At 44.8% G+C, this 144,179-nt stretch overlaps 1 protein-coding gene across 1 annotated transcript; it reads right to left on the bottom strand.

Annotated features, from left to right (window-relative positions):
• Positions 1-83,076: 83,076 nt before the first annotated feature.
• PTPN11 (protein tyrosine phosphatase non-receptor type 11) lies at positions 83,077-143,900 on the bottom strand (the record flags this gene model as incomplete). The annotated part of the gene is made up of 15 exons (XM_084253192.1): positions 83,077-83,642; positions 85,224-85,336; positions 94,097-94,248; positions 94,772-94,839; positions 95,729-95,883; positions 99,601-99,732; positions 103,523-103,681; positions 104,061-104,140; positions 107,768-107,864; positions 121,888-122,001; positions 123,206-123,322; positions 125,724-125,916; positions 128,787-128,981; positions 134,081-134,203; positions 143,866-143,900. The coding sequence occupies 15 exons, from the start codon at positions 143,898-143,900 to the stop codon at positions 83,573-83,575; spliced, it is 1,803 nt and encodes a 600-aa protein (XP_084109318.1). The 3' UTR covers positions 83,077-83,572.
• Positions 143,901-144,179: the final 279 nt, after the last annotated feature.

Below are 144,179 nucleotides of genomic sequence, written 5' to 3'. Positions count from 1 at the left end.
TAGCTTCACTTAAACCCTTGCGCCACAAGGGAGACCCCATAATCCTGATTTTAAAGAGAAAAGACTAGAAAGGAGGATCGGATCCTGCTACTCCATTTCAGGGATACCTGACCTGGCTCAGAAAGGAAGGCCCGCTCTTCCCAGTGGCCTACAAGCCCCCAGGGGTCTCACTCCCGCCCCCTCCCTCTGGCTCACCCTGCCCAGGCTCACTGTCCCTGCACTCCAGGGAGGCTCCTACCTCAGGGCCTCTGAACTAGCTGTTCCCTCTGCCTGAAATGCCTTTCCCTCACCTGCAAGCCGCCCCTCCTCACTGAGGCTCACCTTCTCACTGAGGCTTTCTCAGGCCCCGTTTAAGACCACAGCAGCCCTCACCCCAGCACACTACCCATTCATGCTTCACTTGCCATAACAACCTTCACCTGTAAAACTTCTCTATTATCATTTGTTGGTTGCACTACCTATAATTATTATAATGTTCCTTCCTCAAGGGCAGACGTATTGTCTGCTGATTTTCATCAAAAAATTCCAGTGCTTGAAACATGGCAAAAGCAATCAATATGCATGTATTGAGAAAAATGAAGGAGTGAGAGAGTGGATGGATGAAAAGAGCCTTTGGATGGGGCAGAGGAAAGAAGGCGGGAAAAGAACAAATGTGGACAGGAACACACCAGGTGCCGGGGGCTCTCCTCGGCCAAAGAGTCATGTTCTCTCGGAACCCGGCAGCCCCCGCGCTCACCCATCCACTCTGGCCCTATGCCTATCGACACAAAAACAGGGAGTGATTTCTCTAATGAAGGTTCCAGGTCCTCAATACTCACCTCCCTGGAGCTGCTCCCAACCCACGACCTAGGGAGCAGAGCTGGGCAACTCACGCAGGCGCAGGACCCCTCAATGGGCAACTCCTGCTCAGGGGCTCCCCATCGGCCTGGCCAGGGTTCTCTCCCAGCTGCTCTGGCATCTCAGACTCTCCCCAGCCAGCCGTCCTGCCTTCCTCCTTTCACAGGTGTCAGCCCCACATCACACTCTGTTCCTGCTCCTCTCCATCCTGCCCCGGCACGCCCCCATAACTCTCCCCTAAGACCCACCGCTCAAAGGACCTGAATTGACACAGGTGGAGTCTCAGGTGGAAACCCGACCCATCAACGGGCTTTCAAAGGATTCTGGGTAATTGTGGCAGAGTGAATAACGCCCATGGGTTGGGTCAGGGCCCTCAGAAAGAAGTGGCCCACCGTCTATGGCAAAAGGACCTTGGAGGCATGATTAAGTTAGCGATGTTCAGATGGGCAGAGAATCTACCTGGAGTTTCTAGGTGACACAAGGGCCTTCATAAGAGGTCAGCAGGAGGTTCAGAGAAAACATGCTGTACTGCTGGGTCTGAAGATGGACGGAGGGCTCACGAGCAGTCTGCAGCCCCAGGAGAGGCAAAGAACAGATTATCCCCTGGCAGCTGCTGACACCTGATGTTAGCCCTTGATTTCAGTAAGATTCACTTTGTACCTCTGACCTGCGGAATGGAGGTGACTTGTTACAGCAGCAACAGGAAACTAACACAGTAAGTAAAAGGGGGGTCGGTGAATCCTGCCAGTAACAAAATTTTAAACCTCAGCTCCTCCATCACCTGATGCTTTTACCCTTAAGGCATCTTTAACTAATCTGCTTCAGTGCCCCGCTGACGGAAACAGTGCTGTGATCAAAGTGTTCGCTTTGCCATCTCAGGCTAACTCGTGTCCTTGGCAGGCTGGGTGACACCGCTCACAATTTATTTTTGTCTTAGGTTCTTTGAGGCAGTTGCCCCCTCCCCAGCTCCACCCCCAGCAAAGTATAGGCTTATACTCCCTGCAGCAAGGTCAAGGGCAGTCCTGGCTTCAAATCCCAACTCAGCCACTGTTTATCAGCTGTGGGACCGTGGGCAAGTCATCTGTTGCCCCGAGCCACCATTGCTTTCCCAGCCTCTGGCGGATCCTGATGGGATGAGTGCCAGGATTAACACCTTCCTCAAAGGGATGAGTGCCAGGATTAACACCTTCCTCAAAGGAAGAAACAGGCCTCCAGTGTCAGTATGTTCTTAATTCACCCATTCCACAAATATTTATTGACAGTCAGCTGTGTGCCTAGTCACCTGGGAGCCTTCCCAGAGCCGGGGAAAGCAAATTTCTGGAAAAGGCAGATGGCAAATGTTTAAAGCTTTGCAGGCTACACTGTGCCTGTCACAACCACTCAGCGCGGCCGACAGAGAGAGAAAGCAGACAAGATGTAAACGCTCAGGCCTGGCTGTGTTCTAAGAAAATTTTATTTACTAAAACAGGGAGCCTTCTCGAAGGCCATCATTTGGACTCATCCCAGATACTGGATATACCCAGAGAATAAAACAGACACGTGTCATGTCTAGCCCTCATGAACTCTCCATCCACGTTCAATATTTTTCTTCAATTAAAAAAAAAAATCCTCTTTTCTTTATGTCATCAATTGAAGCAGTAGAAGACAGAGCACAAGTTTGGAGCCAGATTCCTGAGTTCTGATCCCAGCTCCGCCACTGGCTAGCTGTGTGGCTTTGAGTCAGATACCTGACCTCTCTGTGTGCTTCAGTCTCTTCCTCGGTCATCATGCTGGTTCCATTCCTTTTGGAATGGAACATGAGAAGTTCCAGGATGCAGTTTTAGCCAGTGAGTGTGAGGAAGAACGTGCTGGGATCTTCAGGGAGAGGCAATTTTTGCTCTTAAAAGCAAAATGGAACTTCTCATGTAACTGGACATTTAAGTTGCATCTGAAAATGGCCCTGGAAGAACCATCTGTGACTATCAGGTCTGTGGACCTGATGATGGCAGGGAAGAAACAAAAGCAAGATGCTTGGAAATGTATCAGGGTCCTGAAAGAATCCTGGAGTCACCGTTACTTGAGATAATTAGCTTTCCTTATTGCCTCAGCCCATTGAATTTTTGTCACATTTTGTCACAGGATTTTTTGTCACATTCTGATTGATACAAAGAGCTACCTTTTATTGAGCATTTACTATATACACACCCTCTTGCCACCATGCCAAACATTTGGTATCAGATTCAATCCTCCCAGTAACTGTGATACTGTGATTTATAAGAAACAGCACGTATTTGGTCTTAACCAGACCACTTTCCTGACATAGAGCTCCTAAATCCCTTGGGAAATCCTGTAATAAGAGGGATCAACAAGAGGTGCCTTTTGTTATGGATTGTCTTTGTTATGTTAATGAGGTACCTTATTGTGTTTGTGGGTCCTTTCATTGTGCTAATTAGGTTCCTTTTGTTGTGTTGATGTGGTGTTTTGTTATGCTAACAAGGTGTCTTTGGGAAAAGCTTGAGATGACCTATGGATGAGAGCTGATTCCAGAACAACTCACCAAGCCACGAAGAGGGTGGGAACTTTTAGGGCCCATTCCACTATCTCTCGGGAGGGGATAAGGAGGTTAGGTCAATCCCCAATGGCCACTGAGTTAGTCAATCACACCTGTGTAATGAAAACTCCTCAAAAACCACAAGGAGTAGTTCAGAGAGCCTCTGGGTTGGTGAAGACAGAGAGGGGTGGAGTCAGCGTGTACCCCAAGAGCACGGAAGCTCCTCGCCCTTTCCCTACACCTTGCTGTATGTGTCTCTTATTCTGGCTGCTCCTGAGTTACATCCTTTTATAACAAACCAGCAATCTACTAGAAAAAAATATCTCCCTGAGTTCTACCAGCCACTCTTGAAAATTAAATGAATCCGAGAAGGGGGTCCTGGGAGCCTCTGATTTACAGCCTGTCGGTCAGAAGCACAGGTTACAACCTGGACTTGCAACCTGCGTCTGAAGTGGGGAGGGGCAACCTTGTAGGACTGAGCCCTTAACCCGTGGCCCCTGACGCTGTGTCCAGGTGGACAGCATCAGAATTGGGTTGAATTGTTGTAGGACTCCCTGCTGGTGTCCAAGAATTGCTTATTGGGGAACCCCATCCCAGTCCACTTTAGAATTGGTACCAGAACCTATTTAGCAGCCCACAAGGCAGGCACCGTTATTAACCTCACTCTGAAGCTCAGAGACGATACAGAAATTGTCCTGGGCCCCTCAGCTAGTGGCAGAGCTGGGGTTCAAAGCTGGGGGCAACCCCCTGTTCTACCACTCTTCTATGAAACTGCCTCCCGGGACTGTCCACCAGCTGTCTGTCCCATCTCCCTCCATTCAAAACCCCCCTCATCTTTACAAATCGATTCAGAGAGCAGCCGTTGCAGCCACAAACTTATGAATCAGAGCTACTGGAAGCAATTACAATCTCTGAGCAATTCCGTGAAGATACTGAAGAGCCACACTATGAAATCCAAAGCAGATGTGATTTACCCCGAGTATGGCAATTCAAGTTCCAGCTGGAGTGGAAAGATGAAGTTGGTGGAGGAAAGCTCTCTCTGCTTTGAAACCTCCTACACCTGCCTCCCCAAAAGCAAAACCCCAATTTAGTTCAAGCACTGCTTGCAGAATTTTTTGCAGTTGTGATAACAAACTTAAGTGATTGGTTTGAGTGTTTAAAGCACACCTTTCAGAAAACAAGGCTTCCTGGCAATAAACAGAATAGATCCATAAAGTGCCTTGACCATCTCTACCCAGATAATCTAGGGAGAAAAACGGAGATAAGAACATCATTTGACAAAACCAAAGCCGCCAACAGATGTGTAAAGAAACCAAGGGTACCATCTGCAGGTGAAGCACAAGCTCATCCACGCTGATGTTGAACAATCTGACCTTTTGTTGTGGGGGTCAAAGAGAAGCCAGGATGATATTAAAATTAATAATGTCTTGTGGTTTGATGTAGTAACTGTCATTTCAAACTCTGGACTTCATAAGCTTCATTTCTGCAAACATCCTGGGTCTGGAATCCCAGCTTTATCATTAACTGGCTGTGCAACCTAGGGCAAGTCACCTGACCTCCCTGCGCCTGGGAAACAGGACAATAACAGAACCCACTGTGTGAGGTCACTGCAAAGGTGAACTGAGTTCATAATGAACGGCGACTGCTTCATGGCTACCCCCTGATTTGTGCTCACTAAATCCTAGCTGAATGGATAAGCAAGTGAATGAAGACAGCTGAGCTTTCACACCAGCTCAGTCCGCCTCTCTCCTAGCAACACAGTCCCAGATCTACACAATTTCCAGTCTTTCTCTGAGATTAAGTCTAACCTCCACATTCCACCACACTGAACACCCCTTTCTAATCCAGATCACTTACATGCTGTTCCAAGCAGGAGCTGGCATCCTGAGATACACTCACCAGAGGCAAGCAAGCATGATTTTATTGTGTAACTTTGAATTTAATAGAGTCTAGATGCCAGCTGACTGCAAGAGGTAAAAATTAAGCGGTGACCTTTTCACAATTTGCTTTCTCTGATGCAAATGTTAGTCCACGGCTACAACCAGACATTTATCATGTCTGATTAGTAGATTTATGGTCAGACAATTCATAGATTTATGGTGAGACGATTCTAAACACACAGAAAACAGAAATGCCTTCCAATTTCAGCGCACCCAGCCCTCTTTCTTAACCAAGCTACTGAATATTGGATTGTTCGATGGGACCCAGCCACGTTCCATGCCCAAGACACACAAATGTCCCATTAAGAGTAACTGTATTTACACTGAAGTTACTTTTTCCCACCATCTATGCCGGGAGGGCAAGAGGAGAGAGGAGGCTGAAGATGTGAGGGGGAAACTTGACAAAGCAAAAAAAAAAAAAAAAAAATCTAGATGGCTGAGGAGGCGGCCCCCGAGACTAAAGGATTCCCACTTGCCATGTTCATCATTCTTCACGCTCCTCCACTCCGTGCCCTCAGAGAATTTCAGGAAGTAACTGAGATTTGCAAAGGGTGTTAAATTCTCTGGCCGCATCCCCTGCCTCCTCAGAACCTGCATACACTCAGATTTCTCTGACAGTTGATTCAATCAAGATCTAGTGAACGAAGCAGCTAGTGCTCAAAACTGGGATGCTATTCAATTCGAAAATGTATTGGGATTGAGTGTCTCAGGAGAACCGTCCTGAGAAGAGAAAGGAAAGAAGCAGGGAGGAGGGACAATTCATGAACATTTTTGTCAGAGGAAAGACGACTGGGTCTGGCAGGGTAAGTATCAGGCTTTTCCGCCCTCCCGCCATGAGCATTCATGATGGATCCCTGGGGCACCAGCTGCATGCCTGATGGCGGACACCTGGAGTGGGGTGTGGGCAGGCAGAGGTGGGCACACCTGGGCAGAGACGGGGATTAGAAGGGTGGCATCACAGGGACTCAGGAGGAGAGAGAACAAGAGAGGAAAGAGAGAACAAGCAAGAGAAAGAGAAAGAAGAGCAGAACTAGGAGAGAAGCAGAGACCACGAGAGAAGGCTGGAGAGCCTAAAAAGAGTGAAGATTTGCCGGGAGCTGAGAGGCCTGCCAGCCTCCCAGGCCCCCAGCACCCCCGCCTGCCCCGTACCTGGTAAAAACTCAATAAAAGCCTGAAAAGCCACCAAGGGCTCCAGGACTCTCCTTTACCCGTCTGCTCAGATCACAGAAAACTTGTTCTGGGCCTTCCTGGCACTACAGTCGTGTAGTCGTTAAGCTCACAGCCTTCATCCCACAGCTTGGGACTGAGGCCCAAACCCAACTGAGAACCTCTCTGAGTTTCCACTTTCTCCTTTGTAAAGTGGAGATAATGACTCAGAGCTGCTAGAGCTGTTGTGATGGCTCAATCACGTGTCTGGCACCCTAACCAGTGCCCAGCAGCGGGTAGATGCCACCACTGTTGTGTCAGTTGACATTACCCATAACAAAATGCTAAGTGTCTATGCACAGGAGCAGTACATTAGGGAGGGTACATTACACTGAAAGGAAATGCTGTATGGAAAGAAGGAAGTAGATGCAGATACATAATGAACATAAAATGTATTTGGTTTGAAGGATTCTAAAGATGCAATTATGAAATGTTATGGTTGTTTGGAAATCTGCTAATAGGAATAAAATGCAATGAAGGAGTGAATTAAGGAGCTAGAGTATGGCCAGAGGAAGCCGAGATCTAGAAGAGATTTCCATTTGGGGTTTAACCAAGGAGGGAGGGTGAGGATCTAACAAGGACTGAGCTCCACAGGCCTCACTTCCAGCTACCCCCGGGGAAGGACAAGAAGTTCTGTGCATCTTAACCCCTCATGCCACCAGGGAGGCCCCTCTTCTGCTCCCCACTCTGTCTCTAGTGAATCCTCTCACCCCTCTGCATCTCTGGCCTGCACCCCAGCTCTTGTATGCATAAATAAATTTTTTTTTTTGGTGGGACCCTCGCCGGCCGCCAGGGAACGAACCAACGCTGCAGAGGCTGCGGGCAGCCTCTCAGCCCAGCGCTCAACCACTGCGCCCCCAGGGGAGGCCCAAATAAATCTTTTTTAAGAAAAGTTCTCTGCAGATTTGAAAATAGGACTTGGGGCACAATGACCAGGAATAGGGAGCGTTCTGGGGTCTTCTTGGGAGAAGTTCTATGTAGAGCCTGGAAAGGGGCTGAGTGGATGTGGAGAATGTGCCCCTGTGGCCAGCTGAGGACGAGCCCAACCCCAGTGCTCAGCAGGCCGCGTGGCGCCCTGTCCGTCCTCCCTGCAGACCCGAAGCCTGCACGGGGCATGGCCGGCCCAGCTGTGCTCACTGCAAGCCACGGATGGCAGGTGGCGAGCTTCTCCCAGCCCCCGTTTTCCACTTCTTCCACAGCAAACTTTGTCAACGGAGACACTGCCGGCACCTAGGATGGGTGCACGGGGCTGTCCCTGGCCCACACCTACCCTACACCACATCTTCACTCCTGCTGTTCTCCTTGCTGCGAATGCCTTCCCCACCCCAAAGGTCCAAATCCTCCTTCTGGTACTTCACTTCAAGTACCACATCACCTGGGGAGTTTCTCATCGCTCCAGCCTCTGCATGGATTCCTCTGCTAACCCGAGCCAGCATCTGCCCTCTTTGCCGTGCAAGCCGGCCTGAGATGGCAGCCACTCGCACACTTCATCACATCTTTCCCAGCCTATGTGGAGTCGTCTTGCCTGCCTCCACCCAACAGGACTCAATAAATACTGGTGCTTTTGTTCTAAGACCAGGGACCAAGCTACAGGATTTGTCCCTCTTATTTCTTACAGCACCGACACCCACAGTAATGATTCAATAAGCATCTCTTGAAATTTCAAATGGCCTAGAATAGAGTCAAGGATTATTCAACGAATAGCTGCTTCTTCCCTTACCCTGTCTCCTTTTGGGTGTGTTGCCCCCGCTGAGAGCCTAGACGGGGAGAAAGGGATGATGTTTCCTCCCTTCCCTACATCTGGTGGGGTAGCCTTTCTCTCTGCTTCTTCGAGGAAGGCTTCAGCAACGCCACGTGGCTCGCTGGAACTTCTGCCCACATGGACAGATCCTTTTGCAAGATGTTTAGGTTGCCATAGGGAAAACCACGAGTCACACCAAGACTTGGAGGCTGACATCTGGGGTACCTGGATACAGCCACAGAAACCCTGGCAACAACAAGTGCCACGCCGTTCACAGTGGCTGCCTCTGGAGGTGAGTGCATGGAGCAGGAGACTTTCATTTGTTTCTCTGACATATTCCTGCCTTATTTGAATTTGTCCTGATGAGTGAGATTTGTCATTCTGAAAAGAAAAAAAAAAAGACACCTCCTCCAGGAAGCCTCCAAGACTGATATAAAAGGACTTCTCAGCATTGCAGTTTCTTGCACTGTTCCTTCTGTCATTTCAGCAGCTACCACTTAAGGAGCATCACTGTCCTGGGAGCCTGGAGGGCACAGGCTGTCCATCTTTCTGATACGGAGCCTATAAAAGGAACTTAGCGATACTATCTGGGGAATGAATGCATGGGAGGGAGGGTAGGAGTGAGTGAGTTCAGCTCTGCGCACAAGCAACACTAAATCCCCCGAGCCTTTGCCCACACTCATCCTACTGAGACTGGCTAAGGGCCAAGAGTGGCCATTTGGGAGTGCTGGGCCACCCCAAGATGCCTGAGATTAATGACAGCGCTGCCAACACCTCACCAGTGTGCATGTGCAAGTCTTAATTACATGCAGGGGACCAGCACAACTGCTCCTCCACGAACTTGAATCCCCGCGTCTCCAATATTAATCGTTACCCCCTTTTTCCTCTCGTCCTGACACCTGCAGCTCCCTAAGGAAAGCAGGGAACAAAGACAAGAGGGGGCAGGAGAAGGAGCTCAGGCTGCAGAGATCGTTCGACTTTCACTTCAGCCCTGGGGACTGGTGAGGGTGAAATGTCTTGTATTTTTAGGAAATGGCTCAGCTAGAGGTGATGGTGGGGAGTTGGGTCCCAGCCCAGAGTCAGATCTGCATTGCAAATGCCTCCAAATCTGCCCAGGGAGATGGGATGTTTTTGATAGTCTGTTCTCCCAGCTGAGCCGACCCGCTGATGCCATCTTTGTCCCCGCCAGCCTCCCGCATCAACCGCGGGACCAGCTTTGGACCATTTATTTCAGGGCATCTGACAGATGATCCCCCCACCCCCCTCCCTCTCCCCACCCCCGGCACCACTCTGGGTGAATAAAAGAGACTGCCTGATGCTGCCTCTGACCAGCTGAAGAACAGATCCTGTTCACAGCCTTGGCTTTGCCGCTTACCAGCCTTGTAACCCTAAGCAAATGGCTTAACGTCTCGAAGCTTCAGAGACACCGTGTAGTTTGCTTGTTTGTTTAAATCCTCCCACTTCCTGGTGCCAAGAAACTTGGACCCTCCCAAGAACCTGTCTTGGAATTAAGGCATGAGGATGCCTCTTCTAAGATGCAAAAACGCTTGAAAACTCAGCTCGGTCTTGAACATTCAAGAATGAATCCGTTTATCAGAGAAAATCAGCTTAGCAGGGCCTGGAAGAGGGAGTTTGGGTAAGTTTTGACTGGGGGGAGGGGAAAGGTAGAAGTTTAAGGGAGGAAGTTGCTCCCCGAGATAAAGAGACTAGTGTTGATGACCGGAGATAAAGAGACTAGTGTTGATGACCGGAAGGGCTGTAGGCACCAGAACACAGGCCTCAGCTCCCCATCTAAGACAACAGATAATACAAAGGAAACGTCCCAGCTACCAGGCATCACCCTTAGGGCGACATGAATTCTCTCTTTGGTTATAAAACCCCTTTTACAGATAATGAAACCAAGATCCAGGAAGGCTCAGTGCCTTTTGCAAGTTAACGCCAGCAGCACCCATGGGAGCCAGCCTGAATCCCACACTTCCAGTTGACAGCAGGGGATACCACACGGTTCTCAGGGACACTGGGCATTTGGGTGGGTTGGAGAGTGGGGACAGGACAGAAGGAGAGAGCAAGGGGTGAAAAAAAGGCCCTGAGAGCTGAGCTCCAGGCACTCCCAGTTGCTCCGGAACTGCCTCGCTCTGCAGCCAGGCTGGAGATCAGAGACACAGTATCCCGCAGAAGGACTGGCTGGCGGGACAACCTTCCTTCCCTCCTTGGCTCCCTCTGGCTCCAGTTGGCCTAACACTTTGGAAACTGTTACCATGGAGACCACTCTCCAGTGGCCAGAGCGGGGAGCTGGGGCCCAGGGCCTGGAGGTGGAGAGAAGAGGCTGATGCTGAGCTGGGGGGTGAGCCCTAGAGGCCTGGGGGAGGTGGTGCGGGGTGTCAGATGGCCAGAGGCAGGAGGCCAACCCAGCCCCAAGGGGCGGGCATGTTCCTGGGTCTGCTGGGGCCTGCCAGATTCCCCTAAAAGCTAGCAGAAGACAATACCACCAAAGCACAGGAACAAATTTTTCTGTCCTTACCATGCCTTAGATATGTGTGCAGCACCTACTGTGTGCAAGATCCCATTCAGGGCACTGGCATATAATTATAAGGAATGCACAGATCCTGTGAAAATCATCCCAGTGCAGAATGTGTCCACTAATAAAAGTCTTAGAACCCCCAATAAAGAGGATATGAATCAGCTCAACAAGAAGCTGTTCCCTGGTTTTTATTTTGGGGATCATTATTGGTCACGTGTGTCTAATATTTGCAGCAGTAATAATAATAGCAGCAGTAGCAGGAAGAGCTGCCATTTAATTAGGACATACTACATGCTTTATTCACATCAACACTTTTCGCTTCACCACCAGGGGATTTCATGGATAATGAAATCAAAGTCCAGAGAGTTTCACTCACTGACCAAAAAACAAACATCTGTGTATTAGTTTTCTGTTGCCACTTTCACAAATTACCCTGAAGTTAGGGGCTTAAAACAACGCACATTTATTATCTTGCAGTTGCGGAAGTCAGAAGTCCAAAATCTGTCTCATGGGTTGAAGTCAACATGTCAAGAAGGCTGGTTCCTTCTAGAGGCTCTAAGGGGACAATCCACATACTAGTCTCCTCCAGTTTCTAGTGGTGCCTACATTCCTTGGCTCACGGCCCCTGCCTTTGTCTCTGCTCATGTACCTAGATGATGTGTGTGTCCTTCCCAAGTTCATAGGTTAAAACTTGACACGCAGTGTGATAGTGTCAGGAGGCAGATCCTTTGTGAGGTGACTAGGTTATGAGGGTGGAGCCCCTGTGAACAGGGTCAGTGCCCTTATAAAGGAGACCCCAGGGAGCTCCCTCACCCCTCCACACAAGGACACAGCCAGGGTGCTGCCAATGAGCCAGGAAGCAGGCTCTTACAGACAAAAGACCTGCAGGTGCCTTGAACTTGGAGTTCCTCATCTACGGAAATGTGAGAAATAAGGTCTGCTGCTTATAAACCCACTTGGCTATTTCAGAATATTTCAGTATAGCAGCAGGTGTCCTGCTCCACTTCATTCTCAACCCTCCCGCCGCCTCCCTCTTCTCAGGACCCTTGGGATGACCTTGGGATCACCAGATCATCCAGGATCATCTCTCCAACTCGAGATCCTGAACTTAATCACATCTGCAGAGTCCTTTTTGCCAGAGGAGTTAACATCCATGGGCTCCTGGGATTATGGTATATGTGGGGAATATTGTTCAGTTGGTAGTGGCAGAGCCAGGATTCAAACCCCTAGGTCTGTCTAAGTGATGAGTGTACCATGAGGTCAGCCAGAGCATCCCTGACGCTTCATCCCCAGGAGAAGAGTGTCTGGGCTCTCCAACCAGCACGCTGCGGGGATTCTCACGAAGCCCTAGGCCCTAAACAAAGGCAGCATGGAAGTCAGTTTCCCAGATCACCACCTTCCTGCCTTGATCTGGAGCGTTCATTTAGCAGCAAAGGAAGACCAAAGGCTTTCAGACCAGACAGTACTGGGCTTCAGTCTCCACAATGACCTCTGCCAGCTCTGTGACCTTAGGCATGTATTTTGCCCTCACTGAGTCTCAGTTTCCCCATCTGTGAAGTGGGCATAATTAGACCCATCACACAGAGCTATTGTGGAGGCAGGAATAAGGTTACAGAGAGAGCTAACACAGAATTGGAGCACAAGATAGGAGTATTATTATTATTATTATTGAAAAGGTAAAATTTTGTCACCAGTCAGTTCTTCTTGAATAATCTTGTTAGACCATAGATGCCCTCCTTGGGCCTCACCCTGAAGATATGAAATGTTGAAAAGCAAAACTCCCCTAGGGTGTTGCTCCTGTTAGCCCTATGGGCCCAGACCCTCCTCAGAGAACCCCAAGGACAGACAATAAAGGCCCAATCACAGAAGAAAATTGTAACAGAGTAGGAAGCACTAACAACTTCCCAGGAGGAAACAATTACAAGTTCCCATGCTGGTTCCTGCCCCATTAAAGGGGTGTGCATTCTGGGAGCAGGGGTAACCACACACTTAACCTCAGCCACACCAACCGCCTCCTTTCCAAAGCCAGACATGTGACGTGCAGAAGAAAATGAGAAAATCAAGGCCTCATTTCAGCCCAGAAAATATACTAAAGGCTGTAATTAAAAAGCCTCTGGAGTATTTCCAAATGAATAGCCCACCCCTAAAAAAAATATTTTGACAGGCGGGGCTGAATTATTCAGTAGACATTGCTCTTTCTTTAAAGCAGAGCGTGGGTTGGCAAGAGGTTGTTTTGTTTCCACTTTATTTCTCCCCTGGAGTCTTTATAGTCCGGATTTCACTAGGACTCCAAGAACGCCCTCTGCAGAGCAGGGCAGGAGAGCTGAGCCTCGCTGGTGACTAATGCCTCAGTCACTAGCCACATGCACATTCATTTAAATTAAGGAGTAGGAGGGATAGTTACCCTGCTGGAGACTGCTAATTTCATTGAGGAAATGCTAATTATTTTTTCCTCTTTTTTCCCTTCCTGGCTAGAACGCCAGTTACATAAGAACATTGCTATTTGCTAGAACTAAACATTAAGCTAAGAAATATAATGATGTCGCTCCAAGATGCTCTAGCTCTGTGTAAACATTCTCAGTAAAAGTGGCAGGAAGGGCTTGCCCAGGGCAGAATTCTTACACCTGTTGTGGTAGCACAGAAAGCAAGTTCAGCTGACTGCCTCCAGCAGTGGCAAAGTGAAGGTTACACCAATCACTTGTTCCAACTCAAAACTGTGAACCCGTGAGTAAGCCTGTGCACCTCAAAATGGAAAGACAGCATTGCCACTGACTGATAAAATTGACAAAGCAACTATAAAGTGAGAAAGGAAGAATGCTTGGGACCTGCCTTAACTGGTCCCTTAGAGTATTTTACCTGCTGAAAAGTTCAAATCTCTAATTGTCCAGTCAATGCACAAGCAGCTATTGAGCACCTTCTACTTTCAAGGCACCAGGGAAACAACAATGAATGAGACCACAAAATCCTTGACCTGGAGGAATTTATATTCAAGTGGGGAAAGACAAATTGCAAATAAGAAAGTAAATATATGAAACAGTGTCAGACAAAGCTAAATGCTACAGACGAATCTAAAATAGGAATGGAATCCAGAGGGACTGGGAAAGAGGATACTTTACTGAACTGAGATGAGATAGGAGACAAGTCAGGCAGAGGTACAGCAAGTGCAAAGGTCCTGCGGTAGAAACAGAGGGCTCAGTATGGTGTGGCTGGACCCCAGTGACAGAGAGAAAACAGGTGAAGAAGAGTGGAAGATGTGATGGGGAAGTGGACAGGGTCAGATAGGTTATAAAGAGAATGTGAGTTGTATTTTAAATGAGAAGCCATTGGCGGGTTTCAAACTAGGATGTAAAAGTAGAACAATTACTCTAGTAGATCAAGGGACACTTTGGAAGGTGTGTTAGTTACACTGTCACTATGGCAATCAATCCCATTAGCCCACTAGGGTCAGATTTGTATTGGGAGTCGATTTTTCAAAAAACAGGGATTGTCAGGGCACAAAGAAAATTATCCTGTACCCCCCTTGGTTCTTCCAGGCTGGCAAATAAGCAAACAAACATCAGACAGATTGATAAGAGAAAAAAAGTCAAGAAGTTTAGTGATAACATGGATATCTCCCGTACAAGTGGAGAGACCAAACAAGACTGAATAACTCAGCTCATGGCTTCAAGAACCATTTTATTTTTTTTAATCTTTTACATTATTTATTTTATTTATTTTTAAAATAATAAATTTTATTTTTATATTCCCCCATACAATTGCAAACACCCCATTCTGACCCCAATCCTTCCCCTCCCGCCCCCCACCCCCCAAAAAGTGTCTCTGGTTCATAGTTTTCTGTTGATTTTGATTTTCACTTTCTTATATTCATTTTCCTGGTCCCTTATTTAAGTTCTCTAGATTCCTGCTATGAGTGAGACCATCCGGTATTTTTCTTTTTCTTTCTGGCTTATTTCGCTGAGCATGATCCCTTCCAGCGCCATCCATGTTGCTGCAAATTGCATGTGTTTATCTTTTTTGAATGCTGAGTAATATTCCATGGTATATATGTACCACATCTTCTTGATCCAGTCATCTATTTTTGGGCATTTGGGTTGTTTCCAAAGCTTAGCTATTGTAAACAGTGCTGCTATAAACATAGGGGTGCAGGTGCTCTTTGGAATTGATGTTTCTGTGTCCTTTGGGTAAATACCTAGGAGTGGAATTGCTGGATCCTATGGAAGCTCTATTTTTAGTAGGTCCAGAAATCTCCACACAGCTCTCCACAATGGTTGGACCAGTTTGCACTCCCACCAACAGTGCAGGAGAGTTCCTTTTTCTCCACACCCTCGCCAACATTTGTTGTTGCTAGTTTTTTTAATATGTGCCATTCTCACTGGTGTGAGATGGTATCTCATGGTAGTTTTGATTTGCATTTCCCTGATGACAAGTGATGTTGAACATTTTTTCATATGCCTGTTGGCCCTTTGCATTTCCTCTTCAGAGAAGTTTCTTTTTAGCTCTTCTGCCCATTTTTTGACTGGATTATTTTCTTTGTTGTTGCTGAGTCTCATCAGCTCTTTGCAGATTTTTGTGATCAGTCCTTTATCATTAGTGTTGGGTGCAAAAATGTTCTCCCAGTTGGTGGGGTTTCTCTTTGTTTTTGTTATTGTCTCTTTTGCTGTGCAGAAGCTTCAAGAACCATTTTAAATAGCTTGGCTAAGACAGAAAGACTTTGTGGCAGAGAAAGGAAGATCAGTAAGGGAGCTTACCACGGAAGGCACAGTAAACAAAGGTATGCAGATTACATTCTGTGTTCTCTATTGAGAATAATTACGGAGCTCTTCCCTGTACACTGAGGGAGACACCCTTATAGAGAGTTTACATGTAAATGTTGATTTCAAAAGTAACCTCCTCCTGGCCTTTAGAAGCCCCCCCCCCCCTAGGAAATAAGCCTCTTGTCAAAGACATTTTGGGGTGGCATTACTTGCTCCCCTATAGGTTGGATTTACTTCCCATCTCTGGGATGTTTCTGAACAATAGGATGCAAGATGGCAGATTGGTGGGGGAGGTTAGGTCTGTAATTTATCCAACATATATTGCTAGGCACCTACTCTAGGCACAGTTCAAGGCACTGGGGATACACCAGTGAAGAAAGCAGACCCAGCCCACTGTCACACAGAGCTCTGCCCTCAATGTCAGAAGGTTGCAGGGACAGGGAAGTACCAGGAATGTGGCAGTGCTGATAAGGAGCTCCTAATACAGCCTGGAGGGACCTAGGAGTAAATGGAAGGAGAAGTAAATGGAAGGATGGGCTGGAGGTGCAGGAGGAGAAGAGATGCCATTCAGAATGACTATCATGTGCAAAGACTCAGAGATCCAGAGAAAACCCAAGGAACAGCATTATGACTTGATTGGAACAGAGAATGTGAGGGTGGAGAAGTCAGAAAGACCTCCTAAGTCACATCGAAGAGTCTGGAGCTTATCCCAGGGGACCCAGTGAGCCATGAGAAAGATTCAAGCAGGAGAAGACATGGACACCAGAGCTCTGTGTTAGAAAGATCAAGCTTCTCCAGGAGGGAGAAGAAACCAGTAGGGCTGGGGTGAAGGCAGGAGTTGAGGAGTCCAGAGGGGAGGCTGGTGTGATCATTCAGGTAAGAGACTAGAGAAATCTGACCTACAAAAGTGGCACTACAGATGGAGAGATGGATGGACTAGTGAGTCATAAATGAGATGGATCCAAAAGGACTTGTGACTGGTGAGATGCTGGGATAGGAAAAGGTAGGGGTCAAGGATAACAATTGAACTTCTAGCTAACAGATCAATTTATGGTGGATAAAAAAAGCTGCTGAGGGGTTGGGGAAGATGTTGATGGAACATCCAGACCTACTCTGTCCAATATGGTAGCTACAAGTCACACTGGATATAGAGTCCTGGCAATGTGACTAGTAGGATGAAAAAAGTAAATTCTAATTTATTCTTAATTTGAGCTAATTATTAGAAAAATTTTAAGTATGTTCAGAACTTAATTATGTAACTCTACTTTTGCCAGTGGTAAACTTTCTGAAATCTAAATCCAAATCAATAATTTTTGATCCAAGTCAAAATGTGCTTTCAGTGTAAAATATACACCAGATTTCAAAGATTTAGTACAGAAGAAAAGAACTATACTTCTGTTTCATGTCTCTCTTTAAAGCCTACTATATGTTTAATACAGAAGCTCAAACCCTTGGGATTTATTGACTACTTGCCTTTCACAAGCAGGTTTGCAGTTGCCAAGTCTTAAGTCTTAGAATGTTAAAAACCAGCTTTCCCAAATACCCTATAGAGTTAACATCTCAATTGAAAGCAGTTCTTAATTAATGAAACAAATAATTAACCTTGAGAACAAAAGTTCTCTTTGTTCCCCAAAGCACAGTCCATGAATTTGCTAATTTAATGCAATTAATATTTACTAAGAACCTATCATAGGCAGGACCCTACTTAATGGTAACATTTTCAATATCATTGGTAATGAGAGGTATTCATTAACCACCATTGGTAATAAGGGATATTCATTAACCATCGCAATGTAACAAACCATCCTAAATCTCAACCAACGACTATATACTCAGTTTCAACCAACGTCCATTCACTTAGTTTCAACCAACGGCCATTTACTTCTCTTGCACACACAGGCCGGTGATCAAGGGGACACTCAGCTGGGCAGTTTTGTTGTCTTTGGACCAGTATCCATTACTTCCTCCTAACTTTTAGTGCTGACATCAGAAAGCTGGCTGAACCCAAAGTCCACAGATGGGTAAATAGAGGGCACCCCAAAAGTTTTAGTGCCACTTTAATATTTGTGGGAGTATAAATGCTACAAACTTACAGAATGTAACGCCTGAAAATTTATTTCACTTTTTTACATTTACTTAGCATTATAAATGTCAAATATCATACTTTGAATTTTTTGTTTAAATCCCTCATGAAGATGGCAATTGACCACCAGTCAATTGCAAAGTCACATGACCAAGGGCTTGGCTACAAGAAGGAACAGAGTTAAAGTCAGTGATGCAATTTTCCCTGTTGATACAGAGAGGTTGTGCAAGGAGCTTGTGTGCTGGCAGGGTGAGCTAGGGGAGGGGGGAACTGATTACAAAATGCTACAAAGTGTAAACAGTATTAAGAACCCTGTTTATTTATTTATTTATTTATTTATTTGGATTTATTTCTTTTTATTTTATTTTTTACATCATTTTTCATTTTTGCACAATGTATGCATTTTCGTCAGTTATTGTACCCATACAATTCCCAACCCCCTTGTTTTCATCCTAAAAAATATGGAATGCTTCACGAATTTGCATGTCCTCCTTGTGCAGGGGCCATGCTAATCTTCTCGGTATCGTTCCAATTTTAGTATATGTGCGGCCGACGCGAGCACCAGAACCCTGTTTAAATGAGATCCTGAGGCTAGAGGGTGTCCAGGCATGCATAAATCAGCAAACTACAGGAGAAAACCTTGCCTCTTCCACAGGAAGTGATCCTTTCCCCCTCCTGTGGAACCAAGTAGGAGATGTTCCAGAGGTTTTAGGGGGCTGTTGGTCTGGGATTCTGGGAAGAGCACATGCATTGCACTCTGAACACACTCTCCAATCCAGTCTCTATTGTTGTTTCCAAATAAACTCTATTTTGTTGTTGGGATAACTGATCTTTTTTTTTTTGAGGTCAACAACAACAAAAAAACACAAATACACTGCTTTGTGCTACTGTCAGCCTATCAATAACCAGTACTGTGAATGGGCCAATCCTTGGAGTTCTTATCATGATTGCAAGATAGATGCCCTTCAGCAATGACCTTTGGGAAACCCTAGGAAAATGAAGATCACAGCACATCTGGGCCACACAGTGGGGGCGACGGGGGTAAATAAGTTATTAGGCATTTTTTTTCCCACCTTCCCACCACCAGTGTGGTTACCCAGGGCCGAGGGGCATGACTGTGGGTCACACACGCCTATGATTGTGGATACCTGGGCCCAGGGAGCACAGGAAGTACAGACACCTACGCCAAGAGGCCAGGTATAAAAGGGCAGCATCACTCTGAGATAGGACTACAGTAGGGGACCATTCTGAAGTGAGACCACAAGGCCTGCCTGACTCCCAGGCCCCCTGCCTGCCCATGCCTGCCTCCTTGCAAGCCAGCCTCCCTGCCTGCTGTGCCTGTGTACCTGGTTCCCTGAGAGAGCATTACAGGCCTGTAAAACCCTACCAAGGGCTCCCAGACTCTCTTTATCCGTCCACCCAAATCAACAGTGAACCTGCCTGGTGCTTGCTTGCACTAGAGGTGGGGAGAAAGCACAAGCAAGAGAGTCAAGGGTAGGAGTCTAGAGTTTTATGGGCTCACTCTCACTCTTTATCTGTGAATTTAAAACACATGAGCAGGAAGAAAAAAGAAACAGAACTCCAAGTGGCCCCAAATGGCCAGTTAGCCTAAATCAACAGGAGGCGGGGGGAGGCAGTTGGGTCTATCCAATATGGCTACAACCTCCCATTTGAGCTTGCCCTTTTTGAAGTGGATGCACTTAAAAGAAAATCCAACGGTCATGGTTTATATTACATAAACGAACACAAAATAAATGACCATGGACCCCGTTTTGGAAAATAAACATGAGCCAGGCAATATGCTATTTCAGAGGCATCCTTTCATTTGCTCCCCACAAGACATAATGAAATAGATCTCACTGTCCCCATTTACAGACTTTAACTATGAAGGTCAGAAAGCAAGTGGATTCCCAAGATCACACAATAAGGAATCTGACTCAATCTCAGGTCTGTCTTATTATAAAACTTATGCTCTTCACCTCTTGACTAGAGTTCCTGAAATTAAATGTAACAACGACAGAGAGAGAGAGAGAGAGAGAGAGAGAGAGAGAGAGAGAGAGAGAGAGAGAGAGAGAGAGAGAACCCCATCTCTGGGTCTTGGAACTTTGAGTGGATGCTGATAGGTAGAAAAATAAGAAAGACATAGTAGATGGAGGGAACAGAATGAATAAACATACAAAGGCAATTGTGAAAGTCTCAGGGTATGTGTGGGAAGAAGCAAGTCAATCATTTTGACATCTGGAAAATTAAGAGCAGATTCTGGGCTGAGGAGTCCATATTCAATGCCACAGGCAAGAGGGAGGCACTGAAGGTTTAGAGGAGAATGACCTCAAAGCCAAGTGTCTTTCTGGTTAGCCACAAAAGAACTGAATCCTAGCAAGGAAAAGTGCATTCAAGAGACCAGGACAAAATCAGTGGGGGGAGGAGGCAGGGAGGGGAGAATTGAGTGAAAATCCAGGGGAAATGGAGTTTGGGAATTTCACCAAGAGCTACACTCAGAGAATCCTTCATTCATCTACTCCAAAGTGAGGACAGAAAAGCATTCCCTTGAGGGGGGCCTGCGGAACTGGCTGCAAACCCTTCAGACACTCAAATTCAGGCAGATGATTAAAAAGCACTTTTTTACAACTGAGTGCTTCTCTTTCTTTTAACTATGCTATTTAGTTTGTCTTCAAATTAACATAAAACTGCATTAGCAAGTTCCTTGAGCCAACAGGAGGGGAAGAAATCACGGCTAGCTTTTTAATATGCCCTCTTAGACTGCAAAGGGAAAAAAGGGTAATTATGTACATAAGCATATTGCTCAATTCCTGCATTTAAAAAAAAAAAGACATTCTGAACAATTCTTCTGGCATCTATTAATTCTGTTAACTATTATCTAAAATTATTATAGCAAGCAAAGAAAAGCAGGATATAATGAATAGATTTTTTTTTAATAAATAGTATGGGTGTGCTATATAGGGTGGTGAATTGTCAGCTAGAAGGAACCTCAGAAATTATGCAATTGAACCCATTCATTATACAAGAGAAAGCAGCCTGAGAGGCCAACCAAGCTCTCCAAGTCACAGCAAGCTGGAATCTTGGTACGCAGAGAAATGCATCTACAAGGGCAGGTTCAGAAATGTAAGTTGTCTTTGAGTGTTGACTGTCCACTCACTGAGCTAAGCACTTTTCAGGTATCAGCATATCTGTTCTTGGCGAAAGTCTCATGAAGTAGGTACTGTTTTTAATGCCCATTTTGCAAAGAAAACCAAGATTCAAAGAAGTGAAGTTGCTCATCTGAGGACCCACAGCTAGTAAATGGTAAATTTAGCTAGAATTTGAATGCAAATCTAATATACACTTAGGTTCTTTTCTTTTTTAGATTTTATTTTTATTTATGCATAGAACTGGGGTACAGGCCAGAGGTGCCGAGTGGAGGAGGGGGGAGAGGATTCACCAGAGACAGAGTGGGGAGCAGAACAACAAATCTACTAAAATACACTGCTGAGGGGATATAGGGTCAGGAATGGACACAGGGCAGGTTTTCTAGGATCCAGCAGACCAGGCAAAGGAGGAGTCAGAGTCCTCAGTGGTTTTTGCAGGTCTTTTATAGGGATTTACCCGGTACACAGCATGCAGGGGTGCTGGGAGGCTAGCAGGCCTCCCAGGCCCTGGCGAGTCTTCACTTTACCTGGGTTCGCCGGCCTTCTCTGCTTCTCTCTCAGCTTCTGCTCCTGCTGGCATCGCGTGACGCCGCCCTTAAAAGCCCAGTCTCAGCCCAGGTGAATCCCATCTACCTACACCCACACCCTACTCCAGGTGCCCGCCATCAGGCATGCATTCAGGACCGCAAGGATCCATCATCTATCCTGATGGCGGGAGGGCAGAAAAGCCTGACATTTTTTCCTTGCCTACAGGGGAGCAGCGGGCGAGGCAGGAGAGGTCTGCTGTGCCATGTGGGTCACCTCCCTGGCCAGAGATCGAACTCATGCTGTCGTGGCTGATGATGGCGTGATAATGCTGAGACTTAGGCCCTGCTTATGTTCTTTTCATAAGCAGGAGGGAGTTTCCATACTTATGTTCTTTTCACAGGAATATTTGCAAAGGAGAATATTAACTGTGATGGGGTTCAGGACATGTTGCCCCAAATGCTACTTTGGCATAAGGATCATTGTGAGCGGAAGGCAGTTGAGAGAAAGGCAGACACAGGAAGAACTCTTTGCTCTCCCCTTTCTGTCTAAAAATAGCTGGTGAATTCCCTTTGCATAGAGGATACAAGTTGCTATTTGTAAAAGTGCCCCCCTCTCCAGTATCAGGAAAAGGCGGATAACTTATCACTGAAGGTGACTGGAGTCTGCAAAACAAGTCTTACTATCCAACATACTGTACCTGGTTACCCCCACACACACACCCCCATTTAATATCCATTAGGGCCCAAACTTTCTTTTCCTCTGTTTAGTCATTTCTTCCCAACTTAGCACCATTTGTCAAAATGTTAAATAAACCTGTAAGTCTAATCTTTTCTTTGGATTTTTACTTCTGTGACGCTCCTCTGTACCTAAAAATTTAACAAATAAAATGTCTTGGTCTTTTCTCCCGATGATCTGCCTTTTGTCAGTTTAATTTGCAGTCCTCGTTGACAGAACCTAAGAGAGTAGAGGAAAAGTTTTTGTCCCCTACAACTTCAGGACCACAAGCTCCCATAATTCTGTTACAGGTCCAGACCCAAAAGAGTGGGTCCTTTGCTCTCTAGGGAAAGAATCCATCAGACAGCTCTAGGGCAGTTGAACCACACAAGGCTTTATTAGAAAGACTCATGCATGAGGGACCTGTGCTAGGGAGGAGGTAAAAGCATCACAGCTTGTTCTAGGTTGGGCTACACCCGGGCATGTGCAACTTTGATTTGGGCTTTCTCGTTGCAGGAAATTGTGAGATAATCAGGTTCTAATGCTTTTTGTTTGTCACGACCCCTTTTTTGGACAGGGCTCGCCAGTCCATGATTTAGTCTATTTATTCAACACATCCTACCAGCTCACAATTTCTTTTACCGAGGTTGTCTCAATTCTACCTACCATGAACCGAGTAAGAACCAGAGGAGCAACCTATTGGGGGGTGGAGGGGAGGGGGCAGAGGAGCCAATGAAGAAAGGTACATAGATTAGTGGCAGCCCAACACCCAGCTCATCCTGAATCGCGTGTTTCTTGCCCCCACTTTATTAATAGGGTTTTTGTAAGAATCAAGTGATATGTTGCATATAAATGAACTTTGAAAAATCTATAAAGAGTTATACAAAGGATAAGTTAAGCCCTTATAAGCATTATTTCACCCAAAAGGTACTCAACAGCCTCAGGGCTGGAGAGGCCATGAAGAAGCAGGGAGAGAGGAAGAAGGCTTTCAAAGCACTCCAAAATCTTATAAAAACCACCTGTGAGAGGAGAGGTACAATTTCTTAAGTTACTATCGTCTCCATGAGACATACTTTAAAAAGGCATGAAGAATAATAAGTGTCCCTGAAGAAGATTAAGAAATAAACCTGCCCTATATATCTGGAGGCTATTGTGGACCCTTCCCCCAGCCTCACCCACCTATTGCCCTCCCTGAGGGAGCCTCTTCACTAGATTTGGTGTTTCCTTCTCATGCACACCTTTATACTTTTAGGACTTGTGTAATGTATATCCCTAACTTGATATAATTGCTTTACACATTTTTTAAGTTTACATAAAGTCACATATGTGTGTTTGTGCAACTTGCTTTTATTGCTTTTGACATGTTTCTCGGCGGATTCACCCCTGTTGATTCAAAAAGTCCTGGCTCGTTCATTTTCTGCAGCATGAATCGAAGGTATACATCCACTTTCCTCCAGAGAAGGGGCAAGTTGACTCCCCCATTCCCAAAAACACCATGGAAAAGATTAGAAATGGAAGAAGGCTTTTTAGAGCTTTGCCATACATAATGAGTCAAACACATCCTACCTGCCACAGAGGGCTGCCATAAGGATGATAGCACATGGTGATGATAATGAAAGTTAACATTTATCAAGTGCTTACTGCCTGCCTCGCTTCAGGCTAAGAGCTTTGCATTAATTGTGCATTGAACCTTCACACAGCCTGATGAAGGGAGCAGCTACTATTATCCCATCTTACAGAGGAGGGAACGGAGGCTCAGAGGGTGGGAAAGTGACTTGTCTGAAGACATTCTGCTCTGCAGAGGTGAGGTGGCGACTTGAACTCACAAGCCAGAAAAGGCCTCAGGACAGAGCCTGGCACAGAACAGGCACTCGATAAATGGTAGTTGCTGTTATCGGTAATAATGAGGCATTTTTAAGCCAGGCAAGATCATCAGTGCTGGTATGAATTATTCAGCTCACCTGGGAGAGTGACTGGCAGAGTAGCCTGTATTTAAACTAAGAGAAGGGATATAGATGACTGAGTGGTCCAGCTTTCCAAAACCTAATTCTAATTATATCCCCAGGGAGTGCCCTAAATTTGCAAACACTAGGAAATTGCGCCACTAGGGTTCAGAATTTGTTATATAATCTCTCTTTGCCAAGTTCATGGTTCAGAGATAGGAAATAATGCATTTGATTATATAACATGCCAGACACCCGATGTAGTGCTAAATCCTCCATGTGTATTAACTTACCCAGGCCTCACAGCCATCTGGGAGGCAGGACACCAGAGGCTGAGGCTCAGTGGGGTCATGTCACTTACCCAGAGTGTTGGGGGGTGGGAAGGGACACAGGGCAGGTTTTCTGATCCAGCAGACCAGGGTAAGGAGGAGTCCGGGAGCCCTCAGTGGCTATTGCAGGCTTTTATTGGGATTTACCGGATACACAGCAGGCAAGGGTGCTGGGCAAGTCTTCACTCTTTCTGGGCTCTCCAGCATTCTCTGGCGTTCTCTCTGCTTCTCTATGCTTCGTTCTGCTTCTGCTTCTCTGCTTCTGCTCTGGCGGCCCCTTGACGCCGCCCTTAAAAGCCCAGTCGTAGCCCAGGTGAATCCCATCTACCTACGCCCACACCCTACTCCAGGTGCCCGCCATCAGGCATGCATTCAGGACCACAGGGTTTGGTCATCCATCCTAATGGCGGGAGGGCAGAAAAGCCTGATACTTTTTACCTCACCCTACACAGAGTCCTTGCTCTCTGCCCTGCCTCACCTAAGACCCTTGTAGTTTTCTGAGTGATAGAGGTGCTAAAAGCATCTTTGTTATAACAGTGTTTGGTTTAGTTCCCTGTTCCTGACACAAGAGCTTCTAGAAGGTGTGGAATGCTGAGTGCCTTGTGTGTGCTATTGAGATGCCTGGAGTGCTTCAAGATTAGGGGGTTAGAACTTTTATCCCTTACACCCTCCCTGACTTCCAGGGGAAGGGACCAGCGATTGAATTAACCACCACTGGCCAATGATTCCATCAGCCATGCTGGAGGGGAAATGGAGGGGCTTGGCCTCTTCTTTGCCTCCTGCCACTAGCCTCTGTGGCTGCCCCCTGCAGCCTGGCTTTCCTCCCAGGTTGCATTGCCCACACAAGCACAAAATGTGCTTGGGAGCACAAGCATGGGGCACGCACAGACACCCGGGGCCAAGAAGCGTGAGCACAGGGTATGCACATCTGTAATTACAGATACCTGGGCTGCGAAGCTGGAGGGCGTGCGGTGTGTGTGCCTATAAGTGCAGACGCCCAAAGTCAAGAACATTACAAGAAGGAGGCAGAAAGAGAATGCCCCAGAGAGCAAGGAAATGGCGGGAGCTGAGAGGCTCAGTTGCTGCCAGCCTCCTAGCTGCCTGCCGCCCTTGTGCCAACCTCTCTGCCTCCCTGCTTGCTGGTCTGCCTGTATCTGGTCCCCCGCTTCAGCATTAAAGGCACATTGGAGATAATGAAGTCTCCAAAAGTCTCTTTTCGTCTACCCAAAACAACAATGAGCCTATGTATTCTGTGCCTGGGTTGCCCATGTGCTGGAGGCTCCACAAAAACCCTAAATGGTGGGGTTAGGAGAGCTGCAGGGTTGCTGAACACATCCTGGGATGGTCGTGCACCCCAGCTCCAGTGAGATAGAAGCTTCTGGGCTGGGGACTTCACCATAATGGCTTCTTCATCCACCAGATGCTCACGTCTATCTTTCCTAATGTCCTTTACAAGAAGCCCATAAATATAAATTGTTTTCCTGGATTCTGTGAGCCATTATGGCAAATTATCGAACTGGGGAGGTTGTGGGAAACCCCAAATTTATAGTCCATTGGTCAGAAACACAGGTGACTACCTTGGCCTTGAAGTTGGCTTCTGCAGGAGAGGCGCAGCAGTCTCATGGGGCTGAGGCCTTACCCTGAGAGGGGTCTCTGGTGCCAGCAGGCACAGGGCAGGTTCACTATGGATTTGGGCAGACAGATAAAGGAGAGTCCTGGAGCCCTCCTTGGATTCTTCAGGCTTTAATGCTCTCAAGGAACCAAGTACACAGGCACACCAGGCAGGAAGGCTGGTATGCAAGGACAAAGTCATGGGCCAGGCAGGGGGTGCTGGGAGGCAGGCAGGCAGTTATTAGATGAATAAATTCTGGGGATCTCATGTGCCACATGGTGATGATGCTTAATACTGTACTGCCCACTTGAAATTGGCTAAGAGAGTAGATCTTAAGTGTTCTTGCCCCCCCCCCCCACACACACACAAAAGGTAACTACATGAAGTCAGGGGTGTGTTAACTAGCTGACGGCATTAATCATTTCTCAATGTATACATAAATTAAATCATCACATTAAAAAATCACATATAACCTATATATATATATATAAAATTTTTACTTGTCATTCTACCTCAAAAAAAGTGGAAAAAATAAGATCAAATTGGAAATGTTTTCAGTTTTATGTTTCAGAACCCATACTTCTTATTAGAGTGTAAACATTCCCATGAACCCCAGTAAGTGCCAGCACTGGGCCTCACAATGCTGAATGGACAAACCAGCTCTCATCTTTGTGGAACCAAGCTTAGCCAAGGTTTCGCCATTTTGTATATCCTCCATCTTGATATGTTAGTCCTTGTACGGCCGCATTCCAGAAATAGTTTCAACAGTCACAACCCTCACCCCACTTGGTGACAAAAAAGCAGACCACCCCAGCCACCAATGAGGGCAGTCTTATCCATAAATGGGACAGCATCTCTAACTGTCCAATCAGTTTGAAACTATAACCATGTGCGCCAAAATGCCTTTGTAGTAACCAATGAGTAATTGCCAGCTTGTTTCAAAATTCGAGCCTGCTTGTGACCCTATAAAAGACCCCTGCTTCCTCTGTTTGGAGCTCTTGATCTCCGCCGCTGCGTTGGTGCATGTCGTGAGCCCGGACTTGAGCCCGAATTAAAGTCCTTCGTGTTCTTGCATCGGTTGTCTGTGTGTCCTTGGGGCTGCACCCGTCGACGCTGGGCACAACAATCTTCACATGAATTGAAAGTCAACTTGTCTACACAGACACTACGAGTTGCTTTTGTGTTCCTCCACAACTCGTTCCTGATCATGTGTCAAAGACAACACACCAGGAGATGTGGAAAGACACTGACAGTGGAACCTCAAGAAGACAAATGATGAATGACTGCCCTCCCCCAACAGGGAGGTTAATTACTGGCCTTTAAAATATCTGAGGGGAAGATGTTACACACCCATATCACCAATTAACCTCAACTCTAAGAAACCACCATTGCTGCAATTAATAGAAAATGACTGTCATCCTAATTACAAGGTCTCTACAAGGGCCAGTGTTAGGCAAGGAGACTTTTTTTAACCTCTTCCTGGTTTGTTTCCTAATTTCTTTGGCATCTTTTCAACAAGTTACACATGGGTTCCACTTCCTACATAAAGCTGTACCCAGAAATAGTTGTTGCTGTTGTTGTTGTGGATAACTTCTACTGAGCACTTACTATGTCTGGCACTGCTTCAAGCACTTCCTGTGCATTATCTCCCTTCTCCCATGAACTTCATGTTCTCATGGTTCCCTGCGTGGTGCAATTTTTTGCTTTTCAATTTGTAAACTTGGTCTAAGGACTTTTATTCTAAGGGATTCAATTTTGCCAGATACTCTGCAAAAGGGACCATCTCTCTCAACTCACATCAACCAAACTCACATGAGAGCAATGTACAAATGTACAAATCTGAGTTCCAATTTCATGATGGCTGTCAAGAACCAGACGTGCTCAAGGGACAAAATCCCAGCTTCCCCACTGAGCACCTCTTCTTCCTAGTACAAATTAACACAGGAAGACATAGTGTACACTACTGGTGTCCCTCTCTCATCATCACGGCACACTGAGTTAAAAACTTCTGTAAATGCCTTTTGCTCTTTGCCAGGGCTTTCTCTGGCTGTGGAAGCATGCTGAGCCAGTGAGTGGAGCAAGTCAGAAGTGTCAGCAAGAAGATGCCCAGCACGCTGGGTCACTGAAGACTTGTATGAGTGAAGGATGCACATTTCCTCACCCACGTGACTTTGGACCCCACGTGTGATTTCCAAGCATGCACTACACAGCCTCCCAGGTCCTCACAAGACTGAGCCTAGTTGCTCTCAGCACTACCTGCCATTACTGCCCTTCTCCGTCTCGTTTCCCTCCTTTGCTACTGCTTTGTAGTATCACCTGCTGAATAACTTCCTGACACTCAAATCCTTGTCTCAGGGCCTGCGTGGGGGCAGGGAGATCCTGAGACAGAAATTTAGGGTGTCCTTGATTCTAAGTCTGTTGGGAGAGCATCACGCTGAGCCCCTCCACTGCAGGGATTTGTCTGAAGCTCAGGCATGTTCTCCTTATAGGTCTAGAACCTCTCTTTCTGGACAATTCGAGAAACAATCACTGATTACTCAGTCTCCCTGGGTTTGCTTCTATGGATTCTCAGTTAACACAGTCTTTCTTCAGAGGACAACCCAACTGATCACATTTTCCTGCTTTCACTCACAATGTCGATCCAGGCAACTTTCTCACACAGATTGGGGGGAGTCTCTGGCCTCCCCAAACTCATCAGTCATAACCATCCCCCAGCCAGGCTTTGGGGTAGGTCATTGACTTATGCTTTTCTCTTAATAGATTTTTTAATTATACAAGTAATGCATTAAAACGAACCCCTTTACAAGAATTATAACATGACAGACAACACCATGGAAATGGTGGCAAAAAGTGAAAGGGGGTAATTGTTAGGGGGAAAGGATGTCCTGAGCTAATTCCATACAGACTTTGTGGATGCCATCCCTACTCCACCAAGACATGGGGAACTACAAATCCCAGGATCCCCAAGGGGAAGTTGCGAGGACCTAAGGGTGGAGTTAAGCAGCCATTTTCTCTGTTTGTAAATAAAAACCATCCATGTTAGTGGGATCAGGCACACTTGGCTGGTGCTCTTGGCCAGGCAGGTTTGGACTTGGCAGGTCATTTGGGATTCCAGGTTGGCAGAACGGGTAGGACACATTTAAGAATTTATCTCCTTCTTTTCTCCCTGAGTTGTACATTTCCTCATTCCCTTCCCTTGTAAATAAACCTTTTGTTAACCTTTTAAAAAAGAAAAAAAAAGGAACAATGATGTAAAATAAATTGAAATTAATTTAAAAAATGACAGACAAGGCTTAAGTCCCTCTTGAAGACCACCTTTCCCCACAAATCCCAGTTTCTTCTGCTCCCTTGTCCCGTCCCTATCAAGATGTTACCACTGTACACAGTTCCAGGCTTTTTCCTACAAATTTGCACAGATATACTATGTCATGGGCAAGGTTCAGATGGGTGGAAGTTAGCCTGTGACATCCTTCTACACATATGCTGCACTGGCATCAAACAAAAAGAAAAAGAAATTTAAAAGGCATTATTATTCACCATAGAATTAAATGTGTTTTAAATCTGAGAATAAATATAACCAAAGATGAACAGGACTTCTACACCAAACACAACAATATGAACAGGCAGACTGAATTTTAAAAATATTTATATAAATTGAAAAATGACTCTTGTTCTTGATTGAGGTTTTAATTCTCCCCCAAATTGGTGTATGGATTCCCCAGAATACCATTTTAAAATCTAGACTTTTTTTTTAAATTGAAATGTGTATGCTGATTCTAAAATGTACGTAGGGATGCAAAGAACCTAACAAAAATCAAGAAATATAGAAAAAAGAGGTGGGGGAGGAAAAAGGGAGAGGAAGTGTATGAGGAGGAGGAGAGGATGGGAGGGGGAGGGGATAGTTCAAAAACTTTAACCAGCATATTTCCAGTTTTACTTAAGAAAACGATAGTTAAGAATCATGTATTGGTTAATGACAGATAAATAGACTAATGACAAAAGCTTCTATAGATGTGGATGTGCAATCCCTATTCATCAAATCAAATGGAGAATGTACTGGTCAGCTTCAGTTATGTTATGCTGCAGTAACAAACATGCCCAAGAATTTCAAAGGTTTAATACACCAAAATTTATTTCTATTTCACAATTTGGGTTCAGATAACTCAAAAATCCAGGTTAAAATGACACTCTGATTCCAAATTTTCAACACAAGGTCCTCACATTCTATAGAGTTGCAAAAATGTAGCCAAAGAGCTCCCACTGGTTTTCCCACCCTTGTGCCTAGAGATGACACACACCCCCTCTGCTCACAGCCCACCGGCCAGAACTGGTCCCATGGCCCCACTCCACTGCGGGGGCAGGGAAGGTAACAGAGTACACGAATCAGGATCTAATTATAAATGCAATACGTGCCAGAAAGGGACTGGCTTCCTGGACCGTCTGGTTGAGGCTCTTAAATTAAGACTTTGAAATGCAGAAGACACACACATAAGGCCACAGGTGAAAAGAAGCAAGTGACAGTCCCCTGCAGACCTCACTTCTCAAACCCAAGTCAGGAGTTTTGCCGAGTTTCCAGCCATGCAGTCTGGCAGCAGCCAGGTGATGGTTTCATTGCTAAGCACAAATCACTGAAAACAATGCAGGGCACAGAAATTCAACCACTCCGATTCCCACAACACCTGTAAAAACAGCCTGACAGGGCGCAGTGCCCAGGATTTGTTTACGGGTCCTTTTCTGAGATGAAAACCTGAACACATCACAGCCTGTGCTGAAATGGTCCAACTCAAATACAATAAAACTCATCAGAAGCTTCCAACTCAGAAGCCCGAGGGCACAACTCTATGAGAGGGGTGGCCCCTGGGAATTGGGCAACAAGAAGCCGCAGTATTGCTGCTTGGGATTATTTTTTAATTTTGTAGAGAGGTTGGAAATGTGGATTTTCATGTGAGATCTCTTGATGTTTGCATGTAGGGATTAAATTATGAAAACCACTTCTGAGGTTGAACAAAATATATCACCCAGTGGTCCTGCTGTGGAACCAGACCCCAATGATCTAGCCAAGCTCTAAAACCACAGAGCCTGGCGCCTCAGGCAAATCTGTTTCCATGACATTGAGCCCTGGTGTCCACCATGGAACCAGGAGAGGTTGTCCCTGTCCTTGCAGGTTATAGGAACAGACTGGACTTTCCAGTGCTCTCCAGCTACATGGGATTCCCACACTTGTGAGGACTTCCCCCACGGTCACTTGATGAAAGAGTTAGATGAGCCAAGATGAGAACCCTGGCCCAGCAGGGGGATTTCCAAGGACATGGCAGGCATAGGTTGCAGGATTGGGGTGAGAGGACTTAAGGTAACTGGCCATCTTGGCTTGGTTCCCAGCATGCCATTCATGGACTGTTACTTTGGGCAACTCTGTCAACTTTCCTGAGCCTGCCTTCTCATTGCTGGGTAACAACAGCACCAAGGTGCTATGAAGACAAAAGAAGTTAAAGTCTTAGAAGCAGGTAGTCCAGAGGCTGGCCCCAACAGGTAGGAGAAACTAGGTATTTTTCACTCCATCCATACCAGAAACCCCATGCTTTCTCCTACCTCAGGACCTTTGCAATGCTGCTCCTTCCACCTGGGAAATTCACCTAAAACCACATCCCTTTCTCTTCCACCTGAACCCCCACCCATCCATCAGATTTCACCTGAAGTGTCTGTACCTCCAAGTAACTGTCTCACAGTCCCCTGACTGAATTATAGCCCCTCTGGATGATACCAAAGTCCTGTGCTGCTCCCTGCAACCACTTATGGCATGTTGGTGAAATTGGTGTTTTCCTGACTGCTTATTCATGTTCAACAGCTTCGTGGTGAGGGTAGCGTCCGAGGTCACTACTTCAGCGGCAGGCCCCACACACTAGAAAAGGGTCTCCACTGAGCCTCCAAGAAGGCAGAATACAGCTGCTGACAATGCAGTGGAGAGAGAAAGAGTAAACAGAAGGGCCCTGTGGGGTCTGAATAATGCCTCGAGCACTGAGCCTCTCGGAACTCAACCTTACCAACATTTACACAGTCGCTCCATTTAATTAGTGGGTAAAAAAGATCATTTTCACTCATTCATTTGTTGGACAAATATTTATCAAGTACTTTCTTTGTGCCTAGCAATAGCAGGGAATAGTCAGCATAATAAAGGCTCCAATCTCAATTTCATATACCTCGGTTTTCTCAATGGAAGGATTTACTCAGCTTGCCTCAATGGGTCTGGGACCAGCAGAGGATGGAGGATATGAAAGGCCCTATCCTACCTTCAAGATTAGAATCAAGATTCATGACAAGATTACCCTGCAACAAGGGCCCAAGGTCAAGAATGACCTACAGCATTCACCAAAGATTCATTATGAGCCTGACACTCTGCCAAGATGTTTATATCCATCCACTTAGCCTTCCATTCAATCCTGCCATGCAACCATGCATTCATTCAAAAAATATGCATTATGTGCTACTGTGAGCTACACACTACACACCCAGTGATTCAGCAATGACCCCACAAAGATGACCATGGAAACAAACAAAAAATCAATACATAAAATAAAGCCAGAAAGTAATCATATGATAAAGAAAAATAAAGCAGAAGGAAATAGGAGTCTGTGATATTTATACAAAAACCTGAATGAAGAAAGAGAGTGAGCCACGTAAGACAAATCTTCCAGGCAGAAGGAAAAGCAAGTACAAAATGCTATTAGGTAAGTATGATACTGGTCAATTTACAGGTGATGAAACTAAGACTCAGAGAGGTTAAGCCAATTTTCCCAGGTCACACAGCTCAGAACTGACAGGTCTCAAATGCTAGCCCAAGTCTGACACCAAAGTTCATGATCTTCATCATTATGCTACACTTTCATTCTTAGAATTATTGCAAGTATCAAGACTACGAATTTGCCTCTGTGCATTGCACTAGCTACATCCTCAAAGTGCTAATAATTATTTTTATCTCTTTCCCTTGGTATGTTTGTCATTTCAAGCTAATCCCCCTTTCACCCAAGAGTTAATTACAGATGTTTATAAATTTTTTTCTTTCTCAAATTAAATAGAAGTTGAGTCAAGCTGAGGGGCGGTGAAAAGACAATTCACAATATTTGTTAAATTTTGAAACTTATAAAAGTTTCATTCTACTTTCTCAGAATCCAGTGAAATAAATTCTGTAGGAAGACAGCTTTCCCATTGTAGCCAGCTCACAAATATAAATTCCTAACCCAGGAAAACATGGTCTAACGAGTGGCCAAAACAACTTTACATTATTCCCTTACTGCAGCCCCACAAGGGATCTGATGGGTGGAATTTGACGCTCGGTTCTTGAGATATCTAGGGAATGATATTGTATCATGGCAAATCTTAAGACTCTGAAATAACCCTGTGGGTCAAAAACTCATTTTCCTACTTACTACTTTCCTCTATATGACAGATAAGAACTGTTGAAAAATTCATGGAACTTTTTTCTTTTTTTAAGTTTGAAAAGTAGTAACAAGGGTTAGACTGAGAGCATCACACTCATCTTAGGTAGTTGTTTAAAATTCAGATTTCCCAGCCCCACCTCCAACCCACTGAATCTTTCGGAAGGCCTAGAAATGAGGTGCTCTGCCTCTCTAGGACATCCCTGTCACCTCGCCAAGTGCATCTCCCCACCATTTTTAAACCCCTAGATTAGTGAGGACCTTTCAAAGAAATGTGATTCAACAGGATAAGTCTGTATAGGCTTTCTCCTGGGAGCTATTCCTTAATGAGTATCACTCTGTAGGAAAGCATCAAATAAAACTTGGCTGAAATTCATTATCATCACTGCCCCAAGACACACACACACACACACACACACACACACACACACCACCCCCACACCCCCCAAAGCTTTGAACAATAATTGGCCCTTCTGGGTATCTTCAGTTTTGTTTATTCCTCCCCTGGGGAGAGGCTGCACATAAAATGGAAGTAACTAAGTTAAAGTTCTATCTTTACTAACAACTGTCAGCTGGGCCAGGGGGGGTGCCATCTTGTGAAGGAAATAAGCCTGAGTTTCTGAACATCACCCAGGACTGAGAACTTCTGGGACTATGGTGGCCCTGGGGTGCCAGATTTGGGCCGTTCCACTAGCCTCACACTCACAGTTAAGTGGATCGGAGGGGTGGGTGAGAGGGAAGAAAGAGAGGGAGGGGAGAAGAGGGAGGAAATCTTAGAATTCTTCCCTAACTACTTCCAATTTTGATTTTTTTCCCCCAAACATTTCTAGTTATCTCTGGACCTGCTCATTTCCCCTAAGACCAATAACCTTGATTTTGTCAAGACTCTGTAAAACAAGTCTTCTCACTAGTATTCCCCAAGGTGAGAAAAGGTACAGGAAATGACCAAAGGATAATTTCTGCCTCCCACTGTAATCACCACTGTTCTTGTCTATCCGGGCACTCACCAAGAACTTGGATTTAAATGTCCACTCTCAAAGCCAAGGTGCAATGCAGTGGATGCAGAATTAAGAAAAGCTAATTCTGAGTGCCAGCATAAAACCTGTGGGAGAACACGCTTCTATAATTTACCTACCCAATCCATTAGTGCTTTGACAGCGTAGGAATTTAATATTTAAGTCACATCCTACATCTTGCAAACCAATCTGCACAAATTTGCTAATAAAAAGGCTATCTTGACTAAACTAAAACAGTTAAACTATACTCAACCACAAACCAGTTAAACCCACTCCACACCCCCATCCTCACATATAAAATATAATAATGATGTTAAATAATCTGGCTTAAAAATGTCCTCATCTGGAGAGGACTATTTTTTGCAGAGTCATAATTAAAGAGAGCTTGGAAGGTGGGAAAGATGGGGGGAGTGTGTGGGGGTCGGGGGCAAAGACAAAGAGAGAAAGAGAGATAAAGAGAGAACTTAATGTTAAGTCCAGTGAGAAATAGATAAGGAGAGAGGAATAGAGAGAGAATCTGAGACTTGGGCAGAAAAAAATGTAACAGGGAAGAAGGTAAAAATGGAAAGTGAGAGGCAGTTAGGTAGAGGGAGAGAGAGGAAGTTAAGAATGACAGAGAAGGAGAAAGAGAGGAGCTGGTCTTTCTTCAACTGTCATGCTCATGTCACATTGCCATCATGATCATTATAACAAATCATTAGCAAGTACCCTATCGCCTAGGTCTCTATCAAGGTCAAGAGCAAGGTCAAAACAAAGTGGGTTGTTAGGACCCCCAGGTAAGACAGAAAGCAAACAACCAATACAGCTCTCTGACCCCCAAGATCCTGAGCCTCAGCGTGGAGTCTTCTGGAGCAGTCTAGGCCCACTGATCCCAAAAGTGTTCACTTCTGCCTCCTGCCTAGACGCTGGTTGCAGGGAGGCAGAGTGAAATTCACATGCCAATGGCCACAGATGGGGAAATGCCAGCCTCAGGTGGCTTTCAAAATCATGGCTTCTCAAAAACTTTGGACATCAGGGCCTCCCCTAGTGTTGCAGCGGTTGAGGGCTGGGCTGCGAAGCTGCCCGCAGCATATGCAGCATCGGTTGGATACCCCGCCACCAGCGAGGGTCCCACATGTCGCACAGACCTCTCCTGCCGTGCCCGCTGCTCCCCTCAGCAGTGTATTTCGTCGGTCTGCCTGTTCTGTTCCCTGCTCTGATGAATTCTCTCACCCTCCTGCGCTTCTGACTGTATCCAGTGCTTGTATAAATAAATAACTAAATCTTTTAAAAAAACAAACAAAAAAAACTTTGGACATCAGAGCAAACCAAAGCTTTGTTTGTCCACAGACTTCATTGGCCTTCACACCCTCATGATTTGGCCTAGATTTGCTCTATCAGTTGATATTTATTCAGTTAAAAAAAAAGATGATGGAGATAATAATACCCACAAGCATTTTTTTTAACCACTTACTGCGTGGCAGGCACTGGGCAAAACTACAGGAATTAAGTCACTTGATGCTCACCATACCACTGTCTACATTTTAGTAAGAGCATATTTTAGGTACAAAAACTGTTGCTAAAGAAGTTCAGTGTCTTGTCTCCACACACTGCTAAGGACTTGTGGAGACTGCCTTTGAACCTACGCCCCAACTCAACCACAATGCCTTGCTTTCAGTCTTCTTTGTGAAGCTTCATTCAATTAAAGACTGCAGTTCCTAGTGGCCAGGGAATTCCTTTCTGAAATCCATCATGCTCCCTTCTTGCACCGGGCTTTGCATATTCTGTTCCCTCTACCAAATGCATTTCCTATTATCCCTGTCCTCTTCCCAATAGGCTTTTAAATGTGTTCATCTTTTAGATCTCAGTTTAATCATCTTTTCTTCAGAGAAGATCTCTTTGACCAGGTCAAATCCTCTTAATAGGCCCTCTTGAGAGTTGAGTTTTTTTGTCTTTTTGTGTGATTCTTTGATGATGGGAGCCTCAGATGGTTAAAAATTCCATAAAGGCAAGACCACGTGTGTTTTCGCTCATCCCTCTATCCATAACACCCAGCAGAGCTCCTGGCCCATATTAGAAGTTTTTTGTATATGCATTTAATCATATAATTAATTAATGAGTGAGACAGTGAACAAAATAACTAGAAACATACATCAAAATCAAGAGTAGAACTAAGAAGACAAGGAAACGTCATAAGAAAGAGCTAAGGTAGTTGAAAGTATTTGTCTGTAGGGTTGGACTAAGAGAAAAGTGGAAAACTAGTATTTTGTTATAAATGTTATAACTGTAAATGAATTACTTCAATACAATAAAATTAATTTTTAAATGAGATCACAAATATTAAAAGTAAGTACTTCAGCAGGTTCTGGGGTGTGTTTGTGTGTGAGTGTGTGTGTAATACACACACACTGGACGCCCAGTCTAATTCTGAGAAAAACAACCCCTTAAGATACTTTGTTCTGAAAGTTATGGTGCCCTGAGCCCCTGGGTTGGGTAAAACCCTCCTGCAGTCACAGCCACACCTGAATGGATCCAGAGTCAGTGTCCAAACTAAAAGCAACCAATCACAACATGAGGGGGAGACCAAGAATAAACTGCCCAGTGGGAGTGCTGGATGGTTGTTGGGGTCAATCCAGCCTATCAGATCCTCTCTTGGACAGTAACTACCAGGGTACGGGTCGGTTCTGACCTTGAACCACAACAGTGCACTGGGCAGAGACCTGCTGTTAAATTGTATACAAAGTTAAGTTTATGTGAATTTCCAGGGCTGCAGCTTTTGATCAGATTATCAAAGCAACCTATGATGAAGAAAGGTTAAGAAGTAGTAGATAAACAAGGGAATGATATTTATATTTTTAAAAATTGGAAGATGTCATGTGAAAATCTAGTTCCAACTGGTGTCCAAGAAAATAAAGTAACCCTGAGTCAGTAATTTGTCATGATAATCATTGCCCCTAGCTGAGTTCCAGGTTCTCCCTGTATACTGGCTCTGTGTTCTTACTATATACCCACTACTGTCTTTCCCCTGCTCAGTCTGCTTTAAGTATCCGTATTTCATGCCTGGACCCTGTAAGCATTTGATTTTGCAATCCTAGCTGTCAGGAAGTGGCTAGTTCAGACTAAACTGTGAGTGGTTGATGTTTTTTATAGGAGTTTACTGAACCTATCAAAATCTCTGATAGAACTGATAGAAGAAATGTTTTTGTGTCTCTTGGGTTATGTTTATATTATTCCCCACTCTCTCTCCCATTCAGGTTAGAACAAAAGAACAGAAATTTAGTTCCAAAACACTTCTGTGGATCTTCCCAGATTTCTTTGCTTTCTATTTTTTGTTTTCATTTTGTTATATTTTTTATTGGTTCTTACTTTGTTTTGGTTTCACATTGCGTAGGAGGCTTGCTTTTAATTTTTGTGGAGGATTATTGTGTTCTTGTTTTGTTTTGCTTTTGCTTTTCTAAGACTCATGACTAGCTGCCAACAGTTACACTTTAACCTCTCAAAAACCTGACAAAAAATGAGGAATCAGCAGCTCCCTATGACTGAGAAATATTTTTTAAAAGCTTCTGTTTCCCTTCCTGGCTCTGAGGTAACAATCACAGATAACCACTATTGCTGAGGTCACACTGAGAAAAACCCTGTTACCTTTGCATAATAAAATGTCACACAGTTTGAAATTGTCTCATGCTGGGCCCATTTTCTTAGCTGCTAGGCACCTGCACAGGGACAGAATGACTTTGAATTGAGGGGTAGAGGTGAAGGAAACAAAGACATCCTACATCAGCATCTGTGATGTTCTTTATGCTACAAACTTGAGAATAGTAACTTCCACTGGAACTCAGAGGGGGAGAAAGCGTTCTTGCCTGAGGCTGGCATCTAGAAGACTGAAGCTCTACTTTACTTGAGTCAATTATATTTGACTCAGTACTTCCTGAGCATCATTATGTGAAATGCAGTGTGTCTTACATCTTATGTGGGGGAATGCAAAGATGGGGAACAGAGTCACAGTGCTCAAGGAATTTGAAGTCCAGTGAGGAGAGGTGGAGTCAGACAAAAACATACAGAATGACAATAACTATGATTTCCAATTAAGTAAGGAACATCTGATCTTTCCTGCCAAACATTCCCACTTTTCATCAACATGCTCCCAATCTCATAGATGAACCAGGCCCTCACTGGTTTACTGACTCCATAGAGAAATCAAGTTCCGATTACGTTGTCTGAGTCCCTGGATCCAGCCATACCTGAAATCATTGCTTATTTTTTTCCCAACCTTGAAGCTATAAAGTTCTTTTTGTTTTTTCTTTTGCAGATCTAAGGTGTCTCTTTAACTGAAAGAATCTTGACTAATAAAAATGCTCTTACTTATATTACCTCATTTTATCTTCAAAACAACCTAAAAGATTTACAAGAGGAAACAGCTCAGGGCCTTGAACTTGGTAACTATCAGTTACCAAGTCTTTCTAAAGAAAATCCTTTCTCCCACCAAATTATCTGGGGTTCTACCTGAGCTTTAGAGTGTTAAGAACTCCAATACCAACAATAAAAAAAGTGGAGTCAGGAAGACATACCTGGAAGGAAGCTGATAAAACCTGTCCAGGCAAAAAGGCCTAGAGCAGTGCTTCTCAGAATTTAATATGTATATAAATCAGCTGGGAACCTCATTAAAATACAGAATCTAATTCAGTAAGGCAGGGTTGGAGCCTGAGAGTCAGCATTTCTGGGCAGCTCACAAGTAACATCGATACTGCTGGACAGGACCACAGTGTGAATGGCCAGTGCTAAAACCAGGGCAGTAAACAGCCAGAGGTATTTAGGACAGAGGTAGCCATTAACATATTTTACTTGGCTCACAGAGTGTTTTTGAAAATTAATTTATTATACCACTTTCCCTATTTTTGTGTGTGTTTGAAACTTTTCATTATAAAAAGTGTTTTTTTAAGTTTAAATTAAGTGCCAAAACCTAATGGTGATTTTACAAAAATGTCCCATTTTATGGCTTCTTGAGAAATCTCTGGCCACAGAATCTCTGGATGCCCTGGCCACACTGGGCCTAAGACCCTGACAATGCTGAGTCTCCCTGGCAGGGCTCCAGCTGGCATCTAATCCATCTGCACAGTGGTTAAGAAGCCTGCACTCCTGAAGTCACCTGCCTGGGCTCCCACCTGGATGTGGCACTCCTGCCCATGTGATTTAGAGGCATGACTTTCACCCTGTTGTGCCTCAGTTTCCCTATCTGTGAAATGGGGATAATAACAAGCAGCAATCTCCAGGGTTTGGGGTGAGGATTCAGCAAATGAACGTGTGTAAAGCTCTTTAGACAGTGCCTGGCTCTTAGCTGGGGCCGGGTGTGGGATGGGATGGTTATTTATCTGCTGGTCCTTGCATAAATAAAGAGGATCTTGTCAGTGGGGAGGCCAGGAAGACCCCTCCTGACCATAAATACCCCACTCCCCGAAGTGCCTGGGGTGCAAATGAGGGTAAAAATCTGACGCATGTGGGAGGATACCCACCATCTCCGAAGTGTTCCCATGTCTGCACTTTCTGAGACTCCCTCTTCACACCCCTGAGAAAGCCTCCGCACCAACACCCCTTGACTTGGGCGCAGAAAGTGGGGTGGGGAGCCGGCTCCAAGCAACCCCCGGGGCCTCTGGAGAAGGCGCGCATCCCCCGCCGCTGGGACACCCCCAGAGAGCGGCTAACCCCCCGCCAGTCTCCGCCGAGGGGCCCCGCTGGGGACGCAGGCCGCACCCCAGGGACCGCTCACCAGGGGCGACCACCTGTTCTCCAGGCGCAGAAGCGCTCCCCGGCACGCGCGATGGGGCCGCGCCCGGGCGCCCGAGCCCGGTGGGTCTCACCGGTCCTGAGCCTCCGCCTCGCCGTCCGAGCCCTCGGCGCCCCACCCCCAGCTCTGGCGCATCCTCCGGCTCCAGCAGCCCAAGCCCGGGCACAGCGTCCCGCGCCCGCCCCGCCCCGAGTCGGCCTCCTCCGCCCCTACCCGGCAGGTGCCGCTCCCCGGGCCCGAGCCGCGGCGCCCCGCCCGCCCTGCCCCCCGCCCCGCGCGCCTCACCCGCCCGGGACCGCCGTCCCGCCGCCTCCAGCGGTGTCGCCTCTGCGGCCGCCGCCGGCGCCAGGCAAAGCCACCTGCGCGTGACCCCGAGCGCCTCCCCGCGCGCTCTGCCCTTGGGTGGGAGCCGCGGACCACCGCGAAGCTCGCCAAGGGGTGATGGGCCAAGTGCACGGTGTACACGACCACCCACCCCTGTCCCTCCTCCTCCACCACCCTCGCCCCCGGGGGAAGTTCACTCGGGTTTCTCAGGGGACCAAACCCATTCACAGCGCCCTCCCTCCCCAGCCAGTCCCCAGACACAGGGGTGGGAGGAAGAGGGGTGGGTGGGTGCCCTTGACCTCCCTCTGCAGGGAACACTCCCGCTTCTAAGGGCCCTCAAAGGAAAACCAAAGCGCTGGGCCTGGGGAGGGCGCCTGCTGAAGTCCCCCCAGGTCTGCCTCTAAAAGACTTTTTTTTAACATTTATTTATTTATGCACACCAGAGCTGGGGTACAGGTCAGGGGTGTAGGGGGTGAGAGGATTCTCCAGAGACAGAGTGGGGAGCAGAACAGGCAGATTAACCAAAGGACACTGCTGAGGGGAGCAGCAGGTGAGACAGGAGAGGTCTGCTGCGCCCTGTGGGTAGCTCCCTGGCCAGCTGGGGATGGAACTCGTGCTACAGAGGCTGCGGATCACTTCATAGTGTGGTGCTTACCCCCTTGCGCCACCAGGGAGGCCCCTCTCTAAAAGATTTTTGATCAGTGACTCAGATGGAGCCCAAAGTGAAACCGGGGTCGATTTACTTACCCTCTTCAGTGTCAAATGAGAGGAGTCACTGTAGACTGAGTCTTTTGTGTAGTGCTTAGAACAATGACCAGCACATAGTAGGTCCATCACATTAGCTAGTTTTTAGCATCCACTCGCCCTCAGCATCCTGCTCTGAAATGCAGGAACATCACCATCTCCTCCTGTCCTCTTCTGTAAGGCCAGTGGTGTAAGCGGGAGGTCTGTGGCCAAGCGTGGCCTGCAGAAAATGTTCTGTTTGGTTCTGCTTTAGAAAAATGTGAATTAATTGCCAACACTTAAAAACCGAGCCAGCACCTACATCTGGCAATTTTCAAAAACTCTTAGGAAAAGAGAGAGTTCAGGCCCATTGAGCCCACTTTCCCCAGACAGGAGTGACAAGCAGCGGGTGCTTCCTCTCTCCTGGGGCGCCTGCACTCCCATCACCTGGTCTCCCCGCCAGCTGTAGGCCATTTCACTCAGCCTCAGGTCTCATGCTGAATGTTCTTTCATTTCCCCAAGAAGTAGCAGTCACTGTTCCCATTTTATGAGTAAGAGAACTGAGGTTGAGAAAGGTCTAGTGAGTTGTCCAAGGTCACACAGGAAATAAAGAGCAAAAGTGAAATTCGAAGACCGGGCTTGCAGGGGAGCTCGTTCCCGCATCGCCATTTTGCAGCAGGGACCTTTCTTGCTGGAGACTGTGTGAACCAGCAGAAGGCTCACCGAGGAGACAGAGGTTAAGCTGGGAGGCTTGCCCACACCGGGCACCTTCTAGCCTGCAGTTCCAGCCCAGAGGGGAGCAGCACCCACCGCTGGGGCAGACCCGGCGTGCAGGGGAGCTCGTTCCCGCATCGCCATTTTGCAGCAGGGACCTTTCTTGCTGGAGACTGTGTGAACACAGCAGAAGGCTCACCGAGGAGACAGAGGTAAGCTGGTAGGCTTGCCCATGCTGGGCGCCTTCTAGCCTGCAGTTCCAGCCCAGAGGGGAGTAGCACCCACCGCTGGGGCAGACCGGGCGTGCAGGGGAGCGCGACCCCGGCTCTGGCATTTTGCAGCAGGGACCCTTCTTGCTGGAGACTGTGTGAACCCAGCAGAAGGCTCACCGAGGAGACAGAGCAGGGACCTGTCTTTGCTGGAGACTTGTGAACCCAGCAGAAGTTCCCCAGAGGAGCCAGTGGTGAGCTGGGAAGGTCGCCCAAGATGCCGGCCAGTACCAGCAACACAGTGTCACAAGGAATACGGCAAATTAGAAAACAGGCAGTAGGGAGTAGAAAAACAACATGCAACCCAGCAACTCCTCAGCAAAATAGCACACCACAAAAAGAAAACCATCTACCAGATTGCAACGACAGTAACTTGGAAGAACTTCTGAGCCTTCCAGATAGAGAATTTAAAATTGCTGTGATTAAAAAACTGACAGAAGTCATAAAGGAAAACAATGATAAGGGGAAAATAATTAATGACCAGAAGAATGAAATTGAGTCCCTAAAGAGGGAAGTAAAAGAATTGCAGGAGATCAAAGAATTAATGGAGACGCTAAAGAACTCTGGGAAAAGCAGTGAAAGCAGAATAGATGAAATGGAAGAACGAATAAGTACTCTTGAAGACACAGAAATAAAAAGAACTAAAACAGAAAAGGAAGGAGAACTACGAAGGAAAAAGACCGAAGAAAGACTTTGGGAACTATCTGACTCCATGAGGAAAGGAAATATAAGAGTTATAGGAATCCCAGAAGGAAAGGAGAGAGATGTAGGAACAGAGAAAATATTCATGGATATAATTGAAGAGAACTTCCCAAACGCTAAGAAGGATCTGAAAATTGATATACAAGAAGCAAGAAGAACACCAAACTTCCATGACGAAAGGAAAAATACAGCAAGACACATAATAGTAAAGCTCCCAAGAATCCAAGACAAAGAAAAAATAATGAAACTAACAAGAGGGAAGAAACAGATAACATTCAAAGGGAAACCAATCAGACTGACATCAGACTTCTCTGAAGAAACACTACGGGCAAGGAGAGAGTGGAGGGACATAGTCAACAGACTCCAAGAAAACAGATGCCAACCAAGAATACTCTATCCCGCAAAGCTCTCCTTCCTCTTTGAAGAAAGAATATGGACCTTCCCAGACAAACAGAAACTCCGGAATTTCATTGCGACTAAACCCCCACTCCAAAAAATACTACAAGGAGTCCTAAAGCCAGAACCTCAGAGGGACGAATAACAACAAAAGAAGGCCAAAGAAAGTTATTAAAAGAATAAATAAATAAAATCAAAGGAAAGACAAACACAATGGCAAATACAGATGCTAACATATCAATACTAACTCTAAATGTAAATGGACTAAACTCTCCAATAAAAAGACACAGAGTTGCAGGCTGGATTAAGAAACAAAACCCAACCTTTTGCTGTCTCCAGGAAACACATTTAGCTGCAAAAGATAAAAATAGACTCAAAGTTAAAGGATGGAAAACAATTCTACAAGCAAATGGACCAAAAAAGAAGGCAGGAACAGCTATACTCATATCAGATAAAACAGATTTCAAACTTAAAAAGATAAAAAAAAGACCCCAGTGGTCATTACATTATGATCAAGGGGATAATACTTCAAGAAGAAATAACACTCATTAACATATATTCACCAAACGAAGGAGCACCAAAATATATCAGACAACTATTGTCATCTCTGAAAACAGACATCAGAGAAAACACATACGTAGTGGGAGACTTCAACACACCACTATCAACAATGGATAGATCAACAAGACAAAAAATAAGTAAAGAAACCAAAGCTCTAAATAAGGATCTAGAGTGCTTAGGCTTAACAGACATATATAGAACACTAAACCCAAAAAAATCTGAGTATACATTTTTCTCAAGCGCACACGGATCATTCTCTAGGATCGATCATATACTGGGGCACAAGACAAACATCAACAGATACACCAAGATTGAAATCATACCAACCATCTTTTCTGACCATGAAGGCATCAAACTAGAAATAAACCATAAAGAGAAGGCAAGGTATTCTCCTACCTCGTGGAGATTGAAACCCACACTACTGGAAGTCCACTGGACTAACGAGGAGATAAAAGAAGAAATTAAAAAAATTCTTTGAATTGAATGACAAGGAGGACACCAATTTCCTAAATGTATGGGATGCAGCAAAAGCAGTAATAAGAGGAAAATATATAGCAATAGATGCTCACATCAAGAAACAAGAAAGAACTCAAAGAAACAACCTAATCTCGAAACTCAAAGATCTAGAAAAAGAACAACAAAAAAGCCCCAAAACCAGTAGAAGAAAAGAAATAATAAAAACCAAAGCAGAAATAAATGAAATCGAAACTAAAAAAACAATCCAAAAGATCAATGAAACCAAGAGCTGGTTCTTCGAAAAAATAAATAAAATAGATAAACCCCTTGCCAGGCTCACAAGGGCAAAAAGGGAGAAAGCACAAATAAATAGGATAATAAATGAAAGAGGAGAAATCACAACGGACACAGCAGAAATCAAAAGAATTATTAATAACTACTATGAACAGTTATATGGAAACAAGTTTAACAATCTAGAGGAGATGGACAAATTCCTACAACTCTACAATCACCCAAAGCTAGATAAAGAAGAAATAGAACACCTAAACAGACCAATTACAATTAGCGAAATTGAAATGGTAATCAAAAACCTCCCCAAAAACAAAAGCCCAGGACCTGATGGATTTACAAATGAATTCTACCAAACATTCAGAGACATTCAGAATTGGTACCTATCCTTCACAAACTCTTCCAAAAAATTGAGAAGGAAGGTATAATACCTAACACGTTCTATGAAGCCAACATTACACTAATACCAAAACCGAACAAGGACAACACAAAAAAAGAAAACTATAGGCCAATCTCCCTAATGAACACTGATGCAAAAATCCTCAATAAAATTTTAGCTATCAGAATCTAACAGTGTATCCATAAGGTAATTCACCACGACCAAGTAGGATTCATTCCAGGGACACAAGGATGGTTTAACATCCGAAAATCAATCAACGTTATCCAACACATCAACAAAAAGAAATATAAAAACCATATGATAATATCAATAGATGCTGAGAAAGCTTTCGACAAAGTGCAACACCCATTCATGATAAAAGCCCTTGAAATTCTTGGGATACAAGGAACGTACCTCAACATCATAAAGGCCATCTATGACAAGCCAACAGCCAGTATCATTCTCAATGGTGAAAAGCTGAAAGCAATTCCATTAAGATCTGGAACAAGACAAGGCTGTCCACTCTCACCACTGCTTTTCAATATAATACTGGAAGTCCTAGCCAGAGCAATAAGACAAGAGAAAGACATCCAAGGAATCCAAATAGGAAAAGAAGAAGTCAAACTATCACTCTTTGCAGATGATATGATAATATACATAGAGAACCCCAAAAACTCCACAGAAAAACTAATTCAACTCATCAATCAGTTCAGTAAAGTGGCAGGATACAAAATCAACACGCAAAAGTCAGTAGCCTTCCTTTACACAAACAATAAATCTGAAGAAGAAGAAATCAAAAAAACCATCCCTTTTTTTATTGAAACAAAAAAAATCAAATATTTGGGAATAAATCTAACAAAAGAGGTAAAGGACCTATACAAAGAAAACTATAAAACACTGTTAAAAGAAATAGAAGAAGACACAAAGAAATGGAAAGACATCCCCTGCTCATGGATTGGAAGAATAAACATTATTAAAATGGCCATCCTACCAAAAGCAATATACAGATTCAATGCTATTCCAATCAAAATTTCAATGTCATTCTTCAAAGAAATAGAACAATTATTGATGAAATTCATATGGAATCACAAAAAACCCCGAATAGCCAAAGCTCTCCTGAAAAAAAAAAGAAGGGAATGGAGGCATCACACTCCCAGACTTCAAACTCTACTACAAAGCCATAATCATCAAAACTGCATGGTATTGGAACAAGAACAGACATACAGACCAATGGAATCGAATAGAAAATCCAGAAATAAACCCACAGATTTATGGTCAACTAATCTTTGACAAAGGAGCAAAGACTATGCATTGGAGCAAAGAAAGTTTGTTCAATAAATGGTGCTGGGAAAACTGGGTCGCTACATGCAAAAGAATGAAGCTTGACCACTACCTCACACCATATACAAAAATCAACTCAAAATGGATTAAAGAACTAGACATAAGACCTGAAACCATTAAATACATAGAAGGAAATATAGGCGAAACACTACGTGATCTGCATATCAAAGACATCTTTACAGACACATCACCCAAAGCAGTGATAGTGAAGGCAAAGATCAACAGCTGGGACTACATCAAATTAAAGAGCTTCTGCACAGCAAAAGAGACAATAACAAAAACAAAGAGAAACCCCACCAACTGGGAGAAAATTTTTGCACCCAACACTAATGATAAAGGACTGATCACAAAAATCTGCAAAGAGCTGATGAGACTCAACAACAACAAAGAAAATAATCCAGTCAAAAAATGGGCAGAGGAACTAAAAAGAAACTTCTCTGAAGAGGAAATGCGAATGGCCAACAGGCATATGAAAAAATGTTCAACATCACTTGCAATTAGGGAAATGCAAATCAAAACTACCATGAGATACCATCTTACACCAGTGAGAATGGCACATATTAAAAAAACTAGCAACAACAAATGTTGGCGAGGTTGTGGAGAAAAAGGAACTCTTCTGCACTGTTGGTGGGAGTGCAAACTGGTCCAACCACTATGGAGAGCTGTGTGGAGATTTCTGGACCTACTAAACATAGAGCTTCCACAGGATCCAGCAATTCCACTCCTAGGTATTTACCCAAAGGACACAGAAACATCAATTCCAAAGAACACCTGCACCCCTATGTTTATAGCAGCACTATTTACAATAGCTAAGCTTTGGAAACAGCCCAAATGCCCAAAAATAGATGACTGGATCAAGAAGATGTGGTACATATACACCATGGAATATTACTCAGCATTCAAAAAAGATAAACACATGCAATTTGCAGCAACATGGATGGCGCTGGAAGGGATCATGCTCAGTGAAATAAGCCAAAAAGAAAAAGAAAAATACCGGATGGTCTCACTCATAGCAGGAATCTAGAAAACTTAAATAAGGGACCAGGAAAATGAATAACTATAAGAAAGTGAAAATCAAAATCAACAAAAACTATGAACCAGAGACACTTTTTGGGGGGTGGGGGGCGGGAGGGGAGGGATTGGGGTCAGAATGGGGGGATTGCAATTGTATGGGGAATATAAAAATAAAATTTATTAATAAAAAAAAATAAAAAAAAAATGTGAAATTCGAACCCAGTCTTTGTACCCCAGTGCCTTACCATGTAAGGGGCGAAGCCATGTACACCAAGCCCTCTCGGGGTTATGAAGGGCACACCTTGAGGACCAAATTGTCGGGGTTCAAAATTACCTTTTTAGCTTCATCAAAATCAACCTGGCCCTCTTCCACACTCCTTCCGTCTCCTTACTTTTCCCATCTGAGCACTTTGAAAAATTCTAAGATTTAAGCTAACCCTGAGATTTTTACTTATTTCATCCATCCCAAGTCACCGGCAACGGTAAGTGTTCTTACAGTTTCTTATTTTTTTTTTTAGCTTCTTTATTTCTATTTTACTCTTTGTAGTTTGTAAATCCCCTCTTTCCAGCTGCTTGAAAAAATCAGAATGTCTTTACTGTTACATTGCCAATTAGGGTTGTGCAATCTTTGTTTCTTTCTTTTTTTTTTTTTAATACAAGCACAGGGTACAGTCAGAAGCGCGGGAGGGTGAGAGAACCCACCAGAGCCAGAGCAGGGAGCAGAGCAGGCAGAAGGACCGAAGTACACTGCAGGGGAGCAGCGGGCGGCAGGAGAGGTCTGCGCGCCATGTGGGACCCTCCTCCCATGGCTGGGGAGCAGCCGGGGATTGAACCAGCGCTGCAGAGGCTGCGGGCAGCTTCACAACCCAGCGCTCAACCGCTGCGCCACCGGGGAGGCCCAGCAGTGGATTTCAATCTGCCTGTTCTGCTCCGCACTCAGTCTCTGGTGAGTCCTCTCACCACCACCCCCTACACCCCCCCCCCCCCGCACCTCTGGCCTACACCTCTACCCAGCTCTTGCATGCATAAATAAATAAATCTTAAAAAAAAAAAAAAACAAAGTGGGATTCCTAGGCCAGCAGCAACCATATTGCCTGGGAGCTGGTTAGAAATGCCGATTCTCAGAGCCCTCCCCAGACCTGCCCGGAGAGACACTCTCAGGAAAGGGCTCCCAGGGTCTCTGCGCTTTAACAAGTCCTCCAAGAGGTTCTCCTTGCTAATGTGGAGGAGGTAGAGTTTATGCTAAAACACTCTCCAACTCAAGTTACATTACCAAGTCAACCCTCTCGCCCTAGCCAACCCAGAGAGAAAAGAAGGCTATTATCCCACCACACTGAGATCTTAAATGACTTCACTCCTTGCCTTCAGACTATATAATCTTATCATTCAAAAATAAGCAAAGATGTAAACAGCATCTAACATGTAAACAACCTACCTGAATCCAGTTCACAAAAGAAGGTATATAATTGGCCAATAAGCACATGAAAAAGTGTCCAACAGTAGTAATCACTAGGGAAATGCAAATTAAAATCTTAATGAGAGAGCAGTAGACATTTATCAGAATAGCTCAACTTAATAATACTGAGCGCACCCAATGTTTGTGAGGCTATAAAGCCACTGGACCTTTCATGCATTGCTGGTGCGAATGCAAAATAGTACAACTTTGGAAAAGACCTTGAAGGTTTCTCATAAAACTCAACCTATGCTCACCATACAACCCAGCAACCACTCTAGGCATTTTAATCAAGAGAAATTAAAATATGTGCCATATAAGGACTTGCACATTTCAGTTTTATTCATAACACCCCAAAACTGGAAGTGACCCAAATGTTCATCAATAGGTGCACAGATAAATGAATTGTGGTGTATCCTATGCAGAATACTACATAGCAGTGAAAAAGGAATACCTATAGTCATGCCTCACTTAATAATAGGAATACATCTGAAAAATGTACCAATGGGTGATTTTATCATTATGCAAATGCCTTAGAGAATAATTACACAAACCCAGATGCTATAGCCCATTGCACACCCTAGTATACGAGGTTATATGCATATATAGGGACCATGATCATATAGTCAGTCTGACATCGACCAAAATGTCACTGTTCAGTGCCCCTCTGTTATGATGCATCCAACAACATGGCTGAATATCAAAAATTTTATGCTGAGCAAAAGCAGGCAGTCAGAAGATACTGTGTATTGTATGACTCCGTTAACATGGAATTCTAGAGCTCTGTAGTGGTAGAGAGCAGGTCAGTGGTTGTCTGGGACTGAAGGGGTAGTGATTAATGGTAAAGGGATATGAGAAAAGTTTCTAGCGTGATAGAAATGTCCTATATCTTCACTGGAGTGGTGGTGACAGGTGTAGACATCTGTCAAGCTCATCCCGGTACGTTGTTGCACATCAGTCACACCTCCATCAAGGTGATGTTGTTAGTCTTATTGCACTCAAAGGACACTCAGGCAAGAGTGACTATTTTTAATTGCCCATCCTACCCTGCTGTGCTGGGAGGAAATGGCTAACACCAAAAGGGACAGAGGCCTCTCTGGACATCCGTCTACTTAGCACTGAGTCTGTTATCTCTGTGTTCTCACTGCAGCTTGGAGGCGGCTCAGCAGTGCAGAGGATTTTCCCACATCAAATGATTTCAAACGCCCAGTAATTGGGAAGCAAGCCTTCCCAGCTCAATGCAATTACCAAGCACTCCTCACTCGGTGCCTGAACCTGCCAGATGAACCCTGGGATGGAGCTTGCGTAAGGAGTAGGAGCCAGCCTCGGGGCTGCCTGGGAACCCTTACCATCCAGCCTCTAACCTGCAGGCTGCTGGGCTCCAGACTCCTAATTGGAGTTGGGCTCATCAGGGTCACATTCTGTGGCTCCTGCGCCTTTTGGAAAGGGGAAGAAAGCACAGTCGAGAGGACACACTTGTATTTCCCGCAAGTCAGATGAGATGCTGATCTTGAAAGCAGAGTTGCTGCACCCCGTAACGCTACTGGTGTAGACTACTATATGAATGGTGCCTCCCCTCGCACCCCAGGCGGACAAGACAGGTGGGGAACTGAGCACCCACTGCAAAAGTCTCTGTCATTAACTAGAATCAGCCCCATGCAGAGTCATTTTTCCATTTATAGGCACTTTTTTTATTGAGGTAAAAGTCACATAGCATAAAATTACCCATATAAAGCATTCGATTCAGTGATATTTATCACTATATTGCCCGACCATCACTGTTATCTAGTTCTAAACACTCACCAACTCAAAAGGAAACCTGTACCCATAAGCAGTGAGTCTCCATTCCCCTCTTCTCCTCACCCCTGGCCATCGCTGATCTACTTTCTGTCTCTATGAATTTGCCTGTTCTAGGCATTTCATACTAGTGGAATTTCCTGGGTGGTCCCCAGGAAAGGGGGAGATTCCAGGTTTCCTGCCCCACCCAAAAGGAGGATGGAGCTAAGCAGGGAGAGAAGAAGCTGCAGAGGAGACTGAGGAAGGAAGGAAGCAAGATGGAGAGCCAGAAGGACCCCTGGTCCCCAAGAAAGGGGGAGGTTCCAGGTTTCCTGGGGACCACCCTGTTACAGAATCATATAATGTATGGGCTTCTTTTATGTAGTATTATGTTTTCAAGTTTCGTTCTTTTTTATGGCTGAATAATATTCCACCATATGAGTGTGTATGCTTTTTTCTTGATCCATTCATAAGTGAATGGACACTTGATGTGTACAGGTCCTTTATCCCAATCCTAGAAGGCCTTCTGGATCCTTCAAGCTTCCCTGATGTCTTAGTTTATTTGCTCCAAAGAATATCATAGACTAACCTATTTAAGCAACCTTTAACTCTCACAGTCAGAAGTCTGAGATCAGGGTGCCAGATCAGTCAAGTTCCAGGTGAGGGCCTTCTTCCAGGCTATGTCCTCACATGATCTCCCCTGCTGCTTATACACGCGCACACGGGTATCTCACATCTCTTCCTTATTTTTAATAAGGACATTAAGGCCAGCATGAGGGTCCCTTGTGGAAGATCCACTCCCTTCCCAAAGGCCCCACCTCCAAATACCATCACTCTGGGGTCTAGGGTTTCAGCACATGAATGGTGGAGCACAAATATGCAGTCCAGAGCCCCTGCCTCCAGCCAGCTCCATGGCTTGAGGGCTATTCTGCTCAATATTGAAGGAAAGAAAGGAGGAGAAAAGAACAGGAGGGCTGTCACCAGACGGATAATAAAAGCACATAAGGTTACTATTATCCAGTGAACATATACTCAATGGTACCTACGATGTGACAGTCCAGGCCAAGCCTGGGCATACAGCAGCTGTCAGATCTTCCTGCTATATATCCCTCACTTTCTCTCTCCTTCAACTTTTAATTTTTTAATTCCACAACTCCTCTCTCTCCCTTCCACCCACCCCAAGTTCACCTGGTTTCTTCTCTCCCATCTCACCCTTTGCTTCCATCCTATTGCATGATGGAGTCATTTGTCTTCCCAGCCAATAAGTTTTTTTTAAGACACTTCACAAAAGATGATACATAAATGGTCAACAAACCCACGAAAAGATGTTCACCATCATCAATTAGGGAAATGCAAATCACAACCTCAAGAGCACCCCCACTAGAAGGACTAAGTGAATAATAATGCTGACAACATGTCTTTGGGGCAGGACCTGGCACTTTGCCTTGTGGCGGGTGGGAACACAAATGGTATAATACCTGGGAACCAGTTCGCAGTCCCTCGGAAGTTAGAGACACTTACCCATCAGCAATTCCCCTCCTAGACATTCCCCCAAGGAGGTGCTGGGTGTGACTGGAGACCCTCTGGCTTTCCAAATGTGTGGCCTTCAGCAAAAGATGAGCCACTTGGACCTCAGCTCACTCACCTGTGAAGCGGAGAGGACACTTAACAGTCAATTCGTTCATTCAGTAGAAATTTCTGGCCCCCCTCCATGAACCAGGCTCTGGGCTTCCCAGGTGAATGGGATGAACGTGGTTATCCTCTGAGACACCGGGCGGAACCTAAGCATTGAACAGATTAGCGAGTAAACCACAATGGGGCACAAATGGTGACACAGAAGGGGAAGACCAGGGAGCCCGCATGGAGATGAAATGAGGTGCTGAATTTGGGTTGAGGGGGGAGAGGAGAGGGCCCCGCCAATGAGACCGTTAGTGAGAAGCAAGGAGAGACTTCCAGAAAGACAGCAGAGCCCACCGAGAGAACAGACACCTCAGGGTGGCTCTGGAGCTCTGGACACAGCCGCCACCGGGTTGGGGGTACCCCCTCAGGGCACCCCAGCGAGGAGGCTGGACATCTGGCTTCCCAGCCTGCTCCCCCCAGACCTTAGAGAACTGCCCAACACGGAGGACCAGGAGGGCGCTGCAGACGGGGGTGGCAGCTTTACTGCGTGAGTCACTGACTTACCAGCCCTGTCGGGGGCCTGGGAAGAGACCTCCACGCCCGCCCCCCAAGCTCAAGCGCACGTCGCAGCCCTCCCAAGACTGTCCTCGCAGACCCTGAGGCCGGGTGGGAAGACGCACGCAGGGCAGGGAAGGAGCCTCCGTGCCCCGCCAGGCTGGAGGGTCAACCGGGGGGTCACGTCCTTGGGGCGACCTCCTCCAACACGGCCCCTCCCGCCCGGCCCTGACCGGCGCCCCCAAACTCACACACCCCATCTCCCGCAGCTGCCGGCCTCCTCCGCTCGGAGGTGGCTCATCCCGCGGGATTGGGGTGCCTGGAAGCGGGCGCCCCTGAAACCATAAATGCGAGGGATTCGCAGTTTAAGGTAATGATTGTAAAATAAGTATCCCCCCCTTTGTGTTTTCCCCAAGAGCGCCAAGAACTGACCGCTGATATTTTAAGTTCTCTCTAGACGGGTGGTCGGATCCCGGCTTTTATTTGTGTCCTCGGGATTTAATAAACAAGACGCTTTGACAGACTGCTTGGCTGGTGGCGGGAAGGCTGTCCAAGGCCATCTGACACGCTGGGATTTATATAGTCAGGAGTAAGTATCTGGGCTCCTGCCCCCCCCCCCACCTCCTGGCACAAAATTTCGAAAAGCCTTGGAATTTCCTGGGTGCCCAGAGCCCGGGAGGTGTCTTCTGTTATGTTGATGATGGACTTTGGAGGTCGCTGGCAGCTGGGGTGGCGGCCTGAGAAGCCTGGCTTAGGGAATGGGAACTTCCCACCCACTCCCAACCTCCCGAGGAAGTTAGAGGGGCTGGAGGTTGAGTCAGTCACCAGGGGCCCCTCATTTAATCCATCGGGCCCTGGTGATGAGTGATCCGGACAAGCCCAAAAGAATGGAGGCCAACCCAGGGCCTCTGGGCTGGTGAGTATGTGGGGGTGTTTGGGGAGAACAGGGCTCTCTGAGAGAGGACTCACCCCCAAACCAGTTACTGGCCTGTTCATAGTGTTATAGAGCAACCCCAATATTAAACGGGTTCCTGGCTGGGGGTCCTCACCTGCGCGCTTTAAAGGGACTTATGAATACTCTACTACAGACACACGCAAAAGGGTTAATAAAAGGTTTATTTACAAGAGGAAAGGAAATAAGGAAAATGTACAACTCAGGGAGAAAATAGGGAAATGAAGTCTTTAATGCGTCCTACCCGATCCACCGACCTGGAAACCCAAAGGCACTCTCAGAGCTGGCCGGACCGAGCTGGCGGAGAGCCAAAAATGGGGGAACCTCCAAAGCCCACGTGTCTGCCTTTTGTATCCACCTGGCTGCTTAACCCCACCCTCAGGTCCCAGCCACCTTCCCTTTGGTGGTGATGGGATTTGGAGTTCCCAGTGTCTTTGGCTTTGACCTGGGGTGGGGGTGGAGTCCACAAAGCCTATATGGAATTAGCTTTGGGACATCCTTTTCCCCCTAACAATAGTGTGGACATAACAAACATGGATGGCTCTACACACACACACACACACACACACACACACACACACACACACACACACACACACACACACACGAAGTCCTAATTTGAATGATAATACTTTGCATTTGGACATGCAGTTAACTCTTCCTTCACACGGGATATACTGAGTAGTTACTACTGGGACACACTGTTCTAAACAGGAGCTACAGGAAAAAGCCCTTGCCCTGGGGGAGCTTACATTCTGGGGGATGGAGGGGGACAGCCAGCCTGCAAGTCATATATCCAAAATCTCTGATCTAGTTTTACTTTGGATTTTGACTTTTTAAATGGTATTAAATAACTTAGCGGCCAAGTTTGAGCTAAAATGAACAGTGCGTGTGAGCCTGGAGTTGATTCCCAGCATGTGTGAATATTGAATGGCCTTGCTGCGCATGAAACTAATACAATTATATGTTGATTAGGCCTCAAATAAATAAATAAATATTTTTTAGAATCTTGAAGTTGATGAACCTCAGCGGGGAGGCATGGCCCTGAGTAGCTACCAAGGGAACAACAAATCTCCCAGAATTTATGCAAAATGTTGTTTCCCTGGGCATTTTTCTGGTGAGATGGTTCAGGGCCTTATCAGATGCTGATGAAGGTCATTGACCCAAAAGGGAATTCAGCACCTCCAGGGTCTTCGATCACAGTCTCAGAGCACGTGCCAGCCGTCTGGAACCAGCTCGCGTGTCCTTCATCTGCTCAGCTGAACTAGTCAAAGCGCCACAGCCTACCTGTCACTTGCAAAGGCTACAGACGAGAGGGTGTCACACTGGTGCTCTGATCTCATCGCGCTACCCCCCCATCGCATCAGGCTGCTTCTCACTTCTCACCATTCCACAGAAGTTGCCGGGAATACCTCTGCACCAGTTGTTGCCCCTGAAGGGTTTTCTTGGAGTGTTCTTGAAAACTGCAAGAAGCAGGTCAAATGGCATCCACAGTTTAATACTCCTGGATTGCTACTAACGGCATTTTCCATGCAGCAAGAATGGCTATTAAAAATCACCTCCAGGATATGACAAAAGGGATCATTTTTAGCTTTAATTCATCATTGATCTTCTTTCCTCCCTGTAATAATAGTCATCTATCCTGGATAAAATAGGAGAGTGAAACATACTTATTACAATAATGGAAAAATACCTATTTTCTAGCAAGATATTTCATGCTTCTGTGCCCTTGGAAGTTCCTTTCAAATTTTTTCCTATCATTCACCATAACCAATGTGTCAGTTTCAGGGTAAACAGGCAAGATGGGGGTAGGGAGTGGGGGGGTGATGGGTGGAACGTTGCCATGGTAACAAAGGATTTCAGTGATGAGTATCCATGGTGATTGTTGCTAAATTCTGAGAGGTTTTAAATGCTTTATTTAAAATACATAACAACCGTGCAGCTGCTGGGGATGTTACGAGGGCAAGAGAGATATAGGCTCTTTGCGCTTTTATGGATATGAGCTTGGTGTGACTGGTGCTTGGTGTGGCTCAGAGAAGGAGACAGATAAGGAGAGACATGCTCCTGTGTGATGCTATTTATCAGTTATCAAAGATCGCTATCCCTCTGACACAGGCGCTCCCACACCTCTGGATCCAGCTTGTACCTCTGTCTCCTACTTGACAGGGTAACACCTGAGATAAACTCAGACAGAAACCAGCTGCTTCTCTGGGGACCCTGCCCCCACCACTGCCTGAGAATAGAAACACAGGGAGTTCTGGGCAGAGCTGAAAGGTCCCAAGAGGCGGGCCTCCTTGGGAACTTAAAATAGGTGCTGGAGAGTGCAAAGCAAAAACTACTTTCTGCCAGTCCCCCCCTCCAACAAATCCGCATGGAATATGAGTTGGAGAAATGAGACCAGCATCCAGGTCTTCTGATCCTAATCCTGAGTTCACTTGTTCTCTTTCTGTGTTAGAACTTTGGTTGTGAAGAGCAGAGACCCAACATAACAGGAACATTAACAAGATGGGAGTTTATTTCTCTCTTTCTTACAAAAAAAAAAGAGAGAGAGAAAATCCAGAAGCTCTGAGACCCAGGCCCCGCCCATCTTGTTGCTCCACTGTATGTGGACTCTGTTCTCGTGGTCACCTCACAGCTGCCCGATCCAGCCATCACATCCAAATCCCAACCACCAGGAAAGAGGAAGAGATGAAGAAATAAAAGCAAAGATTCCCAGAAGCTGCCATCTGACACTTCCCTTTATAGCAATACATCATCTACTACAGGACCTCCCCTGGCTGCCAGAAGGGAAGGAAAGAAGGCAAGAGAGAGAAGCTCTCACTGTCCAGATTCATCTAAAGTGAGGATTATGGTGGTTCTCGAGAAGATTTGAGATGGTATATCATCACCTTGGGAGACATCCATTCCCTCCCCAGTGCAGACTTCAACATCCTTGTACAGAGATACCAGCCTCAGGTTGATGCTACAAGTCCTAGCCCCCTCTCTCACACTCGCCGGCTTCTCCTTTTAACAGAAAGAGAGCAGCTTCAGTCCAGAGGGCTAAATTTCCCCAAATATGAACCCCGACATGCAAAGCAGGTGCATTTTGTTGTAGGTGAGAGACTGTCTAACTAGACAGCTGCCTTACTAGAGCTCGATAACACTGTTTTGTTAGTTTTGTATTAATTTTCATTTACTTTCTATTCTGGTGAGTAATGGGATTTCCCATTTATACTTGCTGTGGGTTTTCCTTTAAAATAAATGACTTCATATTTGTGAAATTTCTTTGACTAAAAGGGAAAAAAACAGGGCAGGTGGGACACGTGACTGAAAAAGGGGACACATAGTTTTGGTGGAAAATGCACCTACTGAGGGTGGAAGGCAGCTGAGTTCCAATCCCAGTTCTGCAACTACCTTTCTGTGTGGCCTAAGACAAATCACTTTACCTCTCTGGGCCTCTTCCTTCTTACCTGCAAAATGAAGAAAACTGAATTCAATGGCTGCTAAGATCTCTTCTCTAAATGACAGGAATTAAGTGGTCCTGAAGGACCCCAGGCATCAGCTTGGCTTGGGTGAGCATTAAGAGAGTACATAAAGCAGACCACGCTGCCTATTTTAGTGATGGGACTTAATCTGTATTCAGAGCACTACAAATAAATAAAGATTTTTAAGCCAGTAGAAAGCCATTTCCCAAACATGCAAAATTAGACTTAATTATTTTTAAAAACAATACATCTCTTAATTTGCAAATGAGCAGAATGGAATGCTAAGCAGGGTCTTATTTTGGATGCTAACTACAGTGACTTTGTCAATGGAAGATTTTCATACTCTCTCTTCACACTTCCCCTCAACTGTTTATTAATAACTCTGCCTTTTCCTTGGTTTTAAATTATCCCTGAATATTAAGCCCTGTGTACAGAACAGATGCTAACTTTTGTTTCAACATGGGTCAATTAGATTGTTAAGCACCATTTCCTATTTTCTCAAGAAATGCTAGGAGAGGATCTACACAGGATCTCTGGGCATCTAGCCAGAAGGGACACAGACCTGCAGTCCCTTAGGTACATCCATATATGATCCAAGCATATCAAGAACTGCACACAAAAACCAAAAGGAGATACTATTTTATACTCACATACTGGAGAAAATTGAAATATCTGACAATAGCAAGTGTTGACAAGGATGTAGAACACTTACAGACAAGTCCAGGAAGGCAGTATGTGTGGTGGACAGAAAGATAGCTTTGAAGGCATTCAATCAACAAGTATTTATTGAACACCGACCATGTGCCGAGCACTGTTTTAATGCCAGGGATGCAGCAGAGGGCACGATGACAAAATGCCTTGCTTTGGTAGAGCTGCTGCTGTTCAAGCAGGGAAGGGTGAATGACAAAATGAATCAGTAATAGAGCCTCCTGGTGGTGCAGGGGTTAAAGTCTCAATCACCAGACACTGCGGCATGAGTTCCATCCCCAGCCAGGGAGCTAGCCCACATGGCACAGCAGACCTCTCCATTTTCACCTGCTGCTCCCCTCAGTATGTATTTAATTGGATCTGCCTGTTCTGCTCCGCCAGTATGTCTCTGGTGAATCCTTTTAAACCCCCATACCTCTGGCCTATACCCCAGCTCTTGTATGCATAAATATATCTTAAAAAAAAAAAACAAAACCTGCACCCAGAGGTGCAGGGAAGGTGAAAGGATTCACCAGAGACAAAGTAGGGAGCAGAACCTACTGAAATACACTGCTGAGGGGAGCAGCGGGCGAGGCAGGAGAGGTCTGCTGTCCCATGTGGGTCAGCTCCCTGGCCGGGGATCGAACTCATGCTGCAGTGGCTGTGGATCGCTTCATAGTGCTGCTTATTTAACCCCTTGTACCACCAGGGAGGCCCCCTGCATACCTTTGAAAGCAGAAATGACAGATGATCCTGAATCCAGATAGAGCTGAGTTCAAATCCCAGCTCATCCACTTTCTTGGACTAATCGCTTATCTCTCCGAGCATCAGTTTCCTCATCTGTGAAATAGGGAGATCATTCCCACTGCAGCTAGTCAGGAGTCAACACATTGGTACTTAGTAAATCAAGCTGGGATTATTATATTAGCATGTGCTTAGCCAGTGTCCACTTTTGTGGCTCTGCTGACCACCCTAGGAACCCTCATGGGGGCCCTTGGGGGATCGGGAAGCCAGGTTCTGATATAGAAAAGGGAGATGAGTCTCATCAAAATGGACTCTGAGCTGCTGATGCGCCCAGCAGTGTAGGAACATGACGGGTGGCAGGCATGGGAGACTCCCCACCCGCCTCTGCTCGTCCTAGGCCAGATGCCAGGGGAACTGTCCTCCCCCTCTCACCAGCCTCAGCCTCTCTCCACCTCTGCCCATTTCCTCTCCTCCTCCATTAATGGTTGCCTCTCATTCTTGATGGAGAAGGTTCAAGCTCCCTATGATGGCCTTTCCGCACACTGAAGAAGTGAGAAAAACAAAATAATTATGCCTGCCTCTCCTGGTATCTTTCAGCTGGAACCCAAAGTGCTTTTCCAACATTAATGAGGTGGCTGAGGCTCCCGGGAGCTGAGCAAAGTGGGAAGGTCACAGATGGAGCCAGGGACAGGCTGTCAGGGTCTCTCCTGCTGCCTTGCATGTTCTCCAGGAGGCACATGAACTAATTCAGAGGAATGCCCATCCCGTTCTAAAAGGACAGGTGAATCTACCTTTTGGGTCACTTCTTTTAAAAACTGTGAAATTCAACACAGAGAAAGGAAGCCAGGAAATCTTAAAATGTTGGTGGAAGAAATCTTATGTAATTCACACTGATTACCAACAATCAGCTTACCCACTTCTGCCACAATCAAGCTGGAAATGAGCACAAAGTCAAGTCAATCTACAAATATTCCCCATCATTTCACATGCCATTCACTTTTGTTTTTTCTGACCTCTTTATTAAAATAGAATCCACTGCCCCCACCACCACCACCTCCTGCATTATTCTTCGTTACTTTACCCTATCACTTATCTTCCTGCACCTATCATATATGAAATTCTGAATATTATTTGCTTATATGCTACTTTTTCCCCCACTTGAAAATAAATCTCATGTCCATCTTATTTTGTTGTTCTGTCCCAGGACCTAGTACAGTGTCTGGCAGACACTCAGTAAATATTGAGTGAGTGAACGAATAAATGAGGAAACAACCCCCTGAGATGGGGGGACTGGTATATCTTTGCCATTTAACAGATAAGGAAATGGAGGCTTATTCACATTGAAGCAAGTAACTCAAGGAGGGTAAGGGAAGAGGACACTTGAGGTTCCTTTCATTGCAAGGACTGGCTGGGTGGATTGCATCTCATCTGAACCCCTTAGTACCCACAGAAAAGACTTGATTCTCTCCCACTCTGCAGGAAACCAGCAAAGTTCAGAAACTGACTGACTGTCAGTGGGAAAACAGTGCCCAAAGATCTACACATCCTAATCCCTAGACTATCCCTGTGATTATTTGACCTTACATGACAAGAGGGAATCGAATTTGCAAATGGAATTAAGGTTGCTAACCAACCAACCTTAAAACACGGAGAGAATCGTAATTTTCTGGATGGGCCCAACGTAAACACAAGGCAGAGTTGGTGTCAGCCACTCCTCGCTTTGAAGCTGGAGGAAGGGGCCACGTGCCAGGGAATGCAGTTGTCCTCTATGATGCCAGAAAGGCAACAGATTCTCCCTGAGAGCTCTAGAAAGAGAGGTAACCCTAATGAAACCTTGATTTTTAACCCACGTCAGACTTCTGACCGCCAGCACCAAAAGAGAGTAAACTTGTATTTCTTCACGGACTGAAGATGTGATCATTTGTTAAAGCAGTGATCAGAAACTAATACATGTCTCATGGTCACCGGGGAGTAAGTGCTGGTGATTGATCCACAAAACTGTCCTCAGAAAACTGCTTCAGCTCTCAGGCAGACTATCTTGTCCCTGGCCAGGTGGGGGATCTACCTGAGATCCCTTGTGTAGAGGACAGAGTCAAGGGTTAGAAGAGAAGGACAGGTTGGCCATGGCTGGCCATGGCCATGGGCCAAGGGCTGGCTCTTCCCGAGTCACCACATTCTAAGATTCTAAACTCAAACCTGGTCTTCCAGGTCCTTCTCCAGGTATATGTGCCAAGACAGGAGTCTAGATCATACTTTATTTAAGTTTATTTGCTTGACTTAAAAGTTTCAAATCTCTAAACCAATGACATGTGGGCCTCCCTTTTGTGTCTTGCCTTGGAGACTGCAAATGTCAGGGATGGAGCTGCAAGGTGGCCCCTCGTCCCAAGCCAAGGTGTGGCCATGGGCATGGAAGCCAAGCTGAGCCAGTGGGAGCCTGCTCCTACAGTCTACATCCTGAGCCTTCTGGTTAATCCTTTGACTTAACTGAATCTGAGTTGGTTTCTACTGCTTTTGACCAAGGAGCCCTGACAGATGCCCCAGGTGTGCTCACCCCAAGTAAGGAGGCTTGTGACCAGAGGCCTCACTGCCCCTCAGCTGCCCCTCCCTCCTTCCACTGTAGCATAGACCAAACTCTTAGTCCCCATCCTTCAGCCCCCCCAGTCCTCCAACCAAACTGACTCAGGGAAAATTGTGCACTAAGATCCTCTGAGTCGCAGAAAAAGGTTGTGCCTTCAGCTCCAACCGTCACCCTCAAATGTACCAAACAAAACCCAAAACCATTTTTTTATTTTCGTTAGAAATCATCAAAACCTCCGCTCTTGATTCTCTGTCTTTTGTAAATATTTCTATCTCATCCCCCCTAAAAGTGATCTCACTGAATGGATGAATAATAATCTGGAGAGAGGACTGAAGAAATTTACATCATTTAAATGAGAGCCTCTATTATGCAAAATCATTATTCAAATTATGCCAAACATCATCCTCTCAACTGGATGCACTTGCTCCAGCTGGGGGCCCACCACACTTTGTGGGGTGGGAAAAGGAAGAAGGGAGATAATTAGGACACCAAGAAGAGCAGAGAGAGGGTGCTAAAACCTGGGGAAGGCCCCAGGGGAGGGTCCTGGCATATTAGGTTTACTTGTGCACCACTTTCTCACTGAAAATATGCAAAATTCTGAGTCATTCCCTTCGCAGATCACAGGAAATAAACCCCTCAGATGTTGTGGCTGTAGATCAAGAATATTTGTAACAGCAGCTCCAAATATCCCGGAAGATAGGCTAGGAAGGAATTCCCTTCTAGGAGGGAGTCCTGTAAAGATGAGACTGAAAAGAGTTCACTTTTAAGGCCAACAGGAGAAGGTGGAATTTCTGATACAACAGAGGCCAACATCCCTTATTATTACAAGGATGTTGACCCTGCTGAAAAGAATCCACTCATTTGCGAGAGCTTTTTCCTTCTTCCTAGATATGGTCACATGTGACCCTTGCAGGCACTGTTATCTCCATTTTAGAGACAGGAGTGAAGAGAGTTGGCCAAGGTCACAGGGCCCCTTAGCTGAGGCCAGGTTCCACCCAGAGTCGTGCAGCAGTAGGCAGGGTTTGCCCTCGGGCAGCCAGGTCTCCAGTCCCAACTCCGCCAGCTCAAGTCCTGACACTCAGGGAAACTGCCCCTTCTGAGTTCCTTGTCAGTGAAAACAGGGCTTTACCCATCTCAGGGAGCTGAAGAGAGGAGTAAATGCAGGGGTGTTATTTACTCTTTTTATAAAAAAATATTTTATTTATACAAGAACCAGGGTACAGGCCAGATGTGCGGGAGGGTGAGAGGACTCACCAGAAACAGAGTGGGGAACAGAACAGGCAGACTGACAAAATACACCGCTGAGGGGAGCAGCAGACGAGACAGGAGAGGTCTGCCGCACCATGTGGGACCCTCGCCTGGTGGCCAGGATTAAACTGGCACTGCAGTGGCTGCAGACAGCTTCACAGTGCAGTGCTCAACCGCCTGTGCCACCAGGGGAGGCCAGTGTTATTTATTCTTTTTTTTTTTTCAATTATCCACTAATTTTTTTTTAAAGATTTATTTATTTATTTATACAAGCACTGGGTACAGTCAGAAGCGCGGGAGGGCAAGAGAATTCACGAGAGCCAGAGCAGAGAGCAGAACAGGCAGACTGACAAAGAAATACACTGCTGAGGGGAGCAGCGGGCGGCAGGAGAGGTGTGCGCGCCATGTGGGACCCTCACCCCGCGGCCGGGGATCGAAACGGCGCTGCAGAGGCTGTGGGCAGCTTCGCAACCCAGCACTCAACCACTGCGCCACCAGGGAGGCCCTCATGTTATTTATTCTTAATGGCACATTTTTATCTGCCCCTTTCTTTTCTCATCCTTAACCAGCATGCCAGTTGTACCACTGATATCCATGCAATCATGAATATCCTGGCTGAAAAATACAATTCCAAGCCTCCCTTGCAGCTAGATGTGGTCATGTGACTACATTCTGGCCAATGGGATGAAAGAACAGGGTTTGTGACGTCTCTGTTGCCCCTTCTACAACCTGCATCCTCCCCACCCCCATGGAAGGGAAGGAACTGGACTTCCACTTGTCCCCCCAACCCCACCCCCTGCCTCTTTTCTGTGACTCTTTGCTCCTGAGCCACCTGGGGGCTGATTGGGGCTTTGGCATTGCATTTGGACACCTCCCTCTTCCAACATCTGTGCATCAACATCTGTGCAACCCTGCCTTTTCCTTCCTCCTTGCACAGATGTTGATCCCTAAAACACACCATGTCCTCCAAACTTCATTGCAGCCTCATTTTCCAGAGATGGTCACTTTCTCCAAGCAGGTTTGTGAGTGGTGAAGCCAACAGCTGACCCTCAAGCTGTCTGATGCCTCTGTCTTACTTCTTACTTAAGGACCCAGAAGTTAAGGAAAGAGGCGACAATTTATCCCTAAAACCCAAACAAAAAACAGCCCTTCCTGCTACATAATTTATGTGGGACCCAGTGTGCCATTGTTTGAGTAACTATCATTTTGTAGCTCTCTCCTTTTAAAAAATATTTGTGCATGGTTTTGCTCTCTAGTTTTCAAGCAAGTTCCTGGAGAGCAGAGAGTATGCTTAGTAATCACAGTAATAATAATAAATGGTGATAGTAATAGCTATCATTTATTAGATAGGTATCAATTATTAGTTGTAGTGATAGCTACCATTTATTAGATATCCCTTACTGAGCACGTGCTATGTGGCAGGAACTATTCTAAATGCTTTATAACGATTAACTTGTCAAAATCTTACTACAGGCCTCTAAGTCGAATCCTGTTTCATGATCATTCTATATTGTGGCACGTGGGGCTCACAGAGGGTGCCTGACATGAAGAACCACCCAGCCGAGTAGTTGAGGGTTGGGATCTGTGCCAGACAGACGGAGCTCCTGCAAACGCTGTCTTTTCAGGAGCAAAATGGCTCCAGGTTGAGATTGAGCTGGTTGACTGGTGGAATGTGTGACCTTAGGCGAGACTCAGTTTCTCATGTGTGAAACGGAGCTGACAGTGCCTGCTTGGGTCTCAGATCCCCGAACAGTGCCTTGTATCTGTCAAATAGAGAAGCTAGTGTCTAACACTTAGTCTACAGTCCCCATCACTGCTCCTCAAAACACCTCAGTGGGTGTGATTTTCATCCATATCCCACACTGGAAATCTACTCTGAGATAGAGTTTAGCGTGCAGGGTATTTATTAGGAAGAGTCCTTGGAAAGGTTGAGGGGGCAGCAGGAGTGGGCAAAGAGGATTCTGAGCGCTGAGACAAATGCAATCAGATTTTCAGGTTACCCCCACAGAGTCCAGGAACTAATCTGGCAATGTTCCAAGTGGTTCCAGAATGCCAGGGCTGTATACCCTACCTTGAGCAGTCATGAGCTGTGGGCTGACCTGGGAAGGGGGAAATAGCAAGGCGTCTGCAGCTGAGGGAGAAACAGTTAAAAGCTGAGGGCCTCCAGCTGTCAGCACCCCTCAGCAGTTGGGGGAGCAAGTCCCCCACTGAAGGGGGCGCTGGGTGGCACATGGATTTGAGGTTTGATGAGGTTATAGGATTTGCCTACCATCTCACAGACAACCCAGGCTGGATTCAAAGCCACATCTGTCTGTCAACATTACCTCCCACTCTGCATTTTTCCCCTTTCATATAGCACTAGCCTATACTGCTTAATAAAAAGCAAAAAGCAGTGCTAACCATAAAACTTCACGCCTACTTGGAAAGAAGGAATAAAAGAGAAAAGACTCAACAACTCAGCAATGCAACATTTGACCGTCTGGGAGCCTGAGTGTATGACGTCATCCCTGACCAATGGGAAAGCTCCCAAGTGGAGCAAAGAGGGAGGAGAAACCAGAGGTTCAGATCTGACCAAGCTGCCTTTGGCAGAGGTGGTGAGAATAAAAATTTGCATTCAGGGAAAGATGACCAAATCGCCACAGTATGAACTCTCTGAGATGACAAAGGGCCAGGAAGATAACCCAGAGTTTGTCTGGACTATTGCATAATGGGAAGTGCCGTTCACACTTGTAAGAGATGAAATGCAGCAGGGAGATGAAAGAACCACACTGCTTGTTCCCAGGTATTGTGAGGACTTGGGCTGCTCCCCAAAGAGAGGCAGCCACCGAAGACAGTTTCACAGATGGTGAAAAAATTTAAGAAGCACAAAATGAGGAAGCAGGAAGCCTGAGTTTCAGCCCCATCTCTACACTGACAAAACTGCTGTGTGTCCTTATGCAAACCACTTCCCTCTCTGAGCCTCCTTAAGAGTGAGTTACAGTGAATACAGTGAGTTCTGCCTGATAGAAGTCACACAAAATCCAACAAGTTTGTTCCATATGATGTTTTAGATGATATTCTTTTGTCCAGTCACACTTATCTTTTGCTAATTAAACCTTTAGAACGAGCATTATTTCCATACACAAAAAAGGCTGGTTTTTTCATCTGCTTCCTAGACAAAGCCCCTCCCCATCTACCTCTTGTTCTTTGCTTTTTGGAAACACATTAGGTAAAAAATAATTCACTTTCTGGGCCTCCCCGGTGGTGCAGCGGTTGAGCACTGGGTTGCGAAGCTGCCCGCGGCCTCTGCGGCGCCGGTTCGATCCCCGGCTGCTCCCAGGCCAGCGGAGGAGGATCCCACATGGCGCGCAGACCTCTCCTGCCGCCCGCTGCTCCCCTCAGCAGTGTACTTCGGTCCTTCTGCCTGCTCTGCTCCCCGCTCTGGCTCTGGTGAATTCTCTCACCCTCCCGTGCTTCTGACTGTACCCAGTGCTTGTATAAACAAAACAAACAAACAAATAAATAAAACATGCCTCTATTAAAAAAATAATAATAATTCACTTTCTGCCTAACTCTGCTGTAGCAGCAGGTATATGATGATACATGGCGGGTACTGATACTCAGTCTCCCCGTTTCTGAGGTAGTGAGATGCAGTCTGGGAGAAGCCAGGGAGAGGGGAAGAGTTAAGGTCAGGGGTTTCCTTCCCACCCTCTCCCTGATCTGACCACCCCAACATACCTCCATCTCCCCAGCTCTTATGGGTGCTACTCCTCCACAGCGCCACTTGTTGTTGGCCTACCTCCATTTCCTCCCTTCTCAGAAGGGAATAAGGGCTTCTCCCTGGTGTAGCCAGTCTGTGCCTCAGTATACCTTTAGTTCCCATGACCACGCCTACATTATTGTAAATAACCCTTTTATTAGACTCTGCTCAGTGACCCAGCTAAAGAATACCTCCTTTTTCCTGCTGAAACCTGAGCTGATACATACAGGAGATGTCCACTAAACATAGCTGAACAAACTCAAGGAATGAGAAAAGAATAAATAAGTCAATGAACACAGTAATTATGTGAGACAATGGGTGTGTTTGTTAACTTTGTGGTTGTATGTATCGGTGTATCATCGTGGTGTACACCTTGACAATTTTTGTCAACAATACCTCTATAAAGCTGGGGGGTAGAGATGAATAGATGAGCAAGTGGATAAGGGGAGAAATAGAGGATTTGGGTAAGGGTTATGGTTAAATTAGGATAAGGGTTAAGTGTAAATGTTAGGATAGGGGTTATGAGTAAAAGTTAGAATTGGGATCGGTTCAGGTTAGAGTGAAGGAAGATAGGAATTCAGGTTAGATAAAGGTTAAGATTAGGGTAAGTGAGGGCCTCCCCTGGTGGCGCAGCGGTTGAGCGCTGGGCTGCGAAGCTGTAGCACCGGTTCGATCCCCGGCCGCTGGCAAGGGTCCCGCATGGCGCGCAGACCTCTCCTGCCGCCCACTGCTCCCCTCAGCAGTGTACTTCCGTCCTTCTGCCTGCTCTGCTCCCTGCTCTGGCTCTGGTGAATCCTCTCACCCTCCCGCACTTCTGACTGTATCCAGTGCTTGCATAAATAAATAAACCTTTAAAAAATAAAAAATAAACCAGTTTGCACTCCCACCAACAGTGCAGTAGAGTTCCTTTTAAAGGAAAAAAAAAAAGATTAGGGTGTTAGGACAAGGGTTAGGGTTAGGGTAGGGGTTAGGGTACGGATTAGAGCAGGGTCCTGAAGATTACAGATAGAGTTGTGCAGGGCAAAGTGGAGAAAGATGGGCTGTCACAGAAGGTGAGGTGAGCTGCCCACTGCCGTGCCTGGTGTGACATGGACTCCTCCATCTCGGCTCTGCTACCCAAGGTCATTACTTTGATTCAAGGTCAGCCTACACATCCCAGCTTAGCCCACAGATGCGTATTAACCACCTACCAGCTGATGGCCACTAGGAAGCACCAGCACCTCCACTAAAGGAAAGTAGACCTTGCCCTCAGGCGAGGTCAAAACAAAGGAATCAGCACTCCAGGCATCCTTAAAGGAAGTTACAGGGCTCTGTGGCTATGAAAGGAAGACGTTTCTCATTTTAGACAAGTAATTTTGTAAGCTACCAGTGCCGTGGCTTAGAATAGACTCAGGAGCCCCCATCTGGCTTCTTCCTGTGCCCAATGCAGGCATTTTCCTAATTTACAGAATTCGAAATTTCTGTAGTGTCTAGTGATTCCCGTTTCAGTTATTCAAAATCATGCCACGCATGCTTTAGTATGTAATGTTTTTCTTTCAGGGGACCCTCACCCATTCCTCCATCCAGTAAATATGTTTTGAAGAGAAACATTATAGGAACAAGCATCTGCAAAATATAAGGGTTAAGCGTGCAGGTTCTGAAGGCAGACTTCCTGGGTTCAAATCCCACTCCCGGTACCTACTAGCAGGGTGACCTTGGGCAAGTGCTTTAACCTATCTGTGATTTGATTTCTCTCATAAAGCAAGAATAATATTAGTGTCTTATCTCTTAAGAGAACTAAATGAGTTGTGCATGTAAAACCTTTAGAAAAGTGCCTGGAACCAGGCCTTTCTGGTGGCTCAAGGAGTTAAGCACCACACTATGAAGCAATCCGCAGCCTCGGCAGCAGGAGTTCGATCCCCGGCCAGCAAGGTAGCTGACCCACATGGTGCAGCAGACCTCTCCTGTCTCCCTGCTGCTCCCCTCAGCAGTGTACTGCAGTCAATCTGCCTGTTCTGTTCCCCACTCTGTCTCTGGTGAATCCTCTCACCCCCCGTATCTCTGGCCTGTACCCCAGCTCTTGTATGCATAAATGAAAAAATAAAATCTTTAAAAAAAAGTGCCTGGAACTGATAAGCACTATAGATGTGTTGGTTACTGTTATACATGGCCAGTTAATTGTCTCTGACCTCCCAGAGAGAAGGTAAAGGGAAAACATAAAGTCACGATAAAAAACGTTATTAAATTTTCTTTGTTAGATTAGCAAATGCCAGGCATTAAAAACCATACTGACACCTCAAAACAAATTTTCCTTCCTAGGGTAATCAGAAGGCCTAAACTGTTCAACCATGCAATTCACTGCTATGTGTAAACTCCACCATTGTGTCATCTAAACTCACCCTCATGCCACACACTGTCTTCCACACTGGTCTGGCCTCGCCAATTACCTGGGCAAAGAGAGAGGTCCAGAAGATCCGAGTCCTGCCCCGGGCACAATCAAATTCCTGCAGATGTCCCTCCCAGCCCTGCTGGGTCCTCTGGACACAGGGACTCTTGGAATCCCCCCTCCACGTGAATACCCAAGAGCCTCTGGCCAGCTCTTTGAGGTGGTTTCATAGCTAACCTGCTAGGGGAAACACCCTGGAATGTAAAAGAAGGCCTTCCTAAACGCCCACAGGAACTTGCGACGCTGTCAGTAGCCATTACACCGAATGATCTGCAGAAGCCTCAAGTGATTTCATCTTCTCCAAACTGCCTTTATGAAGAAGGCATCATGATGTGAAGGGAACATGGGTGTACTGCAGTCAGGGTTCAGTGGAGCTTCAGGAAATACGTTTTCTTTCCACCCCTAAAAATCACTGCGATATTCCCTTCTGGTGTTCAAAATTAATTCAAATGCACTTTCCTCAAGACAAAGGAAAAACAAGAAATCTTCCAGGGAAAATGAACTGAGGGCGCTCTCAGCATTATCTCCTCATCCATACATCAGTCAGTAATGGACACCTCTTATCCTTCTACAATTGGCATTGGAGGTGGAAGCCAGTCTTGGGAGACTGAGCACTTTACCTGTTCCAGCTGCTGCTGTCTCTGAGTAGTGTCAGAATTGAGTTGAATTCACAGAAACCCCGGTGTCTGAAAAGCGCTTATTGATTTGGGAAGTCAGCTGGCTGCCCCAAAGTTCTTCTTCCATGGGGATGGTGATATCAAATGATAGCAGGACATTGCACAGCAGCGTTGAGGGAAGTTACTGATTTTCCCCACAACTTTTAATTGGAAAGATTTCACTTGTTCATCCCAGTACTCATATCTCTTAGCTCCTTCAAAAATGCTCAACTAGTTACATCCAGGGTAATTGCCTGAAGTGGAAAGAAACATCATCCTCAACTGACTCTGCTACATCAGTTTATATTCACTTATTCATTCATCAAACATTCTGAGCACCTAAGGATGTGCCAGACCTGACTATCAGATGTTGGAGAAGGTCAACAAGGTTCCTGTCTTATAAAACTTTAGAAGCCACACATGGCAAACTCGAGCCCACAGGACAGAATCCCGCTCACTGCCTATTTTTCAATTACTCATGATCTAAGAAAAGTTTTTATACTTTTAAATGGTTGGAAAATGTCAAAAGGAAAATATTCTGTGGCATGAGAAAGTTAAATGAAATTCTCACTTCCAAGTCCATCAATAAAGTTTTATTGGCACATGGCCCCATTCATTCGTTTACACATTATCTCTGTCTGCTCTTGCACTCCCATAGCAGAGTTGAGCTGTCACAGCAATGCACTTTCTGTTTACAAGGTGATGGTCATATGTTATCTTAGTTCATCTTTTTAGTGTTTCACCCTGAGATATTTGAAAGGTTCAAAAGAATATCTGTGGCATATTTATCCAATAATATAAATATATCATAAGCTATTATAAAATCCACAGATATGGAATAGAGCATCTTATAAACATTACACAACATATAAAAATGGATAACTTGAAAACAACTTAGCTAAAATAAGCATTTCTGAAAGCATTAGAAGCCTCTCTCTCCCCTCTCGCAGCTCACTCATCTCCTCCTTTCTTCATACTAAGCCAACAATGATCTAGTAAGTGAGGATTATTATTTCTATACTTTCCTTTGTAGTTTTGCTACATGTTTTTTCCAAATAATGTATTATTTTTGCATGTTGCTAAATATGCAAAAGAAGTGCTTTCATTCTGTTCATTTTCTTCCAGTTTGCTTGGTCCTTTGTACAATTCATCCATGTCGACAATATTCACTCCTCTCCTCTGCTGTATCACACACCAGTACATGGGAAACACAAGGAGTCCTCCATTCTTCTGTACAGGGGACACTTGATGCGGGGGGGCGGCAGGGGTCTTCCATTGTTTTTGCTCCTAGGAACAAAGGGTGATTCTTGCGTGTCTATTAGCTCACTTATCTGCACAGGGGCATCAGCAGGAGATGATGGCCAACTGTATTTATTCCCAACCTTTCCCCAATCTCACCATTTTCAAATCACCCCCTTCCCCAAATGAAGCAATTCTCCACTTACCCTAAGCAGAGGAAATGATCATTCTATTTACATTCCCAAATAAAAAGCCATTAGCAAATAAAAACATGTTGGCACTTCCCAAGGGTATCTGAATTCAGTTTTACATCCCACGTCAGGGAGAAAGTCTAGTTAAGGATTTCCAATAGTAATTGACTGTAATAAAAGTAAAAAGCTTTTGCTCAACAATTACCTCTGGGAAGGGTTATGTAAACTCTAATGCAATCCGTGAATTTTGTTCACATCCTTCCTGCCACGTGTCATCAACTGGTAAATTCATCTAACACAGGAACAGGCTGGGTCAAGTGCCAGCAAAACAATCCCAAGCTGTCTAGAAAGAATATAGATGTTTTCCAAGCACCTACTATGTGCCAGGGTGTCCACTGCCATTAACTTTTCAGCAACCCTTCACATCAAAGAAGATACATGCTCCTAAAGAGGAATCTGAGGATGGAGGCCTTAACTGACTTGTCCAAGGTCACTGAGCTAGTAAGTGGCAAAACCAGGAAACAAACCCAAGTCTGTGGGCTTCCAAAGCCCTGACTTTCCCATGAAATCAAATGCCTGGAAGGGAAAGCTCCTGCTCTGGCTGGAGTTAGTTAAGACTCAAATGTAATGAACACTTTAAATGGAAATATAAGTTTTGGCTTACCCTACCAGAAACCTGATGGTTTATTCTTAAAGCTGGGAATTACATAGTCCCAAGCAAAGATTCTAGTCCAGTTTCAGAGAGAAAAAGGCACTGAAGGCAAAACATCAGTTCACCATAGGACATTGTGAGAGGATCATTGTGTGGCTGACGCTCTGCAGATTTTTCCATCCAAAACTCAAATCTGTCTTAGGCATTTTCTAAAGCTTTTATGCAAAGTCACACTGGGGAGAACCAACCTTTAGAAAGGAAATTGATTTCCGTATGAGGGGGAGAAATAATGGCAATATGGGGAGCAGCGATCCAACATGTATGAATGAAAACGCAAAACAAACTATTTTCTACAAGTCTAGAAATCTATCAAGACACAGACATCTGTCACCTCCTGAACAGACTCATTTTACAGTGAGCTTCCTTTCATTTTTCCCTTCTCTTCCCAGAGTTAGATTGATTTAACATATGCTGGGGATTTCACAAGCGTGGCTTCGGTAGGTGTGATGTCTAAGAATATCTGAGGCTGTTTTCAAGACGTAGGATGACGTTTGTTTTGTTCTTTGAGATCCAGCCTTTGGATTTTTCTTACTCTTCGTGGCTACTCTTTGATGTCAAATGACTCCCAAGTCCATGTCGGCACAGGAACTGACCTGAGTGTAGGCAGCATTTCAGAAGACCTTTATCTCCACATGGAACTCCTCCAGTGCCATGTGTCTCAAATATAAATGTGCCTACAGGCGATCAGCAGCACCATCTCACTCAGCAGGGCTGAAGTATCAATAATTCCTGACGTCACATTTCCAAGAGTCTGGGGGCTGCTGATGATGCTGGTTTGTTGACTGGAGTGGGGACGCTCCAGTGGGCTTGTTATTCTCCATTTGCCCTGTCCCACCCCAGATCCATCTCTAAACTGCTCTGTGCCCCAGGCCGGGGTGGAGGGTGGGAGGCTGGGGGCTGAGCCCTATGAACTACAGCGCCTGGTCCGCTAGCTTGTAGATGGGCTGCACCAACGGGAGCTTGGGTCGGTGGGAAGAGTTGTCTGGAGGGAAGGAGGGGCCGGGGCTGGGTGGTGACAGTTAAAGGGGGCAGGGTTTCTCTAGGGATGAAAATGTCTTTAAACTGACAGTGGGGACGGTTGTCCAGAGCTGTGAATATACCAAAAAAAACATTGAATGGAGCACTTTACAGTGATAAATTGCATGGAATGTGAGTTATATCACAGTAAGGCTATTGTAACAAACAGTTGTCCGTTTTCTCTCCAAAAACACCCCCAAAAGGCAGCCTCCTTGGTCATGGCCCCTGTTTATCCCTTTGTTTTCTCTCTCATTCCTGCACTTCAGGTGCCCTTTGCTCCAACCAAGTTGAACTCTTCCCCCAAGCCCAAATCACATGTTTATCTGTCCTGTGGCTTCCCCTGCCTGGTCACATCTCTGGGAATGCCTCCCCTGGATCCCCCACAGCTCCCCAACACCATCTGGGCACGAAACTGTCAATAATTGAATATTGTCATTTCCTTCTACTGATTTAAACTTGAGCCAGGTGTCGTCCACCTTGTATTCAATAACTTCTTAGGGGTCTCCTTCTGCTAAATGGGCCATGAAGTTCTTTAAGATGGGGATTAAGACAGACATTTGTTTTATATGCCCCACAGCACCTAGCCCGATGCCTGGTTCATTGTCCTCAGTAAAAATGTGGCCCCACAGATGCCTGTTGGCGAGCTGTGACACTTTGGAATCAGAAAGAAAATCTAAAATTATTCTCAACTGGCTAGCTAGGATAATTAAGACGGGTCTCGCATGGAGGCTGGTTTAGGGTTTCCTGGATCCTGAGAAAGTGCTTCCCAGGCCATTCTCCTTCCCCTGAGAACTGCAATGAAGCAAGTCCAGAAGCACAGCTCAGAAGGGGGATCCCGCATGTTTTATGGGGATTGACCCTTGTGACAATGATTCCAGTCACATCAGTCAGTCGTACAGAATTATAATTAATACTCTGAAACTCACCAGACAGATCTAGGGCTCAACAGGGAAAAAAGTTAAATGACATAGAATTTATAGAAAAGCATATGGGAAGCCATGGGCAAGATGCTCAGCCTCACTTTTAAGCGAAATGTACAATTGATGACATTCAACTGTCATTTTTCACATACCTGGAAAGGATGCCAGTCTGACACGCTCATTGGATAAAGGTGTGGGGGAAGAGGCTGGCAGCAAAATGACTAGATTCAGCTTCACTGGCGACAAGTCAGCAACACCTCGAAGTGTCAGCCTCGGAACCAGCACTTTGACGCTGAGACCTAAGAAGCTGTTCTCTTACGGACGGGGACCCTTCCTGAGACATGCACCATCAGCCAGTCTTGTCACTGTGCATGCCACAGTGTCATTACACAGACCTCTTGGGACCACATTGTAGGTGTGATCCATCAACTCAGCTTCCTTACCACAATGTCAAGGTGAAGCAACACAGGAATGTAATGACAAGGCCTGCTCCCTGAGGGAGGGGCGTGCAGGAGATACCGGCTGCCCTCTTGAAACTTCTACATCTTGTTCTTTTTTTAAGATTTATTTTTATTTATACAAGAACTGGGGTACAGGCCAGAGGCACGGGAGGGCGAGAGGATTCACCAGAGTGGGGAGCAGAACAGGCAGATGGACCAAAGACACTGCTGAGGGCCTCCCCGCTGGCGCAGCGGTTGAACGCTGGGTTGCAAAGCTGCCCGCAGCCTCGCGGCACTGGTTCGATCCCCGGCTGCTCCCCGGCCACCGGAGGAGGGTCCCGCATGGCGCGCAGACCTCTCCTGCCGCCCGCTGCTCCCCTCAGCAGTGTACTTTGGTCCTTCTGCCTGCTCTGCTCCCCGCTCTGGCTCTGGTGAATTCTCTCACCCTCCCGCGCTTCTGACTATACCCAGTGTTTGTATGAATAAATAAATAAGTAAATCTTAAAAAAAAAAAAAAAAAAAAAAGACACTGCTGAGGGGAGCAACGGGCAAGGTAGGAGCAGCCCGCAAGAGAGAATGAGAAGACTAAAATATGTACAAAATTTGTATTTTGTTGCAAAATGAGACCAAGAGAGAGTGCTAGAAAGGTCATAGATATAAATCCTGGCTGGCCGGGAATCGAATCCGCACTGCAGAGGCTGCAGACAGCTTCACAGCACTGCGCTCAACCCCCTGTGCCCCCGGGGAGGCCCTACATCTTGTTCTAATTAAATGTACTTCCTATTTAAAAAGTACACGAATGCTAATATTCAAAAGAATTCTCTATGGCCATACCACCCCGAACATGCCCCATCTTGTCTCAAAAGAGCTTTAAGCCTAAGGGGGGAGAAGAACCTTAAAAACAAAGATAAATTGGTAAGAGTCCCTTTTCAATTTTGAAACCATTCTGGAGAAGGTGGGGGTATTGCACAGCTACATAAATGCAGTTAGGGCTACTGCACTTCACACTTAGTCAATTTTGTGTTTTGTCTATTTTATCATGATTTAAAAAAAAAAAAAAAAAAGACACAGAACTGAGTCAGGTCATAGTCAAATACTATCACCTAGAAGTGATAATGAATTGAAAACTCAGGAGCCCAGCCCACCTTGTAGGAAATAACATTCCAGAATGTTAATCTTTCTTAATAAAGAAAAGTTAATTATAAAACTAAACTGCAACTTTACTGAATTTGTGAATTTACATATGAAAACACCTGTGAGGTGGGGGGTGCGGGCAGGTCTGGGGGTCCCTTGCCTTACAGCATGAACTTGATGATTCCTTTGAAAAATGTGACCTCAGGCTGTAGGGAGAGACATTTGAAAAACGAAGAAGAAAAATGTGACCTCAGTAAAGATTATATTGAGAATGAAATGGCCCATTCCAAACCATAAGGTGCACTCCAAATTATACCAGGCAGTCCCAGCGAAACTGACCGAGATTATCCAAAGTAGTGAATTTAGTCAACAAATTTTATCAAAACCTGAGTGGTTAAAAATTTAGTGGTTAGATGCAGGAAGAGAGAATGAGAAGACTAAAATATGTACAAAATTTGTATTTTGTTGCAAAATGTGACTGAGAGAGAGTGCTAGAAAGGTCATGGATATAAATCATGGTAAGGAGAATTATTTTCCTTGTATAGAGACAAATGGAAAAGCAAGAAGAGATATGACTATTCACCCTGTATGTTTATTTCCAGAAAGAGATCCAAAGTTTGGATTCAGTTGCAGAGACAAGAGTTACTCCAGCGGGCCTCCCCGGTGGCGCAGCGGTTGAGCGCTGGGTTGCGAAGCTGCCCGCAGCCTCTGTGGCGCCGGTTCGATCCCCGGCTGCTCCCAGGCCACCGAAGGAGGATCCCACATGGTGCGCAGACCTCTCCTGCCACCCGCTGCTCCCCTCGGCAGTGTACTTCGGTCCTTCTGCCTGCTCTGCTCCCCGCTCTAGCTCTGGTGAATTCTCTCACCCTCCCGCGCTTCTGACTGTACCCAGTGCATGTATAAACAAAACAAACAAATATAATAAATAAATAAATAAAAACATGCCTCTATAAAAAAAAAAAAAAAAAGAGTTACTCCAGCCAAGAATAATCTCTCTCTCTCTCTTTCTCTCCCTCTCTCTCTCTCTCTCTCTCTCTCACTCACACTCACACACACACACACACACACACACACAGGCTTACCACTGGTCAAGAATAAGCTCGAGTCACCCATCCGCTGAACCTTCACACCCCTATAATTTATTCCTCTATGCAATCATCAATTCCAGTTAATACCCTTGTTACTGTCCACTCCAATCAAATTATAACTACTTTATATGCCCTTGTCCTGACTACACTGAGCTCCTCAAAGGCAGGAACTGTTTCATATTCATCCATCCCCCAGCACTGCAGCCCTCCTAGTGGGTATTTAATCTTTGCGGAATGGAAGGGAATTCAAACCCCAAATTCTTTCCAGTCCAGAGTAGCTATGGTCTGAGTAACACATGCAGCTTCCTTTGAGCACAAACTGTGCACAGGTTTTGCAGTATGGTACCATGCTGCATTCTCATAACCTTTATTTTGTAGCTACATTTTATATCATGGTATTTGGGTATTTAAATGAACCTAAAAGGACATGAGCATCTGCTCATGGGTCCCTGTTGCTATTGACAGAATAGCAAATTTCTATTCCTGGCTCATTTGTCACTTTGCAAATTCAGCTTGGAAGCTTAGGTAGTTTCTACAGGGAGACACAAAGCAGCACCTGCAAAGAAACACTCACTCAGGATCATAGTCCCTTTCCCCTGTTGCTCATAGTCAAGCAACTGGGTGAATACAAAACTCACATGTGATATGACCAAAGAAGTAGGTGCTTTCTGCAGAAGCTTTTTCCATTTACAAAATGACCACATTGGATGAACCCTCAGCTCTCTGTCCACAACTGATTGGTGATGCGGACTCCTGCTTTGCCTTTACCTATTTTCTTGGGAGTTTTTCTGAGACTGGGACTCTAGCACTAGAAGGCTCTTTCATGCAGGTCTAAGCAAGATATGGCCACTGTTCTCTAATGTAAGACCAGGCCTTCAGGAAGCATTATGGGAAATGAGGCATTTCCAGGCTAACAGAGAACACAGCACCTCTCCAAAACCCCAGAAGGTAAACACTAAACAGCACCACGTGTGAAAACGAGGTGAGGGTCCCCATCCATGGACAGCATCTTCCCCTATGACACACACCCCCAGCCCCTCTCCCTAGCTCTTCTCCCATTCAGAACTGGTGATCTGATTCCTGCCTTCCTGCTTGGTCTTGGCCCCTGCATCTTCAGTAGTGCCTATCCCAAGGATAAGTACCTCTTGACATGTGCCAGGCCCAACATCAGAATGTCACCACCCAGGTGATGGCCCCGTGTCTGTCCTGTCCACTGCTTATCCAGGGCCAGCAGGATAGTGCCTGGAATTCTGAAGGTGCTCCATGCTTTTGAATGGATAGACTGACCAGGCTAACCAACGAAACCAGCTGAATCTGGCAATCTACAGTACTCAGTTGAGACTGAAAAGAGGGCAAGAGTGTTTGACATTATAAATAAGAAATACAAATCACTCCTTAGATTTACAATCGAGAATAACTAATGGATTTGTTTTTTAGAAAATGATTTATTTCTGCCAGGGTTAATGCAGTAATTAGAGCATTACAAAGCCAATGGCCTTGTAGTGTGTGGGCTAAACCTACTGTGAAGGGCAGGACTGACATCTCAGGGCACAAAATTTACTCCTCCCCCAAGCCGTCCTATCATCTCTCTGCTTCATATCCCCCACCCAGTACTGCTTAACCCGTCATTTGCATGGACATATTTTCTATTCATTACATACTCATAATTCCAAATAGAATTTACTTTCTGTCTCCCAGAGCTATTCACAGAGTAGACAATAAATGCTTGAGATACTGATTCATTTATTCCGTATTCTGTTACCTTTTAGATAGGTGCTGCCAACTGTCGGCATTTTGCCAGCATAAGAAGCTAAAAGACCTATAACCCACTTTTTTTTTTTTTAATTCTGAGGTTTTTTTTTTTTTTTATAGAGGCATGTTTTTATTTATTTGTTTGTTTGTTTGTTTGTTTGTTTTCATTTTATACAAGCACTGGGTACAGTCAGAAGCGCGGGAGGGTGAGAGAATTCACCAGAGCCAGAGCGGGGAGCAGAGCAGGCAGAAGGACCGAAGTACACTGCTGAGGGGAGCAGCGGGCGGCAGGAGAGATCTGCGCGCCATGTGGGACCCTCCTCCGGTGGCCGGGGAGCAGCCGGGGATCGAACCGGCGCCGCAGAGGCTGCGGGCAGCTTCGCAACCCAGCGCTCAACTGCTGCGCCACCGGGGAGGCCCACCTATAACCCACTTTTCCTGGACATTTCTAATAAAGCAAATGACAAATACCATAATATAAGAAAATGATTTTATTCCTAATTTTTAGTTCCCATACAGTTTACAAATACACTTTTACTCTGATAATACAGCTTTGCACCTAGCAAAGCAGTTGAACTAACACCCATAAATACAGGTGGGGAGACAATTAACATCCACTAATGCTTCTCTACATAAACTATTCTTTTAATGTCATTTTTAAAAAACAACTGCAAATAGACTACATAATACACGTGGGCAAAAAAGGCAATTAAAGGAATCTCTTGAGACACTAAATGTATAATAAACAGTGCATATTATCAACATTTACACGATTCACATCAAAACGATGACATCCTAAAACGTATTCCTTTTAAAGGATAGATTTATCAATAAAATATTACATATCTTTTAATACTCTGGTACAATACTTCATATACTGCAGGAAAATTAAATGTAGGTCTAGTCATCCGCTTAATAAAGGATCCTTTTCCATTAGCTTTTATTAATAAAAGAATCACAATTAGGTCATAAATAAACAGGCAAATTATTAATTACATGATTTGAGGTTTAGGATGAAAACTTGTAAAAATTAGTTTGATATACAGTAAAGTTATACAACACACTAAAACCAACTGTTTAATATTTTTGCCTAGTATGAACTGCCCGTAGTGAAAAAGGAACCATGATGGAAGATACAATAAACTATATTTTGGAACTTACTTTTCAAGAGGAAGAGGGGAAAAGATTTCAACACCATGAAGGGCTAATACAGATCATAATAAAGGCATTGTGAAATCAGGGAGGCCATGTGCTTGCTATATAAAACTTTATTCCCCCAACAACATACAGAAATCAAAACCTGCACTGGATTTGTACTTAAGTCTACAGTCTAAGTTTCCCTTATGGATTAAAAATCTACAACAAAACACTGCACAATTGCTTACCTTTTCCACATTCCCCTGAACTAGAAATGACCCAGGACTTTCTATTATTTCTTAAAATCCCCAGCAAGATAACCCCTAAAAAATAATCTCAATGAATTCTTGGCTGTTCCAAAGCCACTGGCTCCGTGCAGGATGCACAGATGCCAAGAAAGTAGTACAGATCTTTTCTCCTGCTTGTTTTGCTATCTTTGAAAAGTCATTGATTTCAACGGGAGCGATGACCCCAATTTTCAGGAGGGCCACACACTGGTTAGGAGGTGCCTTGTCATTTTTTAAAAAAAATTTATTAGGACTCTGAAATTCGACTTTTTACAAAAATCCCAACACTGCATGCCACGTAATTTCTCTACCCCAAATATAAAATCCCATGATTATAATTTCAAAATATTCACCAGTTATGGGTATTGTGCAAATTCCATGTCTACCAGCAAGCCCAGAAGCAGGTGTATATGTGTGTGTGTCTCTCACACCTACCTTCCAGGAAAACTGATTCAACTATCAGACTGCTCTGGCCCTGGACCCTTTGACTTCCTCAGAAACCACCTCTTTAGAACTTTCATTTCCACTGTTTTTTGAAATACGCACCTCAAGCTCACCCCATCTTCACTGTCCCTCAGCCTGATTCCATCAGTATAAAGTAATCTCGTCTGAGAACCTGCAATCACCTTTTAGCAAACACACGCCAAACTTCAGCAACCTAAGGACTGTTAGAATCTTGTCTTGGTATTTAGTTCACATAACATGACAGTTTGCTGACTTTGTGGAGGGGTATCGAAATGGAATCAATGTGCTTTAACAAAGCAAGCGAGTCAAGATCAGGCGCTTCTGCTGCAAGTGCAAGAGCAACTCATCTTACGCTACAGGCAGAGACATTAATGCAGCAGATAGATCTGTACAATCAAACCCTTGGATGCTGGTGAAAGACTTTGCCCCCAAAGTACAGAGTCAAAACAGTATTACAAAATCAAGGCAGACAGACCCATATAATGTGACGATGCAATAAAAAGAACAGATTTGAGATGCTCTTTGCAAACACTGAACTGAAATCTCTTTACAGGCTTGACGAGAAGACAGTAGTCACTTACATTCCGCTTATAAGATAATACCTTCAGCCACAACTGTGATCCGAAGCAATTCTAAGTTCCATGGATATGGGGGGTGGGGGAGGAAGAGGAGGGATCGATGCACATTTTGCTCGTGAAAGGGGCAACTGCTCTCCCCCAAACTGCCTCAGGGTTTCGAGGCAGGTGAAGACCTCGGGAGGGAACTACCACCAGGCTCACATCTAATCCTTCCACCAGGAGTCAAAGCAAGAAGAATCCGAGTAAGGAGAACATGACTTAACGGCAGAGGGGCCGTTGCATTTAATTATCTTTACCAAGTCAACCAATGTTACCTTCACTGAGATACACTCACTGGATGATGACTCCACACACAGGGCAAAGAAGGATGTCTTTGGAGAAGGCACTTAAGGTAGAACATTAGCAAATCTTACCGCTTGGTTAAAACAAAAATGAGCTACTGCCAACTCGACCTGATCAGCGGCCTCGGTGGGCCTCGCGCCCCACAGCCCGACTGCATGGGTGCACAGAAGCCTGCCTGGCCCAGCAGCAGAAAGAACTCTCCAGAAGTCGCGGCACTGGGGTGGCTCTGCTTCTAAATGCTCTGCCACACACACCCATCCATCCTTCCAAGACCCGTTTTCCCAAGTGATGGTTCAAAAATATGCTCAGAGCTGGCGGTGCGGGTGCAGCATGCTTCCGGGGGGCCCTCTATTCTCGGGCTGACTTGGAGCTCACCCGGCGGTCAGAGGCAGCCCAGGCCGCCCCGAGTCACCAGCAGCTCCTACCTCTACCAACTGTAGTTGCTTTTCCGTGGCGCCGGTGCTGACAGGCTGTCACACTGGGGTCCCCCAATGAGCCTCACCTCCACTTCATGCCCCATGTCCCCTCTTCCCAAGTCTGGGCTGCGCTGTGACCTGCTTTACTCAATGGGGGCAGGAGAGAGGCTGCCACCGTTCTGGGTTTAAGTCTTAGAAGTCCTGGCTGCTTTTGCACTGTAGGGAGCTCTGGGATGCCATGTGAGAAATCCAGCTATCCTGGGACTGCATGCAGAGAGAGGTCCAGACGTCCAGGCGGCAGAAAACCTGCTAACCACACGGGTGACACCAGCAAGGTGTGTGGAGGAACAGCTCAGCAGGGCCCAGTCCAGACTGAAGCACAGTAAGGACCAAAAAGAAAAGTTGTTTTAAGCCACTAAGTTATGGAGTGGTCTGTCACCAACAACTGATCACCAAAACACTGGTTATCCATAGATACAGTTTTTCCTAAAGACAATGATTCAAATGAAAAGAAAACACGGTGAAGGCTTTCCCACCACCTTCTCAGTCAATAGGCTGAATAGTACTTGATCATCTGAGAAGAAAATACACCTTTTATCCTAATTCCTGTGTTCACTTCTTTTCCCATGATATTCTAATGGCAATGCAAAGGTAGACAGTCAACTTCTGACAGCCCAGGGAACTGGCTTAATTATCATTTAGCCAAGAAAAAAAGGAGAACAGCAAAATGAATTATCCATGACTAGATAAGCGATAATAAGTGAAACTATTCTCACTTCTATAGGATGCTGTTACATAATTTTCCCAAATCATTTTTCCCTCTTACAAGAGCTCCATCATCCCCAATGAGAAAAAATATTAAATTTGTTAAGGTTATAAAAACAAAAATACCCTTAGTAGAATTTGAATCACCATGATCTGCAAAATATAGAGCACAGTTTAACTTCTTCAATGTAAAATGAAAGTCTTTAAAATGTAACATTGTCTACATTGTAGAGATGATTTCTTCTAATCTGAGGAAACAAGTAACTGGAAACCAGGTATTGTTGAGTTAGAGTACAGTGGTCTTGAATGGTTTCAAATGTCGCTTATCAAAAAGGTAGTCAACAACCACGCAAGCTTTGCAAATTCATTCTTCACATAAACTTTCTTGCATCTGCTCTTGATCTTTTTAAGGAGAAGGTGAAAGTTCACATCTGGGGAAGAAATAAGTTAGAGTCTGTAAGGAGTACAAGTCTAAGGGTTTGGGGATGCATGACATTACCTTAAAGTAGGTTTAAAGTAGGCCTCCCTGGTGGCCTAGGGCTATCACCACTATGGCCTGAGTTCGATTCCCAGATAGGGAGCTCACCGACATATGGCATAGCAGACCTCTCCTGTCTCACCTGCTGCTCCCCTCAGCAGTGTATTTCAATAAATCTGCCTGCTCTGCTCCCCACTCTGTCTCTGGTGAATCCTCTCACCCTGCCCACCACCACCACCTCTGGCCTACACCCCAGTTCCTCTATGCAAAAAAAAAAAAAAAAGTAGAGGGCCTCCCCTGGTGGCGCAGGCGGTTGAGCGCCGCGCTGTGAAGCTGTCCACAGCCTCTGCATCACCAGTTCGATCCCAGCCAGCCGGCCGACCAGCAAGGGTCCCACATGGCGCAGCAGACCTCTCCTGTCTCGCCTGCTGCTCCCCTCAGCAGTGTATTTCGTCAGTCTGCCTGTTCTGCTCCCCACTCTGTCTTTGGTGAATCCTCTCACCCTCCCGCACATCTGGCCTGTACCCTGGTTCTTATATAAATAAATCAATAAATCTTTAAAAAAAATAAAAAGTAGTTTAAAGATTTTAAACATGGTACCCATTGGATTGAGGATTTCATCAAAACATACACCAACCACACACTCAGGTCACTCTCTAAAAAGGTGACTGACAGGGAGGAAACATACAAGGAGATGAGTTCCAGCAGCACAGCTGGAAGGGAGTGGACTGGTCACAGACACCCAGGCTGTGTCGCAAAGACCTCAGGCACCCTAACCCCAGCCACTGTTGTGTCCAGGTCCCTACAGACCTCTGAGTCCAGCACAGGGAGACTCCCTCTCCTAAAAGTGGCAGGAATGGTGCTATCTGCACTTCATCATCAATATCAACCATGTCCCTGGGCTTCCCTGGTGGCGCAAGGGGTATGAAGCAATCCGCAGCCTCTGCAGCATGAGTTCAATCCCCGGCCAGCCAGGGAGCAACCCACATGGCACAGCAGACCTCTCCTGACTTGCCCGCTGCTCCCTTCAGCAGTGTACTTCGGTCAATCTGCCTGTTCTGTTCCCCACTCTATTTCTGGTGAATCCTCTCACCCCCCACATCTCTAGCCCATACCCCAGCTCTTGTATGCATAAATAAATAAAATCTTGAAAAAAAAAAAAAAGAAAAAAAAACCATGTCCCTATAAGAAGTGCTAACTTTGCCCCTCACAGAATCAATTCTGCATTTGGTTTTAATACTTAATGAACTCTTAAAAACAAGTTCAGCTTGGAGGAAAAAAAAAAAGAAGTAGAGGGAGAGGAAAAGGCAAGCTGGTTTGTAAAACTCAATTATGATGCACTTAGCTGAAACACTCACGTTACTTGACTGCTTAAAAATGCCACAAATGATATAACCAATTAACGGAAACAATGTCAGTACCGATTTCTGTGCTGAAGTCCTAATGGGTCTTCTCATCTGAAGCTCTTCTGCTGCTGCATCAGCCCCACATTTTCATAGACTCTGGCATTGTCTTCTCTCATTCTGAAAAGAAAGATAGATGTCAACGAACAAGCATGCCTTGTGGCTTCAGGGGACCAACGCGATGTGGTGCGGACGCAGAACACCCAGTACCTGGCATGCTAGGAAGAAATGGAAGACACAGACCACAGCATTTATAAATGTGAAATTAAAAGTGAAACAGAAGCCTTCAGTCCCTTTGGGGTTTGGAGGAAAATGAGTTTTTTTCCAAGGTGGCACAGAGCAAGAAGCATCTGGATTCACCCTTAGGAGGATAGGATGTGCACAGACAGAAGAGGCCCCAAGCAGAGGTGTGGGGACTGGCAAGAGCCCAGTAGTAGTCAGACAGGGACTAGAGACCTGTGGCCAGAGTCTGCCTAGCATGAAGGGGAGTGGTGACAGGAAGCCGGGGCTGGCTTAGGGCCCCAGGCGGGAGGGCCAGTGCAGCGGAGTCCATACTCCATCTGCCAAGTAGAGCATGGAGATCAGTGCAGGCTAGGAGGTGGAGGAAGCCAGCAGCTACGGATGAGAAGAGTGAGACAAAACAAAAAGGGGGTCGGGGTCCGAGGTCTCCTAGCTCTGCACCCCAGAAGGGACATGACAGGAAGAGGAGGCACAGAAGCTGTAAGTCACAGGCCAGCCACTGGTAACAGGGAGTCATCTGTGCCAGCTCTGTTGTGCCAACAGAGGAAAGCCCTTAGCCCTGACCTGTTGGTCCCACTACAAATTACTGCAGAGAGCAACTTAAAATATCAGCTTTCCCAGTCAGTCCAGCAGGAAGACGCAACTTGGTGGAGAGAGCGCAGAATAGAATGGCTGTGTAATTGTTTCAGTGTTAACTAGAAAGCAAATGTTAATAGGGGCCATCTTTTAAAATGTTGATATAGAGGATTAAAGTCAGCAGGGGCTTAAAAATCCACATCAGAATCAAATAGAGATGAAGATTTTTAGGGGAAAATAGAGAGTAAATGTTATACCAGCAAGTGACTTTAGAAAAACAGTAATTTACAATTGTGACTCACTATCGATTTAACAAATGATTCCCTATCTTGTTTTCATTTAAACAAGAAGCTGGCAAAGTTTTTCTGTAAAGGACTGGAGGGTAAATATTTCAGGCTCAGCCTTTTTGTTTTTGACAGAACCATTCAGGAGTTGTGCAAAAATAGGCCAGGGCTCACTGGGTCTGGGGGCTGCATCACGCCGACCCCTGGTTTAAATGCCCCAAAGCTAATTACTTTTTTTCCTCAAAAAAATTTAAAAAAAATTTTTTAATTGTGTAACACTGTTTTACAACACCATGTGTGATTTGGGGAATAGATTCACACCTCCTCAGATGTATGCCAAAGCAGATTCCTGTTGCCTGTGGAAAAGCAGATCATGACTGTGTTTACACATTAATCATGAATTTATTTACTTTTACTGAGCAAACATATTTGTCTCAACACATCGAAAGGAGCTTTCTGCTTAGGAAAATTAAAATCAATTTAAATCCACAACAGTGAACATGCACAGGTGAAAGGTGGTACAAAAATGTATTAACATGATCTTTTTAAACCTTGCTACGGTATGGTGTTTGGGTAAACAATTTCTCTTATTGCTACTTACTCGGCACAGGATGGTGTTGGCGTGCAAGGTGGGAGGGGACTCTGATCTCCGCTTGTCTGGTCTGTTAGGGAATACTTGATATTGGTATATTCGTGCCCTTTCCTCTTGCTTTTCTGAAAGGTAAACATTGCACACATGAGGAGGTATGAAGTTTTTAAAGGAATAAAGAAGCAAAAAAGCGGTGTCACCAAAACAAACAAAAAAGAACAAGAGAGTGAGACAGATAAATAGGTTGGACCTTTGAGAATTAAAGCTATGTTGACATTTTTGAACATCTTAAAGCAAATGTTAGTGAACTCACCTCCTCGACATAAATATACCATATGGATGAAAAGTACTTTTGAACCATTCAATTCTAAAGCACAGAGTCATACATTAACAACTTACTGTATCCAACCAACTGTACCTGTTTCTCACCTCAGGGAGAATTCACACTTTCTTTGCCACATTCCCATCTAATCATTTCACTTGCAACACATTCAATGATTTTCAGGTAACCAGCTGGGAAGAGCTCCAAAAATAAATTCGCTCCCAGTAAAAATGGCACATAGGTACAAAAGATGATAGCACTCTCATTAGAAACAGTAATACACTTTATCCTATCTTCCCACCCCCACCCTGGAAAAGACCCTTGCACCTTTAAAATATTTGGGGGTGGGGGGGTGGGGAAGAGTATGGGGGATTCTAATGATAGGTCTGGAAAAAGATGGTACTGAAAACCAATAGAATATCATCTCAGCTCAGATCCAGACTAAGATACAACTGGCAGGACTCGTAGTTGGATGGTTTAGCACCCTTTTCTAGTCCTAGATTCATCTAGAAACAACCAATTGCAAAACTCTAAGTTATAATAACATCAAGTTATTGTCATCACATTGCAGGATTACACAGGAAATGTCAAAAAAGTAGGAAGGGGGCCCACATGGAATCCTGCCGTGCATGCTGGGCCCTTCACTGCTGGTGAGAAGTCATTCTTCTCAGCACTGGCTGTACCAACTAGCTAGTATCCACTAAAATCAAAAAGGCACAGATCCTACCTACAATCTAGCACATTTACTTCTCAAGAAATTTACAAACATTTTCCTACAAGAGTTGTACAATAATGTACTATTCCTGATAATGTCCAAGAGAACAAATGAATGCGATGTATTCAGATCATGAAATAAAATAATAAGCAATAATGAGAAGGAACAACAAAAAGTGTACGTATATCAAAACAGATTCAATTAATAATGTCAAATAGAAAAAACACAAATTGCAGAACAATAAAAAGGTATGATATTATCTGTTAAATATTCTCAACACAAAAACAAAGGTAGACATTGTGTATAGATATCTGTATTTGAACTTTAAACTATAAAAAGGGACAACAAAGCTAATGATTGCCTTGGGGATTCTAGGGGTAGAGAGGGTGGGGAATTAGAGACCTCAGCTGTACCTGGTATGCTTGATTGCTTTCATAAAAGGGAAAGACTTAAAAGAAATGTGACAAAGTGACTGGAAACAATGCACACTGTCAAGGGTGCCCGAAAAAGGAACTCTCATTCGCTGTTGGTGGGAATATAAATTGGTGCAGCCTCTGTGGAAAAAGGTATGGATATTCCTTGAAAACCTGAAAATGGGATTATCATATGATCCAGCAATATGGCTCCTAGGCATTGATCTGAAGAATATGAAAACAATACAAAAAGATTCACACTCCACTATATTCACAGTAACATTATTCACAATAGCTGAGATGTAGAAACCATCTAAATGACCATCGATGGGTGAGTGGATAAAGAAGGTGTGGCATATCTATTCAATGGAATACTATGGAGCTGTTAAAAAGATGAAAGCTTGCCTTTTGCAACAACATGGGTGAAACTTGAGGGGATTAAGCTAAGAGAAATAAGTTCAAATGTGAAACACAACTATTCAGTGGCTTCTCTCAATGTGGACTATAAAAAACCAAATCAAAGAAATCAACACATCACAATAAACATAACTCTTAGATGCTATGAAAAATATAGTAGTGGCCGGGGGGGGGGGGAAAAGGTGTGAGGAGGAAAGGGTAGTGGACATCAACCTGATGGTAGCAAGAGCATTATAAGTTTGGTGTGAGGTAAGGCTTATTCACACACAAAGGTAAAGACTTACTCCTTAAATTTATATATTTTTTACTGTTGGTGGGAGTGCAAACTGGTCCAACCACTGTGGAAAGCTGTGTGGAGATTTCTGGACCTACTAAACATAGAGCTTCCATATGATCCAGCAATTCCACTCCTAGGTATTTACCCAAAGGACACAGAAACATCAATTCCAAAGAACACCTGCACCCCTATGTTTATAGCAGCACTATTTACAATAGCTGAGCTTTGGAAACAACCCAAATGCCCAAAAATAGATGACTGGATCAAGAAGATGTGGTACATATATACCATGGAATATTACTCAGCATTCAAAAAAGATAAACACATGCAATCTGCAGCAACATGGATGGCGCTGGAAGGGATCATGCTCAGCGAAATAAGCCAAAAAGAAAAAGAAAAATACCGGATGGTCTCACTCATAGCAGGAATCTAGAAAACTTAAATAAGGGACCAGGAAAATGAATAACTATAAGAAAGTGAAAATCAAAATCAACAAAAAACTATGAACCAGAGATACTTTTAGGGGGGCGGGGGCGGGAGGGGAGGGATTGGGGTCAGAATGGGGGGGGCTGCAATTGTATGGGGAATATAACAATAAAATTTATAAAAATAAAAAAAATAAAAATAAATAAAAAAATTTATATATTTTTTAAATCAATGATCAATCAATAAAGTTTTATTAAAATATAAATCATCATTTTGGGTGTGGTACTGTGTTTTTCAACTTTTCAAAACAAAGTGTAAAGCATAAAAGAAATTTAAATGCACCAGTGAAGTTTATTTTTTTTCAAAATAACTAATAAAAGGTGGAAAATTTATTACACATGAAACAAAGGGAATGCTCCCATTCCAGTCTGCAGACTGTCACACCTCACTGACTGAAGACCAAAAGCTGGCCCAAGATAAGGGGCCAGCTGAGAAGTGACACACATCCCCCTGGAGTCTGGCAGGAAGGCCACTGTCACAGAAGTGAAGTGCGGGGGAGTTAGTGAGCTGCCCTGGCCTTGATCCCAGAAGATGTGGGGAAAGCCTAGGGGGAGCAATTCAACACGCAGCAATTCACCCACGTGCTGAAGGGCCCTCTCTGCTGCCCCTAACTGCCCTCCATGCTGGGGTGGCCTGGAAGTGACAGGAGGGGCATTAGTAACTCTGACTGCAAGGGCTGGCAGTCACAAGGATCCCTCAAGTACCTACACAAAGGTGTGCTCCCAGGGCAAAGGTGACAGGGCAGCTGAAACAACCTAAATCAAAGTCGGGAACCTTCTCAGCTCCCTGCCCCTCCCCTCACTACAGACCCATCTGGTAATGAAAGGGTTGGCACTGGACCTCTAGAAAGATGGGGCGGCGGGGGGGGGGGGGGGGGGGGGGGGTGGGAGGGGGGGGGTGTCAAGAGGAGAAGGAGAACAATAAGCAAAAAGCTGATGGAGAAAACACATCACAAAAGAAACTAAACCATGAAAGAGAAAGAGAGAAAGACAAAGTTCTGCATTAATATCACAGACTTTGCAGACAGGAGCTTTCATCAGAAAGAGCTCAAGTAAGGGATTAGGAGACTACAGAGGAGATGAAAAGCAAGCTGTCAAAGCAGTGGAAAGGAACAAGAAGAACAAACAAGAAATATTTGAAATTCAAATCCAATTAAAAGCAGCAAAAATAAAATAACTAGAAACATAGGAAAGAGCATAGTCAACAGGCTAGAGGGCAACATAGGACAGAAGTGATAAAATACATGGAAGTGAAGGAGGAAGCAAGGAGGAGATGCCATGTCCATAGTAGAATTCCTGAAGACAGAACAAAGAGAAGAGGGAAAGTACTCTAACACATAATTCGAGAAAATGTTCCTGAAATTTAAAAAGAAAAAAAATTTGCATTTGCATTTTAAAAGGACACATAAAATAGGGAAAACTTCACGATCAATCTCTCCAACATCAACCAGAAAGACTCCACCTGAACTGGATCTCCAGGCAAAAAAACTCAGTCCATATAAGGAGGGATAATCAAATGGACTCTGAATTCCAACAGTCGCAGAATTATAAAAAGTCGGGGGCCTCCCTAGTGGCATAGAGGTTAAGTCTCAGTGCTATCACCACTAAGGCCTGAGTTCGATCCCCAGCCAGGAAGCTAACCTATATATGATGCAGCAGCCCTCTCCTGTCTCACCTACTGCTCCCCTCAGCAGTGTATTTCAGTCAACCTGCCTGTTCTGCTCCCCACTCTGTCCCTGGTGAATCCTCTCACCCCCCGCACCTCTAGCCTACACCCCAGTTCTTATATGCATAAATAAAAATTTTTAATTATAAAAAGTTGTGTGGAGAAAAAAGATGGCCCAAGAATCTTTACACTTGCTAAGGGACCCTTTACTTAAGAAGCCAGTGCTCAGACATTTTCAAGCACGCAAAAATTTGGAATATAGTGTCTTAAAAATAAAACAAAAAACCCAATAAAGAGTGAAAACTAACCAACAGAGATAAATCAAAATCAAGAATTCAGAGCTATAGAAACCATGATAGAAAAACTAGAATTTTAATTTAAATACAGCAATGACACTAAACAACTGTGGCAACAAGAGATATGTCATAAAATGTACCAAAATCAGGAGACAAAAGAAAAATATGCAAATTCATTTTCACAGATGGAGTTAAAGATCAATTATTATAGCAAAAACAGTTAACAATTTCTAAGCACTTAGTTTGTGCCAGGCATTATATGAATATATTATCTCATTTTAATCCTCACAACATAGGAAAGAACACAGTCTTGAAATAAACACTATTACTAACCCTACTTCACAAATAAGCAGCATATAATTTCTTTTTTTTTTAAGATTTATTTATTTATTTATACAAGCACTGGGTACAGTCAGAAGCACGGGAGGGTGAGAGAATTCACCAGAGCCAGAGCGGGGAGCAGAGCAGGCAGAAGGACCGAAGTACACTGCTGAGGGGAGCAGCGGGCGGCAGGAGAGGTCTGCGCGCCATGTGGGATCCTCCTCCGGTGGCCGGGGAGCAGCCGGGGATCGAACTGGCGCTGCAGAGGCTGCAGGCAGCTTCGCAACCCAGCACTCAACCACTGCGCCACCAGGGAGGCCCAGCAGCATATAATTTCTACATCATGTGCTTAAACCAAGGGTTGGCAAACTAGTGGGCAGTGGGACAAATCTAGTCTGGGGACTTTTTATAAGGCTTGTGAGATAAGAGCAGTTAGCTATCTCACAAGTTTAGTGGTTTTTAAAAAGTTATTAAAAAGAAAAAAAAGAGTAAGAATCAGAGAGCACATGCAGTCTGCAGAGCTGAAAAGATTCACAGTCTGGCCCTGTACAAAAAAAGTTTGCCTGGGTCCCTGAATGACACTGTGGAGCAGATTTGCCCTATAAACCTTCATTATAGATTGCCTGTCACCTTGGACTTTTAATGTTGAAGAGAAATAAGCTTCTATCTTGTTTAAGCCATTATTATTTGGCCTCTGTTAAGAGAGCCAGACCAATTCATTAACTATTTAAAAAATAAAAAAGGCAGCTTTATAGACTTATAGACCAGGGGAAAATTTGCAAAAAAAGAAATTCAAGGAGAAAATATTTTATTTAGTCTATTTACTAAATTTTTTGAACAACCATTTTTAATATTTAAAGGCCTTGGGAGTAATCACCTCTAAATAGCAGTCACAGATTTTTAGAACCGTAGTATCAACTTACATAAAAAATTATATTTAAACATAAAACTTTTAATTAAATATTAAATGGAAGAATTGGCAGGGAACATTACTTATTTTAAAACACATTCAAAGTTTGAAAATCTTAACCTTTTTTTAAATAAAAAATTTCAATATACAAAAAATAAAAACTGAAGCATAAACTTGCTTTCTACTCAATACTTTTAAATTGTAGTAAAAAACACAGAACACTAGATATACTCTCTGAAAAGAATTTCAAGTGTTCAGCATGATGTTGTTAACCGCACATCCTATTAAACTGCAAAGCTCTAGAACTTTTCACCTTGCATGAATGAAACTCCACATCATTGAAAAGCAACTCCCCATTTTCTCATTACTTTCTTGAAAATCAAAATCAGTATTTCTACATGAAGTGATTACAAAAGAATTTTCTAATGAAGAATAATTAATACAAATGGAACAGGAATTACTTTAATGAGTCAAAGTGGCTCAAGGAAAAGCGTTAAGAGGTGGGAGCTTTGCAGCTAATTTAGGGAGAACAAGCACTGAATCTGATTCACAATTGTGACGAGTTCGTTTGCAGTACCAGGACGGCCCAGGCTGTCTCAGAGATCACGAAAATTTTCAAAGGGTGGAGACCTTTGTTTTTTTTTTTTGTTATGTGAAGTGGAGAAAATTTTGTTTCAGAGGCCTAAAAAATGGTCTGAAGTTGATCTAGCCTCCACGCCAATACACCAGCATGGTTACCAAGGTTTCTGAAATATTTACAATATCATATGGCCTTGCTAAATGACACAGCCAAGGTTGAGAGGAGAGACCAAGCACGAAGCTCCAAAATCATCTGGTATTAAATATCTTTCCCTGTAAAGGAACTCCAGTTACATCCTTAGATTTTTCCATTACAAAAAAGTTCAAAAAGCCAAGAGCAAAAAGAACGGGTAGAAATAAAATGCTTTTTTGTCTTGGCTACAAAACAAGACTGACTGCTCCTCTGGTGTGCTCTGGGGTCAAGTGTCAGGCTCGCTAACACCTGGCCTCCTTCCACACCTCATCACAAAATCCCACGGGCTCCACTTCTCTCCAGGCTGGCTGACATCCGCACCCACCAGCCACACTACCCACAGTTCTCACCTGCTGGTCCCCCCCATAGCTGTCCAGGCCTAGAGACCCAAGAGGTCTTCCCTCTCAAGCCAGGGCCACTCCTATTTTTAAAATGACGATCATTTTATGTCACCCCCCTCCTTTAAAATCCTCAGTGGCTTCCCCATTCTCCTTGGGATTGAGTCTAAAACCCTTGCTATACCTGTAAGCCCCACCCCTCAAAAACAGATCTCTTACTTTTCTATTCCCACCCATGACACCCCCTTCTCCCCACCACTTTCCTCTATCCAAACACTGGGAACATGACTTCCAGAATATGACTACTTATATTCTGGTGTTCAGAGGCAAAGGAGTACAAAAAAGGTGTAAATGTTTGCAAGTTTCTATCTTTTCATTTTAATAAGTAAAGCTGTATTTAAAAAATAAACAAAAAATATACCTATATAATTACAAATAAAAAACACATACTATGCACCTGTATACAGAGAAAGAAAATGAATGATAATGCCGGTGTATTAAAATGTTCACAGAAGTGCTGGGTAAAGGGGATTCTATACACTGTTTTTGCAAATAGAAACTCTTTAATAATGTAAATGGAAGCTAAAGAAATCCACTACTTCCAAGTAAACGGTGGTGTGAGGAGAGATATTTATATAAAGACTTTCCCCATTTGCTTCATTTGCATTTTCTGCTGGATTTCCACCTGCACTCGTATATCCTCCTTCCCAGTACTGTCTCTACCTCTCTGCTGCCTCCCCACTGCTCTCTACCCTGTCATTTTCTTCTTTTCATTCATCCCTATTTAGCAAATGCATTTACTCCTCAAGGTCCTCAACTCTTCATTGTTTTGGAAATGTCTACATTTTATAACAATTGGTTATCCAGAATGTGTTTTGTTCTTGGGTAACTTTATGCTTAAACTATTCTTGGATCAAAATAAGTATAACTGGAAGACAAATACACAACAGCCTAATAATCTAAAGAGTTCTGAGCGCTTCAAATAGGATAAAGTCAAATTTAAAGCACTAAAGTTTAAAACCAGTGGTTTGGTAGTTGTTTGACCTACATTTCTACACACAGTGTTTCTGAAGATGTTTTTTGTACAATGAAAATAATCTAACGAGTACCTTTGTGTGGACGAAGGTCTCACTAAACTAATAAACATGCATCTTGCTTTGGCTGACCATGCTTGGATAATGTGGCTACTACTCTGCTAGGCTAGAAATCTTGCCAATTAAGTGGCAGGTACTGTTTTTAGAAGAACTTGGCTCTCATTTTGAGAAGCTGGGTTCTCTGGAAAGCAATGAACAGGGCAAGGCAAGCCAATACCACTGATGTTTAGACACTACCCATCTATAGCACAGCAAGGGGCAGGGGTGGGGTGGGAGCTAAGCAGAGCTCCCCAAAAGAGCAATCTTCTCATTTCCCTCGTATCAGCGTATTCCTAATTAACTCAGCTTTGTGTCTGTTATGAATAGCTTCAAATGGAAAGGCTCCAATTCCACATTCTTCCTCATTATGCACGGCTTATTAAAATTGAAATTTCACTGTTTCCAACTCAACCAAATTGGTGATTCAAACTGCTGTGCGCTATTAAGAGTGAGGCATTCATTTAAGAGATGGCATCAGGATAAATATGGCCTGGATCTAGACTGGAACAGGCTGCAAGCTTCAAGGATTGGAGTTCTAAGCTTGCTTGCTGTGTGAGGCTGGGCAAATCCCCACCTTTCTGTGTGGCAGCACCCCTGTGGCCTGGAGGGCAGTAGGGCATCCCTCCACCCTGAAAAGTCAGAGGCGCAAAGTAGGGAACCATTCGTCTCCAGAAAGACACTTCCTGGTGTGAATGCATTTGCCATTCCCAAAAGAGACAATCATCTACCAGAATCTATCCTCCTGCTCAAAAGGAGAGTATAACCAAGTTGCCCAGAAAAGAAAATGAAAATCAGCAAGTCGGCCCCTCCGCCTTGGTACCTGCTCTTCTTCAATCCTGCGCTGTAGTGTTTCGATGTAATGCTGGACGGCCATGTAGATGAATCGGTACTGTGCTTCTGTCTGGACCATCCCTGACCTCTGAGACCGCACCATCTGAATGGTCTTGGGAACGTCGATGTCACAGTCCACACCTACAAAGCAAACAGCACTAGCATCAGGAGAAACCTCAGCTAGCGGAGAGGTTTAATGTTCGGCTTCCCACAGATTCAGAGAGAAAGCAAGGCAGTCTGCAATATCTCACTGACGTGACCTCAGGGCTCCAGCACTGATCTTTGGACCAACACCAATGTTCCACATGGTCAAGTGTCATGTGGGACAAGTGTCATGATCAAGTGTCAGAGATGAGGGTTCCCTCACCTTCCAACAGCTCCACCCCACCCTGTCAGCAAGCATCATGGGGCTGGGGAGACACACTTGTACCTTCCACAAAAGATCACAGGGATCCACAGACCCTAGACTTTGTTTTATGCCAAAAGCACACACAGCATCACTTCCGTTCTCTGGGAAACACACCTGAAAGTTGCAGTCTTCAGCCTGGAGTTCTGTGAAAATTTTGTAGCGTTCAAATTCTCTCCCCCAGGCTATTTTCATGAGCACTTTCCTTTCATAACCTAAAAACAGGAACGGTAGCTTCTTGCCCTCCAGATGACCTACCTTTCTCTCTGATGATGTCGATCAGGATATCAATCACAATGAAGGTCCCTGTCCGGCCGATTCCAGCACTGTGGGCAGGAGGGCAGAGAGCAGTGACAATGGAGCCATTCATGGGGGCTCATACTCAAAACCAAGCTATGAATATTAACAAACAATTCTGCTCCAGGGAGCATTTACAAGATTGTCTATTTATATTTAAAAATACATCAATAGACAAAGCACAGGGCTTTGGAGGCCATGCAAGCGGCGCTCAAGCTGGCTCCTCCAGGACAAAACACCAGGCAAGGCTCTCTACCCCCTAACCTTGAGTTTCCTCTCCCACCAGTGGACTGGGTGTTACAGCAGATACCTGACAGGGTGGCTGTGAGGATCGAACATGAGCAATGGATGAGAAACACTGAGCTCAGAGGCTGACAAAGCAAGTGCTCAAGAAGCAGCAGCTTTAAAAAACGGAACAAATAAAATTTCTCACACATCTGCTTGCCTAACAGATGAATGAGATTCAGGAAGCCAAGTCTCCCGGCATAACCATGAAGCCCAAACAGGCAGAGCAGCCTGCAAGCTCTGTGCAGAAGCCACAGGCCTGGCTCCCGGAGGCCCAGTGGGGAACAATTTGAACCTTTTGACCCAAGTAAGTATAGTATCAGGAGGAAAAAGAGATCTTACATCCATGGCAGAAGAGAACAGAATCATAACCAAAGAGATGAATCCTAAATTACTCTCTTTAAAAAGAAAACCAAGTCAACATGACTAGACTAAGGGCTCCCTGAAGTAAGTACTGTGTCCACCCTCTACCCCCCAGGATCTGGCAGATCTATGAGAAACATAGTTGGGGGGTCAAAATGTCCCCAGATGCAGTTTAACCATGCTTCAAATAGAGAGTATGTTTTGGCCTCAGTTAGAGGACTGGGGTCGGGGGAACCAGCCTGGGAGTCAGGAGCAGGGAGGGTTGCTCACCTGCAGTGAACCACCACCGGCCCTGCGTCCATGATGCCCTCCTGCTTGTGGTGCACCTCCTCCAGGAAGTCCAGCACGCCCCCGGGGTCACTGGGCACTCCATGGTCTGGCCAGGTCCGAAAGTGGTATTGCCAGACGGTTCTCTCCGTATTCCCCTGGAGTAGAGCCAAGAAAAACCAGAAAAGAATTAAATAAATCAAGGGGATGCAGTGTAGCGTGGTCGCCATCTTGCCCTGTGAGCCACGGGGCTGGCGGCTCGCTCCTCCCTCCTGCTGCATTTCAGGGTCCTCCTCACAAGCCTCCCTGAGCTTTTCTCCTTTGGGATCTGGCTAACAATCCCGGGGAAAGCTCTCTGCCCCTGTTAAGAACCAAGATGTCTAGCCAGGCGATTTGTTCTTCGGGAAACCACAACTTGAGCCGCCTCTGCGTCACCCCCCGCAGGCAGCATCCTCATTCCTTCACGTGCAGCTCGACCCCAGGAAGGGGGCTCTGTTCCCACCAGAGGAAACAGGCACCTCCCTGAGACACTTGTTCCTCTTTGTCTTTTCATACACAATCCTCCTCCTCTTCTCCAACACACACACTTTAATTCTGAGATCATGATATTTTATGTGTCTGCTTAGTGCAAAGTATGTAAGAAGACCTATTTTGGCAAGATTCAGGCCTATGTCCCAGCATCCACATTCACTGTGTCCTGGACATCTGAGCCTCAGTTTCTTCATTTGCATCTTGCTATCACTGTGAGGATCAATGAAGACAGCCAGCACTCTGCTCGGCGTTCTTTGGAGGACAGTGAAGACCAACACTGACACCAAGACAGAGGCCAAAACTTCCCTGCTTGGGTCCACCCATTTAGGGCACCTGGCGACACTAAGTGGGATGGGGAGGGAGAGAAACTACATCAATGTCCACCACCGGGGGCCTTTAAGACATCCAAGACAACCATAATTAAGATATTTTCCTGAATAACGTGAATTTAATTTGCTGATGTCACAATAAAGATTTTTCTTGATGTTACAGTGAACTACAAACTGGGGTCTCAAGAGGACACAGAGAGAGCCCAGCCCAGCTGCCGCATACACCCTGCTTCCCACAAATGATCACCAGGGTCTCTGCCTCAGCTTCTCCTTGAGGTCGGGGGTTTAAACGAGATCATGTGACAGCACTTTAGAAAATAGGTCACATGCGTGAATGTGTGTGGATCCTATGTGAGTGGTAGCTCTGGAGTCACGAAGGACCCCAGGACTGCACCTGCATCCCAGGGTGCAAAGACCAGCCCAAAAGCCTGAGGCCGGCATCCCTGACAATGAGCAGGCAGCTGGCTTATCACTAAAACTGAAGAAAAACCCTGCCTGGACTCTTTGTCTGAAGTCTTCTAAATCTCTCTTATTTCTGCTGTCAGCTCCCCTGTCCAGCTCCTCTCATGTCTCTGAAACATTCTAGCTTAGTCCCACCACCCCCAGGAGCTCCCCAGCCCACTGACCCTCCCTCAGCACTGCCTCCAGCTTGGCTGCAGGGGCGGGGAGAGATAACCCGCTGTCCACCACACACCTCCAGCCCCGACTCTCTCTTCACCCTCTGTGCCACCCAGCTAAGTCCCACACAGAGATGAGCCCAAACACCCACTCTCTCTGCCCTATACCTGGGGAACAGCGGTGCCCTTGCAGCAAGATCATTCACCCAGGTAATGGTGTTGCTAAATATGCAGGGTCACCATCTCCCTGGGGCCTCAGCAAGGCCCAGAATCGACTGAATTTCTTGCCCTCTCTGCACAACTGCTACTTCATACTTGCTCCACTTTCCTCAGATATTTCCTCTCTTCTTACTCCCTTCAAATGTCGGTTGTTGCCATGCCTCAGGCTGGAGAGAATACAGAGAAGACCCATTTCTGCTCTGCTTCTGCATCTGTGGCCACCTGCTTCTCCTTCCCTCCTGCTGCACCAGGAGAGCTATCCCTCCATCGATTCAAACCAATCCCTTCACCCCATTTTCCCTCCTTATCCAACCTCTACCCTGGCCACTCTGGCTTCAAAGTCTCAAAGACATCTCAGACTTCACCTGTACAGAAAGTTGTTCTTCATCCTTCTATCCTCCTAGCCTCCCTCCTCAAATCCATTGCCACCATCCCACTTCTCAATCTAGAAAACTGGCCCTCCCCTTTAGGACCAGCCCTCCCCATCAAATCCCTCACATCCCCACAGTGATCTCATCGGCCCTCACTTTTTTGTTGCCCCCACCACCAGCCCACCACCTTTCAAGGAGACACTCCAAGCCTGCCCATCTCATACACCATCCACTCAGACTCACAACCCTAACATGGGCTGATTCTTCCTCCTCCTCCCAGAGTCAACCTGTGGACTCACCCCCAGGCAACACTCATATCCCCCAGCTTCTCTTCCAGTTAATTCTGGCATTTTAACATCATACGCACTTCCAAAGGGAGAAACAAGATGTACAACAAAAAAGAACAGGGCCTCCCTGATGGCCTAGGGGTTAAGTCTCAACACTATCACCACTACGACATGAGTTCGATTCCTAGCCAGGGAGCTGACCCACATGGCACAGCAGACCTCTCCTGTCTTGCCCACTGCCTCCCCCAGCAGTGTATTTCAGTAGATCCGCCCTCCTGTTTCTGCTTCCTAATCTCTCTGGCGAATCCTCTCACCCCCAAACCTTTGCATAGTTCCTCTATGCAAAAAGAAAAGAAAAGAAAGAAAGCACAACTGTCATTGTCTCTGGAATGTGTGAGGAGGCTGTTCGCCCTGGACCAACCACTGCAGACCCATCTTCTAACAACCTTTGGCCTCTAGGCCACCCCATCCCAGTCCATGGGTGTCAGGCACAGCCTGACACACAGATCTGCACATTCTTAGCAAAAAAAAAATATCACAAATTCCAGGACAACTAAAGAATAGCGCGTGCATTTATCTGTCCCCAGCAAACCCTTGATTCCCACTTACCTGTGACCCTTGTAAATCTATTTTCCTACAGTTTGCATTTTATTAGTCCCTCGGCTCTTCCTTCAGTACCAAGGACACCTCCACCTAAGAGGCCCTCCCTCCAACAACTGCTCCCTCGGAAGCCCCTCCCTCAGAGACAGTCTCCCTGGTGCCCAGCCCCAGGCAGCAGGGGCCCAGTCTCTGCACTTCGGCAGTGTGTAGCTGTGCATCGCAGCCCCTTCTGCTCGGAAGCACGGCTCTCCACCTCCACAGAGATATGGCTTCTCGCTGCTACACAACTAACTGTATCTCTGGACCTCAACAGCTGGTTCATTCAACTTTGAGTCCCCAAAGACCTTGACTAAGTAAGCATCTCTAATCACGAAATTAAACTGAATCTAACCCTGCTTTGTAATTTGTTAGTCATCCCTGGGACAAACCTGAATCACGTGCAACTAAGATCTGATGTCACGGAATATGATCACTAAATAGGCCTCAGGGTCTTTGCACCTGCTGCTCCCTCTGCTTCAGAAGCTCTGGATGCCTGACTCCTCCCTTTCCAGGCCTCAGCTTAGCGACACTCCCTCAAGGAGCCCCTCCCTGTTTGCTCCTCCTCAAGTGCCAGTCACCCTCGAACATACCACCCCGTGGCCTTCACAAACCAAGCACTATCTGAAAGCTTGGCAGGGCTCTATGAGGACAGGGGCTGTGTCTGTCTTGTGTGCAACGTAGCAGTCTAGTGTCTCACTACTCATGGCACGACCAGCATGGGCCCAGCACACAGAAGCCCCCCAGCAATGCTACCGTGTCAGTGAGTGAACAAACACATAATGCATGATGCATAACGCATGCCAATACGAGGAACCGCGGGCCCCTGGACTCCTGCAGACCATCCACGATTACAAAGTCGCTAAGATACGACAATATACTTACTTGTCCAACCTTCGAAAGTTTAAGTTCTCTTAATGTGTAGTCGTGAGCGGCACTCTCTTTGACGTTCCTAACGCGCATGACCCCGTATTCTTTCAGCGCATACTCGTCAGGCCAGTATTTGACACATTTACTCTGAAGGGATCAGAGAAAAGACAGTTAATTTCTATGAACTCTGATATAAAAGCCTAAGGAGCAGAAAACAAAGGTTCAGGTCTTGCTTCAGTACCATGGAAGTAGGCCTCTCTAGCACCTCCTGCTGGGTCTTCAAGACAAAGGAACAAGGAGATCAAACAAGAGACACAGGTACTTGGAGGACCAGGGAAAAGTGGGAAGAGGAAGCAGCCTTGCAGAACTGTCAGATCCAAACCACAGGCCACAGTAGCGTCAGGGCTTGGTCAAGAACCAGAGCAGTAGAGAGGAAGACTAAGGGCTGTAAAGGTGCCGTCTAGCAAGAGATTTGCCAGTCATTGTGCAGGAAAGGCAGCAAGGACTCCGGAGCTGGATGGGGGCCCCCCGGGAAGCAGATTGCAGGTTCCTTCCGCACCAGTGTGGGAGGACTCAGCGCCTCACCTAACCCAAGTGTGAATAACTCCAGCACAGAAAGGCAGTCCGGGGTTTCAAACAGCTGCTTTTTCTATATCCAGAAACACTTGATACCTACTATACTCATCACCTTCTCCTAACGGGGTGCTGGGAAACGCCACGCCTGCAGCAGCTGCTGGCTTTGCAGAAAGCCGACTGAAAACATGGGCACCAAGAAAATCCTTCCCGCTGCCAACGAGAAAGGTATTTTGTTCAATGAGAGATGGATCTATTTATTAGGCAACGTGTCCTGTGCAGGGAATGCTTCTGTGTTTTGTTTTGTTTTTTCTGGAAGCAATTACCCAACACCACTCAGTTCTCACAATCACTAAGACACAAATATCAGCAGGATAAATTTACCTTGTACATCAGGAAGACAGAAACTCACCATTATAAAGCTAGAAATATGAGAGCAGCTGCAGATATTACCACAGTTAGTGAGGAGTTGAAAGAAAATATGGAAGGAGGAAATTTCAGTGGGATTAAGGATGGTGCAATTTCTTGCTTGGCATGGCTTATGTGTTTATTTTTACTCTGCATTCAGCTTTCCCTCCAGTCCAAATACCTCTGACATATTTGATGCAATTTTTATATCCACCCCAAATAAACTCTTAATATTATTTGTATGAAGTGCTGTCACCGGCCAATCAATTCTGATGAAGGGAGAGAACTTGGGGTGAACAAGGAATTAATGCACAACTCTGAATGCACTCTGGCGACTTTAAATAGATGTAAACTGCCTCAGCCCTCCTCCCAATTTTCCAAACTCTGATGTAAACCTTGGCAAACAAATTCTAAAATGTAAGAGCCTTTAAATTAAAGCCCAGTCACCTCTTGGCTTTTTGGCTAAGATCAAGTGTAAATTAAAGCCCAGACACAAAAGGGAATGTGTGGTCTGGTTTTCCTCTGTGCACTTGTGTGTGGGGGGAGGGGGCAGCAGCTTGCCAGAAAGGCCTGGGAGAGAACACAAGCCCAGAGCATCACCCTCTCTACCAGCAGAGTGAAGGAGGAGGATGAGAAAACTGGCAGGCACTGGGGGGCAGGGGGACAAGAGGGGTATGTCTGGGATAGAGCAGAGGAGTTGCCCGATATCTGTCCTTTCTAGGAGTTTCCAGCAGCTCTTCTGAAAGGGACGGATACTGATTCCTCTGAAGAGACACAAGAATTATCTCATCAGAGCCCCCAAGTCAGCTGAGAACAGGTGGTTTCCGACAGCTACAACCAGGCACCAGGCAGGACAGAGGGCTCAGTTTTTGACTCTATACTTAGGCAGCTGAACCCACCTGAAGCAAAAACAAACCATGAAGAAAATTAACTCAAGAATGTCTAACATTACTTCATGAGCCACTGCAGGAAGCCTTTGCTGCATGATGACCAGATCTGGCCTCAAAGTTATACGCAAATCTAACTAGTAGTACAATAAAAGTCTTAAAGCACCACACGCCTTCCACAGCTGATATGAAAAGTATGGGAGTTAAAATCCAAAATCACCCATCGGTCTTAGGTTTAACTTACAGGTATGACAGTTATATTCCATGCCACTTTTGGATAAACCAAATAAAGGATATTCAAAAAGGAGCCCTGTCTAGAACACAAATAGATCGTTTCCATGTTAACACCCCCCACCTGTGGGTGTGCTCACTTTGGGAGCACGCAGAGCTGTCATTCCAGGGGACCTGTCTACACCTCTGCAGGCATCACATGTTACCATTTTAAAAACCTGAAGAGCCATAAGGATTGTGGCGAGATGCAGACTGGGCACAACCATTTGGGGAAATGTCCATAGGAGCAGCACTGGAGGACAGAACTAAATAAAGTCCACAGCACACACACACTCACGATTCCTCCTGACAGATAACCCAGAGAAACACTTGGCATGTATGCACAAATGCAAGAACAACACTGTCACAAAACCTAACATAGATGATGTCAGACCCACAGCATGGACCAGCACACCGTTGCCAAAAAGATGAGATAGGCCAATATGTACTAGCCAGAGATGTGAGAACATGTATTTAGTGGGAGAAAAAGGACCAAAAATACCCAAGATGCAGGGTGAAGTTACTGTATGAAAGCATTTTTTCATACAGCATTTCCCATAAAACAGTACTAGTAGAAGCCTGCTGGTATGGATATGTACATGAAATACATCTCCCTGTGTAAATGCAGGTCTGTAATGCCTGCAGTACAGGTACTGGTACAAATGCTAAGAAGACACTGTAGAAGAATACACTGCAAATGGCTAACAGGGCTTTTACGCTGAAGGAGGGAATTGTAATTGGTGGATAATGGATGGTGACAAAGGCAAACTTTCACCTTAACTGTACTGTGTTTCAATAGTTACATGAATACTTATTTGGATAATTAATATCAATTTTTTTGATGTTAAAAAGTCACGATGAATATAGTTGACATGCAACAACTAAAAAACTGGAAAAATGAAATGAAGTCTATAGTAGCATTAGTAACAGGACATCAAAAACAGTTATAAATACACTCCACAGGGTCAAAAGACATAGAAATGATGCACATGTTAAAAGGAGAAATACAAAATGTAAAAAAAATAAAAGACCCAAATAAGACTCCTGAAAATGAAAAAGACAAAGTTTGTTGTGAAAAACATTCTGGATAGGACTAACAGCAGAGTGTACACTGCAGAGAAAAGTTAACTTTAAGACATAACACGAGCCTCCCCGGTGGTGCAGCGGGTTGAGCGCAGCGCTGTGAAGCTGTCCGCAGCCTCTGCAGCGCAGGTTCGATTCCCACCTGGCCAGGGAGATGCCCACATGGCGCAGCAGACCTCTCCTGCCTTGCCCGCTGCTACCCTCAGCAGTGTCTTCGGTCCGTCTGCCCGTTCTGTTCCCCACTCTGTCTCTGGTGAATCCTATCGTCCTCCCGCGCCTCTGGCCTGTACCCCAGCTATTGTACAAATAAAAATAAATCTTTAAAAAAAAAAAAGACATAACAAAAGAAACTATGCAACAAAAAGAAACACAGAGGGCAAAAAGAAATGAAGAAAATGAACAAAGCCTCAGTGAGCTGTAAGACAAGAGATAAACATGCGTGATTGGTTTCACAGGACACTGTAGGGCAGGGGGTAATATCTGAAGAAATAATAATCTGCATTTTCTGAATTTGAAGATAACTAAAAATCCACAGCTTCCAGAAGCCCAAGGAATCCCAAGCAGAAGAAACAAAGAATACAACATCAAGGTACATCATACTTAAATGTGATCCAGAGGGCCACAGTTGTCTTAATTTGCTTATTCCATACTTAACATGGTGAAACTGACATGTCAGACACTTTAAAAATATTTTCTTAGCTGAGAATGCAGCATACCTTTCCTCGCTCCACTTCTTTCGTTGTCATGACAATCACTCGGGAGTTCTCTTGAAACACCATCCGCCAGAAGTCATTAACTGTGTTTTGCAGGCAGCCTTGTGTGGCAATGTAACTCTTCTTGGGCTTGGAATTGTTGCACTTGGTTTCAAATTCAGGCTAGAAATTTAGGATGAAAATTCTTCAGACATTTGAAAGTTGTCTTCAGGACACATGAAAGGATTGAAAATACAAAACCTGGCCTCTCTGGTGTCCTAGAGGTTAAGTCTCAGCACTATCACCACTAAGGCTTGAGTTCGATCCCTGGCCAGGGAGCTGACCCACATATGGCTCAGCAGACCTCTCCTGTCTCGCCTGCTGCTCCCCCCAGCAGTGAATTTCAGTCATTCCGCCTGTTCTGCTCCCCACTCTGCCTCTGGTGAATCCTCTCAGACCCCAGTTCTTCTATGCAAAAAGAAAAAAAAAAAAAAAAAAGAAAGAAAATACAAAACCTGACTTGCAATGCTTGGTCATAAAGCACTGTGAAGGGCAAGTTTACCATGATAATATTTGCGTTGATGTAATCTGAGACTGGCTCATTGGGATCACCATCGTGTAGGACAACTCTGGTGTGATCAACTGGAAGAAAAAGAGACCAGTCACACAAGTACCCACACCTCTTCAGGACAAATCAATTCAAATCTGTTCATTCTAGGCTAGTCTAACTTTTGCTCATTTGCTGATAAAACCACAGAAAAATTAAATCCTAAATGAATATGATCATCTGAATACCATGTAATGCCTAAGAATAAAGTAGCAATGTCAGCTTCCTGGTTTTGATCGTGCACTATGGACACAGCATATTATAAGAGAAGCTGGGTAATGGGTATGTGGAAACCCTCTATATTTTTTGTAACTTATTGTGAGTTTAAAATCCTTGGAATATAAATTATTTCTAAATAAAAAGTTTTATTTAAAAAAAAGGAAGAGTAAAGAATGAATAGATGACCCAAGTCTGAGACTTGCATCAAAATAATCTGGGGAGCAGTCAAAGTACAGAGGAAACAGGATGGGATATGAGTTGGAATTTGTGAGCTGGATGATGGGTGGATGAGGGTTCTTTATGTTACACAGGCAACTCCATAAAAGGGGGAGGTAACATGTTTCCCTCCCTCACTTAACTAGGAATGGAGCTGAGGGGCCAGGAGCAGCTCTATCACACAGAAGGCAGGGCTCTAGGAAGAAGAAAGAAGAATACTATCTCCGGTGGCGGACTCACACCAGGTACTGCAAGGCAGACGACATGGAGGCTGATAATGGCAGTCATTATCTTGATATGGCATCTCCTTTTATCCCAGCTTTCTGGAACCTGCTTCAGAACCTCTTTCTTAAGTTTCCCCCCAGAAGGTGCCTTAGACTTGTGGCAAGCTTCCAAGCCTCAAGCGCCCTGCCTCGGCCAACCCTGTTTGGTTGGGCATTTACCCATGAGGGGATGGGTAACTTTGGGTGTTTTATTGGGAAATGATTATCCTTTCTTCTCTTCTCTCTCTTTGCACCCGATTTCTATTAAAGATCTTTCACACAAAGAGCCCCCTCTGCCTTTGTGAGCAGGGATGTCTGGACCACTTTAGAGTATGCAAGTTTGAGGACCCCTGGGTGGTGCCCCCTTGGTCACGTGCTAATATTTACACTATTCTACTTCTGAATATATATGAGACTTCCCATAATAAAAAAGGGCTTTCTTTTTAATGACGCAGAATGAAATACAATATCTAGAAGGCAAAATTCTCATCTTATCAAAATTCTCATCAGCAAATTCTGTCCAAAGGAAATCTAAGTGCTTTCCCTAAGCAATGTATTATGGGAAATAGTAATAGAGTTGTAAGTCACCATAGAATAATGTTCTTTTATGGCTTTTATCAAAAAGACCAGAAAAGCAAGTGATGGCGAGGATGCAGAGAAAAAGGAGCCCTCATATACTGTTGGTAGGAAAGTAGACTAGTCCAGCCTCTATGAGAAACAGTGTGGGGACTTCTCACAATACTGAAAATAGATCTACCATATGATCCAGCAATTCCACTCCAAGCTATCTATCCAAAGAATATAAAAACACTAACTTGAAAAGCGAGATGTGTGCCTGTGTTCATAGCTGCATCATTTACAACAGCCAAGGCAGGGAAACAACCTAAGTGGATGACTGGATAAAGGTGAGATATATATACATGATGGAATATATTCAGTTATTAAAAAATAAAGATGAATTCTTGCCATTTGCAACAATATGGATGGAACTGGAGGAGATGGAGTAAAATAAGCCCCAAGGAGGAAGACAGATACTGAATGGCTTCAATCATATGTGGATTACAAAGAAACAAAGCAAAGGAACAGAAAACCAAAGCAAAACATCCCTTGGAATCCAGCCACAGAACTGAGGTTATCAAAAGCAGGGTGTGTGTGTGTGTGTGTGTGTGTGTAAAGGGTGCAGGGAGCCACAGAACTGGGGTTATCAAAAGCAGGGTGTGTGTGTGTGTGTGTGTGTGTGTGTGTGTGTGTGTGTGTAAAGGGTGCAGGGAGCCCAGGGAACTGTGGTCGAGGGTTACTAGTACTTTGGTGGTAGGTGTGGTGTGGTAACACACATTTAAAAAGGTGTGAACCTGTATTTCTACAACATACACAGAGGTGTAAACCAACTTTACCTCAATTTACAAAAATAAAAATAAAAAACTCTTCATTGGCCTCACCTTTAAAGAAACAAGATGCTAATCAGAGGAAATTAATTTGCCTGGGATCTTTAAGGGAGGACAAGGCATTAAGTGCTATTTAGATAGTGTGTGCCTTTGTTGCCTCCATCTTCCCCCACAACCCTCCACCTCACTAACGAGCCCATCAGACTTCCTGAGTAGAAATGAGAAACTTGGATCTAGAAGGGAAGCAGCTTCCCCAAGGTCATTAGGACCGTGCTGTGACTCGATCTGATTCTCTGCCATTTCCTGACTTGTCTCAGTATTAGAAGTGCTCCGCTCCCTCCCATCCTCACCTACACACACCACAAATATCCATACGAATGTGAGATCCAGCACACCAGGTGTGGGGACACGTGCCTCAGAGAAAAAGATTATACTACACACACGCACATACGTGCAAACACATGCACACACTCACTCAAGGTGGGTTCGTAATCACTGAAAACATGGCTCATACCTGATGAGAGATTAGAGCAATGTTCTCCAAATCTGATCAGGTACCCCAATAAACGTTAATAATAAATTCTGAACACTGGACTATGTAAACACATATACCAGTTTCATCTGTAAGTTGGATAAATTCACTAGGCACATGTTGCCATCCATCCTCACATCAGATTAAAATATTTTTTTTTGCTTTTTTAGATAAAGGATATAAATAAAGAGAATCTCTAAATGCTCCCTGCCTTCCCCTACTCTGGGGACCGCTGCTTTAGGGAATGGTGCTAAAAGCAGGCCTTTGGTGGCTCTGGGATGCTCTCCCACTTACTGACGCTTGTGACCTTGCTATAAAGGTCAATAAAGCAAGATGACAAGGCACCTGCTTCGTGTGCATGGGTGTGGACTGAGCAGGAGAGGGAGAGTCGGGCACAGTCAGCCCTCAGGAGAGGGACATCTGGGCAGCGCTGTGCCTGGGGTCCTCATCCAAGGCCTGGCCTCCTTCTCCCCGTGGTTCACCTTGAGCTCTTTCTACCTGCAGCACTGGTATAAAGGAAACACTGCTTTACAGACACCTGCAGGTCCTCTTCTAAGCGGGGTGTGGTCATGTACCCCTATCACCTTGAACTCGAGCTCAGGGCTTCAGGGAGCAGAACAGCAGGAAGAGCCCTCAGGAGGAACCTGTCTGTTCCCCACAAGAGGGAACTGAGTCCCAGAAAGGAGGTGTGTGCCTTCCCCCAGGGCCCTGGGGTTTGGTCTTACAGAACAAGGATGCAAAACTGGAACCCGAGGCTCATGGTGTGGCCTGAACCAGGAAGATGGCAAGATGATCACTCTCTGAATTAACAGAAGGAAACAAACACGCCCAAAGTGTCCTAGTGGCAATTTTACTCAGGAAAAAGCATCACAGGAACTTGGTGACTGAGGCCCTCCATGCCCACCACAGTGATTATTCTGCAAACTGTTCACAGTGAAGAGGCTGAACCTGGGGTGTGCAGAGAGAGACACAGAGCCCCAGGATCAGGGACACTGGGCATGAAAACTTGCAGGAGTGACTGGTACTAAACAGAATATGAATACTTACATGGTAGGATGTTTTTATATCTATTTTTGTTCTTATTTTCTTGCCTCTGACCTTCTTTTCGGCTATAGAGAAGCTTGCACTCCTGCTGCTGTAGTGTCTAGAGAGAAACAAAAGCAAATATTATTATGGGGCAGAAGCTTCACTAAGAGCCCGCTCGGCCTCTCCCCTCACAGGTATTTGTCCAAGGAAGTGCTGGGAGTTCTGTGCAACACGCTGCAAGAATGCTCCTCTAGGGCCTCCCCAGTGGCGCAGTGGTTGAGCGCTGGGTTGCGAAGCTGCCCGCAGCCTCTGCAGCACCGGTTTGATCCCCGCCTGCTTCTTGCCCACTGGAGGAGGGTCCCACATGGCACACAGACCTCTCCTGCCGCCCGCTGCTCCCCTCAGCAGTGTACTTCGGTCCTTCTGCCTGCTCTGCTCCCCGCTCTGGCTCTGGTGAATTCTCTCACCCTCCCGCGCTTCTGACTGTACCCAGTGCTTGTATAAATAAATAAATAAATAAATAAATAAATAAATAAATAAATATTAAAAAAAAGAAAAGAAAAAGAAGGGACACGGAGGATATCTACATTAAAAAAAAAAAAAAAGAATGCTCCTCTAACATCGCAGCCACAGGAGCAATACCCTGGGAACAATGCCCGCCCACCCAGGACAGACTGCCTGAGTGATGCACTCATCCTTCACCCAGGAATGCACCGCAGCCTTTAAAAAGAAGTACTAGGTAAATAATGAAGGCCCTAGAAGATGATCAGAGTAAGTTTTTTAAAAAAAAGGGAAAACCTCCAAAACTGGGTAGGATATAAGTCACAGGTCTGCAATGACCTGTGTCCAGCAGTCCTCTCTCGTGTACAATGTCATCTCATGAAAACTGACCGACTTTGAACAAAACTCTATTCAGGGACCTTCTTTGGTCATAAGCTGTTTCTCTTCAAGTTGCAGTTTCCCAGAACCTCTGGGCACAAAGTGAGGACTGACTAGATATAAGAGCGGAATATACAACAAAAAAGGAATGAGGATTTTTTTTTTTTTGAGCTATGAAGGCCTTTTCTTTAAACTTTTCTTCCTTTTTTCGCCCTAAACTTTCTACAATGAATATATATAAAAGAGAAGCCTTTTAAGACAGCATTAAGAATGAAAAGCCAGTGGGTACCAGTGTATGGAATCTAAGTAACATGATCCGTGTTCTGGAGGCATCTATCACCTACCTGCTTTCACCACTCATTAATTCAGTGCAAGCCAGCTGTCGCTTCTCAAATCTGGACACTGGGGGACAGAAGTGGTTTTGGTGCCACTGGATCGTGATCGTACATGCTTATCAGAAGGCTTTAAAGCCCTCCTCGGCCAAAAGCCCAGCCATAGTAGCCAGAGCCCCAGCCTCTATGCTTTTCCAGCTAGAGGGCGAGGAAAAGAATGCTTGGGCTTGGCAGCAAGTGGAGGGGAAGGACGCTCTGTGGGTGAAGGAGGCAGGCAATGGATCGGAGGAAGAAACTGAACCAGGCAAGCACAGTGGCCCCACTGGAAGAGGGGACACACTGACGTGGAGAGAATCAGGTGCAAAAACAGACAGAAAGGTGGACCAGCCAGGCTGAAGATTCCTCAAGGGATAGGTTTCATTTTCAAAATTACAAAAAGGACCCCCATGAAGGACCTTAGTTAAGCCTACGTATTAATGGAAAGTTATAAATGGGCCAATCAAGAAAGTGAAAGGCAGACTAAAAAGAAAAAAAAATGTGTGTGTTTTCTATCGCGTACCAGGCAAAGAAGCCCCCCCTGGATGGTTTCCACAAGGAGAGACAGTCAACACTTTCCAATAGTAGCCCTGTTATCACTCCATTTCATTTATCTGAATTTCACAAACAGGTAAGAAAGACAGAAGTTTAAATTGCTATTTGACACTTTATTCAGCTATGACACACAACTCACAACAAAAGTGTTTAGTTAGTGAATCCTGGACAGAAACTCCGACAAAGAACCTATCACTTGAGAGTTCAAAATAAGCTCAGATTAAGTAATTAAAGCCATTTGCATTTTCCACACTGGCATTTCTTCTTAACTGTGAGTACTTCTCACTAGCAGTGTTGCTATTAAGAAGGTTCAAGGGCCTCCTCAGTAGTGCAAGGGGTTAAGTCTCAGCACTATCAAGCTATAGGCAGCCACTCCGGCCGGGGAGCTGACCCACATGGCACAGCAGACCTCTCCTGTCTCTCCGCTGTTCTCAGCAGTGTATTTCAGTCAGTCTGCCTATTCTGCTCCCCACTCTGTCTCTGGTGAATCCTCTCACCCCCCGCACCTCTGGCCTATACCCCAGCACTTGTATGCATAAACAAATGAAACAAATCTTTTTAAAAAGAAGTTTCAATCCTGATGTTTAGACTGGTCCTTAAGGTGAGCTTCAGTGAGCGCAAGCACTAGGAACTGAACCAGTCACTTACACACCAACCAAGCAGAGAAAAAGAACAGCAGGACAAGTTCCATGGTGGGGGGAAGGAAGCGCTGTCAGAGCAACCCTATAAATGGCACATTTCCTCCAGTCCCTGCTTGTTTCATCACCTTCCAATTCTCCCTCTGCTTTCAAGGTCAAGTCCAAGCTTTCAAATCAACTCACTGAGGCCTTCTTATCTCTGAGCTAAAGGAGGCCTGTCTCTAACCTCAGTTTCTCCCAGTCCCTCTCCTGTCTGTGCTTTCATTTCCTCAAGAACAAAGATAATCCTACAGAGTTGGTATAAGAGTAAAATAAGGTACGCAGAAAGTACAAAAGAGGCAAGTGAACCATGCTGGCCATTACTAGTGAACAGAGTAGTTAAGGGGCACCCCCTCACCCAGCACCAGCACTACATGGGTGGTCCATACACAGGGCGCCGGCACCACCTGGGGGCGGGCTATACACAGTCTCTGTCCTGCCCCAAGTTAACGCAATCTAAACCTGCACTTTATAAAAAAGTCCATTTTCATATCAATTACAGTCAATTAATAGAGAGTGTAATGTAATTATTATCAATTAATAGAGTGTAATGCTTGATAAATTGTTACGTCCTGGAATGACTTTAGCTGTGCTTCAGTGGTGTTGACTGTATTTTCCTGCTTGTTCAGATCACTGCCAGCAAATCTCTGCCCACAATTCCTTTTAAATAAAACCAATACTTTCCAAAGAACTTTTTTTTTTAAAGATTTATGTATTTATGCATATAAGAACTGGGGTACAGGCCAGAGTTGTGGGGGGTGAGAGGATTCACCAGAGACAGAGTGGGGAACAGAACAGGCAGACTGACTGAAATACACTGCTGAGGGGAGCAGCGGGCGAGACAGGAGGGGTCTGCTGCGCCATGTGGGGAGTTCCCTGGCCAGGGATCGAACTCATGCTGCAGTGGCTGCAGCTAGCTTCATAGGTTGTGTCTTAACCCCTTGTGCCACTAGGGGGGCCCAAACATTTTTTTTTTAAGATTTATTTATTTTATACAAGAACTGGGGTACAGGCCAGAGATGCAGAAGGGTAAGAGAATTCACCAGAGACAGAGTGGGGAGCAGAACAGGCAGATGAACAGAAAACACTGCTGAGAGGGGGCTCCCTGGTGGCACAGGAAGTTGAGCGCCACACTTTGAAGCTGTCCGCAGCCTCTGCAGTGCAGGTTCGATCCCGGCCGGCCAGCAAGAATCCCACATGGCAAAGCAGACCTCTCCTATCTCGCCTGCTGCTCCCCTCAGCAGTGTATTTCGTCAGTCTGCCTGTTCTGTTTCCTGCTCTGTCTCTGGTGAATCCTCTCACCCTCCCATGCGTCTGGCCTATATCCCTGTTCCGTATAAATAAATAAATCTTAAAAAAAAAAAAAGAAAAACACTGCTGAAGGGAGCAGCAGGTAAGACAGGAGAGATTGGCCACGCCTCCAAAGAATTTTTTAAAAAGATTTCCCAGTGAGTCAAAGGCACATTCAAGTTGATATACACATTATACTCCAGCTACACTAAATTATACCTAAGGGCCTTGAACTCGCTTGTTTCTTCAGGCCTTGATGTTCATGGACATGCTATTCCCTCTGTCTACAATTACCTTTTTCTGCCCTGAGTTCTAGGGAGGGTTAAGTTTCACTTGTACCTTAAGGCCATGTCAAATACTTCCTCCTATGGGAATTATCCGGCCCTACTCGGCAATGTAGGGCCTGACTCCTTCTGCCACGTAATGCTGAGTACTGCCGTCACTACCTCCCTGCATGGACCCAGGTGTCCTGCTTAAATCCCAGATTGGTCTTTCTCATCTGTCTCCACTGGACCACAAAGATGATGGGCTATGCCAGTAACACACACAGCCTTAGGCACCTCACAGGCCCTCGAAATGTGTTTGCTGGGTGAGCAAAGAGAGGAAGAAAACAGAGAAGCCGCAGACCATCGCTGGTAATGGCCTTGGCACCACAGACCCCACACTCAGAACACCATTCCAACACTGCTGACCTGACTTCAACATAACGGAAATTCACTGCAGGCAAAACACAGAACAGCGTTTCCTGATCATTAGTCATTTGAGAAGCATCTTCAGATGCTTCTGAAGCACACCCTCGGTTGTTTTCTTAAATTGATCTCCTCTTTTTCTGCTTCATAAAGTTTATTTCAAAGAAAGCTTTGCATGATTGGCACCATGGAAACACCAGCCCCTGCAACACACAGAAGGCAAGGAGATGGGAGACGCATCACGTTCTACCTGGACATACATGCACTAGGCTTTGTAAAAAGAATGGTCGAAGGCCGTGGCAGGGTGGAAGGCAGTGCTAAAGGACAATATGACCTCCTTCCAGGCTGCCACAAGGTTGGATAAGGGTTAAAAAAAGAGAGCTTTCTCATTTGCTAATTCAACCATCCTGTCATGAGGTACCACCAGAAATCATCTCCAGAGCAGAGACATTTTGCCAGGCTAAATTCACAGTTTCCTGCCAGGGGCTTCCTAATCAATACTTGACAGCACCACCAACTCAGGTCAGCCAGAGTAGCCGAGGCTGACTCAGGTCAGCCTCATCCTGCACTAAGTTCCCAGTTGCCTCTGCGCAGATCTGGAGTTTGAACAGTATACAAGTTGAGACAGGCTTTGGGCCACAGAGACTTCCAGAAAGGACAGGCCCAGAGCCCCTGATGCCAGGCACAGTTGGGCCCTAACTGCCCGTGGCTGGCAGCTGTCACAGATTAATAATGACTAACAGTGTGCATCTCCTCCCAGTTCTTTCCTTCGTGCCCATGCGCCCTTCGGCATCTGTGCCCGGGACCCCAGTTGCCTAGACCTGTTTCATTTACCACAGTGGAAGTCTGCCATCCATCCAGCATGAGACTGAAAATAAAAAGAAGTTGTGATTTTCCATGCTCTGCCCGCAGAGGCTCCCCAATGCACCAGAGATAATCAGACACCACCTGCTGAGGGGCGCTTCCTCCCAGCACCAGGCTGAGGGCTGGAAGAGGCAGAGGAATAGCCAATAAGCCCAGCCCCGAGGAGGTTAAATCAGTTAAGTCCTTTTGAGGTTTATCTCCCACCACCTGCTCTCACCAGTGGGCCCTGGGGCTCAAAGGCTGTGGATGGTGTCTGCTGAAAGTCACTTTGTCCCCAGCCCCTTCCCCACTGGGTCTGGCAGGGATGCTAATGATCAGGCTGAGGACAGGCAGCCAAAAGGACATGGGAAGCTGGGGAAAGGCTGCAAGATATTCCGTTTTCCCAAGGAATTCAACCAATCGGTCTGCCCCAATGAACCTTCAAAAAGGACCAGAGGCAACCTGGTTACCTGACTGCATGAGTCAAAGCAGATCTACAGCCAAAGGGACTAACACCCTATTGAACAAACCTTCAAAGACATCAAGAGCAAGTCAAGCCCCGATCCCGTGGTACATCAAGCCCGGCAACAGGACCGGTTGCAGAGGGACTGGGCCCACTGAGCTCGGCCCCTAACACGGATGATTATGAACGTGCCTGCTCTCCACCCTGGCCCCTGCCAGCCCAATACCAGTAGCTGTACCCCTATGCTTTGATGACCGAAACAGACCCCACATGCTTCCAGAGTCCTGGCTGAAGGCCCCTGCTCTTCGCAACAAGGGCATGCACGCCGGGGAGGGACAGGATCAGGACAGGTGGGCAAGTAGCCCTCGAAAAGCACAGCCGAGATGCCAGCGCCCCAGGCCACAGCCTAAACCGAGTTTGCATGCACTGCTCTGAGAAACAGGGACAAACTGCTGGGGTCAGGAGGCAGTAAAGCCACTGCCATTGACCAGACCAAGCTGCACGGTCACTTTGCTTATGAAGGGCAAGATGTGGGTAAGTACTAAGTAAGGTGCTGGGAAGGAGAGGTGCAGCATATCACTCCTCTAATTTGGGGTAAGTTTGAAAGAGTCAATAAAAGGTTTTATAAACCTTTTATAAAAGTAATAAACAAAAATATAACAGCGCCTACTAACTCTCCCCCGCCCTGCCCATGGCTGCAGCCCCAGGAGGGAGAGGGAGGGAGGGAGTGAGAAAGGCAGATGGGCAGGTCCCACACAGGCCTTCTAAAAGGCTGAAAAAACTTGTTTCCCTTTGTCATCTGTGCAGAGGACACTGCGACTTCTCACTCCGTTCTCTTCTCTGCAAACCCTGCAGTGTGACCAGGTCCCCCAGGGAGGTGAGAACCCCATGTGCTGCCAACACTCCAAGGCATGTCACACTTCCCTGGATGGAGTTGGGCAGTTAGTCCCGGAGGAGCTCACAGGCCATCCAGGGAGGCAGTCACTGCAGACTCGCAGGCTGCTAGACACGTGCTTACAAAGCAGTGAGGGCTAAAACCCACCCAGCCCCGCTGGCCTCCCAGGTGCACGCTGTAAGCTCCTCCTTCCTGCCACAGGGTGAAGTTTAAGAAGACAATCGAAGTAAAAGGCAGGCGCCCTGGAGAACAGGTTCTGATACACAAAACCACAGCAAAGAGTCAAGACAAAGCTATAATTAAGTGTAGTTAATTATGCGGTGTGGGATTTGGGGAGAGAGATCCAAGAAAAGGAGTTGAAGATGGGATCTGGGAGGAGTGAGGCTGGCAGCAGGTGAAGGAGGTAGGTGGGTAAGAGAAAGGACATCCCCAAAGTTAGGGAACGTAGGCCAGAGTTTGTGTTGGGGACAGAAGGTGGAAAGGTCCCCACACCGCAAGGAAGAATAAATCTAAAGCAAAATAAGCAGAGGACCCAGACCACACCTTCGAGAACCAGCAGCTTTATTGGGTAGGGAGGAGAGCGGGTAACGAACAGCAAGACAGGCACGTGGCAGGGGAAGAAGGACAAGTACATGCTGCCAAGACCAGAGAAATGGCACAGGTTCAAAAGGCTGGAGAGAAGACTGGTTTACTTACCAATAAGCGAGCCACTGGTGTCTTCTGATAGTGCTATGTCAGTATACTAGGGGACTCATGTTACAAAGGAGGAGCTAAGAAGACATGAGGCTGCAGCACAGGCCCACTCAATGAAGGACAATGGCCAACGCAGAAAGCAGCAAGGTGGTTTCAAGGCCAAGGACGAAGTGACGCAGAGATGTTTAAGCACTGAAAAGCACCTTTGGTTCTTAGAATCTCTATAAAGATGTCAGCAGTTCCAGCCAATGGAAACAACTCTATAGAGAAAAACCTGACAGTGGAAGGACAGAAAGACAGACAGAATGACAGACAGACACTCTGACTCTACAAGATACTTCCAAAGGAAACAAGGAATTCTCCAGAATGGAGTGTTTGGCATGTGGAATACTGCAACCACTGCAATGCTCTGCCCACAGGCAGGGGGCAGCTCTTCTATGGAGAGATAGAACTTGGCCCCGCTGGAAAATCCAAGTTGCCTGCTGACCCGGAGCATTTCTAAGCACAAGGCAGGAGCCTAGATGGAGACTGTTGTTTCATGTGGCACAGCTTAGTCACCAATGGGAAGATTTCCCCTAGAGATTGCCCAGGAGGACTTATTATTCTAGACACAGCTTTGGGGTGCAGTGAAAGTCTTGTTTCTACAAAATCTAACCATCTCCAAGTAGAATGCACAGCTCCCCTGAGCAAAATGTGATCACGTCAAAGAAATCAAACTGGACTGCGGCTTTGAAAACAATGGTTTCTCCTGGAGCCACATGAGCCAGCAGAGCTGCTGGTGGCACCCAGGGCATCTGTGGAGCTGCCAATGTGATGATTGAAATGCACTAGCAAGCTGCACACAGCGTCCTACAACAGACAAGGAGGCTGGGCTTAAAACAAAAATCCAATTGTTAAGAAAAACAAGCTTTAAAGCACTGGGAAAAAAAAGTCCCAGTTGAAAAGTTGCTGTGGGGGGTTTATCTGTAAGTGTGTGTGCTGTGGGGGCTTTAAGATCAGAAACAGAAAGTTCAAAACCTGTCCTGAAATTCATCACAGCGACCTCTTGGGCAAGCTATGCACAGGGGTCTCAAAGACTAAACTGTGCATCTGCCACGCCCCACCAGGAACCCTAATGAAAACCGTGTGAGTATAAATACAAACATGTCAAGTCCACATTGGTGTCTCCTGCACTTCCCTCTTGCCCATACCTCTCCAGCAAGTGGCCTGTTCACAGACTGGGCAATATGCTAAGTACATTCTCACTCCAGGACCTGTGCACTTGCTATTGCCTTTACTGGAATGTTCTTCCTGATGCCATTTGCAGCTTGCTCCTTAGTTCCTCCAGGTTTCTGCTCAAAAGCCACACTCTCAGAGAGATCTATGGAAAACAGTAATGCCCCAATCCACGTACCCTTTAGTCTTACCCTATTTTATTTTCTCTGTAGCAATTATCACCAGCACAACAATATTGACCTGTTTCTGTGTTTACAGTCTGTCTCTCCCAATTAACTATAAGCTCTACAGGATAAAGACTTTGACATGTTTCCTGCTACATGCCCAGAACCTAGAAGAGAAACTCCAGCCGAGTCTGTGCTTAATAAATATTTGCTGAGGGCCTCCCCGGTGGCGCAGCGGTTGAGCGCTGGGTTGCAAAGCTGCCCGCAGCCTCTGCAGCGCTGGTTTGATCCCTGGCCACTGGGCGAGGGTCCCACATGGCGCGCAGACCTCTCCTGCCGCCCGCTGCTCCCCTCAGCAGTGTACTTCATCACTCTGCCTGTTCTACTCTCAGATCTGGCTCTGGTGAATTCTCTCACCCTCCCATGCCTCTGACTATACCCAGTGCTTGTATAAATAAACAAATAAATAAATAAATGGGGGGGAGGAGCTTAAAAATAAATAAATAAATATTTGCTGAATGAATGAACAAAGAAATCACTACCACCACCAGTGACCATTGGTTTCAGCAGATATTTTTTGGGATGCCTGCCTCCACAACCCCCATCTCTGAGAACTACTTGTCTGCAGGGTGGCCCCTGCAGACATATTCATTGTATGTGATTGTGTCTTGGACCAGAGAGGACAGCCTCAGAGCCTGTGAGAATCTCTGAGACATGGCACAAGGACTGCAAGTTGCTTGTTTCAGTATCTGAAATGGCCTAGAAGTAAGGTTTGTAAGTTAAAAAGCAGAGAAATCTGCTGAAGGGAGAAAGGACAGTGGGTGCAGAGAGGGCAGTGGGGTGGAGGGGAAGGAAGGAAAGAGTGGAAGCCACAGCGGGGTCAGTAGCAAACTGAATTTATTTCAGTAGTCAAGGAGAAAAGAGGCACAGAAATTCACAAGAGACTTGGTACTATAACACGGGTCAAAAGTGAAAGTAATCTTAAGTGTCTTCTGGAGAAACATATCTGAAACGACATGAGGAGCTTTTACAGATAACTAGGAGCTGTATCCAAACAAATAAACACAGCTGGCAGGGTGAAATTACCAGTGGCACTGCAATTTAGAGGTCTGGTTCACCTTAAAGACCATCAGAGTACATGAGAAGAAGGAAATGATCCTAAATTTATCACCTTCCAGGAAACAACTAAGGTATAATCACTAAAATACTAATGTCTTGCTGTTGTGAATCAAACTTCAGTTCCCAAGGATTTAGATTATAATGAGTAGCTGCTCGCACAGATCTAGGTTTTCTATACTGGTTTGTTCTGTTCTCAGCCTTATTCTCCAGGCCCCAATCTTAAAGGGCAACTTTTAATTGACTGGATTAAAGAAGCAGGTACACAGAGCACTAGAAAGCAGGTCATCAGCCATTTCGATTGAGCTTCAGTTTAAATGAAACATGAATGCCCTGATTTAGTGCCTGGCAATTTATCACCCCAGTCTGAGCTCCATGGAGGTCCCCCACACACACACCTTTTGTCAGCTTGAGTCTGAGGCATGACAGCATAAAACCATCAGGTCAACATTTAGAACATTAGCCCTCTTTTTCCAAGGCCAGAACAATCAGGCTGGGAGTTTCTTCCAAGATCACACCTTGGCCCACCAATGGATAATGAAAACACCCCTGATGTCATGGGCTCTTCCAGAAGGTTTGAGCTCCATTCCCTGAGCATCATCCTAGGTAAGTTTGTCATTAAAGAATCCTCCACCTCACTGCTGTGAGGTTTTTTTTAATTTCATGTTACCATAAAGGAAAAGTGGTCTGATCACACAGCTACCATTTCAAAAAGAAGGGGAACATTCAAAGGGGTCAAGATTAGAAAATTGCTCACTATTTCTTATATTTAACCACAAGTTAAATCCATTAGTTTTCATTCAAAACAGAATTTTTGCAGATTGCAACAATGCTAACCAAAATTAATGATGAGTAACAACCATCATTTTTTATTTTACTTATTTTTTGACAGTTAAAAAGGACAGGTTTATTAGGAAAAGGAGAAAGAAAAAGAGAGGCACCTGCATAGTCACAGGTGGTCAGGAGAGCTGCTCACAACCATCATTTTTTAAACATGGAACATAATGTGGAAATTAACAAGTCAGCAAACATAAGGAAAGATGTGCCACAAGGCCATTTATTGTGTCCTCTTTATAATACATGTGAAACTACCCAGAATGAATGAAACCTATTTCTATATACTACTGTGGCGTGATCTCCAGGATAAAGGGAAAAAGGCAAGGTTGGGGGGGAAAAACGGTGCAAAGTGATGCAATTGTTTACAAAAGAAGATGAATGTAGAAATACATAATCATTTGCTTTTAATTTTTAAAGCTTATAATTTTTAAAGCTTTTTTAAAAATGGCTATAATTACAGGGAGGAAAGACAGGGTTAAGTATATAATTCTTTGAAAACACTCATACTTGACTTCAGAATCAAAGGGCAATATTTTTTATAATTAGAAATGAATTTTATAGAAAGAAATTTCTAAAATGCAACTGAAAATGAAACAAGGAACCTAACTGAATCTAGTTAGTACATAACCACAGAGAACTATAATAAATGAGTTTAAATCTACACATCTCTGAAAACTCTATCTGAAGAATTTTTCTATTAAAACTATACAAAATATACACATTCAACCATTCTCAGGAATCAAATTATTAGGGTAATTAAAGTCTTATTATTCTAAGACTGTTGTGTGTGTAATATGGATAAAGCAAATAAGAAATCAATGTTAAGAGTGGGCTTTGGCAGAGGAGAAAGGTCAAATGGGTTAATAAAAATCCTGATCTTATATCCCTTAAAAATTAACGGATCTAGGGCCTCCCTGGTGGCACAGGGGTTAAGACACAACCTATGAAGCTTACCGCAGCCTCTGCAGCACGAGTTCAATCTCTGGCCAGTGAGCTACCCACATGGCGCAGCAGACCTCTCCTGTCTCGCCTGCTGCTCCCCTCAGCAGTGTATTTCAGTCAGTCGCCTGTTCTGTTCCCCATTCTGTCTCTGGTGAATCCTCTCACCCCCACACCTCTGGCCTGTACCCCAGTTCTTATATGCATAAATAAATACATTTAACAACAACAACAAAAAAGAAATACAAGACAGAGAAACATGTTAAACTCCACCAGAGACACACTCAGCAAAACCCAGCCATAAATAACTCCCAGGACCAAGGATCTGCTTTCTCCAATAACAAAAACTACAAACAGAAAAGTGATGCTAAGATATGAATGCTTATCTTCCCCTTGTATGTTGATAGAATGCTGCTTATTGTCATGATGGAGAAGGTGGGGACTTTGGGGATGATGAGGGTGGTGCCCTCGTGTATGGCATTAGTGACCTTATAAAAGAACCCTAGAAAGCTCCCTATCCTCTTCCACTATGGGAGGCCACAACCAGAAATCCTCACAGGAAGAGAGCCCCATCCGACCCTGCTGGCACCCTCATCTGGGAACGCCAGGCCCCAGAACTGTAAGCTGCCCAGTCTGTGGTGTTTTATTAGAGCAACCTGAATAAACTAAGACAGAGGGAGAGGGAAAGGGAAAGGGAAAGGAAGAGAAATAGAAAGAGAAAGGAAAAGAGTAAAAACAGAAGGAGAATCAAAATATTAAAAGGCTTGGACCTCCCTGGTGGCACAAGGGGTTAAGCACCACACTATGAAGCAATCCACAGCCTCTGCAGCACGAGTTCAATGCCCCGGCCGACCAGGGAGAAACTCACATGGTGCAGCAGACCTCTCCTGTCTCACTTGCTGCTCCCCTCAGCAGTGTATTTCAGTCAGTCTGCCTGTTCTGTTCCCCACTCTGTCTCTGGTGGATCCTCTCACCCCGCCCCCGGCCCCGCATCTCCGGCCTGTACCCCAGCTCTTGTAGGCATAAATAAATAAATCTTAAAAAAAATATTTAAAGTCTTAAAAATTTAAAGATATGAGCAGAGCTTATTTGAATAATGATCCAACCTACAAATTGTTTAAAATAACTAGCATAATCTGAACAATGACAAGATTTTTATTTGGTTTTGTCTTATTCAGATGTGATAATAGTACTTTGCTTGATTTTTTAAGAACTCCATAAATACTAATATATTTAGGGGCCTCCCTGGTGGCTCAAGGGGTTAAGTGTCAGCACTATGAAGCCATCGGCAGCCACTGCAGCAGGAGTTTGATCTCTGCCCAGGGAGCTGACCCACATGGTGGAGCTGACCCACATGGCACAGCAGACCTCTCCCGTCTCTCCCACTGCTCCCCTCATCAGTGAATTTCAGTAGATCCACCTGTTCTGCTCCCCACTCTGTCTTTGGTGAATCCTCTCACCTCTGCCTCCCCTGCACCTCTGGCCTATACCCCAACTCTTGTATGCATAAATTAATAAATTGTTAAAAAAAATACTAACATATTTATCAATAAAATAATGTAGGACAAAGAAAAATATTGGATTGGGCCTCCCCGGTGGCTCAGCGGTTGAGCGCTGGGTTGCGAAGTTGCCCACGGCCTCTGCGGCGCCGGTTCGATCCCCGGCTGCTCCCCGGCCACCGGGGGAGGGTCCCACATGGCGCACAGACCTCTCCTGCCGCCCGCTGCTCCCCTCAGCAGTGTACTTCGGTCCTTCTGCCTGCTCTGCTCTCCGCTCTGGCTCTGGTGAATTCTCTCACCCTCCCGCGCTTCTGACTGTACCCAATGCATATATAAACAAAAACAAACAAAGAAAGAAAGAACGAAAACATGCCTCTATATATATATAAAAAAAAAAAGAAAGAAAAATATTGGATGGTTTCACCTATAGGAGGAATATAGGGGAACCAAATAAGGGATCAGGAAAAAAAAAATAACAACAATAAATAAAAAAAACAAAATTAACAGGCAACTATAAATTAGAGACATTCTGCAGGGGAGGGGGAAGGAGGAGTGTCAAAAGAGGGGCGGGACGAGCGCAAAAGACTATGGTGATGGTTCATGGGTGAACTGATGATAGGAATTTTACGGGGACTACACCTGAGAGGAAAAAGCATGCATTCAACAAAAATGAACAATGGGGCCTCCCTGGTGGCGGAATCCTGTCACCCGCCCCCCATACCTCTGGCCTATCCCCCAGTTCTTGTATGCATAAATAAATAAATCTTTTAAAAAAGAGCCAAATGGAACTACTGGCGCATCCATTTACTATGAGCTGCCAACTCCCTCCTCCCAGAACACAACACCCTTCTATTCCAGAAAACAGCCCCCATAGCAACTTGTTCCATGCCAATCAATGGCCAAATTAAGAAAGGACACAGATTTGAGTCTTTCAGATCTAACTGCAAACACAAGATCAACTTCTCTTCCATTAAAAATAGGATTTAATAATGCATATGAAGGAAAATTTAATGACTTACCTCAAATTCTTCCCAAAAGCCTTGTTTGACTTTGTCTGTGGTCTCAGCTAATTTGCTTAGTTCTCGAACCCGGCTTTCTATTTCAGCAGCATTGATACGAGTTGTGTTGAGGGGCTAATCAAATTCAGCCATTGGTGTGAAGTGAAAAAAGTATTACAGAAAAAATGTGTTAATGAAAAAAATAACTTCTGTGTTGATATTCATAAGGCAAGGACAGGAAATTCACAAGACACAGTAATTCACAATGAAAGTTTTCAAAACCTGTTTCACTTTCTTTTCTGTTGTCAAAAAAATGTATCTTTCTCCAATCTCTACTTTACTCTGCTGATATAAATTCAAACTAACTTTTCTTTATAAATAGACCACAATATCAGGCCTCCCTGGTGGCACAGGGGGTTAAGATGCAACCTATGAAGCTGTTCGCAGCCACTGCAGCATGAGTTCAACCCCCAGTCAGGGAGCTCCCCACATGGCGCAGCAGACCTCTCCTGACTTGCCCGCTGCTCCCCTCAGCAGTGTATTTCAGTCGATGTGCCTGTTCTGTTCCCCACTCTGTCTCTGGTGAATCCTCTCACCTCCCCCCCCACCCCGACTCTGGCCTATACCTCAGTTCTTGTATGCACATATAAATAAATCTTTTTAAAAAAAAAAAAAGACTACAATATTATTTAGAGAAATATCATTTGCCACAAGTAATAAGAGTGAATTTTGGAAGTGTGATAACTCCCAAATGAATAAGTGTGATTACTTATAACCCAAGGAAGTTCTATAATGAAAATGAAGACTTGGCAAAAACTTGCTTTAGAAACTCTCTAAGGCCATTTAGGGATCACAGGGAGATAGTCATGGGGATGATGCAATATCTGGAATTTGTTTTCAAATACTACAGGAGAGCAGTGAGTGTGGGAATAAATGAAGCAAGATTTGATGAATAGGGCCTCCCTGGTGGCCTAAGGGTTAAGTCTCAGAACTATCACGGCTAAGGCCTGAGTTCAATCCCCAGCCAGGGAGATGACAAGGCACAGCTGACCTCTCCTATCTTACCCGCTGCTTACCTCAGCAGTGTATTTCAGTCAATCCACCTGTTCTACACCCCACTCTGTCTCTGGTGAATCCTCTCCCCATCACCCTCCATACCTGTGTCCTGCACCCTAGTTCTTCTATACAAAAATAAATAAAATCTTAAAAAAAAAAAAAAAAAGATTTGATGAGAAGATCCTAACTAAAGCTGGATTAGGCACAGGGAGGTGCATGATACTGTTCTGTAGTTGGACTACAGCTGGAATACAGATGGACTTGAACGTCCCAACTCGCTCACCTGTTTGAGCTGGAGCACCGTGCCCAATGTCTCCACCATGGGATTCTTCTTGTAATGCTCCACGAGGTCTGTCAAAGAGTCAAACCGTTCTCCTCCACCAACATCGTATTTCAGTTCCTTTCAAGACAAAAAAATTCTATTAATGACCTTTAATGTTAAGTCATTGTTTTTCCCAAATGAAGTACAGACACTAACTCTCCCCCCCGTAAAGGAAAAATTCAACAGCAGCAGAAGCACATAGGGAAGGAGGCAACATGGATAATGAAAATGGAAAGGCTAACCCGACAGAAGTCGTTCCATGGTGAGGTGTAAGTAGCTCTAAATAAATATCCAACAAAAATTTTTACGTCATAAGTTAAATAGTAAGAAATAAAAGACGGTGTTCTTTACTATTTGCTTATACTCGAGGTTAAGTACACAGATGGCTGCTGAATAGATGGTAAGTAACTAGTTCTCTCTGAAATACTAGCCAAGGGCAAGGCTGGTGAGGCAGCACTGGATACACATGCCCTTACTTTCACCTTCCAATGAAAATGTAAAAGGAAATTATAAACACAGACCAAGAATTTCTTTTCAAACAAGGAGATCAGAATAGGTTATTTAAGGGCAACAGTTAAATTCAGAAACACAAAGCCCTAGAAATTATGTATGAAGATATTTGGGTATGATATTTTACTTAAAGTAAGACTAGAGGTCGGAAGAAGCACTTTCAGAATGACAATTAAGGGTCTGAAAATCCACTCTTCCATAAAGGCAACAAGAACACTGGCAAAAACTGTCATCGACTTTTCAGCATTTGAAAATTAACCAAGAGGTTACAACACTCTGAGGAGCATTTATTTAAGGGGAAAAAATAGACTGAATCTTGGTAAGTGCTCCAAGTTACAGTGTTTTAGCTGCCCTATTCCCACCTCTCCCCAGATCCATGATAGCCTTAAAAACCAACAGGCATGTAACCACAGAAGCTATGAAACAAGCCACCTAGTCCAACCAGATAGGACAGAATAGATCTGGAGACCTTTCAAGAGGCCTGTCCCCAGAGAATCATCACTATTTGGCCCATTTAGCAGCAACCTGGAAAAACCCTGTTTTCAGAACTTGATTTTGTTTGACCTGACTTAGGGCTCACTCAGCCATGTCTGCAGGGCATCTGTCCAAAACAATCAGCAGTCACTGTTTAATATTACAGCTGCCTGAGGTCAGGCAAATACTAAGAGACTGACCAAAAATTTAAAAGGAAAACTTAGGCAATGTCCAGAGGGAGTTTTGAAAACTCCAACATATTCTTGAGAATCTAGAAGGTTGTGTGCAGGGCTGTGTGAGTCCAAGAAAGATACAGGAAGGTTCTAATCTTTACCTCCAACTGACCTCGAAGTGAAGGCTAAGGCAGAGTTTTAAGGTGTCAGAGCACAGAAGACACAAGCCGCAACACACACACACACACACACACACACACACTGCTGAATTTACATCAGCAGAGTAAAGTAGTGATTGAATAGAAATCTCTGTCCAATCATTAACTGATCACTAAGTTAACCAAGCAAAGACTTCAGAGGCCACACATAACAAAGAACAGGAAAGTCACTAAACACAAAAACAACAAGAAGTACAGACACAATAAAAAGTGGCACCAACAAACTCTGGGAAGGACAGCTTATTTTTTTTTTTAATGGTATAGTTTGCAATAAAAAAATTATGAGACATGCGAAGAAATAGGAAACTATGCCGTATACACAGGACAGAAAAAAGCAGTCTATAGAAATTGTCCTTGAGCAGCATCCCTGGTGGCACAAGGGGTTGATAAGCACAGCACTATGAAGCTATCCACAGCCACTGCAACACGAGTTTGATCCCCAGCCAGGGAGCTACCCACATGGTGCAGCAGACCTCTCCTGTCTCGCCCGCTGCTCCCCTCAGCAGTGTATTTCAGTCAATCTGCCTGTTCTACTCCCCACTCTATCTCTGGTGAATCCTCTCGCCCCCCACACCTCTAGCCTACCCCATTCTTGTATGCACAAATAAATAAATCAATAAATAATTCTTTAAAAAGCAAACAAACGAACAAGTTTGACATAGTTGTCCAAGAATCAACCTCCTTGATCCAGTGGCCACAGCAAAAACAAGAAATGGTTCATTCAGTTCACCCAGTCTTAACATAGAACCTGTCACATGCAGCGTATGTTGGCACAGGCTAGACCGGGCAAGCCTGGGGAGGAGCTTTAGAAACTGGGATTGAGGCCATCTCCAGGGGCCATTACGCTGAAGAAGATTCAAAACTGCAGGACAGGTGACGCACCAAGGCATGATTTAATCTGCCCGAGACAGACTGGAAACAAGCAATTTAATAAAGTTCTGAAATGATGAAACAATTATGATAAACAATGTATGAAAAGTAGAGAAGCCCTGGAATAAATGAGCAAAGAAAATCTGACTTTGGGAGTAATGTTCTCTGTCTTCTCCCAGAAAAATACCACCGAAGGCAGCATTATACCAGACCCACAGTTCAATGGGGGTTCACCTGACAGCGGATCATGACGTGGGTCACTTTGGACTTGCCGTCGCTACAATCCCCTTTGTCATCGCCGGTTCGGACAGAGAGAACAAAATCTCCAGGGTGGCTCTGGCTCTCTCGTACAAGAAAGCTGCCATGTTTTCCTTTCTCAGTTAGTAGTTTCTCTGCTTCTTTGCCAGAGAGGTGTCCGTGAAACCACCTACATTTTTTAAAAATGAACATGAATTAAGTTGTCCCAATGGTTCCCAATATTCTTTCACAAAATTATCCTACATAGTCGGCTCTCCTAAATACAATTACAAAAGAGAAACCGATCCCCTGAATAGGACAGAATTTGCATCCCAAGCAGGCAGGGAAAAATTGTTAAGAATGACTATTAAATTTCTTAAATGCACCCAAAGTCACTCAAAACAAATGTGTTCAATCCCTCATTTTCTCCTAAATATCCCATCTTTCAAAACTGTAGAATGGGTCTCCCTGGTGGCCTAAGGGGTTAAGTCCCAGCGCTATCATGGCTAAGGCCTGGGTTCAAGCCCCAGCAAGGGAGGTAACCCACATATGGTGCAGCAGACCCCCACCCCCGTCTTGCCTGCTGCTCCTCTCAGCAGTGTATTTCAGTAAATCCACCTGTTCTGCTCCCCACTCTGTCTCTGGCGAATCCTCTCACCTTCCCCCCATGCCAATACACACCTCTGGCCTACACCCCAGTTCTTCTACACAAAAAATAAATAAAATAAAAAAAAAAAAACCTAGTTTCCCAGTTCTCCACACCTAGGTAGGACTAACCATTCAATCACAGCCCTTTAAAGAAGTTATAACAGAAGATGATGGCAGAGACAAAGAATCATTTGAATGTTTACCGTTGCTCTGGCACATGAACATTGTGAAAAAAGACCTTCATTGTAAATGATTTCAAACATTCTAATCTTTCCATATTTCTGACCCACGCTTCAACAGCCTCCAAGCTGACTGTCCACATCCTTGGACTATATACTGGGCTGTCATTTTAAACTTTAACAAACTATAAGACTGGAAGTAGGCCCTCTCTGGTGACGCAAGGGGTTAAGACACAACCTATGAGGCTGCTTGCCGCCTCAGCAGCATGAGTTAGATCTCCGGCCAGGGAGCTACCCACATGGCGCAGCAGACCTCTCCTGACTCGCCCACTGCTCCCCTCAGCAATGTACTTCAGTCAGTCTGCCTGTTCTGTTTCCCACTCTGTCTCTGGTCAATCTTCTCACCCCCCCCCCATACTTCTGGCCTGTACCCAGCTCTTATATGCATAGATAAATAAATAGGGGCCTCCCTAGTGGCGCAAGGGGTTAAGACACAACCTGTGAAGCTGTGAGCAGCCACTGCAGCATGAGTTCCATTCCCAGGCCGGCCAGGGAGGTGACCCACATGGCACAGCAGACCTCTCCTGACTCACCCACTGCTCCCCTCAGCAGTGTGTTTCAGTTAGTCTTCCTGTTCTGCTCCCCACTCTGTCTCTGGTGAATCCTCTCACCCCCTACTCCCGCATCTCTGGCCTGTATCCCAGTTCTTGTATGCATAAATAAATCTTTTAGATAAATAAATCTTTAAAAAGGAAAAAAAAAAAAAAGACTGGAAGTAGAAGTGAGAGCTTTCACTAAAAAGTGAATTCCCAGACCTCACAACCTAAGATAGAGATCCACTAAGTCTGAATGAGGCCCAGTAATCTGTGTTTTGTTGTTTTGGTCTTTTTTCTTTGTATTTTCACAGCAACCTGTTTTTTAACCAGCACATCAGAATCCTGGTGTTGGCCACCTGCAAACAGACGCTGAGACAACCCTGTCCTAAGTTATTACAGAAAATAGATTAACATAGTCATGTCAATAATGTGGCTTTTCCCCTCAGGATCATAGTAAGAAAGCAGGTGTTATGGTAGATAACACTAATGGCTCGTTGGTAAGAAATATACTTGAGGTTACTTTTCATCCATCTACAACTGAACAGAGTGAAATTTAGAAATAAACTGCACAGAGTTGGCTGACATTCTTTTGCTTAAAGCTATAGTGGTTGCTGGAGAAGCAAATCATCAGTGATGATATAAAGGTACAAGATGAAGAAAAATAACTGCAAATATAAAACGTACAAACTTAATTAAGCAACTCTGAAATGGAATCAGTGAAGAGACCGGGAATGTAGGAAACCTTTCTACACGGTTTACAAATCCAGCCCTTGGGCCTCCCTGGTGGTGCAAGGGGTTAAGCACCACATTATGAAGCAATAGTAACCTCTGCAGCATGAATTTGATCCCCGGCTGGCCAGGGAGCAGCCCACATGGTGCAGCAGACCTCTCTGGTCTCGCCCACTGCTCCCCTCAGCAGTGTGTTTTAGTCAGTCTGCCTGTTCTGTTCCCCACTCTGTCTCTGGTGAGTCGACTCACCCCCCATATCTCTGGCCTGTACCCCAACTCTTGTATGCATAAATAAATAAAATAAATCTTCAAAAAAAACACACACACAAAAAAAAAAAAAAATCCAGCCCAGCTTTTATCAGCTTATTTCCAACAGAAGGGGAAAAAGATCTCTGAAATAATACAATTCCCTCTAAACAAGGTCATTCGCACACATCTGCAGATACGACACAAAAGAACTGATGAAATGTCTGGCTCTCTGAGTTCTTACTTTTCCACTTCTGAGCTCAAACTGACATCTATTGGTGGCATTGTTGAATAACTCCAGTCAGGAGCCATCAGAGAGCTGGTTGCTATTTTAGTATCTCCATTATGATTTGTTTTCCTCTCATAACTCTCAAAGATTACCAGCTGAAGTTCAACAGTCTTCAAATTACTGCACGTACCAAGTGTACCCAGAAAAAGTCTGAGATCCTTGGAGAATTAATGTAAGTCATGCTGATTGAGGCTTTTGTAGGAAAAGGGCACTCTGAGAATAATCTGATCCTATTATTGATACTTTAGTAAAACTTTGAAAATTACAGTCTGAGAAACAAGATAGCACCAAACCCCCATGATGCACCTGCATGGCACATATGGCACAGGAGGTTGGGATGCACAGGCCCTGTGGTCACTAAAATGTTACTGACCTTTCAGAGGTAGGATCTGCACAGTTCAGAGGATATTTGAGCTCAATAACATCTCCATTCTTCTCTTTTAATTGCCCATGGTGTTCCATGTAATACTGGACCAACTCAGCCAAAGTGGCAAACTTCTCCCCTCCATATAAGTCATAGTAATCGCCAGTGTTCTGAATCTTGATGTGGGTGACTGCTCCATTTCTTCTAAAATAGTCCATTGGGGGGAGAAGGGGAACAAAGAATTAAACTAGTGAAAATGGATCTCATGTTCAATATCAGAGTTTTCCTAAATATCGAAAGAAACCAAAGAACAAACCAACAAATCCAGTGGATGGAATCATCACACACATATTACAGAACAGAGGACTCTGTTATTAATTTCTCCCCAGGTACATCTTCTATTTTGAAAATTTAAGCTATCAAACTGCAGCCTAGGAAAAAAAAATTGAAAAGACATATATCTATCACCAAAATAAATAAATAGTTGTATATTTATACAATGGAATGCCATGGAGCAATATAAAAGCAAAAAAAAAAAAAGACAAACATGATATATACCATATGGATGAATCTCAAAAAAAAGGTGAAAGAAGTGAAACATAAAACACACACACAGGGCCTCCCTGGTGGCGCAAGGGGTTAAGCACCACACTATGAAGCAATCTGCAGCCTCTGCAGCACGAGTTCGATCCCCGGCCGGCCAGGGAGCAACCCACATGGCGCAGCAGACCTCTCCTGACTCGCCCGCTGCTCCCCTCAGCAGTGTATTTCAGTCAGTCTGCCTGTTCTGTTCCCTGCTCTATCTCTAGTGAATCCTCTCAAACCTACCCCCCGCCCCACCACATCTCTGGTCTGTACCCCAGCTCTTGTATGCATAAATAAATAAATCTTAAAACACACACACACACACACACACTTGCATACTGCATAACTTCATTTATATGATATTGTAAAATAACCAAAACTAGCCTACGGAGCTAGAAATGAAAATAGCAGTTGCCGCTTAGGGAGATTAGAAAGGGGCACAAAGGGACTTGACTAACAAGACATCAGGGCTTCCTCTGATTGTGGTATTGAGTACATGTATAAGTACACATATCAAGTTCATCTCACTGCACCCTTATGACACTATATAACTGCATACTTAAAAAAACATTTTAAAGACATAAATTCAGCACGAGAGTGCTCATATGCTATCCCACTAAGTTGACGTAACACTGGCCAAAAGTTTATAAAACTTGGATTTTAGTTAGCCTGGGCACTCTGCCTATGATTTACATTGGGTTTCCTGACCTACTAAATACATCTCAAGGACACCCATTATCGCCCAGTATCCCCTGGTGGACCCAAGGGATCTGGCATCCCAAAATGGTAACCATTGGCCTAAACTTATTTTTAGACTGATCCCATAGCACTATTAGTGAAGCCTCCAGGAAAAATAAATACATGTCTAGCAGAGAAAAAGAAAAATGGGAACTAAGGAAAGTAAGAAAAAGTATCCCATAACGTTACTGACAATATCTCCTTCTAATTGTTCTGACAACCTTTTCCAATGGGTAAAATAAGGCACTTCAGGTCATTCTCCTGCAGCTACACTGGACTCTATTTTAATACCTGGGCTTCCATTTACTAATCCCATAACCAAAAAATCAAACATTTCAGATATGGACGAGATCAACATGCAGCAGCACAGACGGACGAACATGTTACATGAAGGCAACACAAGGCCCAATAATATTCTTATCGGGCCATTTATAAAAGTTTAAAAACACAAGTAATTCTACATATTTTTTGCAATACAAACACATGTATTACATTTTAATATTATAATGATAAATATTATAATAATAAATAATACACATGCCTTTTTTATGAACTAGAGAGAAAAAAACTTAAGTTCATGCTAGCAACTGCCTCGGGGCAAAGGAAAGGACAGAATCAAGGGTGGTGGAAAAAAGGGAAATTGTGCTTTCACTTACAGTTTGTTTTGAAGGGAAAAAATGGCAGTAAATACAACATGAAAAATATACATGACTTTTTGCATTTTTCTGTATCTTTTTCTCAAAATTGAAAAGGGGACCTTCCTTGACTAACTGGATATAAGGTAACATAATCATCAATTTTTCATCTAACGCACAGATCATCTCAACAGAGAATCAGAACAATAACTTCATCGGTGCAAAAAAAATCACAGATGCTTGCATCTACAGAGGTGTGCACATGTGTGTAGCAGTGTCTATAAAACATGTATTTAAGGAAATAATCAAAAGTGAAACTTGGTAGTATTACAGAGTTCTTAAGAACCCCTGGTAGCCTAGGGGTTAAGTCTCAGCACTATCACTGTGACAGCCTGAGTTCCATCCCTAGCCAAGGAGTTGACCCACATGGCGCAGCAGACCTCTCCTGTCTCCCCGCTGCTCCCCTCAGCAGTGTATTTCAGTAGATCCACCTTTTCTGTTCCCCACTCTGTCTCTGGTTAATCCTCTCACTCCCTGCACCTCTGTCCTGCACCCTAGTTCTTCCATGCAAAAATAAAATCTTTAAAAAAAACAAAAAACAGTGATTCTAAGTTCACAAAAAAATAAGCAAATGGCCTTCAAACTTATTAAAAGATGTTCACTAGGGAGATGACAATTAAAATTTACTGAGATACCATTTCTGACTGTCCAGGTCGGTGAAAATGAAAAGCTTGACAACATTCAACTGGGAACATTGTGGGAAAACTACAGGCACTCAGTTTCCCACATTGCTGGTGGGGGTGCAAAATGGCACAACCGCTATGGAGGAGAATTGGGAAAAACTACACTCTGTGCATACTTCCTCTCTACCCCGTCACCTCACTCCCAGGAATTCACCCTGAAGCTACATTTCCAAAAGTACAAGACACACCACATAGGTTATCAGAGCCACTCTATCATCCCTGTAAAATACTGGTCACCTCAATCCCCAATTGCAGGAAATTGGATGAAGTTATATGCTATGTATGCAGTTGAAAATATAAGGAAAATTCTCTAAGAGATTTCTGTAAGTGAAAAAAAAAGAAAGTGTTCTACTTCATGCACAAAAAGAAACAGAGAAATTAATGGAAATGGTTACCTACAGGTATGGACAGAAATAGGGTGCAACAGGCAGGGCAAAGAATGAAATTTCTTTCATGCCTTTTTATATAGTTTAACTTTTAATTTTCACATATTCAAAAAAAAATGAAATAGATAAGGATCAAAAAAATGAATATAAGAAATGATTCTAACCTTGCAGTCAGTTCATAATGACACAGAAAGTTAATTCCTGTAACTTTTGAATGTAGAACTGATTGTACAAATTTGGTGGGATATAGTCCAAGAACAAAAAGAGTATCAGAGAAATCACGAACTTTACTTTATGAGTTTGATAGTAATGTAAAAATTCTGAATCTATTTTTGTATTGTAGGAGAGAGAAAATGAGGTCATATACTGAGGGGTAAAAAAGTAAACCTAAAATTAAAATATTTTTAATTTATTTTTTTGAAAATCAGGTCATATGCTGATGCTGTTAAAAACCAAGGGTCTCCCTACAGGAGAAGGAAGACACAATAAGGAATGGGAAAGGTAAAGAAGTTGGGCGGAACTGAAACTATCAGTAAGAGCACTTAATTTTAATATAGAAATATTTATTTCCCACCTCTGTCTAATAAAAGGTTCTAGAGGCAAGGAAATTTTCAAAAGATGGGGCAAACCAATATCATATACTTGCTGAGATAAAGAATAGGATAGCTCTAAGAACCATTATTGAAATAAGGGAAATTTGAATATAGACTAAATATAAATCAGATCACACTGAATAGATGTTAAAACTTCTATATAATAAAGACGTTATAGTTACAAGAGAACATCTTGTACATAGGACAAACACACTGAAGTACTCAAAGATAAAAATAAATGTCCTGATAGCTCTAAGTTATTTTCAAAAGATTTGGCAGGGGAATGTACACACACACACATACACACACACACGCAGGGGAATGTACACACACACACACACACACAGAGCAAACATGCAAATGCTAACAAAGGGAATATGACATAAATGATAATCATCTCTCAACTTTCCTACAGCTCAGAAGTTTCTCAAAATAACCTCTCCGCCTCCCCTTACTCACCTATAAGATGGAGATTACAAATGGTACTTACAGGCTATGGAGAAAACTAAACAAAACTGTGTGTGTATAATGCTTAGCATAATGGCCTGGTATAAATGTCAAGTCTCACTAAAGCTGCTACCATCATCATTATCATTATTACCATTTTTATAAAATCTCCATGCAAACTCTTACAGCTCAAATGTCACATGAGTTTAGAAGTCTTTGCTGGGAAAAACCCAGAAGAATCTACCCCTGCTTGGTAGGAAAACAGAAGTCAATGACAGTGGCTCCTCAAGAAACTTATCTACTAATAAAAGCAAACACAAAACATAGTTCAGTTCTAGCTAGAATAAGGAGACTTGAGCGTGCAACGGGAAAATCAATTTCTTAAAAACTCACCCATGCCTGTTCAAAGAGACATGAAACAGGATATTGGGCAAATTGTTCCAAAAATTTTAATCCAATGCCCAACAACAGGTTGGCTATAGTGGGTATATTCACACCATTTGAATTTGATATACATTAAAGTGGATAATTACACGTATAAGTACCAAGACAGGACTTAAATATTTTTAAAATGTAGCCACAGAGTAACGCATGCATTACAAAGCCATGGATGTGAATTTTAAAAAGACACAAACCAACTCGCTATTGTTCACACAGCACAAGGGGAGTCGGGGAGTGGAGCTGGGTATGAAAATGTGCTCAGGAAGGACTCATGCCAACCTCCTGGCAGTGGTTTCCTCTGGGGAACGGGACAAGGCAGGGGAACAAAAGGGACCACAACTTCCTCAGTGGTGTTTTATTTCTTGAAAAAGAAAAGTGATCTGAAGACGCTCTAAGTATTTTTCACCATTAAGAAATCAAGAGAAGGGGAAGAAAATGCAGGAAACAGGGTCAAGCGGTAGGTGGCTGCAGAAGGGGTGATGGTCTGCTCCAACTCACCCCCGGGGGTCCCTCAGGGAGAAGGATGCCCACCAGGACACGCCTTCTGCCCTCATCCCTGTCTCCCTCTCTTGAATCAGTCCAGTCAGTGGGCAGGTGGCGAGGCCCACCACAGAGCAGCAGGCAGGCCTGCAGACTCTGTGAAGGGAACAAGTTGTCCAAGGGTCATTTTACCATTTTCTACCCAGAAAACTCTGGTTCTTTCTTTCACTTGCAACTTACCTAATTGCAACTTACCTAACGGAAAGTGTGAAGTCTCCAGGGTTACTCTTACTAGGCCTCGCCAAAAAACTGCCATCGACTCCTCTTGTCAACAGGAGGTTTTCTGCCTCCACACCGGTGATATTTGGGTGAAACCATCTTGAGAGAGAGAGAGAGAGAAGTGGAGAGAGTCACGAAAAACAAAGGGCTTTGTCAGTACAGCTTTCTATGCCACCGCAGTAAAGCGCCTGATGAGTTAAGTCACTAATAAAAATATAAATGGGAGGGCCTCCCTGGTAGTGCAGGGGTGAAACTCTCAGCACTATCAAGCTATCAGCAGCCAATGCAGCATGAGTTCAGTCCTCAGTTACATGGAGCAGCAGACCTCTCCTGTCTCACCACTGCTCCCCTCAGCAGTGTATTTCAGTAGATCCTCCTGTTCTGCTCCCCACTCTGTCTCTGGTGAATCCTCTCAGCCCCTGTACCTCTGGCCTACACCCCAGTTCTTGTATGCACAAATAAATAAAAATAAATCTTAAAATAAAAATAAATCAATGGGGACCATCCCTGTCCCTCCCCCCACCCCCTTGGTAGGGGCCTGGGGCTGGGGCATGGGCAATAGAACTAGGGCTAGGATTTGGGTATTAAGCCAGGAAATTTGGAGGGGCCAGGTCCAAAAAGATAATCCTCATGGTCAGGTGACTGAGCACAGGAGTGAGGGTGAGAAAGTAATGCAAATAAATAGACCTCACATGTAAGCAACGTATCAAAGATCACGAGAACTAGGTTTCTCACTGTTAAAGAGGCAGACAAATATGAAAAGGGAGAAAGCTGGAACAGCCCCTGTGGTCTGAGAATTAAAGGTATCAGTGCAAACTCTAGTTTGTAAAATACATATGCAGACAGATATAAATACACAGGTGTTTCTACATATCTGTGTAGAAACACAATTCTCCTAGCTCCCTCTTCTGAAAGGGTCTGGAAGCAAAGACACCCCAGCCACAAACAACATATTCATCACCCTTATCTTGGTTTCTAAATACCATTCTCCAATAAAAGGAACTGAGCTCCCTGAAAAAGTGGCTAATTCCAGGCTGACATGGTAGAAGTAAGATAAGCTTGGAATATCTTACTGTGCCACAAGAGGAAAAAGTTCCAATGAGGCCAAGTCGAAAGGATACTGGAACCAGCTTGAAAGGCCTCCATTAGCCAAATAAGGGACAATCTGTACCTCAAAATGAACAATGACATTACCAGACTATAACCCGTTGAATAAACTAGGAAACCAATAGTCCATATTGATAACAATTTTTGAAAGTTAACTAAGGTTCCCAAAAACTTAAGTACAGAATATATGATCCAGAAATTTCAACTGGAAGCAGTGACTCAAATAGGCACTGCACACCCGTGTTCCCAGCTGTATGATCCATAACAGACAAAAGATGGGAGTAACCCATGTGTTCACTAATGGATGAATAAATAAACAGAATGTGATTGCGAACATCAATGGAATAGGACTCAGCCTTAGAAAGAAGGAAGTTCTGGGCCTCCCTGGTGGCACAAAGGGTTAAGACACAACCTATGAAGCTATCCGCAGCCACTGCAGCACAAGTTTGATCCCCGGCCAGGGAGCTGACCCACATGGCATAGCAGATCACTCCTGCCTTGCCTGCTGCTCCCCTCAGCAGTGTATTTCAGTCAATCTGCCTGTTCTGCTCCCCACTCTGTCTCTGGTGAATCCTCTCACCACCACCACCCCCGCTGCATCTCTGGCCTGCACCCCAGCTCTTGTAGCATAAGTAAATAAATAAATCTTAAAAAAAAAAAAAGAAAATGAGGATGGACAGTGGTGATAATTATTCAATTTATTCAATAATATGAATAGATTTAAATGTCACAGGATTTGAAAAATGGCTAAATGTTATGATGAATAAGATGATTATTGTATGATACATTTTGTTATGTACATTCTGCAGCAATAAAAATATATGCAGGGGAAGGGGACAGTTCTCAATAGAATCACAAGGAATCACACACAATAAACACGGGAAGGAAGACCAGAATTAGAAAATTATCACTTGAAACCCGCATGTCACTCTTCAGGCGAGCATCAGCAATGGGTGCTAAGACTAGTGGCTGAGCATTTCAGGAGGGACAGGCTCTTCACAGCAACGTAAAGGACCTTCCCACACAATACTTGCTGATTGCTTGTTAACTGACAAGTGAAAAGTCCTAATGAACCTCACCATGGAGAATTGGAAAGATACTATCTCAACCAACTGGTGGAAGTCAGGATCCCCAGTTATGGGTTAAATTAGCATCCTGAGCCCCAGAATGCACTGAGAAGAGTGGTGCCACTTCTGCAACAGTGCTACCCAAAGCACATCACCAAATCTAATTACAAAAGCCATCAGACAAACCCAAAATGAGAAACATTCTACAAACCAACTGGTGTGTACTTTTCAAAAGATATCAAAATCATGAAAGAAGGTGGGGGAGGAGGGTGAGTCAAAGGCCAACCCAGATTATAGGCCAGCAGCAGGACACAAGGAATGAAATCCTTGATTCTAGACTAGATCAAAGACCAGAGGGAAAGGAGGGCAAGAGAAGGGTTTTGTTGTGTGTTTCGTCTTTTACAGAAGCAATCTGCAAGAGGTCTAAGAATTCGATGATACTATAACGTGAATTTCTTGGTTTTGATGAGTATACTGGGGTTATGTGAGTGTCCTTGTTTTCAGGAAAGTCACATTGAAAGTATTTTGGAGTAATGAGACATGAAGACTGCAAATGGTTCAGGATAGGATTAGATACACAGTGAGAGAAAGAGGAGGCCAATGTGGTACAGGGTTAACAAGCAAAAGGGGTGAAAATTAAACAGAAGTGCTTTGTATTGTGTAACACTTGTGTAAATTTGAAATTATTTCAAAATAAAGTTTTTTAAAATATACAAATGATGGCATCCCCTGTAAGAGCACCTCTCCAGTTCCCAGCAAGATTTCCTTCAGAGATCGCAAAAGTCACCAAGATCTGTGGGACCATAACAGGTTAATTCAATGCTTTTAATTGCTCCCAGGAACATAAGTCAATATTAACACGTAGAGCTCTGGCACTAACAATCAAATGAACATTTAAGATATTTCTCAACAAATACTGGCCCAATTAAAGTGTTTTACAGAGTGAAGGACAGAGAACACCAGGGCAAAGAGCTGACCATACAGACTGGGTGCATACCTGAACCCCTCCACTTCCTCCCTCTGTGACCCTAGCAAATTCTTTCCACCTCAGATTCCTCAACAGCAAAATGAAGATGCTAGTTCATGGTTTTATTTTAAAGTAAAAGCTGAGAATTAAAAAGAATGAAGCACAGATACATGGTAAAATTTGGGTGAACTTGCAAGCTAAATGAAAAAAGTCAGACACGAGGCCACATATTGTATGATTCCTTGGATGAAAACGTCCAGAATAAGCAAGTTCATATAGACAGACGGGTGATCAGTGTTTGACCAGGGCTAAGGGATCAAGGGATGAGACGAGATAACTATTAGTGACGGGTTACTTTTAGAGGTCATGAATGTGTCCTAAAATAGCAGTACGTCTCAGCACTATGAAGCTATCATCAACCACTGCAGCACGAATTCGATCCTTGGCCAGGGAGGTGACCCACATGGCTCAGGAGACCTTGTCTGTCTCGCCCGCTGCTCCCCTCAGCAGTGTGTTTCAGTCAGTCCACCTGTTCTGCTCCCCACTCTGTCTCTGGTGAATTTTCTCACTACCCACACCTCTGGCCTATCCCCCAATTCTTCTACAAACACACACACACACACACACACACACACACACACACAAAGACGAAAGGAGCAACATGATCTGACATATCTTTAAATCATCTTTCAAACTCCCTGGCAAGGAGAGACACACATGGATTGTGAAGAAAGGTACTGCAATAACTCAGGCCAAAAATGGTGGTGCCAAGGACCAAAGTGGCAGCAGCAGAGCAGTGATGAATGGTCCCAAGAGGACCATCTTTAGGGGAGCCAGCAGGATTCCCAAGATCCCCACTGGATGCGAAAGAGAGAAAGGAGCAATAATAACTGCTAAGTTTGGTGCTAGCAACTAGAAGGTTGAAAATAGCAGGTGTTGCAATGTGGAAGGATAGGGAGAGGAAAATGTTTGACTTGGTACTGGTTAAATTTGAGGTACTGGAAATACCAAGCACCGACAAGTATAATAATAAAGACAAGACTGTTCTGACAAGAAACCATCAGAAAAAGCAAGAACCCTAGTCCAGCAACACTCCTATTGGTCACACTGAGCAAGAATTTCTCATTTTCCTCTGCCATCTTTCTAGCATTAGGGGGTGGGGAGAGCCTAAACATCATCTTGATGGCCCAAGAGAAAAATCACAAGACTCAGCTCAAAAGGAAAAAAAAAAAAAAGAGTTTGTTTTTTAATACAAGAGCCTATCAGAAGATTGAGACAGAATTTCACCCAGGGAAAACTCAGCCTCAATTTATTTGATACCTATCATTCCAGCACCCAATACTTTTGCACCTAGAATGGCTAAACTATCCAATTTTTTTGGTCTCATCTTGCCCGCAGTTTCTTTTATCTATAGACCTCACTGCGTCCCCCACCGTCCTGGGAAATTAAAAAGTAGCAACAGAGGGTTACCAGTTATTTATAACTTTTCTAAAAGTATAATGGAAATCTTACATTAACCCTCAACTTGTCTACCCACATAAGCTAATTAAAATGTCAAATCTCGAGCCTCCCCTGGTGGCGCAGGCGGTTGAGCGCAGTGCTGTGAAGCTGTCCGCAGCCTCTGCAGCAGCGGTTCAATCCCGGCCAGCCAACAAGGGTCCCACATGGTGGGGCAGATCTCTCTTGTCGCGACCGCTTCTCCCCTCAGCAGTGTATTTCATCAGTCTACCTGTTCTGTTCCCCACTCTGTCTCTGGTGAATCTTCTCACCCTCCCACAATCTAGCCTGTACCCTGGTTCTTGTATAAATAAATAAATAAATCTTTTTAAAAAATGTCAAATCTCGGGCCTCCCCGGTGGCGCAGCGGTTGAGCGCTGGGTTGTGAAACCGCGCGGCCTCTGCGGCACCGGTTCGATCCCCGGCTGCTCCCCGGCCACCGGAGGAGGGTCCCACATGGCGCGCAGACCTCTCCTGCCGCCCGCTGCTCCCCTCAGCAGTGTACTTCGGTCCTTCTGCCTGCTCTGCTCCCTGCTCTGGCTCTGGTGAATTCTCTCACCCTCCCGCACTTCTGACTGTACCCAGTGCATGTATAAACAAAAACAAACAAACAAAACCAGCAAACAAATAAATAAAGCATGCCTCTATTAAAAAAAAAAAAAATGTCAAATCTCTTTTGCTTTTGACTGCAAAACAATTATGGTTACATGGCGTAGGAGTCTGAAGCTGAGTGGCATATATGCCTTCTTATAAAGCAAACAAACAAGAAACCTAATTATTATAAAACAAACACAGGTTGGAAAACAAATTCCTTCAGAATACTGGGTTTTTATTTAAAAAAAAAAATAACATAGCCCCTAGAGGTGATAAGATTGGGCCTCCCTGGCAGGTGGTTGCAAAGCCTGATTGGTAGATGTATGGATGGTGGAGTTCAAATCCCAGAGTGTTCAGAAAGCAATAAAAAGGACATTCCTGTGAAAGACTGGAGTTCATGGCCATGGCAAAGAAAAGCCTGAAAGTTCTTCTTGACCTTGACAGTCACCTTGAAAAATGGACCTCTCAAATTGGGTAAAAGAACTCTGGGTTTGGCCCATTAGGACAGTGAAGATAGTCATTGAATTGGTAAGTTTAGAGGGAATTTTATTTCTCCTTCCTGATGTTTTCCTCTGACTTATAAACAATGATGAAGCATCACTCTTTGCTTTGAGATGATTTCTCACTTTCTTTGGGATCCTGCAGAAACTGTGCTTAAAACTGAACCATTTCTTGGGATGATGGTTACAATGCTTGGTCTGGAATCAGTTTTATAATTTTTTTAAACGTTTTATTTATTTCTGCATTGAAGAACTGGGGTGCAGGCCAGAGGTGCAGGATGGGGTGAGAGGATTCACCTCGTTTGTTTGCCTGTTTTATTCCCCACTCTGTCTCTGGTGAATCTTCTCACCCTCCCATGCCTCTGGCCTGTACCCCAGCTCTTGTATAAATAAAATAAATCTTTAAAAATAAAAGACTGCTGGCTAGCCAAGAGGGAGACAGCTGATAACAGGCAGTTCCCTGCCTTAATTAAGAAGCAACAGATCTCAGGTAAGCAGGTAACGTTTAAAAAATGTTGCGGAAGCGGTTGAGCGCTGGGTTGTGAAGCTGCCCGCGGCCTCTGGGACGCCGGTTCGATCCCCGGCTGCTCCCCGGCCACTGGAGGAGGGTCCCGCATGGCGCGCAGACCTCTCCTGCCGCCCACTGCTCCCCTCAGCAGTGTACCTTGGTCCTTCTGCCTGCTCTGCTCCCCGCTCTGGCTCTTGTGAATTCTCTCACCCTCCCGCGCTTCTGACTGTACCCAGTGCTTGGATAAACAAAGCAAACAAATAAATAAATAAATAAATAAAACATACCTCTATAAAAAAATTAAAAAAAAAAAATAAAAAATGTTGCGGAAATCAAAACTACCATGAGATACCATCTTACACCAATGAGAATGGCACATAATAAAAAAAAACTAGCAACAACAAATGTTGGCGAGGGTGTGGAGAAAAAGGAACTCTCCTGCACTGCTGGTGGGAGTGCAAACTGGTCCAACTATTATGGAGAGCTGTGTGGAGATTTCTTGACCTACTAAAGATAGAGCTTCCATATGATCCAGCAATTCCACTCCTAGGTATTTACCCAAATGGCCCATTCCTTGTGCTATGTATCTCTTCTGTCTGGCTCCTTCTGAGTTACAGCCTTTAATAAAGAGTGGATAATCTAGTAAAGAGAACGTTTCTGTGAATTCTGTTAGCTGCTGTAGCAAATTGATCTGGGGACCACAGGCCCCTCACAGCGGGTCAGTGAGAAACACAGGTGACTCATGGGGTAAGGGGGGACAGTTTTGTAGGACTGAGTCCTTAACCTGTGGAATCTGGTGCTATCTCCAGGTAGACAGGTGCTATCTCCAGAATTCAGTTAAAGTGTAGGTTATCTAACTTGGGGCTTGGTGATATGGGGAAAAAAACATACATTGCAATTGGAGCCATAATCAAGAGCAATAACGAATCGACATGCTGGGATTTAAAACTTTAACATCACTTCTTCCATGCCTGCCTGTGAAGCACACGCATGTGCAAGCACAAATGCAACCCTCATGTACATCCAATTTCTTTTTTTAAATATTTATTTTATTTATTTATGCATACCAGACCTAGGATGTAGGCCAGAAGTGTGGGGGTGAGAGGATTCACCAGAAACAGAGTGGGGAGCAGAACAGGCAGATCTACTGAAATACACTGCTGAGATGAGCAGGGAGTGAGGCAGCAGTGGTCTGGACGGGGATTGAACTTGTGCTGCAGTGGCTGCCAATAGCTTCATAGTGCTGAGACTTAACCCCTTGTACCATCAGGGAGGCCCTGTACATCCAATTTCTATTACAATTTGAAGCCCTTTCTACATCAGAACATTCATTATAGTAGTTAAACAATATTCCATTGTATGAACTACCATCCGTAATTTAACCGTTGGTACGGGGTTCTATGTTACTCCTCTGCTTTAGTTATGACAAGCAAGGCACCGGAACACAGCCTTTACAAATCTTTGCTGACTTTCACAGGTATCCGTGACTTAAATTTTTAAAAATAAAACTGCTTTGTCAAGAGATTTTTTTCACATTAACGAATTTGCCAAACAGCTCTCAAAAGAAGGTGCCAGTTTCGACTCCTGTAAGCAGAACATGAAAGCCCCTGTTTTCTCTCACTTTTGCCAATATGACACACATTTACCAAACCTCTTTATCACTAAGTCATGGAAAATGATATTCTAGTTTCCATTTCTGTGGGAGACTAAGCACTCTGTCAGGTTTTCAGCCTAGTTTTCACCCCCTCTTCTGTGAATTGTCAGGATGGCATAGCTCATTTTCTATTGGATTTTTGTTTTTATTGACTTCCATGAGTTCTTTTTTTTTTTTTTAAGATTTATTTATTTATTTATACAAGCACTGGGTACAGTCAGAAGCGCAGGAGGGTGAGAGAATTCACCAGAGCCAGAGCAGGGAGCAGAGCAGGCAGAAGGACCGAAGTACACTGCTGAGGGGAGCAGCGGGCGGCAGGAGAGGTCTGTGTGCCATGTGGGACCCTCCTCCGGTGGCCGGGGAACAGCCGGGGATCGAACCGGCGCCGCAGAGGCCGCGGGCAGCTTCACAACCCAGCACTCAACCGCTGCACCACCAGAGAGGCCCCATGAGTTCTTGACATAACCAGAAAATGACCCTTTATTGTATATATGCAAGTATTTGTATTTTTCCCCTTTTTAATTCTGTTTGTGGTCTTTCTTTCCCCACAAATTCATCTTGGCATGGACCGATTTATCAGCTTTTTCCCTTAGAGCTTCTGGGTTTCTTGCTACGCTTAGAAAAACTTAACTCAGCACTGTATGAGGTGGAAAGAAATGAATGTACAAAAAATGCTCAGCACAGAAGCAGCCCTTAGGTCCACCTTTGGATTTAGGAATTTCACTTTTAGTCAGAATAAAATCCTTTTAATAAAGTGACAATGTCAACAGGACCCTGCAGGGCCCCACCTGGCGCTCAGGTACTGGTGGCCTCTCCACTTTCCCTGGCAGTGCCACACATCGCCTCTGCACGAGTGTCTCTCCAGTCAGATCCTTCCATCCTACCTTCTCAATGCCGGGCAATACCAACATTCCAGTAATTGCTGGGTTAAAAATCAGGCTGTCAGCTCCAGCAGGCAGAAACCCTGTCTATTCCTCACCCATGTGTACCCCAAGCCCTAGAAAAGGGCTATGTACCCCAGTCTTCCTGCAGGAAGAGAGCTGCAGCCGTCAGCTGAGGCTGTCACCTCTCTCCCATGTCAGTTTCCCAGCTGACCTAGGCGGTGCATAAGGCACTGTCCAAGGTGACTCTCGCAAGGTCAGGAAGAGGCACAGACTCTCTTCAAACTGGCACCACCAGTTCTTCTAGGGGGGAAAAAAGATTTCTTTCCAATTTACAGGGCTGAGGAAACTATTGTCCCCTCTCCGTATTTCAACATGTGTAAAAAAAAATTTCCATACATTAAAAAAACTGCTGGACGTAGCTGAAACATAATTTTAAATGTCTCTGATACGTGAAGACAAGCATCAAAGTAAATGAATAGGGGGGCCTCCCCGGTGGCGCAGTGGTTGAGCGCTGGGTTGCGAAGCTGCCCGCAGCCTCTGCAGCGCCGGTTCAATCCCCGGCTGCTCCCCGGCCACCAGAGGAGGGTCCCACATGGCGCGCAGACCTCTCCTGCCGCCCGCTGCTCCCCTCAGCAGTGTGCCTCGGTCCTTCTGCCTGCTCTGCTCCCTGCTCTGGCTCTGGTGAATTCTCTCACCCTCCCGTGCTTCTGACTGTACCCAGTGCGTGCATAAACAAGAAAACAAACAAACAAATAAATAAATAAAAACATGCCTCTATTAAAAAAAAAAAAAAAGTAAATGAATAGGCAAGAATCATCGAGATGCTAAATCCAGGAAGAAACTGTGGGAGGCACAGGCTATTTGCATCAGCTCACACTCTCTCCCCAGCAGTTGCTTATTAGTGACAAGGGGGATAGTATCATTACATAATGGAGACACGGCACACGTTCTTGCCTGGTGTTACTGATGATGGCTAATGTTACCCAAGACCATGGTGCAAGGGCACAGCATCACCCATGTCGCACTCTGACTGAGAAAGCTAGTAATGGTAAAACCATCACACAAATTCAAAATAAGAAAACCACTACCTTAAAAAAAATCAGTCAGGGCTTCCCTGGTGGCACAGGGGTTAAAGTCTCATAGCTATCAAACTATTGCCAGTCACTGAGGCCTGAGTTTTGCCTGAGATTGATACCTGGCCAGGGAGCTGACCCACATGGCTCAGCAGACCGCTCCTGTCCTGCCCACTGATCCCCTCAGCAGTGTATTTCAGTAGATCTGCCTGTTCTGCTCTCCA

The sequence above is a fragment of the Talpa europaea genome (genome assembly GCF_964194135.1).
Source record: "Talpa europaea genome assembly, chromosome: 14".
NCBI classification, from domain to species: Eukaryota; Metazoa; Chordata; class Mammalia; order Eulipotyphla; family Talpidae; genus Talpa; species Talpa europaea.
Note: the sequence above shows the minus strand (reverse complement) of the source record. Positions and strands in the feature narration are given on the sequence as shown.